Source organism: Macrotis lagotis, chromosome X (genome assembly GCF_037893015.1).
Source record: "Macrotis lagotis isolate mMagLag1 chromosome X, bilby.v1.9.chrom.fasta, whole genome shotgun sequence".
NCBI classification, from domain to species: Eukaryota; Metazoa; Chordata; class Mammalia; order Peramelemorphia; family Peramelidae; genus Macrotis; species Macrotis lagotis.
This window is the reverse complement of record NC_133666.1, coordinates 309,418,800-309,562,978: the sequence shown is the minus strand read 5'-3', so window position 1 is coordinate 309,562,978 and position 144,179 is coordinate 309,418,800. Positions and strand designations below refer to the sequence as shown.

Here is a 144,179-nt window from a genome sequence, read left to right as displayed (position 1 = left end):
GGAATCCATGACCCAATTATTATTTCCCAAGAGTGTAGCACATCTTCTGGACTCCAATCCTCCTCCACTTTGGACTGACTTCAGGCCGGAATTCATAAACAGGGAAGCAACTCCCATTTTATAAGAGCTTCCCTGGATGAAATCCAATTTCAAAGACTTGTCTGTTGCAATTCTATTCAAACCTTTGGAGGTTTCCACATTCCTGAAGCTTCATCCAGCCCCTCTACTCCCTCCATGATGATATGTTCAGGGAGATGTCATTTCCCCTATCACATACCTATTATTTCTTTTTAACTACCTAACCCTTCCAAGGAACAAACTCTACAAACTCTTCACTTCCCCTCGACTCATGCTCAGAAACATAATTGGCTATGCTATAGACATGCTACAGGAAAGTTTTTGAAATGTGTTTTGCTTTACTATTTGTTGTAAGGCTTTACTTTTCTTTCTTTTCTTTATTTCAGATGGTAGATAAGGTGAGAAGCCATCTGCTTATGAATTGAAAAAAAAGAGCACTTAGGATAACTGTTTTCACAATAGATTTCTTTGACATTGGCCAAAACCTCTCCCAAAACGGGGTAAAGGGTCTACTAAGTGCTGAAGCTAAGATCCTTTCAGACATGAAATCAGAGAGTTTTCTCCATCCAGGATGCCTTAACTGGTGGGTCTGAGAACAGAATTCAGAGCCAAGGGGGCCTCCTTCCAGTCATTGACTTTCCCTGTGGCCTTGGATGAATCATTGAGAAAAATCCACATCTGTTTTCCTGAGGCAGTAACTGGAGATAGGGGAAATGGGAAATAGATTCTCACTCTCAAAAGTTCCTAGGTTGAATAATAACTTGATTCTGGAACAAATAGATATAGAGATCATTTTGTATAGGTCTGAAAAGGAAATCTGGCCTCCTTTGAGGTCATTCTCCTGATCCAGACCCTCTTCTGGCTTCCTGTATGGCACAAAGAAAGAAGTGTAGATCTGGTTTTAAAGAACCCAGGTTCAAAGTCTTTGATGCTTATCACTGCAGGACCTCTGCCTAGTCACTAAACATCCCTGGAACTAAATGGTTTCCTCATTTGTAATATGAAGAGTGTTAAAGTACCTGACGTCTGAGGCCCTTTTCAACCCTAGATCTTTCTCCTGACCCAAAAAACACCCAAACGCTTCTAAAGGTCTTAGTCAACCTCTCATTCAAAGACTTTTGCAATCTGACAATAGGTCAGTAAACATTTATTAAGTGCCCACTAAGTGTCAGACTGTATTGTGTTGTTTAAAAAAAAAGTAAAAGACAAACCCTGCTCTCAAGGAACTCAAAATCTTATGGGAGAGGCAATATGCTAACAACTATGTGCACACAAGTTCTATACAGGATAAATTGGAAATAATCTAAAGAGAGGAGGTACTAAGATTAAGGGAGGAGGGGAAATTCAGAAATGGATGGAATTTTAGCTGAGATTTGAAGGAAGCCTTGACAATAGACAATGAAGGAGACAATTCCAGTCATGGGGACAACCTGTGAAAATGCACAGTTGGGGGGATGTCTTCCTATGGAAACAGCAAAGAAGCCAGTGTCATTGGATCACACTATGGGACCAAGCAACCTCAATAAACATCTTCCATTCATTGTTTCCCCATGCCTATGTCTCACTTTTTCCATGAAGTCTTCTCTGACTGTCCTGAACTGTCACCAATTCTTCAGCACATATAATCTGTACAATTCTGTTAAATGTAGCATGATAGAGAAATGGTACAAACCTCAGAAGCCCAGGCTCTTAGTCTGTACAAATCTGTAAGCATTAGATGTGAAATGAAATTCCTGACCTCAAGGAGTCTACATATTATGGGAGGATAGAAGATGAAAACAGATAAATATATAATGATAGAGATAGGTCTTGGAACTATGTTTCATTATTATAGGGAATGCCCAGATGAGGAAGTTGCCTTTACAAAGGAAGGTTAGTGTCTTCTCTGTACCTTATAATCTTAGTGTTCTAGACCAATGAATGGAAAGTTACATAACACTCAGGATCACACAGTTTGTTTCAGAGGCTGGACTTTAGCCTATGTCTTCCTAGTTTTGAAACTAGCTCTTTAACCACTACTCAAAGTTGCTTTTCTCTATTATTAATAATATATTTTAATAGAATTTTAAGAAAAGGTTTTATACTATTAATAGATAAACATTCATGAAGGGTGATACTAAAATTTTTTTAGTGACTAGGGGAATGATTTCAATCTATGAAACTCTTACAGATCTAAAAACAAAACAAAGTATGTTGGGTTAGCTTGAAGTTCTTTCTTCCCACAAAGTTCATAAAACCTATACATTGCTTCAGATCATCTAGCTTTATGAAATCCAAGACAGTGGTGAGACCCCTTTCTCTCTAACAATCAGTTTCTCTCTTGAAAGTGGGAAGGAACTGTTTTTGTTATTGTTTTGTTTGACATTTCAAAGCTTGGGGGAAAATATACTTTAATCAGGATGGGAAAAATAGGAGCAAATACTTAAAACACGACCTTGTAGAATGCCAAAATAGAATGATGCCAGGGAACACAAGGGGGAATAACTTAAAAAATAAGGAAAGAGCAGGATGCAAAAAAATTAGTCAAATATTTGTTGAACTTCCACCATAGGCCCAAATGCTATACTATGAAGGACACAAACAAAAAAGATATTTCCTGTCCTCTGAAAGCTAATAATCAATCTAGGTGGAATCAACTCTGTACTATTATTTTACTCAGTTTCTTTAAATATTTAAATACTTAAAGTATTAAATCATACTTTCATCCCCATAAAACTCTTTTTACTTCCCATGTCAGTGAGCATTTAATAGGAAAACCACTTAAGATATCAAACTATGTGACTAATGAGGGATTCAGGTAATCGAACCATTCCTGCCCCTATACACAAATAGGCACAATTCCTTTTAAGACATCTAAGAAAAATAAACTCTCATCTCTAATTCAATGGTAATAGACCACAAAATTTAAAAATAACAACTTAAAAATCAGTGTCATCTCCTCATAGAATTTTGCTGAAGCTTCTGGGGCAAGCTAGGATCTACTGAAGTCTCTCTCCTCAATTCCAAGGCTGCCTATAAGGCTTCTTATAAGACCCCTAGGTTCAGGGGGTGTTATAACCATTCCATCCTGCTTCTAATCCATCTTCTCATACAAATCTTTGCTCTTTGTCTCTGCCTTCCCACCTTTTAAACTTCCTCCTGTCTTTCAGAAGATTTCTCACCAAAACACTTGCCTGGTGAAACCACTTTGCTACCAGATGTACTATCCTCTTAAGAAATGTAATCTCAGGAATTTCTCTCGTGTCCCCTAGGTCCCCAAAGTTGTATGACTGGAAGATAAAGGGATTGATTTTCTAGAAACCCCGAAAGAAATACAAGCTTTCTGGGGAATAATCTAAGGTTCTATACTTAGATGTATCTCTTGGTTGAAAAGTGGGATTTACTAAAGTGTTAGGTGGTTGCCTTCCTAGGAATCTTGAATTCATTTCCTTTTTGAAAGAGTTTAAGGAGCAACTAGGTGGCTCAGTAGATAGAACACCAGCCCTGTCAGGAGGACCTGAGTTCAAATCCAGCCTCAGACACTTAATTACCTAGCTATATGACCTTGGGCAAGTCACTTAATCCCATTGCCTTGCCAAAAAAAAAAAGAAAAGAAAAGAAAAGAAAGAGAGCTTAACTTACAAAGAGGCTCAAGAAAAGAAGAAAATATGTTGTGGTGCAATGGGTAGTGCATTAGCCCTCAAGTCAAGAACACCTGCCACACACATAATCTGTGTGATCTTGGGAAAATCTCTTAACCCTCATTACCTTGCTTTCAGTCAACCAGACTCATATCTGGCCACTGGACCCAAACGATTCCTAAGGAGAAAGTGAGGCTGGTGACTTAGCACAGCACCCCCCACTCAAATCCAATTCATGTGCTTATCATGGCTTCACCTCCCTGATGTCATGGTCTTCTTTGAGGATAAAGGACGAACATCATCATCATTATTGTGTTGTACTGAAGACTTATAGACTGTTGTTGAGTCCTTCGAGTGATCTTGCATTTTCTGGGGGATATTAAAAGACTGGCTTATACTTATTATTTTTCTTTGATACCTTGAGTATTTGTATGGAATCCTATCCCTCGCTCCTCCCATCTGCAGTGAGTTAGACATGTGCTATTATATTCAATCTATATTCATAGATTCCTCAGTATAAACTCTGAATGGAAAAAATAAGTTAAAGAGAGAATGGCTTATTGGGAGCTCGTAAGATTGGAAAACAATACACCCAGGGAAAAAAGTTTAGGCCCCCTGAGTCGTGGGTTACCTATGTACTGATGAGTTGTCTGCTCAGTTATACATCATAAGCTAGATAACAATAACTAAAATATTCAAATAGACCTATGTATTCATGGATTTGCTGGTTTCTCTCTCACAAGGCGGATCACAGATCATACAGTGAACACATAATGTGAACTTGTATTCATGTCATCTCATATTTTTGCTATAGGACATTCACTCACCAATCTTAGGAAACTACCTTCTCTTCTAATAGTGTTAGGATGTCAATGAACATTTAAGTTGCCTGCTTGATATTGCTCTCATTATATGATGTTTTTCTATTTTACTTATACAGTTCACTGATAACATCATTTATTCTAGTTCTCCTTTAAAATTCTTTATTTGGTTTTTTGTAGCTTAGTCACACCCACCACAAATCTCTAAATTGCTGTCTGAGTGATAGTCTTTAAATTCTTTAGATGTTGTAATGTTCCATGGCTTGCAGCCGTCCCACACCACCCATAAACTACTTTTATTTTCTTCTTATTTTTGAAAATACTTTCAAATTTTTCATTTTAGCATTCTTTTCTTTTTTAATTTTGAACTTCAAATTCTCTCTCATCCCCTTCCCTATCCACTGAGAAGGTAAGCATCAATTATACATGTGAAATCACACAAAACATATTTCCATATTAACTAAAAATATTTAAAAACAAGAAAAATAAAGTGAGAAAAGTACATTTTAATTTTCATTCAGATTTCATCAGTTTTCTCTCTAAAGATAGAATTTTTTCATCATGAATCCTCTGGAATAGTCTTGGATCATTGTATTTATCAGAGCGGCCAACTCTTTTACAGCTAATCATTATTAAAACACTGCTGTTACTGTGCACAATGATCTCCTGATTCTTCTCACCTCACTTTGTTTCAGTTCATATAGTTCATTTTTTTCCCTAAAGTTACCCCCTTCATTATTACCCACCACACAAGAGCTCATCACAATCATATGCCACAACTTGTATAGCTACCCAATTGAATATCCCCTCAATTTTCAATTCTTCACCACCACAAAAAAGAGTTGCTATAAATATTTTTGTATACATATATATATATGTATATATATATATATATATATATATATATATATATATATATATATATACATAGGTCCTTTTCCTTTTTCTTTGATCTCCTAGAAGTGTTATTTCTGGGTCAAAGAGTAAGGACAATTTTATAGCCCTTTGGGTTTAATTCAAAATTGTTTCCCAGAACAGTTGGACCAGTTCACTTCTCCACCAATAGTTTATCATTGCACCTACTTTTCCCTCATGCCCTTCAAAATTTATCATTTCAATAGGTGTGAGTTTAATAGATGTTTATTCTCTCTCTAATCAGCAGTGACTTAGAGCATTTTATATGGCTATAGAAAACTTTTATTTTTTTTCTCCTGAAAACGTCTCATTTATATCTTTTGAACATTTATCAGTTAGGGGATGGCTCTTATTTTTAGAAATTTGATTCAGCTAAAAATTATGTAAATAGTTGAGAAATGATCCTTTTATCAGAAAAATCTTGCTCTAAAATGTTTTATCCTTGGTAACGTTTAGCAAAATGTAACATCTCTGATTATCTCTTTTAAATGGGTTTATTTTTTGCTTTTGCTTTGAGATCATGATTGCCACCTGTCTTTTTTTTAGTTCAACTGAAGCATATTAGATTTTGCTCCAGCTCTTTATTTGATGTCATTATGTGTCTTTCAATTGTTTCTCTTGGGCAACTAGATGGTACAATAGGTAGCATGCCAGTCCTGAAGTCAGGAGGACCTGAGTTCAGATGTGACCTCAGACACTTACTAGTTTTGTCCATCTGGGCAAGGCACATAACCCCAATTGCCTCGCATCTGGCATTATCTCCAGTTGACCCAATCTATATCTAGTCTCTGGACCCAGGTGGAACCAGAGGAGAAAGTGAGGCTGGTGACTTGGCACAGCAAATCCAATTCATGTGCTTGTCATGGAATCACCTCCCTGGTATCATGATCTTCTTTGAGAATGAAGGTCAAACATCATTCTCTTGTAAACAACATATTGTTCAATTCTAGTTTCTAATCCATTCTACTATTCACTTCTGTTTTATGGGTGAGCTCATCTCATTCACATTCACAATTATGATTACTAATTGTATATTTCCCTCCATACCATTCTCTTCTCTTTCTTCTCACTTTTATCCTGTCCCTTATCAAAAATCTATTTTGTTCCTAACCACTGAGTCCTTCAATCTACCCTCCCTTTTCTCTCCCCTTTTCCTTCCATTTCCCTATTATGTAAATCACATTTTATACACAACTGAGTGTGCATTTATAATCTTCCCTCTGAACCAATTCTGATGAAAGTAAAGTTCAAGCATTACTCTATACTCCAACTCCATTTTACTCTTCACTCTAAAAAAGTCTTCCTTGCATGCCCCTTTTATGTGAGAAAATTTTCTCTATTCTATCTCTCCCTTTCCCCTTCTGTCAGTTCATCTCTCTTAGTTCATCTCTCTTTCTCATCTTTTTCAATTTTTTTAGAGATCAATCCAATAGCCTCAAACTCATGCCCTTTGTGTATGTAAACTCTTTTTAGTTGACCTAATAATGATAATGTTCTTAAGAATCACATATATGGGGCAGCTAGGTAGCACAATGGATAGAGCACTGGTCCTGGAGTTAGGAAGTTTCAGACATTTAATAATTACCTGGTTGAATGATCTTGGGCAAGTCACTTAACCTCATTGCCTTGCAAAACAACAAAAAAAGAGCTACACACATATATCCTCATCACATATAGGAACAATATAGACAGTGTAATCTTAATGAACAACATGATTACTCTTTCATATTTAACTTTTTAGACTTTTCTTGAGTCTTGTGTTGGAATATCAAATTTTCTATTCTGTTTTGGTCTTTTCATCAGAAATCCCTCAAAGCTATCTATTTCATTCAATATCCATTTTTTCTACTGAAAGATTAAACTCAGTTTTGCTGGGTAGATTATTTTCGGTTGTAATCCTAGCTTCTTTGCTTTCCAGAATATCATATTCTAAACCCTGTACTCCTTTTAAAGTGAAAATCACTAAAATCTTGTGTAATCCTGACTGTGTCTCCACAATATTTGAATTGTTTATCTCTGGCTGCTTGAAGTATTTTCTCTTTGACCTAGTAGCTTTAGAATTTGACTATGCAATTCTTGGGATTTTTCATTTTAGGATCTCTTTAAAGAAGTGATTGGAAGATTTTACAATTTCTATTTTACCCTCTGGAACTAAGATAGACCAACTTTCTTTCTTTCTTTGATCATGGCATTTCAGGTTGTCCAATAATTCTCAAATTATCTCTTCTTGATCTATTTCCATGTCAGTTATAATTCATATTTTCTTCTATTCTTCATTATTTTGACTTTGTTTTATTGTTTCTTGATGTCTCATAAAGTCATTAGCTTCTATTGGCCCAATTCTAAACATTAGAAAGTCATTTTCTTTAGTGAGAGTTCATATGTCTTTGTCCATTTGTCCAATCCTGTTTTTCATGGAATTCTTTTCTTCAGTGAATTTTCATGCCTTTCTTTAACATTAGGCCAATTAGGGAAGCGATGCCATCACAAGCACATGAAAAGCAAAATTTCTCTTTTTTCTTCAGCATTTTTGTGTCTTTTTTTCCAAGTAGTTAATTCTCTTTTCACAATTTTCTTGCATCATTTTCATTCCTTTTCCTAATTTTTTCTCTACTATTACTCATTCCTTTCTTTGACTTTTCTAGGAATTCTAGTTGGACTTGGGTCTCCCCCCCACCTTTAGTATTTTATTTTTTTCTTATTACATATAAAGATAGCATGTAACATTCATTTTTATAAGATGTTGTATTTCATGTTTTTCTCTTCTTTCTTCCCCCTCCCTAAGAAAGCAAGCAATCTGATATAGGTTATACATGTACAATCATGCTAAACATATTTCCACATTTGTTATGTTATGAAAAAAGAATCAGAACAAAGGAGAAAAAACTGTGAGAAGGAAAAAAACTAAAATAGTATGCTTTGAACTGCATTCATACTCCATAGTTCTTTCTTTGGATATGGAATCTTTCTATCATGAGTCTTCTGGAATTGTCTTAGATCATTACACTGTTAAGAAGAGCTAAGCCTTTTTTTTGTTGTTTTTGCAAGGCAATGGGGTAAAGTTACTTGTCCAAGGTTACACAGCTAAGCAATTATTAAGTGTCTGAGACTGGATTTGAACTCAGGTCCTCCTGACTCCAGGGCCGGTGCTCTATCTACTGTACCACCTAGCTGCCCCTAGAGCTGAGTCTTTCATAATTGATCATTGCACAATCTTGTTATGACTGTGCACAATGTTCTCCTGGTTCTGTTCACTTCACTCAACATCATTTCATGTAAGACTTCAGATTTTTCTGAAATCTGTCTCCTCACTATTTCTTCTATTACAATAATATTCCATTATATTTATATACCACAACTTGTTTAATCCAACTGAAAGTCATCTCTCAATTTCCAATTCTTTGACACCACAAAAAGAGTTGTTCTAAATATTTTAGTAGATGTAGGTCCTTTTCCCTTTTTAAATTAACTCTTTGGAATATAGACCTAGTGGTGGCATTGCTGGATCAAAGAGTATGTACAATTATATAACCCTTTGGACATAGGTCCAAATTGTTGTCCAGAATGGCTGGATCAGATAGCATTTTTCTTTGAGACTTTTTGGTAGCTCATTTCACATTGTTTTCTTTTTTCTGAGTTTATGTCCTAATCTTCCCTAACACCATTGTGGGTATTTTTTAATTAGTTAAATTAGGTTTTTTGTTATTTGCTCATTTTTCTAGCTTATTTCTTGACTTTGAACTTTATGTTAAAGTTGGGTTCTGTTCACCTTGGTATAGGGAGGCACTATTTCAAGCTTCAGGTTTTCTTATGCTACAATTTTTCAGTGCTAGTGTTGGGAGGACTGCAAGTTTTGGGTGCTTCCAAAGTGATGTGATCCTATAAGAGGTATGGCCATTACTCTCTTGCTTTTGCAGCCACAAGGACCAGTACTTTCTTTGTCTTGAAATTGCAACCAGGCCCTTACTGCTTTATGACTCCAGTGCTCTTCTCCATCCTGAACTGAACCAGAACCATGTATGGGTAATAGAATTGTCAGTCAGTGCCAGTTATAGTCAGTGCCAGCAAAGGGTCTGCTGGAATCTCTTCCTAACCAGTAGTCTGACTCCCTTCCTGTCTCTGGGCTGAGACCTCTTGAAGCTGCTGAGGGTGCTACCATAGACACTATTGCAAATTGCGTGGGCTCCAGGTAGGCTTTTGCCTCAGTGTCATAAACTTTTCTTGCCAACCTCCTAAGATTTCTTATGTCAGAAACATGTCTCATTCTGGTCTTTTGTAGTTCTGCCACTCCCAAATTTGAACAGAGATGTTATTTTATTTTTTTTTCCTTTTAAAGATTTTATTTATTTTGAGTTTTACAATTTTTCCTCTAATCTTGCTTCCCTCCCCCCACCCCCCACAGAAGGCAGTCTGTTAGTCTTTACATTGTTTCCATGGTATACAATGATCCAAATTGAATGTGACAAGAGAGAAATCATATCCTTTAAGGAAGAAAAATAAAGTATAAGAGAGAGCAAAATTATATAATATCAGGGTTTTTTTTTCTTCTAAATTAAAGGTAATAGTCCTGGGTCTTTGTGCAAACTCCACAATTCTTTAGAGACATTAGACATTATTTTAAATTATTTGATGGAAAGGTTGGAAAGTTCTTCTGTTTGCCTTTAATCTACCACGTTGCCTCTCCTACTTCCCCCTCACACCCCCCCCATCCACTTCAGAGATTATTGATATTAAAATTGAGGTCTTTGCTTCTGAGAAATGTTTAGGTCACTAGAGAAAATTTGTACTTTCCTGAACATAATCCAACCCATTGTCCTCATCTGTTTAATTTGGGATTCAACTCATTGTTTGTTTGTACTGTCTTTCTGATAGATAAGCTATATAGATTGCCTCTGAGTTATATACCTTCTTCAACCACTTGATTTTTCCCGTGTGGATGGTTGGACAAAATTTCTTCTTGGGTTTCATATCTCTTCCAGAAGGCTCTGCAATATTTAAGGGTTTGATATAACCAAAAGGATATCATCTATAAGCAGGACTATCTGGTATAGCGCATCATACATAGCTGTAAATCACTTTCAATTTGAATTCTGTGCTGAACCTCCTCATCACTGTATTACACATCTTTGATGATACTATGACTCACTATTTTATATACCAAACCAGAAATTTATGAGCAGAGGTTGTAGTTTTCAAGAAATCTTGAATAATTTAAATGTATGGTTGGGAGACATTTTGTTCATGGAGAAACGTTAGTGTGGCATTTTGCTCTACTAAATCAAATTTTTATTATTTTATTTTAATATTCATCAAACTATAAGCAACTATGTATGTAGTCTCTACACTTTCCAATCCATTGTTGATAGGAAAGATAGAGTCTATTGAGGAAAATTGCTTGCAGAAGTCTACCCCTTCTTCAATTACCTTATGAATTAATCCACCCTACCCCCCACACACAACCTGGCCAGGTCCCTTACAGTAATGTCATCTCTACCTCAAATCATTCCATATACATTCGGTTAAATTTAATTGCTTGTCCTGCCTTTAGTCTCTTTAGTGCCATTTCTGACTCCTCTTGAAGGACATCTGAAATGGTGATGTTAGAGTACAAATGTTGTGGCACTATTGTCCTGTATGATAAAAATAAGTTTGTTGTAAAAACCTGAATATTTTCCATTTTCCTTCTATTTGTTCTCCTCTTATTGCCTTCCTTAAACATCTTTCTGATGACTTGGCTTAGTTAAATCTCTCACCAAGCTTTCTTTAAACTGATTTAACATTCCACTTCTCTCTGTTTTATGAGGTAATAATATTCATAATCTTCCACTATCCTTCACTGTGAAATTTTATGAATACATTTATATTCTTAACCAGTATTGTCCTTGGTAACATCTCTCTCTGCTGAACAAGTCAGTCAAGTGTTTGCTTACACAATTTTAAGGTCCTTTGGTTTCCTTGTAACAGCAATTATGTTAATTTCTGCATGAAATTATTATACTCTCTGTTTATGCCCTTTCTTCCACCCACTTTTCACAACTTCTTTGAATTGTTCAAGATTGAGTTGCTGTGATTTCATAGTATTTTTTTCTTGTATTATCATTCTAGAATTGGACTAATTTTGAATTTTTTTCTAACCAATTGGTAGCCTCTCTATTTCACAGACATACACATACATATATGCACACATAAACATACACATATATAACATATATGTATTTACACTAATTTTCAGGAAGGACTTCCACATTAGCAATGTCTTGTCTCCTTTCGGTTAAACCTTAAGTTTTTTGTGATGTTATTCAGAATCTATATCTACTATCAACAAGTTCTTTTCTTGAAGAAAGTATTCATAATATATCAGTGAGGCATCTATATAGTCTGCTTCTTTCATTCTTTCCTGTTTCATGTTTTTCACTTTTATTTATCAGTATCTGCACTTTTGTCCTGAAGTCATCAAACAATCAAAATATATATTTATTTATTTTGGAGGATCTTGTCAAATTCTACATAGAAAATTATCTTCTGCAACAGATGGTACACAATATATCATTTTAATTGTGTAGTTTCTGAAAATATGAAAACTGAAATATGAGATGACCAAATGTTCCATGATACAATGTTTCTTGTCACATATGACAAGACCAATTCCACTAAATTATTTACCCCAATGAGAAACTATAAATCATTTTCATAAAGCTACTATTAATTTCTTCAGATTTAATTTTTAGTAAGAATATCAAGATTGATACAGGGCAGCTAGGTGGTGCAGTAGATAAAGCACCAACCAGCCCTGGAGTCAGGAGTACCTGGGTTCAAATCCAGTCTCAGACACTTAATAATTACCTAGCTGTGTGGCCTTGGGCAAGCCACTTAACCTCATTTGCCTTGCCAAAACCTAAAAACAAAGAAAGATTGGTACATCATTTTTAGTAACATGCCTACTTGCTAGGCATTGAACAAGAATCTTACATCTAGGCTATCCATTGTCAAATTAAAATTTAAACCTGTTAGATCTAAAAACATATTAATTTTAGCTACTTCTTTCTCCTCACTAGTTGCCACCATGATTACAAATTCAGAAGGAAGTCATGTAGAACTAAGGTCCATTTTGTATCTTTTCCCTTTGTTTCATGAATTGACATCAGACATCATCATCATGTGGCCAGCCTATAGTTGAGGAGCTAGATTCAGTTTATTACTCAAAATCTTTTCAGTTTTGTAGGACCTGCTAGGATCTCCATTTCACCTCCACATGAAGCATGATGAGGCATCAGAGTAGTATTTTGTGGAATAGCTAAAATGCCAAGCAGCAAATGATTTAAAAATGATCGGGCCCAACAGTATATTGTATAAGAGTTTAGAGTAGGGATTCTTACTAATTTTTTTTATGTAATTGACCCTTTTGACAAACTAGTGAAGTCTATAAGCTCCTTACCTGAGTAATATTCCTTGTTTTTGTTTTTGTGAGGCAATGGAGTTAAGGTCAGCTACTAAGTATCAAGTGTCTGAGATTGAATTTGAACTCAGGTCCTCCTGACTCCAAGGGCTGGTGCTCTATCCACCACACCATCTAGCTATTCCTCTGAATAATATTCTGGAGGCATAAAATAACATATAGTAGAATCCAATCTTATTGAACTACAGTTAGCAAAATACTTTTTCAAAAAATAACCTCATTGATCCAAGATTAAGAATCCTTAAAGCACCTAAGGTTAAAAATTCCTGATTTAAAGGAAAAAAAAGATGACTGATAATTCAGTTGATTTGGTTTGGCTTTGAGGAATAGATTGGATTAGACTTTCAGTTATGTTGTTCACAGGGTAATAGGATTCCCAACCCCACCATTTTCACTCTAACAAAGATTTCAAAAGGACAATGGATTTAGTAATAACCAAAACATTCCGTAAGTTATTACATACAGCACAGGATATTAGAGAAAAAAGAAAGACAAAGGAGGGAATTTACTATTTCTCATAATCAGGGATACAAAATAAAGCATATATAAACATGGAGGGTAAGAAGTGGTGGATAGATACCACTTGAACTTTATTTTTATCTTAATGAGGCAAAGGATGGTTGAAACCATACATAGTCTGGTATAGAAATACATTAAAAATTAATAGATATATAAACTGGGATAGGGAAAAGAGAGAAGGGACCATAGGAGAGGTAGTAATATTGGGGAAGTAATAGTCACAAGAGAAACCAATTTTAACTTCAGAGAGTTGATTTCAAAGGGAAAGATTAAAAGCAGGCAAAGAGAAAGGGTAAAAAAAAATGATCAAGGTCTAAGCAAGAGGAACAAAAGAGAGATAATGCAATAAAAGCTGATCATGCCAATTTTAGTTTACTGGCATGAGTCCCTTTCTTCTTTCAGCAATGTCTTCCCCTTTGTAGAGATAAAGGAGCAGGGATAAAGGAAAGATGACAGTGGTGGACATGAAGAGAGAAGAGGAAGGAAGAACAGATGGTGACAGCAATAGCTGTGGAAGCTGGTGACCAGGACCCTTACAGGGGTCATTTTTTTAACAGAGTCCTGAGAGGTGACCTATGTGATCAAGTAGCAGTGTGTGACTATAGCAGAGGGAGGTTGCTGCCCCAATATTTAGCCAATCACCAAAGAACAATACACAGTTGACCAACATTAAAATAGAATCCAGCTAAGCAGCAATAATAACAAGCATTAAAAACTGTTGTTGTTGTTGTTGTTGATCCTTTATTTTGGAAGAGAACCATTGACATCACAGGTGATGATTTTCACATGAATTGGATTCAAGTAAGGCAGAAATTACACATAGACAACCTCTCTCTCTGTTCCAGAGTCATTGAAATCTAGTGGCAAGATAAAAGTCAGGACAACTGATGATGGCTGGGATGCAGTGGATGATCAGCTTGTCTTCAATACCTGACCAAGCTCTAAGTGTTCCACAATTCCTACTTCAGCCACCTTCACGGCCCTTGGAATACACTGTTCTCATCTGCCCACTTATGCTGAATAAAATCTTTGCTTGCTTAGGGTAGACGTGTCCTTAAATTATTGACAGTTTTGAGGTCCACTGGTGCTCTCAACCTGATTTTTAGCCCATCTGTTGTTTAATAGAATATGACCACTGCAAATTTTACAGATTCTTTGGGTATTTGGGGGTTTTTTTAGATTTTTTTCAAGGCAATGGGGTTAAGTGGCTTGCCCAAGGCCACATGACTAGGTAATTATTAAGTGTCTGAGGTCGAATTTGAACCCAGGTACTCCTGACTCCAAGGCCGGTTTTCTATCCACTGCGCCACCTAGCCGCCCCAAATTTTACAGATTCTTGGAGCAGCAGGTGAGAGTTGGATGAAGACAGTCACCAAAGTTGGAAGAACAGTTGGGCAATCTCTCATACCTCACTTTAACAAGCATTAAACTTAGAAATGACAAACAACCGCTTAGTAACAACTCTAAGACAATCACAAAACTACTGGCACTCTCATTGGTGGCCCCAACCAAACACCATTATTCATAAATGCTTGGGTAGTGCCATAATATCTAAAAAGAAATGTTTCAAAACTGGGTTACATAAGGGCCAATTTTCATTTTATGTATCTATTGAACACTGAGCAACTCAAAGGTGTAGAAGAAGAAAAAAGGGACTTGCAAATGTCCTTCTGACTTCCACCATTGCACTACTACCATCATTTGCTTTTCTCTTGCCCTCTCCTTATGTCCCCTACAATTTGCTCCATTGCCAACTGTCAAAAACTGCCCCCATCTCCTTTGAGGGCTGATTTTATATTAGTTTCCTCTCTTTCCAAAATACAAAAAACAACAAATTCCAGAGGATTTTGTGGTAAACCCATCCCTTGCCCTGAGTGGTTACATAAATATGCAAGTATTGCCTCCAGCACTTGGAGAATAATGTCCCCCTTTACCGCCTCAGACTCCAGAGGGGAGAAGAAAATTAGTACACATCTTAGCTCAGTTCCTATATGGTATAATTCCACGGTCCAGGTCTAAAGCCCCACTAGGCTTGACATCAGGTCTAAAGCCCCTAGCACTCTGACTTCCCAGTACCTCTATGTCAGGTTGGCTGAATGCAACATTCACTCTGGAATCCTGACTCTGAGGTCACCATGACTCAATGATTTTGGATCTAGTGAAGATCATCACCCACAACTGAAACTGAGGGACAAATGAACAGAACCAACAATTTCTCAAGGACTACAGAGTTAAAGGAGATTAATAGAGAAGGTAGCTCTTTCCCACCTAACCTGTTACATTTATAGCACCTTCTTGGCCTTCTCTGGGTACTGTTGGGGAGAAATGCCCAGAAAAAATAGACTATCCTAGTCTGAAAAATTTAAAGATGCAACCTTTGAACCACTGTTCCAGCTATGTAGCCAATTGGAGAAGCTACTCTCATCTCCATGGTGGAAGAATACACAAATGTCTTCTCCCAGAATCGGGGTGCCTCCATATTAGATGATCTGGGTATGCATAAAACAAGCCTTGTTTATACATATTTATTACAAAGCTTGTGTTTTTAATGGGGGTGGGGGGCTAACAGAAAAGAATAAGGATGACAGGACTACCTAAAATAAAAACTAGTAAATCAAGGATACTTTTTGAAAGGAGAATTTAACACGAACCATGCCAACACAAACCAAGTCATATAAGTATGAAGCAGTACCACACTGACGCTTCTTTGGGAACCTCAACTGTTCAGAAGGTACAAAAAAGTGCAAAATATGTAACCTAGGGTGGAAGTTGAGCTCTTGCAGAAGACTCTTTGTTGCTGAAGAAAATGTTTACTCAACAATTCAGTGCTTGCAAGAGGGGCAGAGTTGCTGAGAGCTTGGGAGAGAATTACTTCTGATTTCTGTTCCAGGTTTTCTTCAGGGAAAAACTCCCAGTGGGAGAGAAAGATTTCAAAGAGATTTGCATGGAGAGTATCTGATGTCTCAAGGACATTCATGCTTCCTTACTTGCTACACTAGAAACTTTAGGGAATTTCTCCTTGGCTAAGATTGTGGATTACCTCTCTGATGTTCTGGGATATCTTGCTTTTAGACAAGAAGTCATTTATGCTTTGTATGGTTTGGTATATTCTATTCTGTATTAATTTTTTTATTTGTTTTATTGACTGGGATAAAGGGATCTATTTATAACTCAATATTTGTGATGGTCTTTGTATGACAGGAATTTAGTGATAATAAAGTCTATAGATATAGTTTGAGACAGTGACCCAGTCATCTATTCACTAGGCAGTAATCAAATTCTTTCTTGGAGAGAAACGGTCGAGTCCAGCAATATCCATTCACACCTCCCTTTGAGCTACATTTAGACAAACACATATAAGCTACATTAGCAGCACATATGCTCTACACTTGTAAATGAAATGAAAATAAATATATGTTTAACCAAAGCAGGGATATTAAATAAAATTCCTACTGAAATCATAACCTCAGTTGGCATATCTTAGGGCAATAGTTCTCAAAATTTTGCTCTCCCCCTTATACTCTTAAAAATTATTGAGAACCCCAATAAGCTATTGTTTATGTGGATTATAACTTTCAATAGCTATTGTATTATGTTTAAAAACTGATCATTTCGGGCGGCTAGGTGGTGCAGTGGATAAAGCACTGGCCCTGGAGTCAGGAGTACTTGAGTTCAAATCTGACCTCAGACACTTAATAATTACCTAGCCCTGTGGCCTTGGGCAAGCCACTTAACCCTATTGCCTTGCAAAAACCTAAAAAAACAAAAACAACCCCCCCCCAAAAAAACCTGATCATTTAAAAATTACTTATTAATTAATTTAAAACCAACAACAAACCCACTACATGTTTGTATCAACAATATGTTTATGAAAAAAATTCTATTTTCCAAAACAAAAAAGTTTAAACAAGGTGCATATATTTTTGCAAATTTATTTAATATTTGACTTAATAGGAAATAGCTGGAGTTTGATTCAATTTGTTGTGATATTGTTTTGGTTGAAGTATATGAAGAAAATCCAGTCTCACACATATATGTAGTTAGAAAGGGAAGAAGTATTTTAATAGGCAAATAATGTCTTGGTATTATTATGATAAGAGTTTTGACCTCAAAGATCCCCTGACCAAGGATTTTTTTAATCTGGGTGGGCCTCAGTTCACATCCATTGAAAAACTATTGGTTTAGATTGTAAACTTTAGAATATAACTACATTCAACAGAGTAAATGTAATTTATTAAAATTATAATATTTTATTGAAATATCACATTCAACCACTGTCAACCAATAATACGTTAACTTTTTCCCAGAAAAAAATGCAAAGTAATTTGAATGAGAGGTGAATAGCCTCAACAAATTGAAGGGAGCAGGGAGAACTTTATTTAGAGATATCACTGAAGCTGAAATTCCTTTATCTGACCACAATCCATTGTCATTCCATTATTCCCTCTGTCTTGGAATCCCAAATCTTGTTTTTTGAACTTAGACAACCTTCAACATCTCAGTTCTTTCTCAAGCCAACATCATTGTACTGTTTACACTCTCCTTCCTTCCCTATCTTGATTCCTAGATGAAACAATTCAACTCTACACTATCCTCTTCTCTGCCTCTTTATCCTGTAGAAGACTTTGTCTCATCAAACCTCAGCCTTGGATTATTCCCACTATCTGCTGCTTTTGCTAATATTTGAAAACAATCACAAAGCCATTGTCACTATAGTCTCAACTGGGCTCTCCTTGCAGCAAGGCAATGCATTTAACCTCTCCCTAATTGACTCACTACTACAGCAATTTTTCCAAATATTTTCATTCTTTCTCAAACCTAACATAAATCCCCCTAACCTCTACCCTCTTAACTGAGAACCTTCCTTCAAATTTTGCTGAATAAAAGCCTTTCACTGAAAATCACATCTTGGTTCTTTCTGCTTATCTCATATCTCTCTGTAGCTCAGTCTCGCTGGCTTATTTGCTATGTCTTCCTGACTTTTAACTGACTGTCCTCCAGTCCTGAAAAGTTCTGTCCCCTCATCTTCACCTGTTACTTTTCCTGGCTTCCTTCAAAAATCTCAGCTTAGGGGACAGAGCCAAGATGGCAGCATGAAGGCAGCATTTCCGAGAAACTCCTCCCCCCCCCAACTCCAAAAGCCAACAACAAATTATGACTCTATCCAAAATTTAGAAAGGCAGAACCCAGGAGTGATACATTTTCCCAGTCCAAGATAACTCAGAAGTTCCATGAGAAAGGTGTGTTTCATGGGGGTGGGGGTGTGGAGTTTGGAAAAAGCCAGGGCTGCAGTGCAGCCCAGCCCAGCCCAGGGATCACCTGAAACAGCTTGGAGGGGCCATGAGAGAACTCTGTTACACCAGAATAAGTGTGGAATGAGAACCACCAGCAGCAGAACCTGCATTAAGAATCAGGGGAAACCAGCCTGCATGTCCAGAGCACAGTCCACAGACAGTAAGGCAGTCAGGGGAGACTGAAGAAATCTCTCTGCTCTCCCTGGGGCAGGATTCTGCTATTTGCCCACACTCAGATCCAGGCTGCAGTTTGGGTTTAAGATAGCAGGAACCCTCCCCAGGGCAGAGGGGAGTGCCTGTGGTCATCTACATATCAAAGCACAGGCAAGAGAGCATATGCTCTTAGAGGAATAAAGGTCCCAGTGGGATGTACCCAAAAAAAACCCCAAAGCTGGTGTCACAATAATACTCAGAAGCTCAGGAAGCACCCCAAAACCAGACATAGACTGGAGAAATGAGTAAACAGAGGAAAAAGAGGAACACCACTGAGAAATACATTGCCTATGATCCCAAGAATCCTCCTCAGTCTGAAGGTGAGGAAGTACAAGCTCCTGCATCTAAAGACTCCATGAAAAATGGAAGATGGGCTCAGGTTATAACAGAGATCAAAAAAGATTTTGAAAATCAAGTAAGGGAGATAGAAGAAAAATTGGGAAAAGAAATGAGAGAGATGCAGGAAAAATATGAAAAAGAAGTCAGCAGCTTAGTCAAGGAGATACAAAAAAATGCTGAAGAAAATAACATGGTTTTTGGGTTTATTTTTTTTTAAGGTTTTTGCAAGGCAAATGTAGTTAAGTGGCTTACCCAAGGCCACACGTCTAGGTAATTATTAAGTGTCTGAGACCAGATTTGACTCAGGTACTCCTGACTCCAGGGCTGGTGCTCTATCCACTGTTCCACCTAGCTACCCCAGAAAATAACAAGTTAAAAACCAGCATAGGTCAAATGGATAAAACAGTTCAAAAAGTTATTGAGGAGAAGAATGCTTTAAAAAGTAGAATTGGCCAGATGGAAAATGAGATAAGAAAACTCTCTGAGGAAAACACATCCTTCAGATGTAGAATGAAGCTAAAGGAAGCTGATGATTTTACGAGAAGTCAAGACACAATACTTCAACACCAAAAGAATGAAAAATTAGAAGAAAATTTAAAACATCTCATTGAAAAAACAACTGATCTGGAAAACAGATTCAGGAAAGATAATTTAAAAATTATTGGGATACTTGAAAGTCATGATCAGGAAAATAGCCTTGACCTCATTTTTAAAGAAATCCTACAGGAAAATTGCCTTGATATCCTAGAAGCAGAAGAAAAAATTGAAATTCAGATAATCCACTGATCTACCCTGGAAAGAGATCCAAAAAAAAAAACAATGCCCAGGAATATTATAGCCAAGTTCCAGAACTCCCAAGTCAAAGAGAAAATATTACAAGCAGATAGAAGGACACAATTCAAATATCATGGAACTAGAGTCAGGATCACACAGGACTTAGCAGCAACTACATTAATGGCTCGTTGGGCTTGGAATATAATATTCTGGAAGGCAAAAGAGCTTGGAATGCAACCAAGTATTAACCACCCAGCAAAACTAAACATCCTCTTCCAGGGGAAAAGATGGACTTTCTTTTTTTTTAAGGTTTTTTGCAAGGCAATGGAGTTAAGTGACTTGCCCAAGGCCACACAGCTAGGTAATTATTAAGTATCTGAGGCCAGATTTGAACTCAGGTACTCCTGACTCCAGGGCCAGTGCTCTATCCACTGCACCACCTAGACACCACCCCCCAAAAAGATGGAATCTCAATGAACCAGGGGAATTTCAAATGTTCCTGACCAGAGCTGGACAGAAAGTTTGAACTTCCAATACAAGACTCCAGTGAAGCATAGAGAGTGGAGGAGAAGGGTAAAGTATGAGGGACTTAATGATGATGAACTGCATGTATTCCTGCATAGAAAAATGATACTGATAATACTCACATGAAATTTCTCATTTAATAGAGCAGGTAGAAGGAGCTTTTATAGATGAAGCACAGGAGAGATCTGAATCTGGAGATATAATATATTATAAAAATGGAGTCAATGACTAAAAGGGAAATGCCCTGAAAGTAAGAGAAAGGAGAGGTGGAATAGGCTGAGATATTTTCTATGAAATATTTTTTCTCCTTTTTACAATGAGCTTTTGCAATGATATGGGAGGGGTGCAGGCAAGGGGGAATGAGGGAACCTTCACTCTCATAAGAAATGGCTCAGAGAGGAAACAGCATACACACTCAATAGGGTATAGACATCTAGAGCAAAAAGGAGAGAAGGGGAAAGGGGGAAGTGGGGGATGTGGGTGATAGAGGAGAGGGTAGATCATAGGAGAGAACAGTCAGATATAACACATTTTCTTTTCTTACTTCTCACAAGGGACTGGAATTAGGAGTCCTGTCCAGGATCACAGGGCTGGGTGGTTGCTGAATCTCAGAGGTAGTATGTGGGTTTGGGACCTCTTGGCCCCAGGGCCAGTGATCAGTCTGCTGTGCTACTCAACCACCCTACAGCACATTTTAGAAGAGGGACAGAATGAAAGAAGAGAGAAAAATATGATATATGGTAGTGGGGAGGGATGGATGGAGGGATTTACAATCAGCAACAGCAACAATGCAAAAATATGGAAGTAACTTTTATGATGGACTAATCATAAAGAATGTGATCCAGGTGTTGCAGGTCAAATGGGACTGGGTGGCCTGCCTGGGGCCACACAGCTGGGTGATTGTTGGGTATCTGAGGTGCTCCTGGGTGCTCCTGGCTCAAGGGCCAGTGATCTGTCTGCCACCCAGCCGCCCCTACTATTATTATTATTATTATTATTATTATTATTATTATTATTATTACTATTTTATTTTATTTGAGGTCTTTTTTTGGTTTTTGTAGGGCAGTGGGGTTGGGGTGGCTTGCATGGGGTCACACAGTTGGGTGATTGTTGGGTGTCTGGGGCTGAATTTGGGCTCGGGTGCTCCTGGCTCCAGGGCCGGTGCTCTGTCCACTGCACCACACCACCTGGCCATATCTACTACTACTACTACTACTACTACTATTATTATTATTATTATTGTTGTTGTTGTTGTTATTTTTTATTTTAATTTTAATTTTTTCTCTCCCCTTTATGGCTTATGCGGGTCTATATTTTCTTGGAGGGAGGGGGTATTATGTTTACTCTTAAACAAGAATATTTTAGTAATGTATAAAAATATTAATTGTACAAAATAAGAATAGATAAATAAATAATAGTAATAAAAAAAAGAATGTGATCCATCCAAGACAAAGCTGATGTTATCAGAATACAAACTGAAACACATTTTTTTTCTCTTTCCTTTATTTCTCATGAGGGTCTATATTTTGGGGGGGGAGAGGGTATTATGTTTATTCTTAAACAAGAATATTTTAGTAATGTATGAAAGAAATCACTTGTACAAAAATATTCATAGCAGCCCTGTTTGTCGTGGCAAAGAATTGGAAATTAATGTAAATGTCCTTCATTTGGGAAATGGCTTAACAAAATGTGGTAATATGTATGGGATGGAACACTGTTGTTCTATTAGAAGTCAGGAGGAATGGGAATTCAGGGAAGCATGGAGAGATTTGCCTGGACTGATGCTGAGCCAGATGAGCAGAACTAGAGGAACATTGTGCACCCTAGCAGCAACACGGGGGTGATGATCAATCTTGATGGACTTGCTCATTCCATTAGTGCAACAATCAGGTCCAACACTTTATTTTTCTTCCTTAGGGATATTATTTCTCTCTCATCATATTCAACTTAGATCAATGTATACCATGGAAACAACATAAAGACTAACAGACTGCCTTCTGTGGGGGTGGGGGAGGGAAGCCAGATTAGAGGGAAAATTGTAAAAAATTCAAAATAAATTTTTAAAAATCTCAGCTTAAATTCTACATTGAGCAGAAGGTTTTTCCTGGTCTCCTCAGCTGCTTAATGCATTCCTTCCTTTTAGATTATCTTCATGTGTGTGCCTTCTATTAAACCTAGAAATATTCATTTTGTTTCCTCCATTAGAATTTGAGTTCCTTGAGAGAAAGAAATGTTTTTACTTTTCTTTATATTCCCTAAACCTATAATAATGCCTGGCAAACCTTCACTGTTTAGCAAATATTGGTTGACTGAGTGAGTGAGTGAGTGAGTGATTGACAAATTGACTGCTCTAACCAGAGCAGAAGCAGCAAAGAGTAGTGTAAGAAAGAATGGTAAAGTCAGAAAAGGTTGAGGTTTAAATTCCTTATTAGTTCTACAAGCACAGTCCCTCTATGTGGCTTACTAATATTTTGTATGCTTAAAAACTAAAATTTGCTTAATCTGCTGGGGTTTCAAAGTTTTTACAAAATTCATTTGTGGGGGAAATGCTTACTTAGATATTTCATTACACTGTTAGTTTTAGGGTGTGGGAAGAAATATCTGGGATGCAAGCAAAGCTTGCCCTCAAAGATATTGAAAGAGAAAAATTTGTCTTTAATACTACTTTATCTCCTATTTCCATGACACCATATCTCCAACTAATATTCTCTTCTCTGCATCCAAGGAATACAGTTTCGACACTATTGTCATCCCCATCACCACCATCATTGTAGTGCCTCAGATGACTTGGATGATATACCAGCTATTTTGCCATCAAGACTTGACAAGTATACAATTAAACTGATGGTGGACATATGAATTTGTTCACTCATTCTGTAAATTTATTTGGAAATTTGCTTACAAAAAGTAATTGTAAAATGCTTATATACTTTGACACAGAGATCCCACTGCTAATAACAAACCCAAATGTGGTCAAAGACAGAAAGATCTCATATACACAAAAATATTTTCATCACTTTTTGTAAAGAAATGTTTTAATAAAGAATTGGATAAATAGTTGATACCTTTTAACTGGGAATAGCTAAACACATTATGGTATATTTTGTAATTAAATACTATAGCATTATAAGAAAAAGCAAATATGATAAATTCAGAGAAACTGAAAGACATATAATCTGATACAGAGTGAAGTAACAAAGCAGGTCCAGGAAACAGGATCTACAATGACTATATTTGTTCCTGGAAAAAAAAACTATTTAGAAAACTCACTTCACTCTCTGTTTACATATGCAAAGAAGAAAAATTATTTTGATAAAAATATATAGTAAAACATGGTTGACTTTTGGTTTTTGGTGTAAATTGGTTTGTTTGGTTTTTTTTTCAGATTCAAACAGCTCTGTCTGGGATGAGTTACTCTCATTTATTCTATTCTCTCTCTCTGTTTTCATCCTGGCCCTGTCCAAAAGTGTGTTGTATCTGAGTACCTTCTCCCACGATCTTCCCTCTCTTCTATCACATATTCCCCCCTTCCCTTCCCCCATTCCCCCTTATCTCATTCCTTTCTTCTGTAGGGTAAGATAGATTTCTATACTCTATTGTGTATGTTATTTCCCCTCTGAGACATTTCTGATGAGAATGAAGACTCACTCATTCCCCCTTGCCTTCTCCCATTCCAATCCATTGAAAAAGATTTCTTGCCTCTTATGTGAAATTTCTTAGCTTCTTCTTCATCTCCTTTCCCTTCCTCCCATTGTTTTCCTTTATTACCCTTTTATTATCCATCTTTTTACTATATTATGCTGTTACATTCAACTCCCTCCTGTGCCTTGTCTATATACACTCCTTCTAATAGCTCTTATAAATGGGAAAGTTCATATGAGTTATCAATATCTTTTTCCCATGCAGGAATACAAACAGTTCAATATTAAGTTCCTCATAGTCCTTCTCATCCACCCCCTCTATGGTTCATCTGAGTCTTGTTCTTGAAAACCAAACTTTCTGTTCAGCTGTGGTTGTTTCAATAGGAAAGTTTGAAAGTCCCCTATTTCATTGAAAGTCTATCTTTTCCCCTGAAAGAGGATGTTCAGTTTTGCTGAGGAGTTGATTCTAAGTTGTAAACCAAGATTTTATGCCTTCTGGAATATCATATTCCAATCCCTACAAACCCTTAGTGTAGATGTTGCCAGATCCTGTGTAATCCTGACTATTTAGCCTCAGTAGTTGAATTGTTTGTTTCTTGTAGTTATTAGAATTTTCTTTTTGATTTGGGAGTTTTGGAATTTGGCTGGAAAAACTTCCTGGAAGTTTTTCTTTTGGGATCTCTTTCAGGAGGTAACCACTGAATTCCCTCAATTTCTATTTTACTCTGTGCTTCTAGGATCTCAGGGCAAATTTGCTATATTATTTCTTGAAAATAGAAGCCTTGGTTCTGGATCTGTTTTCAAGACCAGTTGTTTTTCCAATGAGATATTTACATTTTCTTCTAATTTTTGGCTTTTTTGGAAGAGTTTTATTTCTTTCTGATTTCTTGCAAAGTCATCAGCTTCCTTTAGTTCCACTCTTCATTTTAAGGAGTTATTTTCTTCAGAGAGCTTTTTTGTCTCTTTTTCCAGCTGGCAAATTCTGCTTTTTAAGGCATTCTTCTCCTCATTTGCCTTTTGTTTTACTTTTTCTATTTGGTCTAAACTGGTTTTTAACATATTATTTTCTTCAGGTTTTTTAGCATTTCTTTCACCAAGGTGCTGATTTGGTTTTCATGATTTTTCTGCATTGCTCTCATTTCTCCTCCCAGTTTTTCCTCTACCTCCCTTAATTGCTTTTCAAAAGTCTTTTTTGAGCTTATCCATAGTCTGAGCCCATTTTCTATTTCTCTTGGAGATTTTGGATATGGAAGCTTCAATTTTGTCATCATCTGAGTATGTGTTTTGATCTTTCATGGGACTAAAGTAATTCTCTATGGTCAGATTCTTCTTTTTCTGTTGTTTACTAATTTCCTCAGCCCAAGACTAATTTACAGCACTTCCAAGGCTTTGGGGGTTTTGGGGGGACACCCCACTGGGACCTTTATTCCTCCAAGGTCCTGTGCTCTCTTGCCTGTGCTTTGATATGTAGATAACTACAGCACTTCCTCTCTGCCCTGGAGCTGTAAGGAGGAGCCCTGCTCAGCTATCTTAGTATTAAAGCCCAAACTGCAACCTGAATCTGAGTGTGGGCAAACAGCAGAGTCCTGCCCCCAGGCAGAACAGAGAAATTTCTGCAGTCTCCCCTGACTCCCTTACCATCTGTGGGCTGTGCTTTGGAGGTACAGGCTGGTTTTCCCCAATTCTCACTGCAGGTTCTACAGCCGGTGTTCTTCACTCCACATTCATTCAAGCTGTTCTCGGGTTGTACTGCAACTGGGGCTCTTTCCATCTCCTAGTCCTGGTGAAACATACCTTTCCCATGGAACTTCAAAATTATCTTGGACTGGGAAAATGTATCACTCAGTCTTTCTGTGGGTTCTGCCCCTCTAAATTTTGGCTAGAGTCATAATTTGATGGTTTTTGGAGTTTTGGGGGGAAGGAGTTCCCAGTAAATGATGCACTGACTCTACCATCATGGCTCTTCCCCCTGGTGTCAATTGGTTTTATGAGTTGCTTTTTTTTCTTCCCTTTTCTTTATTAATCTTGGTTATAAGCAATGACTCAGTGGGTTGTGATAGAGAGGTATATCAGAAATGAGTATAACATAGGAAAAAAATCTAAAAATCATTTTTGAATCTTTCTCATTTCAAACTAGTCAAGAAAGAATTTTTAAATTTCAGGATGAATACATCCTTTTTCATCCAGACTAGAAGTCTCTTGATTTGATTGCTATGCCTAGATTGCCCTTTTCTACCATGCCCCTTTTGTCTATTGAATTCCTATCTATATGTGAAATCACCTCCTTTATGAAGCCTTTCCTGATTCCTCCATTTCGTAATGACCTTCACCCTCAGAACATCTACAGCACTTTGTTTCAAATTCTTTCTTGAAAATTCTTTCTTGCACATGTATATAACTGCACATTAATCTTCCCTCGGATGCCACTTCATCCTCCTTCCTTGAGAAATAGCCTTGATAAAAGGGACCTCATCTTGTCTGAATTTATCATTGTCTAACTCAGTGCCTTTGCATACAGCAGATATTTCTTGGTTTTGTATTTTTCATTTTTCTTTTTTTTAAGGTTTTTATTTATTTTGAGTTTTACAAATTTTCCCCCCATTCTTGCTTCTTTCCACCACCCCACCACCCCTTACAGAAGGCATTCTGTTAGTCTTTACATTGTTTCCATGGTATACATTGATCTCAGATGAATGTGATGGTAGAGAAATCATATCCTTAAGGAAGAAAAATAAAGTATGAGATAGTAAAATTACATAATAAGATAATGGTTTTTTCCCTAACTTGAAGGTAATAGTCTTTGGTCTTTGTTCAAAGTCCATGCTTCTTTCTCTGGATATAGATGGTATTCTCCATTGCAAATAGCCCACAATTGTCCCTGGTTGTTACACTGATGGAATGAGCAAGTCCATCAAGGTTGGTCATCACCCCCATGATGTTGTTAGGGTGTACAGTGTTTTTCTGGTTCTGCTCATCTCACTCAGCATCAGTTCATGCAAATCCCTCCAGGTTTCCCTGAATTCCCATCCCTCCAGATTTCTAATAGAACAATAGTGTTATATGACATACATATACCACAGTTTGTTAAGCCATTCCCTATTTGAAGGACATTTACTTGATTTCCAATTCTTTGCCACCACAAACAGGGCTGCTATGAATATTTTTGTACAAGTGATGTTTTTACCCTTCTTCATAATCTCTTCAGGGTATAGACCCAATAGTGGTATTGCTGGATCAAAGGGCATACACATTTTTGTTGCCCTTTGGGCATAATTCCAAATTGCTCTCCAGAAAGATTGGATGAGTTCACAGCTCCACCAACAATGTATTAGTGTCCCAGATTTCCCACATCCCTTCCAACATTGATCATTGTCCTTTCTGGTTACATTGGCCAGCCTGAGAGGTGTGAGGTGGTATCTCAGGGATACTTTAATTCGCATTTCTCTAATAAGCAATAATTTGGAGCAATTTTTAATATGACTATGAATCACTTTGATTTCATCATCTGTAAATTGTCTTTGCATATCCTTTGACCATTTTCAATTGGGGAATGGCATTTTTTTTTTGAAAATTTGACTCAGTCCTCTGTATACTTTAGAAATGAGTCCTTTGTCAGAAACATTAGTTGTAAAGATTGTTTCCCAGTTTACTACATTTCTTTTGGTCTTGGTTACAGTGGTTTTGCCTGTGCAAAAGCTTTTTAATTTAATGTAATCAAAATTATCTAGTTTGTTGTTAATGATGTTCTCCATCTCTTCCTTGGTCATAAACTGCTTCCCTTTCCATAGGTCTGACAGGTAAACTACTCCTTGATGTTCTAGTTTGCTTATAATATTGTTTTTTATGTCTAAATCTTGTATCCATTTGGATCTTATCTTGGTATAGGGTGTGAGGTGTTGGTCTAATCTAAGTTTCTTCCATACTAACTTCCAATTTTCCCAATAGATTTTATCAAAGAGAGAGTTTTTACCCCAATAGCTGTATTCTTTGGGATTATCAAACAGCAGATTACTATAATCATTTCCTGCTATTGCACCTAGTCTGTTCCACTGATCCACCATTCTATTTCTTATCCAATACCAGATAGTTTTGATGACTGATGCTTTATAATATAATTTTAGATCTGGTAAGGCTAAGCCACCTTCTTTTGCATTTTTTTTTCATTGAATCCCTGGAAATTCTTGACATTTTGTTTCTCCATATAAATTTACTTGCAACTTTTTCTAACTCATTAAAGTAATTTTTTGGAATTTTGATTGGTAGGGCACTAAACAAATAGTTTAGTTTTGGTAGCATTGTCATTTTTATTATATTAGCTCGACCTATATATGAATGGTTGGTGTTTTCTCAGTTATTTAAATATGATTTTATTTCTGTGAAAAGTGTTTTGTAATTGTTTTCAAGAAGCTTTTCAGTATGCCTTGGCAGGTAGACTCCCAGTATTTTATTTTGTCTGAGGTTACTTTGAATGGAATTTCTCCTTCTAGCTCTTTCTGCTGTATCTTGGTGATCATATATAGAAATGTTGAGGCTTTGTGAGGGTTTATTGTATATCTTGCTACTTTGCTAAAGTTGCTAATTATTTCTAGTAGTTTTTTAGATGACTTTTTTGGGGATTCTCTAGTTATATCATCATATCATCTGCAAAGAGTGAGAGTTTTGTCTCCTCCTTCCTATTCTAATTCCTTCAACTTCTTTTTCTTTTCTTATTGCTGAGTCTAACATTTCCAATATGATATTGAATAGTATTGGTGATAATGGGCATCCTTGGTTCACCCCGATCTTATTGGGAATGACTCAAGCCTATCCCTATTGAATATAATGCTTGTTGATTGTTTCAGATAGATACTGACTATTATTCTAGGGAACAATCCATTTATTCCTACACTCTCTAGTGTTTTTAGTAAGAATGGGTGCTGTATTTTCTCAAAAGCTTTTTTAGCATCTATTGTTAAGATCATATGATTTCTGATAGGTACGTTATTGATATAATTAATTATACTACCAGTTTTCCTAATATTGAACCAACCCTGCATTCCTGGGATAAATCCTACTTGATCATAATGTATTATCTTAGAGATAACTTGTAATCATTTTGCTAAGATTTTAAGATTTTTGCATCAGGGAGATAGGTCTATAATTTTCTTTCTCTGTTTTAACTCTTCCTGGTTTAGGTATCGGCACTTTATTGGTATCACAGAAAGAGTTAGGCAGAGTTCCATGTTCACCTATTTTTCCAAAGACTTTATATAAAATTGGAATCAAGTGTTCCTTAAATGCTTGATAGAATTCACTTGTGAACCCATCAGGCCCTGGAGATTTTTTCTTAGGGAGTTCAATAATGGCTTGTTGAATTTCCTTTTCTGAGATAGGGTTATTTAGGTTTTTAATTTCCTCTTCATTTAATCTGGGCAATTTATATTTTTGTAAATATTCATTGATTTCACTTAGATTGTCAAATTTATTGGCATATAGTTGGCAAAATAATTACGAATTATTACTTTTATTTCCTCATTGGTGGTGAGTTCACCTTTTTCATTTATGATACTAGCAATTTGGCTTTCTTCTTTCTTTTTTTTAATCAAATTGATCAGAGGTTTATCAATTTTATTGTTTTTTTCATAAAACCAGCTCTTTGTTTTATTTATAAGTTCAATAGTTTTCTTGCTTTTGATTTTATTAATTTCTCCTTTCATTTTTAGAATTTCTAATTTGGTATTTAATTGGGGGGGTTAATTTGTTCTTTCTCTAATTTTTTAGTTGCATATTTAGTTCATTGATGTCTTCTTTCTCTAATTTATTCATGTAAGCATTTAAAGATATAATATATCCCCTGACAGCCACATTGAGTGTATCCCATAGGTTTTAGAATGTTGTTTCTTTATTGTCATTATCTAGGATGAAATAATTAATTCTTTCTATAATTTGTTGCTTTATCCACTCATTCTTTAAAATGAGGTTATTTAGTTTTCAATTAGTTCTGGGTCTACATCTCCCTGGTCCACTATTGCATTTGATTTTTATTGCATTATGATCTGAGAAAGATGTATTCACTATTTCTGCCTTTCTGCAGTTGGTCTTTAGGTTTTTATGTCCTAGCACATGGTCAATTTTTGTGTAAGTGCCATGGACTGCAGAAAAAAAAAGCATATTCCTTTCTATTCCCATTCAATTTCCTCCATATGTCTATGATATCTAGGTTTTTCTAATAATCTATTTACCTCCTTAACTTCCTTTTTGTTTATTTTATGATTAGATTTCTCTAATCTGAGAGTGGGAGGTTGAGTTCTCCCACTAGTAGAGTTTTGCTGTCTATATCTTCCTGTAGCTCTCTCAGCTTCTCCTCTAAGAATTTGTATGCTGTACCACTGGGTGCATACATATTCAGTATTGAAATTACTCTATTGTCTATGGTACCTTTTAGGAGGATAAAATTTCCTTCCTTATCACTTATCGCTTTTAATGCAATCTATTTTTGCAGCTTCTTTGTCTAAAATGATTGCTACTCCTGTTTTTTTTTCACTTCAGCTGAAGCAAAATAGATTTTGCTCCAGCCTTTTACCTTTACTCTATATGTATCTCTCTGCTTCAAATGAGTTTCTTGTAAGCAGCATATTGTAGGATTCTGGTTTTTAATCCACTCTACTATCCACTTACATTTTAAGGGAGAGTTCATCCCATTCACCTTCAAAGTTATAATTACTAGCTCATTATTGCCCTCCATGCTATCTTCCTTCTGTTTGTATTTTTCCCTTTTTTCCCTTTATCCATATTCCCCAGTGTTTTGTTTCTGAATACCACCACCATCAATGTGTTTGCCCTCTTATATCAACCCCCTCCGCTTTCTTTCCCCTTTCCCCTTCCCCCTTCTTCCCTTCCTTCTGTTAATTCCCCTTTTTCTCCCTTTCCCCATCCCCCCTCCCCTTTTCCACTTTTAATGTTTGATGACTTAACTAAGTGTTTCTAAGTTAATTTTAAGCCAAGTCTGATGAGATGAAGATTCAGGTGGTTCTCACCTCCTCCTTTCTTCCCCTCAATTACAATAGGTCTTTTGTATCTCTTGATGTAATGAGATTTACTCCATTCAGTCTCCCTCCATCCTCCCTTCTCCTTACTGTCCCCCATCTTAAGGAGATAATGTTTTTAAATCATTCTGAGTCACAAAAAAGTAATGAGTGTCCATCACTTCTGGCTATATATATTCTAATAGAGTTATAATTCTCAAGAGTTATGAGAGTCTTTCTCCCAAGTGGGCATATAGCCAGTTTTATCTTATTGGATACCAGCTTTTTTTTAACCTTTTCATATGTCTCTTGAGCCTCCTGTTTGATGTCCAAATTTTCTATCTGGTCTTATCATCATGAAATCTTGGAAGTCTCCCATTTCATTAAATATTTATCTTTTCCCCTGGAAGAGAAGGCTCAGTTTTGCCAAGTAATGGATTCTTGACTGTATTCCAAGCTCCCTTGCTCTTTGGAATATCTCATTCCAGACCCTTTGATCCCTTGTTGTTGCTGCAGCCAGGTCCTACATAATCCTTACTGTGGCTCCTTGGTATTTATTTTTTTTCCTTTCTGACTGCTTGCAGGATTTTTTCTGTTATCTGAAAGTTCTGAAATTTGGTCACAACATTCCTTGGTGTTTTCATTTTAGTATCTCTTTCTTGAGGGGATCTATGTATTTTTTCAATAACTATTTTGCCCTCTGGTTCTATGACATCAGGGCAGTTTTCCATCATTAAATCCTGTAATGTTAAGTAAAGGCTTTTTTTTCTCTTCAATATTTTCAGGAAGGCCAATAATTCTTAGTTTGTCTCTTCTTGATCAATTCTCAAGGTCAGTGGTTTTGCTGATGAGGTATTTTACATTTTCTTCTATTTTTTCGATCTTTTGGTTTTGTTTTATACAATCTTGTCGTCTCATGAAGTCATTAGTTTCCACTGATTCCATTCTTTTTGTTAAAGAAGATTTTTCTTCATTTATCTTTTGCAACTCTGTTTCTAGTTGTTCAATTCCATTTGCCGAAGTGTAGTTTTGATAGAATCATTTTCCTTTTCCATTTGCCCAATTGAAGATCTGAGAGAGTTATTCTCATTTTGTCCAATTGTACTTTCCAAGGATTTGTTTTGTTGTTGTGAGATGTTAATTTTTTCTTGAGTTTCTTTTCCCAGTTTTTCCATTTGATTTTTAAACTCCTGCCTGATTTCTTCAAGGAAGTCTTTCTGTGATGGAGACCAATTCATATTCTCCTCAGCAGTGCTAGATCTCTCTCTGGGTTAGAATCTGTCTCTTCTAAGTATTTCTCCATGGGCCCCCTCCTTTTCTTTGGCCTTTTTTCATCTTTCTAGGATCTTGTGTTGGGGGGACTGGCTCTCAGAGGTTTGCTTTTGAAGATCTTAGAGGCTTTGTTCACTTGGCTTAGTAATTCCAAGGGCCAGCCAGTAGGGGGTGCTGGTTTATTTCCCTGGAGTGTTTGAGGTCCTCAGCAGCAGGGTCTGAGTTGACCTTGAACATTGGGCTGGGCCCAGGGGGAGGGGTTTAATCTCTTTCTGCTGAGTGAACTCAGTTGTGGGGGGGGGCATGTTTATTGTTTTTTCTGGGCAAAGGGCTCTGCTGAAAGAATGGAACTCAAGTCCCTGGCCCAGTTGGTTGTTCTCCAGATGTGCTCTGGGACTTTTGGAACTCACCCTCCCATAGCTTCTCTCCTCCTGGCCAAAGACTCCTCAGCTAAAGCTGGATCTTGCACTCGCCACTCACCAAATTTTTTTGACTGAGGTTGGCCCTCTGGTTTCCCCCAGCTGCTGTCCCTGAGCTGATGCTCTGCTCTCATCCCCTGAGACAGACCTTCTTGGTATGTGTTCTCTTAGCTTCTGTTTCTGGGTTTTGTTGATCAAATTTCTGTTAAGAGGTTTCTCTCATATTGTTTTTCAGGGGAAAGAGGAGCACTTATCACAGTGCCTGTCTTCTCTTGGCCAGAAATCTGTTTCTGTTTTTCACCCCAGCAATTGATTCTCTTATACAATGCTCTGTTGAGACTCTAGATTTTTGGATTAGGAAGCTGGATTTTGGAGCAGATTAAACAAATTACTGTACCTTTTCAGGAATCTCATAGAGTCGGAGAACTAAGGAGTTGAAAGGGAGCCTAGCATGAATTCCTAATCATATGTTTAAAAAGTCACATCATCATATATCTCTCTCAAAATTACACTTTTTAAGAGGCAAATTCTTTTCTATTTTACCCCTAATGTGGACTATTCAGGTTGCAATAAAATTTTATCCTTCCTACCCAATTTCCCAATTAGGTACTATCATAATAAGAGTGAAAAAAAATAAAAATAATAACAGTTAACCCTAGCCTAACTTCAAATTTGCAGCTGGACCAAAAACTCCAAGTATATTGGAAACTCATGTTTGTCCTCCTCTCGTGTGTTTGACTTGAATAAGATAAACAAGTATTTATTCAGTTCTCACTTATTTATTCCAGATTCAGGAGAGAACCCATAAAGAGAACTTGAGATACAAATATGACTAGGGACAGTTTCATAAATAGAAATTGAAGAGACATTTAATCAGAGGAAGGGTTACAAGTGTGGGATGATCTTCCATGGTAGGAAGGACCCCAAAGGTGGGATCATGGTATAGAAAGAAGTCAGGAAAGTACAGAGAGGAATAAAGGAGTATTTGAACTCATTTAAGCTGGCATCTGTGCAAGAGCATATGACCCCTAGCACTCATCTGCAGCTCTCTTAGCAAGCAGTTGAATGACATTCTTTGTTTTGTGTCCAAGTTCCCCTCTAACATCAAACCTTTCTTAAGCCCATGCTAACTTCTCCCTTCTCTGAGTACTCCAAGCATTGAATCATAAATTCAAGTCATTGTTTAATTAGAATAAATAAAAAGATCTGACAATTTTTCTGTGTTGAATTCATTTGCTCATTGTTTCATCTTCTTTCTCTGACAAATTTATTGCCAATGAGTTTTTCCAGGACCAAGATAATCTTTTACTACTTCCAAAGCACCTTGGAGAGAGTGTCACACTCAGTAGAAGCTGAAATAAATAACTGCTGATTGATTGCCTGTGCAATAATAGTTGATCATAGAACATTAGAGCTGGAGGGGATTTTGGGAATATCTGGCCCTCTCATTTTATGAACAACTTGACTTTCTCAAGATCATGAGATTTAAGTTCAGCTATTATGAGACGTAGTTGAACTGACATTGGACTTGGGATCAGCAGATCAAAGTTCTGATCTGGGCTCAGTTATTTACTACCTGTATGGTTTTCAAAATCTTAATGAGTAGTTTTGGTTCCTAAGACAAGCTTCGCAAATTCCATGAAATGGACCCTCAAAACAACTTAAGAGAAATTCATTTGAATATGTGTGTAGTAAGAGAGCCCAAGACAAAGAAAGTAAGAAAATGTGTTTTTATTTTGACTTCAATTTTTAAAAAATTAGTCTAAATGAGTTGCACATTTAAAAAACATGATCAATGTGGGAATTTCTTTGACTTGACTATATTTGTTACAAGATTTTTCTGTTTTGATCCTACAGTCCTGCTAGCATTCCTCCTTAATTTATCTTTCCTTAAGTCCTTTTTGGATTCACTCTACCCATTCTATCTAGACTAGCAGGTTGGGAGATTAAGGGCAGGTGCTTACTTCTCTCAAGGTTCTAGGGACAGAGGTCTCTAATACTGTCATTGAAGAGTCTCCATTAGTGTTTCCCAATATCATTTAACCAATTAACACTTCTCCATTAATTAATTAAATTTGAATGTCTATCCAGATAGTCCTTACATATTCAACAGGTTAGGTTGCTGGACAAATACTATCAATCAAATTTGCATCCCATTCTGAATAGAGATTGAATACTTTCTGGTGAGCTTTTAATAGTAAAGATTACTTATACATCAATACTTCAAGAATAAGTTTACATTACTGTGGATATTACCTATAGATTATTTTTGACTTGAGCACTTCAAAAATCAAGAAACATAGTTCTATATACAAAGACAAACAGAAAAAAAAAAGGTTATATGAAACTGTGAATCTTTATTATGTATACTTTGTTTATGGGACAGCTAGGCAGCACAATGGATTGAATGATGGGCCTTGAAGTAGGAAGACTTGAGTTCAAATCTCAGACACTTACTAGTTGTCCATGGGCATGTCATTAAGCCTCGCTTGTCTTGGTTTTCTCATCAATATAATAGGAATAATAATAGCACCTACCTCCCAAGTTGTTGTGAGGATCAAATGAAATAATAATTGTATTTTTAGCCCAGTGATTGGTCCAGGGTAAGGACTATATAAATATTAACAGCTATTATTATTCTAATATACTCATGCTTATATGTATAATTTAATATAATAGTACTATTTGGTTTATTTGTGTATTTATTCTGACTTCTGACCTCTTGTGTGTGTGTGTGTGTGTGTGTGTGTGTGTGTGTGTGTGTGTGTCTGAGCATGAGGCAACTTTCCCAAACTCCATTCTTTCTGAAGATTGAGTCCCTAGATATCAGCTGATTCTACTCAAAATCTCAGAATTCAAGTGGTAACTTGGAAAGGCTGATATTCTAACACTATCTCTCATGAATCCCTAATGGAATGATCTCCATTCCCTAAGATGTTCACTGATTAGCTCAAAAGAATTAATTATCTTTTAGTTAGGAGTATTTACTAAGGAGATATAAGAAGAGCAATTGATTCTACAAAATCAATTCGCCAGAAGCCTCTCCCACAAGTAGACACAAAGTCCTGTCAAAATTGGTTCCAAGCTGAGAAAGTACAAGAGGCATGGAACTCAAAATCTTACCAAAAATAATGAATGTTGAAAACTATCTTTGCAGATAGTTGGAAAAAATAAAAAATTATTTAAAAAGTACATGAGTCAAAGTAACTCAGAGTTCTTAATTATTAAAAGTCTTTTTCTCCCCTAGGAGAATCTTTGTGAAGTTTTCTTTAGGGGTATATAGTTCTCTACCTGTCTCCAAGGATCCTTTCCTTAAACCTTGGCTCAGTCACTTTTTTGTACTTTCAAAGTACTTTGGAGAGGTATCACACTCTTTAGAAACTCAATAAATAATTGCTGATTGTGGACTAAGAGTTGATCACAGAACTTTCAATTTTTAAAAGCTGACATATATTATGCCATTTTTTTCTTTCTAATGTTTTCTTTCTCCCATTTAGATTTGATTCTTCTCTCACAATATGATCAATATGGATCTATTGTTTAGCATAGTGATAAATGTAGAACCTATACCAGATTGCTTTTTTGTCTGGGGGAGGGGGAGGGGGAGGGAGGGAAGGGAGGAAGAAAAATATAAAACTCCAAACCTTGCAAAAAAAAAAGCTACATGTGGTTGAAAACCCAAATAAATAAAATATTTTTTTAAATCCATTCTAAAATTCATTATTTATTTATTTTGGCATTCTTTTATTTTTAAATTTTGAGCTCTAAATTCTCTTTTCCTCCCATACATACCTCCACCACTCACTGAGAAAATAAGCAAAATGATAGCAATTATTTATGTGAAACCATGCAAAATATATTTCCATATTAGCCAAATTGCAAAAAAAGAAAAAATTATGCATCAAAGCTCATCAGTTCTTTCTCTGGAAGCATATAGCATTTTATTTATCATGAGATTTTTGGAATTGTCTTGAATCATTTTACTGATCAGAGTAGCAAGTCTTTCACAGTTGATCATCATTACAATGCACAATAATCTCCTGGTTCTTCTAACTTCACTTTGTATCTGTTCATATGGATCAAATAGTACTCCATCATAATCATATGCTGTAACTTGTTCAACCATTCCCCTTAATTTCCAATTCTTTGCCAAAAAGAGCTGCAATAAATATTTTTGTACATATAGGTCCTTTTCCTTTTTTCTTTTTGTTTTCTTTTTAGGTTTTTCCAAGGCAAATGGGGTTAAGTGGCTTGCCCAAGGCCACACAGCTAGGTAATTATTAAGTGTCTGAGACTGGATATGAACCCAGGTACTCCTGACTCCAAGGTCAGTACTTTATCCACTGTGCCACCTAGCCACCCTCCTTTTCCTTTTTCTTTTATGTCTATTAGTGGTATTGCTGGATCAAAGAGTATTCATAGTTTAATAGCCCTTTGGGCCTAGTTCTAAATTGTTCTTCAGAATGGTTGGACCAATACACTATTCTACCAACAATTCATTAATGTACCTATTGTTTCTCATTCCCTCCAGAATTTGTCCTTTCTTATAAATGAGAGGTGGAACTTCAGATCAACTCATTCTCTTCAGTCAATAATAAATCATTTCCTATATGTATCATTTGCTTTCACTTAAATCATATCTAACTTATTCCTTGGATTCCTTGACTTAATAAACATGTCTGAGAATTGTCCAAATCTAGTCTTTTTGATAGATTGATCCTATGTTTAAATTTATTGTTTCTATATTCATTTCTATATTCATTCTATGCTCATTTGATAAAAATAGAAGGTATCAGGGCATAGAGCATCTCATTAATTATACTAATGGGAGACTTACATGTGTATTTTTAAAATGTTCCATTGACGCTCTTTTTTGGGTTTGTTTTTACATTATTACAGTCCCCTCTACCTTTTACCTTCCACTTACCCTCCAAAAAGCTTTACCTTGTTATAAATAAATATAACATATAAAATAGATCTATATGTGGCCATATATGTATATCTCATTATCTATTGCTAATATAGTGACTCTCTCCACCAAGAGATGGGAAACGTGATTCTTTATCAGTCTTCTGGAGTTCTGATTGGTTATTACATTGATTAGAGTTTTGAAGTTTTCACAATTTCCTACTGCAATGATATCATAAGTCAGGGTCAAAAGATGTCCACATTATCCACAACTTATCTTCACAGGCACAACAATATGTGCAATTATTGCTATCTCCATTTCATATTTTAGGAAACTGAGGCTCAGGAAATTAATTTCCACAAGAGATCACATGGATAGTAAGCAGAAAACAGGAAATTCTGACCTTGTGACTCCAAATCTGGAACATTTTCCTCTGTTCCATCATTTTCATATACTTCATTCATATACTTTCATATACATTCATTTCCTTATACTTCTCTCCCTTTCTTCCTTCTTGCCTCCTTGCATTCTTGCTTAATATTTCAAGACTACTTGAAGCAAAGATTACTTGAAGCAAAGATTAAGAAATCTAGCAGTTTTTTTCTGAAAATTGGAACTTGGGACATGCTTTAGTGTCCTTTTCCTTTAAAAAGTAGCTATTGCTACTTCCAAGGCCTCTGGCATCTGTTGCCATAGGACCTTATGAAGAAGTATTGTTTGAGTTTGACCTTCTTTATTCTTTGCAATTCAAGAAAAATCTCTTCATTGCTGGTTTCCTGGAAATGAAAAGCCAATATCCTATAAAATTCAGCTTCTAAGTGTGGTTGGCTCTTTATTTTTATATTGTTGCTGCTGTTCAGTCCTGTCCAACTCTTCATGATGCCATTTGGGGTTTTCTTGGCAAAGATATTGGAGTGGTTTGACATTTCCTTATCCAATACATTTTACAGAGAAAGAAATGAAGGCAAATAGAAGTTAAGTGACTTATCCAGGGTCACACAACTAGATTGGATCTGAATTTATCTTTCTGACTTTCAGGTCTCACATTCTAACCACTAGTAAGATTTTAATATTATAATCCATGCTTCACAGTGCAAGAAACATTTTTAACAAACTCTTAAAGATTTATGTAGAAATCTTCTTCCTCTGTTTCTTCTTTGCCACAATATCTGTGCTGCTTACTCTTAGCTACAGGGTCAGGAGCACCTAGGAAACATGGAATTACATATAAACCTCTCCAAATAAAGGACTACTAAGTGAGGGTAAATGTTACCAGACTCAGGGTGAGAGAATGCCTATTCATTATTTGGGGAGATACTATGGAATCAAATTGAGGGCAAGAGCCAGATGACTTATGGCATCAGAAGAGAGAATTTCCATTCACATACCAGAACACACAAAGTTAATTTTCTATGAAATCATGAATCTCTATTTCACACCACTAATTTTTTTTACAAGGCAATGGGGTTAAATGACTTGCCCAAGGTCACACAACTAGGTAATTATTATGTGTCTGAGGCTGGATTTGAACTTAACTCCTAAATTCAGGGCCAGTGCCTTATATATACTGTGCCACCTAGCTGCCCTCTATACCACTATTTTTTAAATACATAATAAAGTCTACAAATTATTTTAAAATGTTAAATTTTCAAAGCACTTTTTGTGCTTCTTTATGAACTTTCATTTTCCTATGAGCATTTAAAAAAATGTTACAATGGCCCCTTTTCCCTTCATTATTATTGTTATTCCTATTCCTACTCCTTTCTCTTCCCACTCATCAATTATCCCATCTAATCCAATCCAATAAACGTAATAAGTGCCATTGTGTTAAAATCAGGGGATACAATTAATAAACGGAGAAACAATGCCTACCTTCAAGGAGCTTACAATCCAATGGTGGGGGGAGACAACACACAAAAGGAGACAGAAAAGGGGGGGACTTGACAAAAAGTACCAGCGCAGGAGCATCTTGTTCTGTGGACTCAAAACTAGGCAGAATGGTAGATGCAGAGAAGAGAAAGTTCAAAAGTCTAGTTTCTGCCCTCTTATATTGGGAGGAGACCTCCAGGCAGAAGACAGAGGATGCAGAGAGAGGTGGTGTCAGTCAAGGTTTGAATTAGCATGGTAGTGTTGTCTGTTCCTTCTGTTGTAGAGAATCAATGATAGGCCAGATAAATGTCTTGACTTGTGGGTGATTTGGATTTAAGTGAGGCAGAGTTGAATAAAATCATCAGCCTCACTTCACTCTCTCTTCCAGAATTCATCAAAGTCCAGTGGCAGGACAAAAATCAAGAGATTAACAATGGCTGAAAATACAATGGATGACCAGGGTGTCTTTGATATCTGGCCAAGCTTTTAGTGCTCCACAGTACTTCAGTTGTTCTCATGGTTGTTGGGACAAATTGTTCGCTAGGGGAAATCTTCATTCCACTAACTTACCAATGACTGTTAATTATCCTTAACCTAGTTTAGCCTATCTACAAACATGATCTACTGGGATGTAGCTACTAAGCTTCCTGGAGTCACTGGTAAGAGTTAGGTAAATCAGGAAGACACTAAAGAGAGTCAACCTTTTCTGAAGTCACACCGATTCTTCACTTTCCAGGTGAAGGATCAGTCTATTGAGGACACTGGAAAGAATCTTACCAGAAATAACTAAAAGTGAAATAAATACTGCTGTGATTGTCATTCTAACCATTTACCTATATAGAAATGGACAGTGGAGGCATCCTTGATTCCCCAGCAGATAATCTCTTCATGCCATATAACCTGGAAAATTTCAGTCAGCTTTTGGATGAGCAATTAGATGCTCTCTCTACCTTGTAAATCACAGCTAGAATAGGATCAGCCCAGGTGCTTTGCCACATGAAAGGAGTCTAAAGACATTCAAAACCTCTTCAGTTGAAGGTTCAGCAAGGGACAGATTGATTTCAACTGGAGGTAAACGATCACTGACTTCTGCATTGATTGATGAGTCTGTTAAGAGCACTATGGCAGTGTTCAGTCCATCTCTCTAAGATCACATCCCTCTGGTTAATCAATTTGGCTCCATCAGCACTGAGTAATTAAGATGTACCATAAATAGCATAAATAGCCCATAAATAGCCTTCAGTGCATCATAGAAGCACTATGGATTGTTATATCTGCATAACATTGAATTTCATTTGTCTTCTTACTGAGCCAAAAATCTCATTTTTACTTTACTTTTGATAATGAAGTATTCTACCCGTAAACTCTGTGGACTCGTTTTTCATTTAGCAGCTTCAGTACTTCCCCATCATTTTCTTCATGTTTGCTTGTGTTCTGACCCAAATGAGCAAATGTAGTGCTATACACCAGATCTCTGAAAACTGCCCACTCTTTATTCTGCTCCACTCTTGCTGTGTGTTGACTCAATTTCCCTCCAAGTTAGCAACAAACTATTTCCACTCAGAGAAGCACTTTAATCTCTTGACATTAATTCTTCTGTTAGACACTTTGCCTTGGGGCCACTGATTTGGTTGAATGTGAATATTTAGTTTGGAGAGGATGAGTCTATGATCAATCCAGCACTTTGCACCACACGTTGCCGTTGCTAACTCTCCCATCCTGTCTCTTCTTACAATCACATAGTCCAGTGCTGTCCAACCTTACTTTTAATCATTAAAACAATAGACAATATATTTTGATTTGCCATTTTAGTGAGAGCCCTGTGGTAGCTCAGCTTCATTTACTAAAGTGTTTAGTAAATGCAGAGGGGGCCACATGCAGCCTGTAGAGCATTTTGGACAGTCCTGACATATAATCTATTAGATGTTAGTGTTTTTGACATTGTTTAATTACATTTAGGTAAATATAAAACAATGCTAGTGATGAGGTCATGAGTTGCACAAGCCTTTAATACTAGGTGATTGTTGCCATTGCTTTTTCCAATTCCTTTCCTCTCAAGGACTCCCTGCTATGTCTGGTAATCTGAATCTACTATAGCATTAAAGTCATTCAGAATTATAAGCTTATCTTCTTTTGGCATAATGAATCTAAGAGTCTCCAGGTCTTCATAAAATTTTTCTTAAACTTCATCAGGGTTTGTTATGGTGGGAACATAGGCACTGATGAAGGTGGCATGACATTTTCTTGCAAGTGGTAATCTCATTGTCATGAACCTCACTCAACAAACATTCAAGCTTGTTGACTAGATTAGCTTTGATTGCAAAACCTACCCCAGTTTCACGGTGCTCTTCTCTACAGCCACTCCAGAAAAACACACATCCAGGTCCAACTTCAGTAAGCTGACCTTTATTTGTCAGCCTCATTTCATTCAGGACAGCTATTTAGATGTGATGCTGCTGAGTTCTCTTGCAACAGGTGTTCACTTCAGAGAACTATTAGATCTTATGTTTACGAGTGTACATTCCATGAGCTGACAGTGAGTGGAATCTTTTTTGAAGAATTTTTTGCGTTTCAACTGAAGAGTGGGGATCCCTGCCTGTCCCAGTAATCTAACTGGGTAGGTAAGCAGACAATTTTTAAGCACCACCCTTTCTCACATCAGGAGGTGAGCAGTGTAATTTTAAAAAGGGCTGCTCAGTCACCAACTAACCAAATCCCACTGTTACTTCCAGTGGAGAAATAACCCCATGGCCTGGACCACTTTTGTTGCAGGGTTCTGACTACAGCTCCCAGTATATCTGCACCTGCTAATTGATCACATTCTTGCCTCTACAGGACTTTGAGATAGAAATGGATAAGTTGTATGGGTGATGTCTATTGTTTTATGCATATATTGAATTTAAGTGAGGCAGAGTTGTATGAAGTTGGTGGTCTCACTCTTTCAAAGTCATCATTATCCAAGTCAAGCGATGATTCTAGTTGTAGTGGATGACCTTGGCATCTTCAGTGTTTAAGTTCTCATCACTCTACAGCTGCTTTCATGATTATTTGAAATGTTCTTTTACTCATTTGACCAGATTTTGCATGCTTGGGGTGGCTCAGGTGGACATCAAATGTAGAAAGCAGCCCTGAAAAGAATTTGACAGCCTCACATCAAAGGTGTCTTCCTTGAACACACCTTACACTCCTGGAAAATCATTTTAGCAGCTAAATGAAAGATGGGTTAAAGTGGGCAAGATGTGAGGCAGAATAGGACAGGATGGAGGCACACCTAAGGTTAGAAGATTATCTAGATGAGGATCCAGAAAAGGAGAATGAGGAGCCATCAGGCAGAACTACCAAAACAGTGGTATACAGAAAATCTAAATGAGTATTGAGGAGAGGGTGATCACCAGTGGCGAAGGCTACAGTGAAGTCAAGGAGAATAAGAATTGAAGATCACTGGATTTGGTAACTTTGGTAAGTACTGATTTTGGGGAAGAGTTTCAGTGGAACAGTAAAGTTGGAAGAGAGTAGAAAAGGGGAGGCATAGTAGATGTCTTTTTTTCCAGTTTGGCTACAAAGGACAGAAGTATATAGGACAATAGTTAGCAGGGGTGGATCAGATAGTTTTTTTTTCAGGATAGTGGAAAAATGTTTGTTTATAGGAAGTGAGGAAAAAGTCAGTAGACAATGGGATATTATAGAGAGTGGGGATGCCAGATGGGAAAAACTGTTGGATGGAGTGGAATGAGATCTCCTGAATATAGAGGAGTTAAGTCTTGTCATGGAGTAAAATCAAATTATCATGTACGACAGGGGTGAAGGAGATTATGGCAGAAGACATCCAAGTGACAGCAGATGAGAAAGATGGGAGAAGCTCAGTGAGTGATTTCAAATTTTTTTTCCTGTAAAACAATCCCATGGGTAGACATAAAGGCAATGCTTTTATTTTTTGCAATGCAATGAGGTTAAGTGACTTGCCCAAGGTCACACAGCCAAGTATTGTCTAAGGCCAAATTTGAACTCAGGTCCTTCTGATTCCAGGGTCAGTGCTCTATCCACTGTACCACATAGGTAATACTTATTGTATGCAGACACACACAGACATATACAAAAAGATGATTTGAGGAGAGTGAACCTGGCTGACTTGGAAAATGAGTGACCTTAAGAGAATTTGTGGATTTCAGAGAAAGGAGCAATTGAAGAGAGATAATATTTTGGACATTATGAGATGCTTATTGTGGAGATAGAGTTGGTCATGTGTAACCAGAATTAAAAAAAACACTAGACATATAAATGTGGTTAAGAATTTATGCCTTAATGGAATTCTTTTTAAACAGCCAATTACAAATAGTCTTTAATTGGCAAATTGCCTTTGGGGGGAGGGGAGTAAGAGTAGGAGAAAAATCGTAAAACTCAAATAAAATCTTTTAAAGTCTTTAGCTGTCACTTCTAATATAGTAGGATATAAAATCCTTGAGGACAAGAACTATCATTTTATTTACCTTACCTCTAGCAGAAGGCTTCTCACACAGGAAGAGCTTTTAAATCTTTAATAGGGAAAGTTTCTCTTTCAATGATTAATGCTCCCCTTCTAATATCATAACCCTAGTTTAGACTCCCTTTATCTAATGCTTTAATTATTGCAATAGTCTGTCGGTAGTTCTGCCTCATCTTCCCCCATTCAGGCACCATAGTAAGTTTATTAAACTCACAGGTTTAACTGTGCCACCTCTCCCTAATCTCCCACAAGTTTCCTATTGCCTCTAGGATCAAATACAAAAATCCTTTGTTGTTCAAGACTTTTAGAACCGCCAATTTGTCTTTACAACTTAGTCCTTGCCAGGTATTCTCTTGACCCAATGATACTGATGATCTTGTAGCATTCCTAGAATGCTTTCCCCTCATCTCTCCCTCTTGACATCTCTGGCTTCCTTTAAGTTCCAACTAAAATCCTAGGGCTGGCCAACCTGTTAAAAGTTTTTATTCAGGAGCGACTAGGTGGCGCAGTGGATACAGCACCGGCCCTGGAGTCAGGAGTACCTGAATTCAAACCTGACCTCAGACACAATAATTACCTAGCTGTGTGGCCTTGGACAAGCATTCAAACAAGAGAATACATTTTGATTTTCCATTTTAGCGAGAGCTCTGGTAGTTCAGTAAAGCATTTAGTAAACCCACAGGTGACCACAAAAAAATCACCCTCCAGACCAGCCCTGATAAACAAAAAAAATCTTTCCCAATCCATGAAACCTAATGAGATCATCAAGTGAAATAGTATTAGGAGAGTCCTGTGAGTTATTATTACAAGTAATGTAAAAGAACAGAACCAGGGAAGACTGGTATGAAAAACTAGAGGGAAGGGACTATTAAAGAGGATAATCAACAATTTTGCAGAGGTCAAAAATGATTAAAAAAGGCCACAGAATTTGGCAAGTAATATACTGTTAAATATATTTGGAGAGCAGTTTTAATGAATTCAGATGAATATTAAAGATTAGCATGAAGAAAGTAGAGGTATCTATTCTGGAAGGTCTTTTCAAAAAAGTTTAGATACAAAGGAGAGAAGAGATATGAGACAATAGTGGGGATATTAAGGATCAGGTAATGATTTTTTTTCAGGATGGAGGAGACAGACATTTGAAGGCAGTAGGGAATTAGTAGACAGGGAAAAATCAACCCTATATTTAGGATGATGGAGAGGGCAATCTGAGATGGGATGGGATTCCTTCTGCAGGTGAAGATGTATCATGGTAGAGAGCGTAATTTGACAGAGTGGAGATAGAAAAACCTATAAATTAGTATAACTGACCCCAACTGCAAGTTTGTGATCAGTGAAGCATCAATAAATTTCCATAACGCAATGTAATGAAAAACCAAGATTACAGAAAACCAATGGCACATGCTACCCATCTCCTGGCAGAGGTGATAAGACTTAGAATGGAAAAAAATCATTTTTTTGGACATGGTCAGTGTGTAAAATTATTGTTTGACCATTAATATTTGTTACAAATTTCTTTCTTTGTTCCTTTTCTTCATTCTTTCAATGGTGATGATAGTGGGAGAAAAAAAAATTTAAATACAATTGTATTCACATCTCTAGCAAAGAACATGACATTTTCTCAATTTGATAGACATTAATGAACAAGTCACATGACTTGGGATAAAAATGTCAACTGAAGTAGTATTAAACTAGAGATTAATGAACTTATTCAGGGATTTGAGTGTTAAAAGCAAAAATATAGTTCATTTTAGTATCAAATCTAGATTTCATTTTCCCAATATTTACTGTTAAGTTTTTCTAAAAAGTCCTTTCTAAATCTAAGTATTTAATACAAAATACAAAGGTACGTTTTGCATTCTTTTAATTTTAAGATGGGCATAAATGGGTGAGAATCTGACAACCCAACACTAAAGTATTTTGTAGAAGTAATCCCTTTCTGAGATTTGTGCTCTATTTGCAACTATTTACAACTTTCATGTAGTATACTAAAATAGAATAAATGAGATTAGCTTTAGTAAATTGTTATTCAAAGGTAAAGAAGAGTAGCAGCAGAGAATCCAGAGCAATAGATAGTAAGTAGTTTTGGATTCAAATTACACCTTAGCAGATACATTTGAACCTGAGTCTTTTTTCTAATGAATTCACAATACTTCAAATATAGTTAACACATAGGACAAACAACAAGTTTTGTCTTCAACTTTTTTTTCAATCCTTATCGAGGATATCATCTTTGAAACTAAGTTTTAAAGCCACAACCTTCATGAAGGAGGACAGCAAGGAGTAATGTTATTTACTTTGCATACAATTTTTTCCAGATACCACCATGAGAATCTGTTCATAGATTTTCAAACTCCCATTTACAGTTTTGAGTTCACATACAGCAGGGGAGAAAGGAAGCTACTGAGACAAACACTTAAAGGCAAGAAAGGCTTTGAGCTATTGTGACTTATCTTGGGGGGAAAAATTTGGCAAAGGATGGCTGAATTGACTAGTTTTTGTTCCCTTATACAAAAACAAGGTATTCTGTGTAGGATTTCTGCTTTCTACCCTTTAAATCCCACTTTTGTTCTCATGCAGAGGGGTTGATTGTGGGTCTGTGAAGACTATTCTATGTAGCACATAGGCACATTGTGTAGAAGGGATCAAGATCTAAGCCTTAACTAAACTTGGAGGAGCTTGTAGTTGGAAAGGGTGGGGGATGAGGGTTATTTTTTTCAACCAAAAAATCTCTGAAAGGCCTAAGAAGTCTCAAAGTCTAAGAAGGTTGCAGTCTTCAACTTTGGAAGAAGAATCATTAATAGCAAACATCAGTTTTTTTCTCACATCAACTTAAAGTGATTAAGACAATGTTAAAAGGGACTCCTCTAACTGCAGTAGTTTTTAAAAGGTATTCCTATTCTAGCTGCCAAGTATCTAAATAATCCATTTTGGGTATGTATTACTTGACAAGTGTCTGTCCCAATACAATCATTCCAGTGGCTGTATTTTTAACAGTTTTGAGTTTTGAAATTGGTTGTGATTTGAAAATATCCTTTATCCAATTATACATTACTGACTTCAAACCCACTTAGGCTCAAATTAACCATGAATTCAGGAAAAAATATTAATATCTTTAAATATGATTTTGGGTAAATGTTGAACATTCAAAGTCAGAAAGTGAGAGAACAAGTCATCCTTTAAGACTCCAATTTGAAAAAAAAAAGACTCCAATTTGAACAAATATTAGCTATCTGGTTAAATAATCTGTCTTTGCCACAAATTACCAAGAACTTTCAAATTTTTTCTGGAGGCAGGGTATTTTCACGGTGATATTTCATGAGGAGTCTAGTGTGGTGGCAGATGAATCCATTATATCAAGTGAGAAAATATACACTATACATTCACCTTCAAAATTTCATTTCACAAAACTTTTATTGGCAGTTTAGTTTCTAACCTAATCAATCAAGGTTTGACTTTACAATGATGTTAAGTTAGATGGGCACATAAAAACCATAAAAAATTTGATGTTTTAGCTGAAAACTATTTTGATCTATTTCAATACATTTTTTCAATGGCCTTCATTTAGGGTAAAAAAAATTATAAATTCTTTCCTTCACACTTCCTTTATCATGTAACAGAAAACATACTTTTTTTTTTAACAACTTCACAGTATGGCAAGAAACCACAATGGTTTGCAGGCTACTAATTCTGTTACAGATGAAAGCAATCAAATGTCTAAAAAACAATTCCTCAAAGGATTTTTTTTTTGGTGAAAAGGTAGACAGAAAATGTGGTTATATCACATATTTAATATCTTGGCTTTAAAAGTTGGAAAGCATGTAGTTCATGGAGAAAATGAGGTTTCTTAACTGATTTTTCTATGTAAAAGGGATAGACATTCCTAAAAGATACTTTTATTCCAGATGTTGAACGATGATGAGGTAGTCATTTTACTGCAAAAGTACTTTTCTCAAGCTTCATTCTTAAAAGTGGATCATCCTTTTGAGCCTTTTATTTTTAGGGCTTTCTTAAAAGCATAACTAGTTATTGCCATTCAATGTAAGGTTTGCTTAAAATTCTAACTATTTATTGCCATTCACTTATAACAGTATTATTATTAAAATATATAAATAGGGAGAGCTTGAGAAAGTGAAAAAATTAAGCTAAGAAATATAATTTTTCCTGGTCCAGTGTTCTGGAAAGATCAGTGGACAGGGAGCAATGCCATGTTACCACCTTTCTATGCAATTCTTTAATATTTTAACTGAAGTGATTGATAGTGTATAATTTTAACAGGATGTCCCAAAATTCTTACAGCAGTTTTAAGCTATAGTAACCTATCAATTTTATAATTTATTAATTTAAAATTGTACTAAGACTTTTGAAGCATCTTGTATTTGACAATTGCCACTATTGGGTATAAACATAAAGACTTTTCAATACTTCATATATAATATAAATTATCCTTTAAAATGAGTTCATTTTTAGCTGTACAATTTTGTCTAAGGTTATTTTCTTGTACCTCCACTCAATCACTATTCCCCATTACTAAGTACCTCTGGATCCAACTACTTATACTCCTATAGACAGAAAACAATTACTTCCTGCTCCTGGTTGCTAGATGTGTTCAGGATGGTCTAAAATGTCTACTCTGTGGTTATCCTGTTTTAGCTTTTTAAGAGCAGTCTGCTAGATACCTGTTGACTTGTTTTTATTTCACACATCATCTTCTAAAATTTAGCAGCTAGATTCCAGTGCAATTTCACAACCTAAAAGAAATACTTCCACAATTTCTTCCAAATCTAGCTCAAAACTCATTGTCTACAAAAAGTCATCTGAAAGTCTTAAAAGGATCTACCACATCCAAAATATAACAATTATTTTCTATACAAACCATTCAACAACTGGTCAACATTTTGGAATATTACTATCTCAATTTTTAATATTTTGTTCTTGTATTTATGAAACCTGTACAACTAGATGCTAAATTCACAGATATACTTAAAGCAAGCAGTAAAAGCAGGCTTATAGGTTTTTGGTGACTTGATTTGGGTAGAGGAAGTCAAGTTGCTTATGAGTGACCAAAATATTAAAAAAAAAGATGCAATATCTGTGCCTGGTATGTATTTTGAAGTCACAAGGTTACCTTGAACTACTAGCTCCTAATTTTTTAATCTAGCCTGCTACTTCTTTCCCCAATATCCCCTTTTCAAGAGCATGCTGCCTAGGTCTGACAACTGAATCACTTCACATTTGTACTAATAAAATATAATTTGATGTGTGCACAGTACAAGAATGCACACTAGGTACATATAATCTTCAGATTCACCAATAGCTTTAGAAATCTGCCTCTAAAAAGCAGACTATAATCAAAAATCAGGCTTTTAATAAGTAGGAAAAGCAAATAGAAGACAGCTTTAAGTCAAAGAAACACAGAAGCTTCTGGATGATTATTTCAGGAACTTCTGCTGACAATAGACTATATCTGAATTGAAGTTTTCCAGAGAGTTCTATATGTGTATTCAATTTCAATGTATTCAGCCTCCTTTAGCAGGTCTGAATAAAAATATAACAGCTTCCTACATAGGAAAAATGTTTAATTCTATTTAGTAGCTGCTAAAGTTCAGACTAGAGTTCTTAGAATTTTTAAGGTTAGCCAACAATAATGTGATGCCATAGCTAGCCTGTATTCAAGTAGATTATTTTAAAAATCATTTTTAAATATACATGTATATTTTTTAAAATGCATTTTCAAAGAATTCATTAAAATATAATCTTTTAGAATGCGCTTGTTTCCAACATGGTTCTTTTGAATCCAATAATCAATTTAGGATATATAGATTATGAAATAAGACAAACCCACATTACCAAGAAATTACAAAGGACAGTTATTCCCTGTTACTAGTCAGGAGTATGGGTCAGCTATATTTAGTGTCAAAGAGAATGTATTTCTTTGACATCACTACGATACCTTAGAGTGAAGTACACATCTAGATTAAACACATTTTTCATTTCAAGATAAATTATGAAAAATACCTAAGAACATTCTGAAAGAAATGTCACATCTTCCATTGCTCAAGACAAAAAAATTAAATTTCTTAATTTTAAAAAAGAAAACAAACAGCTTCCATAGTAGCATGGTAAACATCTCAAATGGCTCTTTTTAATGCTAGGGAAAAAAATTCACCTTTTAGTTGTGAAAGTATGGTTAACACAGGTAAAGAGCAATCAAAGCAAAAAGTTAAAGCATATATATATATATATATATATATATATATATATATATATATATATATATATATATATATATATAGTGACCAGGAATTACAGTACATTTAAGCAATGTTTTCTTAAGCAAAACTATTTTTGTACTTTAAATAGACTAAAATATTTGGTGTGGGTGGAGTGAAGGAAATCATTATTCCACAATATTTTAACTTGAAGACCAGCTGCAATAAAGCCTCAGCTTAAAAGAAATAACACAATGAACTTTTGACTACCATAATATTAAAGCTTACAAAAAACACATCTATCACAGTGCAAAGAGGATGCAGTCATTTAAAACCATGGAGGCAAATCATAGCTGACTCTGTATCCTTCATACTGCATTACAAAATTAATGCCACACCAGAAAGTTTCACCCCACATGATCAAGTTTCTAGCTGGTAAGCACCTTAGGTGTGTGAGGTGATAAGGATGGAGTAGCTGTAAAACATTCATCTGAACACTCAATTCCTTTTCCTGATTAGTTGGTACATTATCAAAAATTCCAATATAACATTCATTGAAAACAAGATCACATTCTGGCTGTATACACTTGGGACAGGGCATTTTAGGAAAAACAGTTAAAGAGACAGCACTCAATGCTTAAAAGTTCTTCAGCAGAGAAGAAATTCATAAATCATTCCTTAGTTTCTTTTACTATGAACAACTCAACCCCTAAGTTTAATTTTCACCCCAGTAAGAACACGATTTATACATACATATACATACATACATACATACATACAGTTTTCGGAGAACACAGCAAGTTTGTTGTTACTTCCTTTGTTCCATCAACTTACCTACCCATAAGCTATCAAAGTTTCATTTCAATTACATTTATTCTATTCTGGTATCTTTAGCCATCATTTGCTACAACTTTGCACATACCAGCCATGCATGATGCTTTCAAAAGTCAAATAATTTGCCAACACCCAATGTTAGAGCAGGAGTATATCCCCTGACAAGAGTATATTACTAAGATATCATTTGATAAAAAAGGAAAAGACTCAAGTAGGCATGGAATGCTGGAAAACAGGAAAAAGGAAAACACTACTCACCTTTACTCAACTTCTCCCAGAGTTGCTGCACAATACATTAAGATTTACTTTTTAAATATTTTTAGCAGCATGAGGCTGCCTTTAAGGCTATCAGCCCAAATATATTCTCAGGATATTTGCCAATGGCTAGTTTCTCCATATGAATCTTGCATAAAAGGCTGGGGACTCCAGAAATACTGTATCAAAGGTGCCTATTTTGCACGTAGTCAAGAATACTTAGGTAAATTATAGCTTAAGGAAAAAGCCTAAGTGTGCAGTGTATTAAGAGTCTAAAACACAAATGAAATATGTAAAACTTGTATTTCAGTCAAATCCCCTAAAGTGCAAATGAATTGCTCTGAACAATTTTTAAGAGGTACTTAATATTTTTATCCAGTTATTTTAGTATACAATTTTGAGATTATCTGAGCGAAAATATATAATCCAGTTTTCTTCTTCTTAAAAATGAAAATAGTCTATGCTATCTAATTCCCATAATCTTGTTCCAAATAGCAAGGAAGAGAACATGACAACAAGGAAAGATTTTCAGATTGACTTCCCTAGGCCAGAATTATCATGGTATGTTTTAACCTTAGTGTACCAATAATTTGAATTTAGGGAGTAAATTGCAAAAGGAATATTCTTTCATTAGAATGTTTATTTCGTCTTTAATTCTGTGATCAAGCTAGACATATGCAGAACTGCTTATTATAGCATAATACTGCAAGCACAAGTGTTAAAATGTTTACTTTTTAAAATAAAAAACTGATAGCATTTTAATTTTTTCATTGCTAATTACATTATGGATATTATAAAAGTTGTAGTAAAAATGAAATATGTATTTAGTATAAAGTATTTTGTATTTTATTTTTACTATCAGATTAACAAACAAGATCCATGAATATGGTATATATCTAAGAAAAGATATGGGGCTATGACTCGCACAAATTACTACTGCATTATCAAGTCAAGAATATATATACACATTTACTTAAATAGGGTTTGTTCTCCCCTCAGGGAAAAGTAACTTGGAGAAATGGAGAAGGAAGCTGTCCCCCCTTCCCTACTCCTACTCTCTGCTGGAGTTCTCAAATTTCTACTTAGTTGACTGCCATGAAAGTTCATTGTTGCCGACAGCCACAGGTCTTGCATATACACAGTTGGTATAAATCTAGTCATATCCTTTGGGTTTTACTTAGTTAGGAAGTCTGAAGGACAAAGTTTGAAGGAGAATCCATTGCTCTGGGATGTACAGGGAAGTCTGGAAATAAAATGATTATCTGGTCCATCATAAGAGCTTTCCAAGTTAGATTTAATTCTGGCATTTCCAAGGTGATCTAAACACCTGGGAAGTAAGGCAATGCTCATAAAATCATGTGAGTTTAAGTTAATCCATTGGCTTTGTATAAAACAAATGAGATTTATACTCTAATAAATTTTCTACAAAACTGAATAAATGCTAGTGGGGAATCTATGTTTGAATCTCCACTCTACTACTTATAATCTGTATTTAAATTCTCATAATCTCAGATTCTTTATCTAGAGATTAAGGGGATGGGTTAGGTGACCACTAAAATCCTTTTCAACTCAGGATATATCCTAACTGCATATCTGACATATGAAAGAAAATTGCAACATAAAAAAGACTTTCAACAAGAAAAAAAGTTAGAGCAGAGTAGCTTTGTTTTCTGCTAAGATCTAAATAACTTCTCAATGTTTGGATGACTACATTATTATTCCTAGTATTCTTTTACTTTAACCTCAAACAATGACTCAGCTTCTGCTCTTGAAATGAAAATATCTTCAAGTTGCTACCATATGCAAACAAGGATACAGTTGGTATTTTCTAGGGGGCAATTTATACAGAAATGAAAAGTTTCCTCTGGAAATTAACACAGTTTTTCAGTCTTAAGTCCAATAACCTAAAAGGACCAAGTCAATGGCCACAACTTCCAGAACACATGATTCACTACTTGGCAAGAATATAGTTATCATTTTGACTAAAACGAAGTATCAGGACTTGGGTTGTCTTTTTTATCTCAGTCAACTTCAATGTCACCTTCATGAATAAATTCCAGTCTTCAGGTATTAAAAGAGAAGGTACTTTCATACATCCATTCATGAGTGGATGAGGGGACTTCATCAAGAACACTTACATTACAATATATTAATTTTAGAGAAGTATATCATAACCAAAAATATTAACAAACCTAGTAAAAGTTTTACATTGTTTGGTGAGCTATATGGAAGAATAAAGAAAGCAAGGCAAACTGTAAGAACAAACATCTGACATATAAAGATGCCAATACAGCAAGACTGGAAATAAATCAAACATTCACAGTCCCTCTAAAATATAGATGATTTAAATGGCAAGATTGAGATATAATTGGGCAGGAAAGGCAAGAAATAGACTGAAAGATTAAAATGTTCAACAATAGAAACAAAGATTGTACAGAAATATTGATGAGATTTTAAGGAGCTACTGTAATGTCTATGTATTTCTATCCAAGGCTGCTCCCTCCCTGCCCCCATATCTTATAAATAGCAGGCACTCAATCAATTTATAGATAAGATTTTTTTTAAAAAAAATCCCAAATTCTTAAAGAATCTCAGGGCAACTTTTCTGGCAGAGGAAGAGAAATCTATTAGGTTAAGCATAATGTTTTATTTTATCTCAAATGATAAAACATTAACTGCTTTTCACCTTAGTGAAAATGATTAATAAATGGTATAATTCAGAGTCAGAAGAAACAAAAGGCAACATATTCAAGAAATTAAGAGGAATTTTATGGAAAGTTGGATTAAGAACTGTATACTGTTCAAAGAAATATCTTAAATATAGAGATAATATTAAATAATTTTAAAAACCACAAACATGGGCAAATATAGGCATACTTATAACACAGGTCTATAAGGTCTAGGTAAAGAAAACTATCATAATCCTCTCTATAGATAATAAGGCCTCCAATATAGAGGGGGAAAGAAGATATAAAATGTTTGTACTTTAAGAGTTTTTCTTTTTCTATATGATAAAAAAAATGTTAGAATACAACTAGCTGGAATGTCGTACTTGGAAGTAACCAAAGCTAACCACTGAAGGTTAGTTAATCAAGGGCAAGAAAGGCAAGGGCAAAAAGTAACAGTGTCCAAATGGTTAACTTAGGTCTAGTATGAATTCATATTGTTAACTAATGATTGATATGAAGAAATAGGGAACTTGATCATTCAGTTCATCCATTGATACAAATAAGTTGGGGAGAAAATGCTAGCACCTTGGATGATAATTCTAAACATGTAAATCCTGACATGTAAAAAGATATAATTTAGTAAAGAGATAAGTCTATTCCAAGTAGAAACAGTGCACTTAAAAAGGCAAATAAAAAGGCCACAACTACAAGATAGTAACTAATCACTGGCTAGGCTCAAGAACAGCAACAACTGAGACGTAGTAGAAACGAATAAAATGAGACAGCAATGTACTTTCATTAAAAAGTTAACATGACACTAGGATATATTGTTCAGAGAAGTGTAATTAACCACCACCATGAAGTAATTCCATATACAGGCATGGTTGCTTCATGCAACAGAGGTGTTTATAGAAAGTTCTGTAAAGCTTAATTTCATACAGGAAAATAATTCACTATCATTCATTTCCATTACTCTGTAGAAATATGCTCCCCCAGCTTAATATGTTGATAATGTCAGATGTTACTGTCTCGCCATGTATCAATAACAATGTTTGTTAATACTCCTGCCTCAATTACCAGTATCTACCACCACTCCAAGAAAGCTGCCAACCAGGTGAAGGAAAGCTATAGAAGAAGTGGCATGGGTTCCACTGGCATTAACCACAGCTCCTGATGGCAGCACAGCTCTGGCACTGTTCACTTTAGAAGCTGAAATCAGCTTCAAAGGTAGCAAGTGCTAAATAGGTTGAGTCATCCAAAGCCGGCACCCTACAGTTGGCAGGTGGCCTGGTAGAGGCAGTGGTCACTGCAGTGTCATTACTGCAGGGATGGCAGCTTTAAAACAGTGGTGGCGACAGCTTTGGAGGCTATGGTAGCAGATTTCAGCAGCAAGGACTTCAAGTAGAGGAAAAACTGAACAGCATGATAGCTGAAGCAGTGCATTTACAGACTGAGGACACTTGTCGAGCAAAATGAATCAGGGACTCATTCTCTCAGATTCTTCAATCTGTATCTTTGTAGAGCAAATCTTTATTTAAAACAAAAATCTGAATCTCAATTAAATGAGGTACTTAATAAGTACCATGCCAAATTCGCAGCTATAAACAAAAGAAGTTATGTGAAAACCAGGGGAGCAAGAACAACCAAAAAGTGATTAAAGAGTTGAGTTAGAAGGGGAGATCTCTTGGGAAATAAGGAAAAACGCTTTTTCCATTTCTATCAAGGATGGAATGGAAAGAAACGCCTTAACTGTGGTAAGAGCAATTAAAGTTAGTTTAAAAAAGAATTATTTTGCTGTCATAAAGGAGTACCAAAGGAGCTTCTGAAATCTCCTTCCCTTGAGACTTTTAAATAAAATTAAGATAGACAACCACCTAAAATTCAGGGTTAGGTTCAGTCCTGACTGCAGGCAAATGTAAACAAGAAAATTTGAGGCCCTTTCCAACCCTTTAATTCTGCAATTTTAGAATGTGATGGAGATTGTAAATCTTTAGAATACAGCATATCATAAAAACAAATAATCCTTCTCCACTGAGTACTCCTCAGCTCCACTCTTCCAGACATTTTCTGAAGTGATTACATTTATACAAGACCCTTATTTCATAATGTACATAATACAATCTGGTAACTAATCAATATGAACCCATTCAAATCAAAGAATATGATTTGTTACTGAAATATTTTGAAATACTTAAAAAAATCAGTGTATTTAAACTTACACATTGACTTTTAAAAAAAGATAAATATACTGAAATAAATCTAGCTTATCCCTGAAAAAAATTATACTGCCACCTGTACATATGAGGTGCAAAGGATAAATCCATAAACTGCTCAGTTTGCACAAGTCAATTACTATTAGTCAAAAATTGTAGAACAAGGGGATTCACTAAATATGAATTTTAATTATACCCCAGAATTAACTTGTGCCAGCAGTATCAGTGCAACCATTACTGGCAACAGATGTCATGCTACGCTGTTTTGGTATAAGAATGATAGTGGGAGAAAGGAGGGAAGATAAAAGATAAAAACAAAACAACACCACCACATTGATGATTTTTAAAACAAAGGAATTAACAGTAAATCAATAAAAACGGATATTTAAGCCCCACTGAACACACCAAAGGTCTAAGATTTCAAAAGGTTAACCCACTTTTGTTCCCCCCACTAGTTTATTTTTGGTAAAAGGCAGAAAAATCAGTTTTTGACAAGGAAAATCTGCTTCTTTATGACAAAATGAAGATCTGATTATATAAGTACATATAAATGTGTGCATATATTAAAAAACACAAAAATAATGGAAAAATGGGGATAACAGCTTAAGTACTTGTAATTTTATGGAAGGTTTACCGCCTAAATCAAGAAGCAGTGCACACACACCTATTTATGGAAACTAAAAATGTATGAATAGCACAAAAATACTGTGATATTGGAGATCATGAATACATTACCTGTACACAACTATTTATGTAATTATTAAACCTTTGGGACACTTAGTTTTATGCCCAATAAGACATCATTAAGTCTTTAAAACCTCCCCTTCCTCCTTTAAGAAGAAGGTATTTCTATACACTAATTTTTTCCATCTAATAGAGTAATAGAAACAGAATCCACAAGGTGCTTTAAATGATGAGACCTCAAGTGCTGTTTTTTTCTCTCTCTTGAATTTTTGGATAGTAAACAGTTCATGGAGACCACACAAAAAAATACTACGACATATGAGCCGTTATCTTAAAGTCTGTTGACAGGACTAAATATTTAGTCCACTGGAACTAGGATGTGAAGATCTTATGACATGCTTGAGCAACGCACTGAAGGGGATCCCATCTGAGTTAATACTTTGTCCAACCATTGTAGGGGTCCGTTCAGATGAAGTTCAATCCAGCAAGGGGTGCTTGTTACCGTCTGCCTTCTATTGAAAAAAGAAAGGGGAGGAGGGGAGAGGTAACAAAAAGAATGAGAAACTAAAACAAGAAGACAACTACAGTTCCAACTAAGTTCCATTAAGATCAACATGCCTTTGAACATTTCAAGGACTAAAAATAAAATGTATAGGATAACAGATTTAGAATTGAAGGGAACTTTTAACCTTGTTTTACCATAGAAAACACTCGCACAGACAGCTGAAGTAAGAGAATCATAATCTGAACTTTCCTAGTATCAATTCTAGCACTCTTTCCCTTGAACTGCTTCATTTTTATCTAGGATTAGGGTTTATGCTGTAAGCTTTCTATACTTAATAAAAACAAACCTTAAATCCCTCTATCAAACAAACATACAAGAGCCTTCTCACATTATTAAAATCAGTCTGATACACTATTACTAAACAAAATTAGTTTGCTTACTAGTTCCTACTAATAAAATGGAAATATATATATATATAAAATATATATAAAATATATCAGAAGGAATTGATAGTAGTAAACAATCAAATCATAACTTGAGATTACATACAAATCTTGTTGTACTGTTGATACCTTAGCTTCCCAAACTGAAATTAATGTCTAAAATTAATGTCTCAATGTCTCAAAAATTAAGAAAATAAAACTGCATGTGCGTGTGTGTGTCCCAATTCTAACTATATCATGTAGATATCATGTAGAAAATATTGGCCCCCTAAATGCTATGTCCACAAGGGACCTCTGAAGTCATAGAGGCAGTTAAGGCTCAATGGATAAAGTGCTGGGCTTGGAATCACGAAGACCTGAATTCAAATCAGACCTCAAGATACTCATGAGCAATGTGACTTAAGGGAAGTCACTTAAAAGAACTGTTTGCCTCAGACCCCTGGAGACAGCAATGGCAAACCACTCCAGTATCTCTGCCAAGAAAATCCTACACTAAAGGGTCACAAAGAGTCAGAAACAAATGACTGGCAGGACAACAACCTCTGAGGCAATATCCTCCAAAAAGAATCCCTTACCAGTCATTTGATGACTTCTGTAACACTTCTATTAACAAAAAGCTCAAATGGCTCCTTTCACTGACAGCTTTAACTTAAAAAATTCTTTATACTTAATTTTAAAAATCTGTTTTCTTATAACTTCTATCTACTTATTCTAGTCCTGTCTCTAGAGATAGTCTTTTAATTATTTGAAGACAAAAATCATAACCCACCCATACCTTTTCTTCCAAGTCCCTTCAATTGTTTCTCTTGTGACATGATATCGAGACTCCTCAAAATCCTGGTCACACGTCATTTTAACACTAATTTGTCAATATTTTTCTTAAAATGGGGTCCTGAGAACTAAACAAAAGCTTGGATTTTAGAATTCTTGAAAAAATGGAACAAAATTCCCAGTGAACAAGATACTGCTTCCTAAATAAAGTTTAATAATGCAATAGAGCATTTTTTTCTTTAAACAAGTAAATAAAAACAAAAAAAAATTTCAAAAGCTATGCTAACAGCACCAAATCTGCTGTTAGAGATCATCCCTAAATCTGGAAAAAAATTCAATCAAATATAAAATTAATGCAATGCAGTTCATTTGTGAACCAACTAGTTAAGTTTGGAGAAATTCATTATCAAGTTGGCAACAGGGGATGATTCGAATTAGGGAAGGTTGGATGGGGTGGGGGGGCAGAGAAGATGACATGAATTCTTAAAAACTAGGTTAAATTGTAGAAAAGATGTTAAATCTGTCTCACTGTCCAAACCAAAAATCATAAATACTTGAGTATATATGAAAGTATTAAGATATAAAATTTGAAAAGGGACCATAGATGATCTAATCTAATTCTCTCCCATTTATTTTACTATGGAGCCTGCAATGCTCCTCTGCTTTTGGGGAATTGCTATCAAGTCAAAGCTTCCCTACTACCCTATACTTGACAAGTGATTTTTAAAATATAGGCACAGAACTTTCATATTTCTTAATCATACTCAGTTTTAGAAGAGGGTGAGAGGAGTGAGATAAACTACATTTACACTTTTTTCAAAAGGGAGAGGAGAATTCTTGTTTTAAAGAACTTTGTCTATAGAACAACCCATCTTAATCCTTTCTATTCCCTTCAAAAACTCTAGATCTACTCACTTTCAGGTATTCCACAATTGCTATGAAAGGAACAACCCTCTTCCTAGATCAATCTCTTGAATTCACTGCTATTTCTGTTTTAGATTTTGAATGGTCTAAATACTCTTAAAATTTTAAACTGGTTTAAGATAATTGAAAATAGTCTTTGAAAATTAACATTATTGTTACCTTCTAGGGTAGCCACATTAAAACTATCAAGTGACAGAAGGTTAAGAGATTTATGAATATCATTGTTATTTTTATTTCTTCAATTTAATTTAAGAAATTTAATTTCTTAAAACTTAAGAGCAATTCAATTTAGATGCAACTAATTTCAATTGCTTCCCTTCTTTCCTCACAAATTTCAATAGCTGGTTCATAGACTACCTTCTTTTAAATGCATTTAACTCCTAATATACAAACTGAAATTACATCAAACACCCAAACCTCTCAATTTCTTAATTTATTCATCTTCCATCTCATCCCAGCTACAGAGGTCATACCCTTGATCTTGATAATCACTCACGAACTTGCTATCATCACCACCATGCTTCTGAACTCTTAAATTTCCAATTTCACAATGTCACTTCTTCCTCTGCCTTACAACTCTAAATTCTGCCTTCATTCCCACTAAGATCAGCAATCTCTCAAATGTTTAGTTCTTTCCCAAGTCATAATCCCTGTACAAGTTATAGGTTCCTTTCCCATCTTAACCCCTTGAACAAACAGTTCAACTTTTCTTGTTTCCTTGCTCCCTTATACTATTGCTGAACTTGCCCTGTCAAAGCTCAGGGGCCTTTATTCCTTCATATGTTGCTGAATGAAGCTGAAGAAAATTTAAAAAATAACAATTATGCTGAATTGTATTCATTACAAATTTGTGTTACATAGGATTCTCACTACTACTAGGCAATCCTTTTTCATCTCCCTAAGTGACTATCCCACTCATCAGAAAGTTCTTCCAAACCTTTTCATCCCTTCTCAAACCTCTTATGTTTCCCCACTCCACTACATACCCTATCAGTTGAAAAATTCTCATGTCTTTGAAAAATGGATACCATTTGCCAAGTTTTCTTGTCTTTCTGCTACTTTACCCCAGATGCTTTCTGCCACTATTTCTGCCTTCACCTCCTCTCATGGTGAAGTGACTTTTCTCGTTGTGAAGTTCAAGTCCCACCTACTTGCAAATCCTTTATGTCAATGCCCATATTATTTCCAATATCAGACTGACTCCTGTCATCCCCATTCTCTCACTTATTTTCTGGCTATTTTCCTTCTTTTAGTTATAAATAAACTTTATTAATAGTTGGTTCTGGTACTGTAGATAAAATTTAGTCTATTTTCACTAACTTGATATAAATTTTATAAATTTGAGGTTATATAGGTATAAAAAAATTTTAAATTTTATTTGTAATTTATAGATAAAACAATTCTAAAAGAATACTTATCTTCTGATCACTTTCTTTACTACCTACAAACACACTCATATCCTCCTATCCTCAAAAAAAAAAAAAAAGAAAAGAAACCTCTTGACCATTTCTGTCAGCTAGTATCTCTAGTATCTCTCCTGTCCTTTTTAAGGCTAAATTCCCCAGGGAAGGCCCTTCAATAATAGGTGCCTCCACATTCTTTCCTTTCACTCTCCTCTTAACTCTTTATAACCTGGTTTTTGTCTTCATCATTCAACAGAAACTATTCAGTTCAAAATTATCAATCTCTTAAATAACAAACTGAATGGTCTTTTCTCAATCTTCATCCTTTCTGACACTGTCATCTTCTCCTTGATACTCTCCTCTCTCTAGCTTTGTGACATTAATCTTACTACCTAGGTGACCACGATTTCTCCATGTATTTTGCTGAATCTTTATCCAAGTCATATGCCAGCTAACTAAGAGTATCCTACAGGATTCTGCCCTGGCTCTTCATCTTTACTTTTTTTGTACTATTTCTCTAGGTGACTCAGTTTCCAAGGATTCAGTTATCATCTCTATGCTTATGTACCAAATCCCCTGGAAGTATTCATAAAATGATTCATTTTTATCATTACTCACTTGCAGTTTACTTTTAAAACTAGATAACTGAAAATTATATATAAGAAGATAAAAGTCAGATTTTTTTCTTCCTTGTATTCCTACTCAGCAATTTTTAGTGCATACACACACTTAAGGAGATGCTGTACTATAAATCTTTTCCAATCATGAGTACCAAACTATTTCATATTCTATCTTCTAAACTCACAAATTTCCTAACAAAGCTGAAAAAAAAAAAGGTTTGTCTGTTGGGTGAAAAATTTATAGACATCATTTTAATTTCATTTTAAGATTTATACAGTTCAATTCAACTGTAAAAATAGGAAATACTTAATGTGTTCAGTTACAAATCTTACAAAAGAAACAATTATAGGGAAGTTGAAATAATACTGCATCATAAAATAGATTTTGCCAGCATACTTATTTTACTCATTCAAGAAGCCATGATTTTTGTCAGAGTTGGCACAGACCCCAACCCCTTTTTGCTTGCTAAGAGTTCTAAGGAACTGGTGCATCTAAACCAGCACCCTATGAACCTCTCCTAACTGAAGTTTTTCCTTAGATGAAAGACAAACTGAGATGTAATCCTACTGCTGAGGTTGTACTTGAAGCCTCTCTAGCTTTGTGGGATGTACCTACGCTTGTTTTCTCCCTGTACAGCCTGGGAAAACAAACCCCAACTTAATTTCTATGCCATGATATGCATCAGTACTCTGTATCTCAACAGATGGTATATAAAATTGAAACACAATAAAAAGCTCTCACAGCAATTTTCACATTTTCAGATACTTCATTCAAAAGTATCTAACTAAAACAATAACGTTAGAAGTCTCATAATTAATAATGCTTATTCAGAGTAGGAAAAATGAATAAATTCAATTATTTTCTTGTACTAGAAATGTACTGAATCAATTCTTATAGATCCTATAGGCCAGGAATTTTAATGAGAGAGGAGGGAAGGGAGAGCAACAGGAATACACATTTTTATAGATCCTGTTATGTGCCAGGAACTGTGCTAACACTTTTGACAAACATCTTGTTTGAGCCTCACTTATTATTCCCATTTGACAGTTGAAGAAACTGAGAAAAACAGAGGTTAAATAATTTGCCAGGGTCACATAACTCATGTTTAAGGCTGAATTTTAATGAGACCCTTTCCTGACTCTAGGTTCAGAGCTCAATTCATAATGTCACCAGCTGCCTCTATGAAATGGCATTTGACCTATAATTTCATTCTTGTTAATGAAAGATTCCACAATTCTAAGAAATGCTGACAGAAGAGGTTGAACAAATACAAAAGAAACCTAAACACAGAGAAGCAAGTAGAAAAATAAGAAATCATTTTGACACTGAGACTAGAAAAGAAAATGGCTATTCCATACCTGTATTCTGCTCCCCAACCTTTGACAAAACTCATTCTTATGGTGCACATTCTAGTTAGCTGGTAGACGGCTTCAAAACCCTGATTCACAGATTGAGCCAAAAGAGCAGCAAATTCCTGGTTATTGAAGATCTTTAGATTACAGCCTATCATGAAAAAGATTAAAATAAATTCTGGTCAATATTTTCATAAGAATTCAAATACAATCAAAGCTTTCAAATAAACCATAATGCAAAAATAACCTAATTTTATAGTCATCAAGAATAACAGCAAAACCTAAGACATGACTTAAATTAACCTAATTTATATAAAAAAATCTTACCTGGTGGAATTTTGCAAACCGTTGCAGGGTGCCAGCCATATCTCTGATTACAATTTGGACTCTGAACAAAGATTGCACTATCACTTAGGCACTCAGCAAAAACTTCTCCACCAATATAATATAAGCGCACTCCTCTTCCTAAAACAAAATTTAAGATTAGTTCAACTTTTTCATCTCCTATTGTGAACTTGGTAAAGTTTACTCTTTAAAGGTATTTGAAGACTATTTCTGACAGAGAAAAGAATACACTATATTTTATTGTTTCTTTTAGTTACAGAAAAGCTATTAACCATCCATTTTATCTGCTAACATGAAAAAAAAATAGGGAAGATATAAAATCTGCGAAGTTGGTATGAGAGGTAGCATGTGAAAACAGCCACATTACTTGACTTCTGAACTCACATTTCTAATACATAAAATACAAAAAAAATTTCTGTAAGTTTAACTCAAATATCATTTATTAACCATATATCACATGCAATCATCTAAATAACGAAAAGCAGCATGAGCTGGTAGTTAGACTTGAATTCAAGATCTATTGCTGACATATATCAGAGCTCTATGATCTTGATCAAGTCATTTGATCCCTCATGCCTCAGGCAACTCTCAGACTCTTTTATAGAACAAATGTCAATTTGTTTTGATAAAAAGGATTTCCTAGACCAATGAAATAAGTATAGATTCCTTCCTCCCCCCCCCCCGCCCCACAAATAAATATTCAACACAAAAAGCTTATATTCTCCTAGGGTAAGAGAAAGATAAAAATAAAGAAATAAAAAAATTAAAGAAAATTTGAAGATGGAGAATTAAGAGTGACTATCAAGGATGCTGGAAACAGACAGGACCTGAGCTAAATCTTAAAGGACTATGAAGATTTAGAAAGACAAGAGTTGAGAACCAACCCCAGGCCTCTAAGCTTCTAGATCTCTTTGATGCCCAGAAGGTCACTACCTGTAATAAGAAGGAAATCCACTGGGACTTAATTATCTGCCTTATCCTTACGTTCTCCCAACTTCCCTGCAGGTCAATTGCCATCTGTTCTGTTGCAGCATCTTGAGGATCCAAAGAACTATTTTGCAGACCTAGATAATTTACACTCCCAAGAAGTTGTCAGCCCTGTTGCTATATTCAAAGGACTATGAGTCCTTTCCTTCCATCCTGCAGCTGAACTGTCCTCTCAAAAGGGGACTCCTTGATTAAATGTCTTGCTTTCTATTTGTACCCCCCCCAAGTTCTTGTCACATAGTAAGAACTTAATGTCTTTGCATTCACCCTTACACACAGGGTAGATAACTTACAAAAGAAGAGATAAATAGAAAATGAATGAAAAGTTCAAGTAGTAAACAAATGAGGCTGAAATATGGATGAGATAAAGCAGCCATAATGTGAACTAAGGCTGAATATGGGTGGATAACTAGATGATGGAAGTCCTTAAATGACAAGTGGAGGAATTTATCTTTTATCCCAGAAGACATAAAGACTACAAATCAGAGAAGCAACACAATCACAGAATCTCAGTTAAATGAACCTCTAAGATGATCTGGTACAGTTTCTAGAAGGAACCTTTGTTTTTAAGACATCTAGTAAAGAACCTATTTCTAAGGGGTGGCGAGGTGGCACAGTGGATAAAGCACCAGCCCTGGAATCAGGAGTACAACTGCCTAGCTGACCTTGGGCAAGCCACTTGACCCCGTTTGCCTTGCAAAAACCTAAAAAAAATTTTTTTAAATTAAAAAAGAACTAATTTCTTCCTATGTCAGTGTATTCCACTCACATGATATCTCACCTCAACCAGGATCTAACTTTTTTGAGAGCAGAGACAATTTTTGCATTCATGTCCACAGAATTTAATATAGTATTTGGCACACAGTGCAGGAATAATAAATGCTTGTCAAATGATATCAAGACCAAATTTACATCCATGCACCTTCTATCCACTATACTCCACAGCACAATTCAGAGAAAGAGGACATCATCTAGCTCATGCTCTTATGACCATGATGAAGGTGACTGTCAAGGTGGTACCAAGACAGCAGCAGGATGGCACCTAGTCTAAAAACATTCTACTCATTTGCCACCATCAATGAGCTAATCCCAAATCCTGACTTTTCTATGATTAAAAAATTTTCCCACATTCTCTTGAGTTTGATGATCCCAGCATGTCTGAGAAAACCACCCCATCTACCAACAGCAGTTCAGTCTCATAACCATCTACCATCTGCTTCAACTCTACCCCTTCAACTTTCCACTTAGCTCTGTCTACCACTCTACCCCTTCAACTGTGTAAATCACTTAACCCCTGCCTCCATTCCCTGAGCTGTAAAATAAGAGCTAATAATAGCAACTACAGCTCAGGATTGTTGTGAGGTTAAAATGAAATAGTATTTATACTCAGCAGAACACCTAACAAGTAGTAGGCACTTCATATGGTTCGTCTCCCTCTGTTTTCCAAATTTGATGCTCTTTTCTCAAATCTCATTCTTTTTGTCATGTCTGTAGCACTTAACAATGCTGACCACCCTGTCTTCCTAAATATTCTCCCCTCTGAGTTTTTATGATACTGTCTTCAAAAAATAAATAAGCTTATTGTTTATTTTTAACATTCATTTAAAAAAAAAAATTTGAGTAGCCAAGTCTCCCTCCCTCCAGCCTCTCCCCCAACCAAATCTTAGAATAGCTTCCTAAGTGTGTTTCCTGAATCCACCCCACTCCCTCTTCAATCCATTCTTCAATTATCTGCCTATGAACTCTCCTGTACCAAGAAGTTTCAGTGGCTCCTTGGAACATCTGGAATAAAATACAAACTCTGGAATAAAATACAAATAGAATATTAAAGCCTTCTGTAACCCAACCTGTCCTTCAAAACCAATTTCATATCAATCTTTCTTACATACTCTACATTTCAGACTAACCGGAATGGCTCACCATTTTCTGCATGTGCCATCCCAGATCCCCTATCCATGCCTTTAGAGAGGCTGTTGGGCTGTTCTTGATGTCTGGAATGTTCTTCCTTTCTTGCCTCCTCTAGCTGGAATGCTTAGCTCAGCTCAAGTGACACTTTTTACAAGAGACCTTTGCTGACCTCCCCACTTGCCTGTAGTTTCTTTTCATTTGCTTATTATTTATATTTATTTATGACTGTGCAGATTCATCTCAGTTAGCTCCTTGCTGTCAGGAATTGTTATATTTTTTGTCTCTAAAGGTACGTGGCACAAGTAGAATCATAATATATATGCGCAGAACTGAACTGAGTTGAAGACTTGTAAAGTGTGAAGAAGGGATTATTCACAAAGAGGTACCTTTCTAAGACACGGCAAGTCTTTCACAAAGGAGGGACAAAAGTTGGCTGGAAATGGTGACAAATAAACGAACAGGTATCTAGGGCATTGAGTAATGCCTAGTATATATAGAAACAAAAACATTACTTGGCTGTTTGCTGTTTGCAAATACTCATTTTGTAGATGCACACCTTAGCATATTTTCATTACCAATGCACAGGACTAGTTTTTACAAAGTGTCACAAAATTCTCTGCTATTGTAGCCAGGGTAGGATAAGTTAAAATCAGTAACATGGTGATTGACCATAATTACAAATACCCAGTTAAGTCAAGATTACTTTATAAAGGGAAAAAAAAAGAAGAAAATAAACACCTATATGCCGTCTTGTCATTTCCACTGTAGCATTTCGGTTAACGTTGGAGAGCAAACCTAAGCAAAATCTCTCTGAATTTGATGGATCTGTAAATCCATCTACAGTCAGTGAAGGTTGTGATGCATGGAAGGTTTCTCCAACCCTCTGATTTAGCTCATAATATGCTATTGAACACCAAAAGGCAGGCTCTGAGTAAGTAACTGGTTGCAAATCTGCAAAAAAAAAAAAAAAAAAAAAATAGAAGGGAGAGATAAAACCAATAAACTCCTAAGATAATGAACATAATTATCTTTACTAATGCAAATATGCCAGTATTAGTACCATGTAATGAACAATTATTTACAATATGGTTCTGAAATTTTCCATAAATTATACCAGAATTTCCTTTTAAGACCTGTCTCATTTTATCCAGTCATCCAGTCTTAAAACCCCATCTCTTCATTTTGGATCATTTGTCAATTGATAATTTTAGCTTAATAAGGCTTACAATTTTTCATTTTTATGTCAACCTGGAAATGAGTAATCACTAATTACATTAGGAAAAAGTACTGGTTTTGTGACAAGATTCACTTACATCTTTGCCACTAACTAGCTATTTGACTTTGGGCAATTTCACTTACTTATACATGTGCTAAGATAACCACTAAGTTCTTTCCAAGATCAAGATTCTATGATTTCTATAAATTAATGAGTTAACTCCAATTCCATATTTCTGAATTTTCACTTTATTTGTACCTCTATTTAAGATAAAAGCACAATTAATAGAATAATTTTTGGTGGAAAAGGTTGGGGAAGGCAAATAGCAGAAAATCTATTTAGAAAAATAGCTCCAATCTACTGGAATAAAAATTTCATAATTTAAAAGGAAACTTAATGATAATTTAAAGTGATAATTTCAAAGAAAAAACTCTAAGCTCTCACTTTCCTAAATTTAACATTTAATTAGTACTTAGTGAGTTAATCAAAATAGTAAAAGATACACAAAATCTAGGAACAAAGATAGGGACTTCTGATTTCATTAATATAGAACTCAAAGAAGAGAAAAATTCCTCTAGAAATGTAATTCAGAACCTCAAAACATTTTTAGTTTGCCAGTTTAAATAGTATGTTAATTTTCTTCAAAGGGTATCAAGGATCATAAGAACAATGACTGGTTATGTACAGGTTCAATTTCACATTATGAACTCCACATAACAATTTTTATTATAATGGAATTTACTTGCAAGATACATAACTGCTTGCACTCTCTTTAGGAAGAAGTTGACTAGAAATAGTTACTATGTGAAAAGAAGGAAAAAGAAATCACAAGATCAGATTTACAATTGGAAGGACCACAGAGTTCATCTAACCCAGAACTCCCATTTAGAGGTGAGGAAACCAGAGAGGTGAACTGGTGGAATAAATGGATAGAGTACTGGTTTTGGAGTCACAGAGACCTGAATTCAAATTTGATCTCAGATAACCAGCGAAGTGACCCTGGTCAAGTCCTAGTGTCCTCATGGTAAGATAGGGATCATAGCAACAACTTTTCAGGAACAAATAAGGTACTATTTGCATAGAATTTAGTAGTGTTCTTTCAACTGTATTATGTTCTTTCCACTGTCTCATATGGAACCAGTTGTTAGATAAGCATTTTTCTTCAAAAAGATCTTACTTCTATCCCTATCTATATTTAATACATTTAGATAAAGCAAATTTTAAGTTCATAGACTATCTTAAAATAACCTAGCTGTACCTGGCCTTTCAATTTTCCATGAGTAAGAAAATATTGTCATTTTTCTTCCCATCCAATAAGAATTTAGAATTGTAGTAACACTTCAGGTGTCTGTATCTCAAAAACAATGAGCATTTTCCCCAAATCAACTTGAGCACTATCACACATTTGAAATAATCACACCTTGAAAGAGAGAGAAACTTTGGGTTACACAAATATGACAACTAGAAACCTTTAAAAAATTAAAAAAAAAAAACCCAAGTGATAAAGATTACCAGCTTACCCAAGCTATGATTAACTGGAGAAAGAGTGCTAGGAGAGAGTTCTGCTGGAGATCCTAAAATGATAAGAGAACATTAGATATTCCAGATTTTTCCCCTAGAGATGTTGCCACTACTAATATGAAGATGACAACTACATGAGTTATAATTATTATTAATGATTTGGAAAACTCCACACAGAATTTCTCATTAACTTAAATGCCATTTACTTTAAATAACACTAGTTTTACAGTCAGTATTTTATTATCTTTCACTTCCTATCCATTTATGTCACACATTTTCTTTAAAGGAATGATCGATCTCAAAGTTTTAATACACAAGACTAATGAGCAGATTAAAAAAGCAGATAAAGTACAGTTTACCAAAAAAATTGAGGCAACAAGATTGAAATACACATTGCACATTCAATTTTTAAATAAAGTGCTACATTTAATAGACAAAGATGTCATCTGTGACAAGATCTGAAAAAAAATGTCTAAAAAGGAAAATTTGGACTAATCCTATTATAATGGCTAGTTGATGACATTGGTAATTTTGTATTCCAAATATAGAAAATTTATAGATAAGTCAACTGCTAAGACTGTTATTAGAGGCTTTATATTAAGATAATAGCCTAAGAATGACTTTGTGAAAACCAAATTTTTAGAGAAAACTATTGGACATAAGGTACATATAGAATTTACTTTTCTTCAGAACATTCAAAACTTCAGACCTTCAAAACATCCCTGTCCTAATCAATGCAGCTATTCTAGCAATCTAAATTGAAATCCACGCAGGTCTTCTTATCTAGTGAACTTTATCTACGTTCTAACACATAGTTCTACAAAAGAACTACCCCAAATGCTGGGAGGTCTTCAAGATCTTTTCCCATTTTATATTCAGGCTACAAAGGTTATTCAACCTTTATTATATGACCAACCTATCTCTTTACAAATAGTATATTTTTAGATTTCTCTTATGTCACTTATGAAAACTCAGAAAATAGATTATCTAGAAGAGAATTGGTCAAGTACTAAAATGCTTTAGAAAGGTTAAAAGAAAAGATAACAGAGAAGGGTCATTAGAGTTGTCATTTAATAGAACATTGGTAAATTTAATTAAATCCCTAAGACCAGAGTTAAATTCCCACCTAGGGAAGTGGAAGAGAGGAAGTAAAAGCTGAGTGAGAGTGAGAGAGAGAGAGAGAGAGAGAGAGAGAGAGATTGAGAGAGAGAAGTTAAAATTTGACAAGATCAAAGGATCTTAAGATGGAAGAGAAGAGAAGAGAAGAGAAGAGAAGAGAAGAGAAGAGAAGAGAAGAGAAGAGAAGAGAAGAGAAGAGAAGAGAAGAGAAGAGAAGAGAAGAGAAGAGAAGAGAAGAGAAGAGAAGAGAAGAGAATGTCTACAGGCAGCAGAAGTCAGGAGATATGAGATGGAAGATCAGTAACAGAAGGGATGAATGACAGGGAAGGCTGTTGGAGGGAACATGATGGTATAGGGAAGGGTATAGCACTGGGAAGAGATGGGCAGTGGGGAGGGATAGTAATGGACTGAAATGCAAAGGAAGGGGAGGGAGGGAGGGAGGGAGAGAGAGAGAGAGAGAGAGAGAGAGGAAATAACTCTGCACAGGAGAATGGGACGGAAAACCTGAAGGAATAATCTGACCAGCGAAGTTTAACAAAATCAATCAAAGCAAAAAAAAGAAAAAAAGAACTGTAATGTAAATCTCCACTGATTTTTGGGTCCCCTGCAACTTTTGATTCTCTAGAGACTTGTGCTTCAAGATTTGCAAATAAACTATAGTATTTGCAACTAGAAAGCACCTTACAGAAATCACATACTCTAAATTTATAGCTAAAAGAGGTACCTTAAGAGGTAGGTCATCTAGTCTAACCCCCTTACTTTACAGAGAAGGAAACAGAGGCCCAACAAGATCAAAGTGTCTTGCCCAATGCCAAAAAGGCAGTAAGTGAAAGAGATGGGATAGGTCTATTTGACTCCAAATCCTAAGCCCTTGAAACTATACTGCAACTTTCTTCCTTTATCAAATATGGGAAAAGGTTCAGTAATTCATTAAACCTCTCTTGAGTCTCAATTTTCTCAAATGTAAAATGATGATAATATTCACACTAGCTATCCTTCCCATATTGTTTTAATGAAAGTACTTTTTAAAACTTAAAAGTACTATTTAAATTTAAGACAGTATTAATAGTATTCATGAAAAGATTTGTGTGTGGTAAGGAGATGTGGGGGTATTCCAAAAAGTTTAACCTAAAAACCTGCACAGAAAAGACCAAGTAGTTGAAAATGGTTTGATTATGGATCACATTATGACAGTCAGATGAACAAGCTACAGCATTTTTCTATCAGTATGTACTCACATACTCACATACGTACGTATGTACGCACACACACACACACACACACACACACACACACAGTGAAATATAGTACATATAGATGAGATGAACTCAAAATTAAACTAAAGACCAATGGGCTGAAGTGTCTCCAGGAAATAATAAAATTCCTTTAATGACAATAAATATGACTAGAAACAAAGACCCATCTTTTGAATAATAATATTCTACTCAGTCATAAAAAACTATATCCTTTGAATAAATATCATATGGAGGGCAATGAAGTGTTGTGCATGATGGTGTAAAAAAGACTGAAGTATATAATAAATAATGAACTTTAAAGGATAAGCAGCATCAAGAATGGGGAGGCTAGCAACATACTGGACAGAGTAGTAGGTCTGTGTCACGAAGATCTGAGTTCAAATCCAGTCTCAAATACTAGCTAGTTGTGTAATTCTGGGCAAGTCATTAGTCCTTTTATGCCTCAGGTCCTCATCTGAAAAACAGGGAGATGCTGGAAATGGAAATGGCAAACCACTTCAGTAATTTTGCCAAGAAAAGACATAGATTCCAAGAAACAGACAAGACACAACTAAAACCATTCAACAACAACAGGAGTAAAGGATGCCATCAGGGAACTGTGTTACGTTTAAAAAAGATGGGATGGTGCTACTGTGACAGAGAAGGAGAACAAATATGCAAGTATTACTGGTATATTCTCATGATGTCAGGGAAAAGAAAAGAAAGACCTTAGTATAATGGATGTATACTCTGGCAAATTTTTGTAGGATATGGACCAAAATTGCTCAGGGAAGAAAAGCAAAGTTGGATTGTAATTTCCATTCATGAAGATAAAACAGATTAAGATACAGTTCTAGCTGAATATGAGGATTAAGGTACCCATATTTATTCATAAATTACATTAAAATTATAATTATCATTGAATTTACTTTTCTAGCAAAATAACTATGAATTAAGTTATTAAGGTTATCAGGTTAAGAATTAAAAGAATTCACTTGCTTAAAACATAGCAAGCTATAAAATAGATTTCCTTGATTTAAGAAGTAATAGTGATTATAGTGCTAGTATCCATTAGAATAAAATTTTTAACCCTTAATGTATGTATTTTGGGACAATTAAAATATTAAACTAAATAAATCTGTGATATAGTGGAAATGGAGTAAATTCTAGCTCTTTCACTTACCACCTATGTAACCCTGATAAAGTGACTCTTCTTGAGTATTAAATTTTCTTCTCAGTAAAATACAGAGTTAACTAAATGAGTGAAAGCATTTATTAAACACTTGTTATATGCTAAGCACTGTGTTGAGAATATACATATAGAAAAAAATTAGAAAGTCCCTTTTCTTAAAGACATCATCTTCTAATTAGGAACAACAGATACACGTTTAGCTGCAGTAAGGACCAAGAGAGGCCCAAGGGACCTTAGATCACAACAGTATGTCAGATGATGGTGCCTAGAGGGTGAAAGAAGAGACAAGGTGGAGGCTAAGGCCTGTAGAAGCAGAGTAGGCTAGAGCAGGAGGAACACTAAGACCTGGTGGTCTGTTGTTGCTTCACTGGAAGTAAGTAACCAGGTGACTTCTGACTCATTTAAGCACTCAAGCAACCCGGAATAGTTTTAGGAAATAAGCTGAAGAAGAAATACCAGGGAAAAAAGAGAATTGTCCTGGGAGGAATAGGAACAGAAGAGTATCTTCTTCTTCTTCTTCTTTTTGGAGGGGAGGGGTTTTACAAGGCAATAGATGGGTTAAATGACTTGCCCAAGGTCACACAGCTAGGTAATTATTAAGACCAGATTTGAACGAGGATCTTCCTGACTCCACAGTCTTGCTCTATCCACTGTACCACTGAGCTGCCCTGAGGGTTATTTCTGCCTTCCAGTGGTCTCAGCTAAATTCTAGGCACCTGGGGGTAAATGATCTCTTCCCTTTGAGCTCTAAAGCTATGAAATTAAAATTTACTCCAATTAAAAACTAATTCATATTTAAATTATTGAACAGAAAAACAGTTCCAAGTTTTTTCTACAAAAATGTCCTTTTTATTATGCAAACAAATATAAAACTTTCATATTTTAACAATGAATTTTATTTTCATTTATTATACCCAATATCATATTTGGGAAAAGTAAATGATATTTTGGTCATTTGTCAAAACTGAAGTTTATAAGAATCTAAGAGGTGAGTTACTTCTTAGTCAATATTTTAACAATATAGTTTAACATAAAATAGTTTAATGAGAAAAATAGCAGGCCAAGCATCATCTTCAATACCCATGGATATGCACTTACTTACTTTTATAACTCTAAATTGTACTTTGTTTTGTTAACAATTCTTTGAAAGCATAATTCCAGCTCTATCAATATGAAAATAAATTATTTAATGATGGCTTATACTTTACCTTCCTTTCTCAGTTTACTTGTAGATTACTACAACATTACATTCTATTATGGGTTTATTTACGTAAGGTAATTTCTGATCTGAGAAAGCTTATTCTTTACTAGCAACTTACTGGGTTGTTTTTTTTTTTAATATGTGATCTATGACAGAATAGCATAAGGATTTGTGAAAACTGTCTTTAAACTCCCATTTTGCTGGCAATGAGCACTCATTAACTTTATTTTATTTTCTATCCACCTCTTATCTCAGTAAATAATATCTATTTGCTGAAGAAAATAGTACAGTGATAAATATAAAGATGCTATGATGCTGTACAAAATGAGATCTGAGTATTAGAAACTATTATTCATTTTAATCTTATTTACTCCTTATATCCTCCAGTGGATGTAAAACAAAGACAAAACAATATTTTAATCTCACCAGTGCAGGGATAAACCAGTATCCAAAGATGATAATTCTGAATTAAATTGATGATGGATACTTTACATTCCCTTAAATTTACCCTAAGTGGCTACAAAAAAGAGTCAGTCAATTGCAATGGTCTTTCTCTATACTATATTACTACTCCTTCAGATCATTAAGGAAAGCTTGTGGTCTAGCTTAATTGATGGCAACTTGGGTTTGTAGCCACTATATAAATATATCAAAGAAATTGGCCTAATTGTATCCAAAAAAAAAAAAAAAAAGGATGAAAACTGTCCAGAGTACAATATGCAAGGTTGGAGCATGTCTTTATTTTAGTTCATGTACATCAGAAATCTAAGAGTTAAACTCCCTTACTTTCTCAGATTATCTCTGCAAATGAATAATGATTTAGATCTAGGACTGAGTTGAAGAGATTATAAACTAGATTCCACTAAAGAAGCTACCTATGATCTCATAATCTACTCATGATCTAAAACTTTGCTGAACATAAACCCATCTGTTTTTTTCAACATTCATATTCTTCTAATATAGTAAAATGAACCCTTAAAGGATTCTCATCTAATAAGCTATCTCTAATGCATATAGGAAAGTTAAACAAGATTATATGATTCCTTCAGTAATCTTGAAGTCTAACATCAGAGATCTCACATCATGAAAGATACAATTTGATGAGTAGTCCATGGAATAAATTCCTCAATACAGGTCTTAAACTGGCATCAGTCCAAGAAATGAAAAGGAACAGAGATCAGTTCACTTGGGAAATTATAATGTGCTTTCAATGATGTTCAAAGTGCTTAGTGATACAAAAACTAATCTGTGCTCCTTAAAGCTAGGAAGACTTTGAGTTCAAGTTCCACTTCTGATACTTACTGGTTGTATATAAGCAAAATAACTTCTAATTCTAGACAACTTCCTAAAATTATACATGAAAAAGGTATCAAATCTAAATTGATAAAAGTTTTCTTATCTAGGAGTTCCCTACATAATAAAATCACAGGTTTAACATCTATCCCTTATATGATTGCAAAAATATGGAAAACAGGACCTCAGAAAAGACAAGTTTTCCCCTAAGGAAAAAAGGGGGTAATAGAAAGCTGTATGATGGATAAAGTTGTAAGATATTACCAGAGATGAGTACCAAGTGAGAAATGTTATAAAAGACATCATCAAAGAGATATATAATTAGAAAAGGAAATGAATCAGCATATATTGAATGAAGTAGGGAATAAAGGTAGACAGTCTTGAGTATTGCACCTCATCATCTGAAAAGCTCTAGCGTATTTAAGAAGTACCTCTGGAAAGATGGACAAAAAGTGCAGAATAAGAGAGTAGACTCATCATCTTTATTGGTATATATCAATGACATCATAGAACCAACAGTATTCTCTCAGCTATGTGGCTAATTAAGGAATGTCAACATCTCAAAATAAGGAGTAATTTAAAAAAATAGTGAAATGCTGTTCAGAGTATATAAATATGCTGCACTATGTTATCAACTATGACTTGTAAGAAGTGGCAACAAACATTTTCAAGGAAAATGTGATGTCAATTTTGTGTCAAAGATTAACTCTAATTGCTCTAATGCAATCTCCAAAACATTAAAATGCTTTGAGTTGGGGGCAGCTAGGTGGTGCAGTGGATAGAAGCACCAGCCCTGGAGTCAGGAATACCAGAGTTCAAATCCAGTCTCAGACACTTATTAATTGCCTAGCTGTGTGGCCTGGGGCAAGCCACTTAACCCCATTGTCTTGCAAAAAAACCTTAAAAGGGGGGGGGGCTTTGAGTGTTACATGGAGACACTATCAGGGAGTTATGAAAAGTCCAAGAATAAAAGAGGATTAGAAAGTTTTAAGTTTATGATCTACATGACTGAACTTAGAACTTGCATGATGAATATCTAAGTTTATCAGGGGCTATTTTAATTTTCCAAGAATTTTAACTTCAGTGACAACTGTCTACCATTTATTTAGGCTATTGAAATATAAAGTGAGTGATGATAAAAACAGAATCTTTATTCCTCAGGGATAATTAGGGTTTTCTGAATCACTAATCATAGTAATGCAGGAATCAAGTCTTCAATTCTACTAAAAGGCACACTAATTTCTTTCTTAATCTCTCTCTCTAGAAAAAAATCAACTTTAGTTACACTTCTTTAAGACCAAGTATCCCTATCTTGCTCAGGCTGGTAGTACAAGGACTACTCACAGTTATAGTCCTACTCTCCCTCTTTAAGGCAAGCCTACTTCTAGGAACTTGCCATATTCCATATTAATGCCAACTATAATGTAAACATCCAACTGGCTCAGCCTGGCATCGGACAGAATTCCTAGGTTCAAAAAAATCTGAAAACCTCTTCAGTAGCAGGGATTATAGGTTTGTATTACCATACCCAGTTAGAGCTAACTTAAACCAATTTCAGGTTGTTTGGAGATGTAGAGAAGATAAATTTTTATAAACATAAAGGCATGTGTACACATACACAAAAGCTATGCTATTAAAAAACCCTGAAATTCTATGCAAAATTCTTAATTTATTTTAAGAAGTGGCTTGATCTCTTCCATGGTATTATCCATGCCAATTTTTTCCAAAGAAAAAATTTTAAATACCTGTATCCATACTTTGGTTTAATTGTTGATCACTTGTTTCTCCATCTTCACTGATATACCCAGGGGGTGGTGTTTCTAAAAAAAATTTAAACACATCAGACATATCATTTGAAATGTACCCATTTCCTCCTATTAGATAACAAACCCCTCAAACAGTAATTGAGACACCATGTATTCATATAACAGGACAAAAATAGGTTCCTGTCCAAACCTGTCAATGAAATGTTTAATTTATTTCTTCAAAAGGTCAAATTCACTGCTAAAAATTTTACATCCCTGGATAATTACTGTAAGTATATTCTCTGAGTCAATATCTGTATTTCATCAGCCCATACAAAAGTTTTTCTTACTAATAGAAAACTGAAAGCTAACTTATGTTCTTAAAAGGTGATCAATAGAAAAATATAGGGAATTCAGACAGTTTTTTAAAATATTTACAATATTAAAAAGATATTAATTCTTCATATGTTATTTGAGTTTTTTCACAAATGACCTGAGTTCAGTCTGAAAAGCTATCTCTCTAGTGTTCTTTCAAACCAATAGAAGATGAAAAGAGACAGTTTTAAGATTCACATAAGAAAAAATACTTCCTAACATATCAAGCTATCCAAAAAGGAAATGGGCTAGCTTGTATTTATTCTCTCTGATCAAAGATATTCAAACAGTGCTTGGAACACCCACAATTCAGGGGCCAAACTGATTCACATCATTTTTTTGTTGTCCCATCACTTCTGCCTTTTATAATTCTTTATTTCTGTAAACACTTAGCTCAAGCATCACATTTTTATTGTCCATTAATGATTCCCCCAACTACTACTACTGTTTTCTCTCTCAAAATTAAATCATATTTAATTTTACATAGATCTGTAAGCACTTGCTTATGTGCATGCTGTCTCCCCTGATAGCTCCTTGTCAGTAGGGACATTCATTTTCTTCTGAATCTTCATTGCCCAGCAAGATGGTAAAGGAATTCCTTTCCAGATATTTGGTTAACTAAATGACCACTGAGAGTCTATAAAATTCTTTTAATGACTTCCAAATATTTAGAATAGAATTAAATAACTCTGAAACACATAAGACAGAGGCAAAATGATAGATTAGGTAAACATATGTCATTTTCTTTGTGACCAGGAAAAAATATTTTCCATTAAAAAAAACCCTAGCTAATATAGCAATTTCAATTTTATGTGATAATCAGCAACAGGTAAAGTTTTTTAAGGGAGGTAATTTAAGGGAAAGCATAGCCATAAAACATCTATTTCCTAAAGAAATCTTAACTCCAAATATCAAAGAAGAAAAAATTATGATCAACAACAAAAAAATTTGCTTTGAATTTTCTAATCCATAAGCCTTATACTTCTCTTTGGTAATAGACTTTAGCCCTTTAATAAAATTGTAATGTTAGCACGTAAATAAAATTTTCTTAAGATAATATTTTGATACTCTAATAAGAAAAAGGTAAAACATATCCATTAAAGTAATTCTAGAAACAGATAAACTGAAGATACTTTTATTGCAAAAAGTTAATTTAAATAGTTAAGTTTTATAAAACCTTTTATTTATAGCTAATATAAAATCAAATCATTGACTGCTCTTTTCCTACTTTCACCAACCATTCTTCCTTAAGCCAATCTTCATCTTCATCGAAAACCACAACACCTCCACTTCTTTGTTTCCTCCCACATCATCACATCTACTCTCACCGCATATTAACTTCACATTCTGATCCTATGGTTCACCAGTTCAAAAAAACACTCTTCTGTATACTCGAATCCACATGGTACAATGGGGGGAAAAAAGCACTAGATTGGAATCAGAATACCTACAGAACAAACCCTCCTATTTACATTAACAACTGTGTGAATTTAACTGGATGATCTCTAAGTCATTCCAGTTCCAAATCAATGATCTTCCCTATTCTAACATAGCAGTCATACCATCCCCATCCCCAAACCAGGATTTTATATATATATAGATAGATAGATAGATATAGATATCTATATCTATATCTATATCTATATATATATCTATATCTACATAGATATAGATATATATAGATATACAGATATATATATAGTACCATCTGCCATCACAAATCCTACTGATGTACAATATTAATCCATACTTCTGGAAGTCACCCACCTATATATGCTAAGTGGGTGTACTACAAATTTCTTTAATCTCACTTTAATTTTTTTATTGCTTCCTGCATAATTCTTTCTCTCGATACTACTACACTTTTTGTAGTGATATATCCAAATCTTCTTTTCCTCCCTCATGTCTCTTATACAAACCTTTTTACTTTTCTTGAAAAAAAAAATCCGTATCTGAAAAGTTTGGGTGGCATTTCTACTGGTCAAAGTCAATACCTCTACTTGTGCTCTTTTATCCCCTTCTGTCTCATCTGGGAATGTTCCCATCTCTCTCCACAATCCCCTCATTCATCAAATACTTCCCTGGTATCTCTAAGCATTCTCCAGTCTCCCCTATTCTTAAAAAAAAAATATGATCCAGTCCTCTCAAGCTATTGTCTTGTACTTCTCTTTCATAGCTAATTTTCTGGCCATCTATGCTCTATTTCCTCAACTTCCATTATTTCTCAATCTCATGCAATTTGGTTGTTGTCTTCACCCTTCTACTAGAACCATTTCCTCAGGTTGCCACCAGTATCTCATCAGTTATATCTAATATCCTTTTCAGACTTTATCTACCCTGTCTCTATCTCTGACATTAATTCCCTACTGCAAAGATTTGTTTTCTTCTCTTGGTTTCTCTTTCCTATCTGCCTACTCCAGATCTACATTCATTTCCCACCCACTAAGTATGGATATTTTTAAAGATTCTAACTTGAACCTTTTTTTCTTTCTACATTCTTTCAGTTATCTCCTCAACTCAAAATTGATTTAAATTGTTTTTAGGTAGATTCCTCAACCACACACACACACACACACACACATTATTTCTCTCTTGAAATTCTAGTTCCACCTGGCCAACTATTGATTGTTATCTCCACAACTGGGATATTCTGTCAAAAATTCAAATTTGACATATCAAAAGCAGAATTAAGTTTCTTTTAAACAATTTCTCCCATCAAACTTGTGCTGAGATCATTAACGAGAGAGAGAGAGATCCAAAAGCTAGGAATCATGCTGAATTTGTCCCTTTCCCTTGTCTCCAAGATACCAAATCAATATTCCTAAGAATTCATCTGGCCACATCACTATCCCAAACAAAAATCAGTGCATTAACTGTCTCTAGTCTAAAACAAACAAAATAGCCCAAGATTTAAAGTTTTCAATAATCTGGTTTCTACATATTTTGTCAAAACTATTTTCTAATAAACTAGGCTACTTACTCTCCCCAAATTAGACATGCCATCTCCAAAGTTCAGGTGATGCTTTGTACAGGTCTTTCCAGTTTGCCCCTTATTTTCTTTGGTTGTCAGTGTTCTCTCCCTTCTGAAACTGCTGTATATTGACTTATTTACACACACACACACACACACACACACACACACACACACACACACACACGCACGCAGAATATAAGCTCCTTGAGTGGAAATTATTTCAATTTTATTTTCATATACTAACTAGTACTCAAGTGTTTAGTCAATACAAAGGGTCACAAATGATGGGATAAGGAAAAAAATTACTGGGAAAATAGGACAATATGGAAAAATTAAATTTGAAATTGAAAATATGGACAATAAGGAAACCCCTCACATTTTATACCAAGAGAAGTTCCAAATGGAGAGAGGATAGATATAAAGCTCACATCATAAATGAGAGAAACATGGAAAAAATTATCTATTGAATTATGAATGGGAGAAAAAATCATGAGCAAATGAGACAAAGCCTTACAGAAAATATTTTTGTTATATAAAATTAAGACAATATTAAAAAAAGGAATTAAATTTTTATAGAAAACTTCTCTGATAAAGATGTCATTGCTAAGACACAGAAACAACTGATTTAAATCTACAAGATTAAAAATCATTCCCTAATTGACAAGTGATCTAAGGGTATGAATAGGCAAGTCTCAAGAAAAGAAATACAGGTTATCTACAATCCAACAAAAAAAATTTTTCCAGATTGCTAATAATAAGAGAAAGGCAAATTAAAACAATTCTCAGGCTGCATCTCATACATTTTAGAGTGGCAAAAATAACAAAAAAAATTGTAAATACTGGAGAGTTTATGAGAAAATGGGTATAATGGTGTCCTGTTGATAAATCTGTAAATGAATATAACAATCTTGGAAAGTAATTTGGGAGAATATACAAAAACTTTAACCCACCTACTCTTAAAGAGATCAAGGAAAAAGGTAAAGGTCCTATAGCACCAAAATACTCTTATGTTCTTGAATTAAGATCAAGGTTTATTTTAATTTTACTTCTTACTTCTCTCAGATTTCCCTTCATTTCTGTTAATTTGAATTTCCAATAAGTTATTCTCTATTTTGTTTCTTTAGTAAAACCTGTCACCATGGATTTAAATTCTTCTATTCTGCCAATATTTCTGCTGTGCAGGCCATAAATTCCATTTTGCCAATTCTCATTTCTTTCTTAAACAAATGAAGAACATCCTGTTCTGCTTCCACAGTTTCATCAGGTGTTTATTCATTTTTTTTTTTGGTAACATTTATTTACAGCAGCCTAAAGTCTTTTAGCTCATCTGGACACCATATTCCCTACTGTCATTAATAGCCTCTTGTTGGTTTATCTACTTATTTTCTTCCCCCTGAGAATTTTGAAAAATCTTACGTCTTTCCCTTTATTTTTCCCCTGCTTCTCACACTCTGACTCCCTCCCTTCTGATGGAAGGTTTTCTGAGACCTAGAGGTCAAAGCTGTCTCAGTTTCCTCCACACCCAAGACAATTAACAGGTCACCAGCCCAGGGTCTCTGCCTCAAAAGACTTCTGAGAAGGACAGAACTAGTCCCAAATGGATGCTGGGCTCTTTCCCTCAGGCAATACAATAGACAGCAACAATGCATAGCCACTCACAAGTATGCCCCAGTTTCCTCTGTTCCTCAATTATCTGACTGATCTCTATCCTGACACAGGACACTGAAGTAACATAGAATATTGCAGCACTTTTCCCTATTTTTGGAACCTAAGCTTAAACCTGTTGTTTAAATCTTTTAAGGCAACAGACCTAGGGGTAAAGGTACAGAATTGAATTCTGCTGCAAGCTTTATGGGTTGGTTTGCCCGACTTTGCTATTAGTTTGCTTCAAGGGATACTATTATTTTTAGTTATTATTATTATTTTAATATAAGATCCAAACATTGGAAAATTCTTAATCATTCATCATACTTGGGAGTTTGAAAAATTTCAAAATTCTATTTATGATACTTTCTAGTTGTCTTACATGGACATTTCAGGGTTGCAATAAAAAAATGAGATAATGTATGCAAAATACTTTGTAAGTTTTAAGGCAAATATACAAACAATATATATCATTATAGAAAATTCTTCAGTTCTAACTTCTACCAATAAAAAACTTAGGCTGACAATGCTAACTACATAGTTACTAAAGTCTAGATGTATGAAATAAAAGGGTTTGCTATGACTGTAAGCTCTTTGAAGGCAGGGTCATCTTTTGCCTCTTTTTGGATCCTCCCAGATTTAGCACAGAAAATGGCACAAAGCAGGCACTTAATAAATGTTTAATGATCAATTAATCATGCCTCACCTTAAAAGATTTGATTGTAATAAAAGAGCCCTAACTTAATAAAATTGAGTAAGCAAAAGCTAATGATATGAGACATAAGACATCAAGAAACAATAAAATCAAATCAAAAGAAAAAAAGAAGAAAATGTGAAATACCTCTTTGGAAAAACAACTGACTCGAAGAACTGATCAAGGAGAGATAATTTACTGGAATAATTGAATACCATGATCAAAAAAAGAAATCATATTGCAAGAAATTATCAAGAAAAACTATCCAGACAGCCTAGAACTAGAAGGTAAAACATAAACCAAAAGATAGAACACAATGTGAAATATCTCATGGGAAAAACAACTGACCTGGAAATTAGATTCAGGAGAATTATTTTTAAAACTATTGAACTACCTGAAAGTCATGATAAAAAAAAAACCCAACAACAAAAACAAAAAATCCTAGATCACAGCTAGGTGGCCCTGTGGATAGAGCACTGGCCCTGGAGTCAGTCAGGAGGATCTGAGTTCAAATCCGACCTCAGACACTTAATCCTAGCTGTGTGGCTTTGGGCAAGCCACTTAACCCCATTAGCCTTGCAAAAAAAAAAACAACCTAAAAAAATCCTAGATTATCTTTCAAGAAATCAAGGAAAACTTCTATGAAATTCTAAACCCAAACGGTAAAAGAAAAATTGAAAGAATCTACTGCTAGGTGGCACAGTGGATACAGCACCAGCCCTAGAGTCAGGAGAACCTGAGTTGAAATCCAGACTCAGACACATACCTAGCTGTGTGACCTTGGGCAAGTAACTTAACCCCACTGCCTTCCAAAAACTTAAAAAAAATAAAGAAAAGGGGGGAAAAAAGCTACCAAATGGTAGCTCCTTAAAAGAGATGTCAAAAATGAAAACTCTTAGGAATCCTACAGTCAAATCCCAAAACTCCAAGGTCAAGGAGAAAAATGTTTTAAGCAGCCAGAAAGAAACAATTCTAACATTGTGAAGCCACAGTCAGGATAATACAAAATTTAGCAACTTTTACATTAAGGGAATGAAAGAGTAGGAAGATGACACTGCAGAGGGCAAAGGAGCTAGGATTACAACCAAGAATAAACTCATTCAGCAAAGCATAATCCTTCACAAAGTAAAATTGGATAATTAATGAAAGAGAGGACCTTTGAAAAACCTAGGGCAAGTCACTTAACCCCACTGTTTTGCAAAAACAAATAAAAAAAAAGAAAGAACTTATGAGTTATGAAGAGCTCAATAAAGTTAAATGGGAATATGACACTTAATCCTTCTAAGAACTTTATCATCATTAGGGCATTTAGAAAATGTAAACATTAAAGGGCACAAGTGTGAATTGACTAGATGGGATGAAATCTAAAACAATATAATTAAGGGATAAGAGGGATATTTTGGAAGAAGGGGAAAGGTAGAATGTGGAAAATTATCTCACATAAAAGGCACAAAAGGAGCTTTTACAATAGAAAGTAAGATGGGATGGGGGGAGTGGCAGATAAACTGTGAATCTTACTGATATTGGAACTGGCTCCAAAGGTATTTTACTCTACAGGGAATTGAGAGAGGAAGAGGAATAAGTGGGTGGGGCAGACAGAAGGGAGGGCAGATGTGGTGGACTGAGTAGTTAGAAGCAAAACAAAGTGAAAAAACTTTAACAGCAAATTTATCTGATAACAGTCTCATTTCTAAAATATATAGAGATGGATCAAATTTATAAGAATAAAAGGCATTCTGCAACTGATTAATGGCCAAAGGACATAAACAAGCAGTTTTCAGAAGTCAAAGCTATCTATAGGATACAAAAGGAAAATGGAAAAAATGCTCTGAATCACTACTAAAGAAATGGAAATTAAAATAACTTTGATAAACCATCTAACACATATCAGATAGGATAATATGATAGAAAAATAAAGTGTCAAGTATTGGAGAAGACATGGAAAATGGGGGAACTAATGCACTGTTGGTGGAATTGTGAAATGGCTCAATAATTCTGGAGAGCAATTTGGATGCCTAAAGGATTATAAAACTATTTTTACCTCCTGGTCCAGCAATTCCACTCCTAGGTTTCTATATCCCAAAGAGAATTAACGAAAAAAAAGGGAAAATACCTATATGTACAAAAATATTTATAGCCGGGGCAGCTGGGGGTGCAGTGGATAGAGCACTGCCCCTGGAGTCAGGAGGACCAGAGTTCAAATCCAGCCTCAGAATACCTAGCTGTGTGATTTTGGGCAAGTCACTTAACCCCATTGCCTTGCAATACACACACACACACAGACACACATTTTACATTTTAGCAGCTCTTTCTGTAGTGGCAAAGTTGGAAATTGGGAGGGTATTCATCAACTGGGGATGGGAGAAACAATTTGTGGTATGTGACTGTGATGGAATACTATAATGTTATAAGAAATGATGAGCAGGATGCTTTCAGAAAAACCTGGATTTGTATGAACTAATACTAAGGGAAGTGAGCAGAACCAGAAGAATAGTGTACTAATTATAGCTATACTGTACAGTGATCAACTGTGAATGACTTAGCTATTCTCAGCTACACAAAGAGCCAAGATAATTCCAAAGGATTCATGATGAAAAATGTTATCCAGCTCCAGAGAAAAAACTGATAATGGCTGAATGTAGCTTGAAGCATATTTTTAAAATTTTCTTTATTTTTCAGTGGGGGGGGGGGGGTTCCTATATTTTCTTTTAACTACAGGATCAATATGGAAATTTGTTTTGCATGATTGCACCTATAAAATCCATATAAAACTGCCTTCCTTCTTGATGAGAAGGGATAGGAATTAGAAATTCAAAATTAAAAAATAATGAAAATCATTTTACATGTAAAAGGAAAAAATTATTTTTTAAAGAGTTAAACTACACTTCTTGCTTTCTCCTAGTTTAACTTCATTAACTTAATCTATTCATAGGGTCATTAAGAAGAAAGTCTCAAAAAAAGATCTTGGATCATTTTGCTACATCCCTTACTTTAGAAGAGAGCTGAAGTTGGAACTCTTAGGATCCTTACTTGGTATCAGCTTCCCTAAAGAGAAAAAAAATAAGTAGAATGGAGAAATATTAGGGTAAGAAAGAGAAAAACTGAGAATAAATATTCTACTTTGTTAATCCTTTGAATGTTAATGTCACTCTCTTGGAATTCTGAGGGTAAGTGGAGATGGAAAGAAAAAGGAATTAAAATGAGAAAGGTATCCAGGAAAGGAAAACTCTAAAGCCCCAGTATATAAAGAATTAGAATGGAGCCCATCTAATTTAGCCATTTTATTTTAAGAATGATAGAAATGAGACCTAAGGTGTTAAGTAACTTGTCTAAGGCCACAAATTTGAAGAATCTATAGGTCTCCTGACTCTTTTTCCAAAGTAACTTTATCCATAGTCTCTTACCATTTTAATTCCACGAATGTCAACATGGCTGATTGAAAGTCAAGGATATATTCAAGTTCTAGCTATGATCACGGTCAAGTTAGAACTTTTCTCACTAATATAAGAACTTACACTTGTACAGATGTGCAATTATCTGAAACTTAAGTCTCAGGAAGTTGTCTGCGAACACTATGAGGTTAAAAGATATGCCCAGGGTTGTATAACCAATTAGAATTTATCAGAGGAAGAACTTGACCCAGGGTCCTTCAGATTTTAAAGTTTACCTTCTTTCTAACTAGATCACAAATGAAATTTAGAACTATTAACAAAAAAAATTATTTAGAAGTTTAAAGCCCCATATAAAAGGCATCATTGTTTTTATACCATTTATTCACTTTTACCAATACCACTCCCACTCATCTTGAAAATCAAGACAGATTAAGATGTATCCCTTTGTTTCTTTGTCACAGTTGCAGTGGCTAATTATAGGAAAAAATATCAAAGCTAAAATTTTTCCTTTATATATTTAAAAAATTTTTAACAACAAGCTTACACATCCCAAACACCATCAGTATTACTACTACCAGTTAGTCTAAAATCTGGTAACATTAAGTGTGTGTGTGTGTGTGTGTGTGTGTGTGTATGGGTGTGTGTGTGTGTATATATATATAAAAGTAAACAAAAAATTACATAAAACTTTAGTGATTAAGAAATATAATATCCTAAGAACTTCAGGGGAATAAAAGAACAACAATAAATACCTGGTATATAATTACTCTGGGGCTCAATTCCTGCTGGGAAATTAGTGTTTTCTGGAATGGAATGGGTGTAGTCATCCAGTGGGGGTAGTTCTGTTAGAATCTCAGTATGCCGTGGCACTAACACAGGAGGCAAAACTGAAAAGTTTCAAGAAATTTACATTAATGTTAAATTTGAAATGTCAACAATAAAGCATGAAAAACTCAGATGTCATTTTATTAATACTAAATAGGCCAGTTTAACTTTGTAAAATATGCCATTAATGAAGAAATATAGCACTGCAGAGTTAAAGTTCTGACAACAATTTTAAAACTAGGTAAAAGCAATTCATAATTCAAAACTTAATTGTATACAAAGAGTGACATTAATTGGCTTTCTAGAGTTCTTCACCAGTGCTTGGAAACAATCTATTACTTGGAATATAAATCCCCTAAGGTGAAAATAAACCAGTTCAGTTAAAACAAAGTCCAAATCAATGCTGTCTAAATCAGTACTTCCAGAGTGTAACAAGAGAATATTTGTTTACACGGTCCAAGGTTTTTCTTAAAATGTCAGTTATATATTTTTCTTCTATAAATTCAAAATTTTTAAAATTATCACATTCAGGCTACCATGAAAAAAAAAATTAAATGTAAAGATATGGGCAGATTCATTTATTTTCATGTTAGAATTTTAGTTCATTATGCTTTCTCCATTTAACATTAAAATAACTCCAAATAATGAGTGGATAAATATAGCTTATATGTGTTTAATTCTAATACAAAAAGATTGAAAAAGAAACTAATAATCTTCTTACCTGGAGTCTCCACTCGCTGGTAATGGTATGGATTTACACAAACTTCATCCTTTTTAAGATTAAAAGCATATTCACAGTTTTCAATTGCTTTAAGTTCATGGTGACTGTGAAGATCTGGCCAGCGCCACAAGCGGCAGTAAATAACATGTGGCAATCCTTTTCGATGAGATACCTGTAGACGACCATCAAGAGACCTGTGGAGAGGGAGTGGGGAAATAATGGAAGGAAGGGAGAAAAGGAGGAAATTAATTTTTTTTAAAAAAAGATTCTCAGTTAAGGTTTCATTAGTATAATATGACAAAGAATGAAAGAAAGTTCAATTCTGCTAAGTAGTACAGCACAAATAAAGTTGAAAGATGTGTCCTATTTAATGAACTAGTTAAAAGCAATTAAGTTAGTAGAAATAGATGTGTCTTATAAAAATGACACAGATGTTAATGAATTCTTTAGACAAAATATGAAGTTTCATTAAATAACATTATACATATCTGTACTTGACACTCGTCCTCAACTTCTGCCTTCAGAGGATTATGCTGCTATCATGAATGCTTTTGTTTAAGGACATTTAGGAAATATTACTGCTATTAGTCAACAAACCTGACAGCAATCCAATCTGCAAGTGCTGCAGGTGGTAAAACAAAACAAAACAAAAACAAAAACGAAGAATCAACACAAAAATGAACTGTGAAGGCACATTTTTACAGTAGTGTGAGTTTGTTAAATATCTACATTAATGTGAATGCAGCCTAAACTAATATAAATTAACAGTTGTGATTCTTTCGAAAATTAACATATACTGCATAATTTCACACATAAATGCAGATGATGATAGTGATGAGATGAAAAAAGACAAACATCAATGTGCTGGAGAAGCTGGTAAGATGATGAAAAGAAGGTAAAAATAAAAATTAGTTCCCCTAGAATTAACTGTGGTATAAGGGGCTTTATAAATTACTTTACCCACTATTAATTGGTATATGAAATGATACTAAATTAAATTTAGATAAACTGGCCATTTACCAGTTTTTTAAAAAATGATTCATAAGGATCAGGCCTACTGTAGAATATTAAAGTAATAATCTAACCTCAAACTAAAAGAATGTGCATTATCAAATTTCCCATTCCTTTTAAAGAGTATTTCAGAACTAGAATTTCATTGGTCAAAACATCAGCTGAAACATTTAATGTACTTTAATTACAGGCACGCAGTTGTTTTAAATGCTATGCCATATAACTGACATAAAAGGAAACATCCTAGTAAAATTATGCAAAGCATCCCACTATGGATAGAGCCTCCAAACCCACCCCCACCCAACAAGATCTCTATGATTCGACAGAGGGCAGAATATTCACCTGGTTTGTTCAGAGAAGCTGTAAAGGCCTGTTGTATCCCACTGATCTATCGTATTTGGTGTACTCAGTCCCCAAATTTCAGAGCAAGTGCTGTGCATAAATTGAAAAACAAAAAATTGATGTGAACATGGAAGCATGGTTATTCAAAATACCATGATGTAAAACATGAAAAAATGTACAGAATGCTCCCTTCACAGAGAAAATATACAGTGCGTCACTGACTTTACAATATTAATGTTACGTAGTATATTTTCTGCATGAAGGCAGCCAATAAAATGGAACATGTGACTCAAGGTAAATTATGATTATGTTTTAAAAATGTGAATACCAAAGTTAATCTCAAGGTTAATGCCATAATGTCCATTAGAAAAGGAAAAATTTCCATCTATGGAATAGCTATACTGATAAAATGAAGATTTTATTTTACTATTCAATTGTTAAGAACTTTTTAAATTTCCAAGTAGATGCCAACTTATCTCTTTTTTAAATTTGAGAAATCTGAAAAACCTAAGGTTTCTGTAGTGAAGCATTTCAATGTTCTCTAATGGCAGTGATATTCATTTTTCAAGAATGCTGATGCTCTTTCCACTAGTCAAAAAGAAAGCAATTTTTTAAAACATTCCAATGAAAGTTTAAAATTGAAACTATTACATACCAACTAATTTTGTAACCTAGCTTGTTAATCACCATTATAGCTAAAACCCAAATACCAGTAAGACCTCAAGATTTTTTCATAAACATATAATAAAGGATATCACAGAGAATAAATTTTCATAAGGGAATCTAACAACATTATTTCTAACTTCCCACAGTTTCAAGAATAAGCCTACTTCTCAAGATGGGAACAACCAAACAAAACAATAACTCAAAAAATTACCAAACTAATCACTCAGAAAAACAAGTAATAAAATCCAATTTTTTAAAAAAGATGAAATCTATTAAGCAATTAAGGGAACTCTTATTGTCAATTCTGAGTTAATATGAAAGTGAGAGGAATGCACCTAAAAAAGTGACTAGATGAGACATCCTGAAGACCTTGACTAATTTGGTTATTATTTGACACTTCATTTGCAAAAAAAACTAAACATACTTAATAACCTAGCTGTGTGGCCTTGGGCAAGCTACTTAACCCCATTTGCCTTACAAAAACAAAAACAAAAAAAAAAAAAAACAAAAAAACTAAACACAAGGGCATCCCAACCGTGCCATGACATTCCTGACATGCATGAAAGAATTCAAACAGTCTGAATTCTTGCTTCTGACATTGTGCCAAAATTAATGCAGGAAATCTTCTATTAAGCATTTTTAAAATCCCAGTTATTCTTCATCAACAATCCAGCTTATTTATCATGAAGAATGATGTTTATCAACTGATAAGAGTCTATATATGTTTTTACTCTTTCCCAGTCTCTTGCAACAATGATAGCAGCAATGTATAAGCTAGTCTGCTTCCCATAAGCAAGAAATTCTCCAGGGATGGTGACCTCACACACTAGTGATGATGTGTTATTCCAGAGATTCTAAAATCATCTTAAAACGACAGCATGATATAATGGAATGAGCATTATACCTCAACTCAGCAAAACACAAGTTCAAATTCCAGCTCTGATATTTAATAGGGAGAAATATATGGTGAAGACACAACCTCTCAGAAGTGATTTCCTCATATATAAAATAAAGAAGATATTGCCTGTGATTTCTTGCTTCACTGTGCTATGAAGACCAAAAATTATTATAATAAAGCAGTCCCTAAACCTTAAAACATTACATTAAAGAAGTACATAATACTTGAGTAAACTGTGAGTGTCTGGGACTTCTTATAAATAACTTCAAAAATCTGTAATACCTTATCTTAAGGTCCAAAGTAATATTCCCAACATGCAGATCTGAACATGTAAGCTGCTTAATGAAATCTAATGATTCCTTGTTCCCTTTGGAATCAAATACAAATTCATTTGGCAATTAATAACCCTCGTGACCTCCAATCTCCTACTTTCATAGGTTCAACAAAATTGGCCTTCTTGTATTTCTCACACACAGGAAATTCCATCTCTTGTTTCCATGCCCTTGCATAAACTGTCCCCCATATGTGGAATGTACTCCCTTATTCCTCACATATAAAATTCTATCTCTTGTATCCATGCCTTTGCATAGTCTGGCCTGCATATGAAGAATATATGCTTCCCTCATTTCTGTCACTTGAGACTTCAAAGTTCACAGAATACCCTGTACACAATCACTTTCCTTATTCTTCCAGCTATTAATATCTGCTCTGCCTTCACCTTTTTATTTATCTTGTATATGCTTATATACATGTTGTTTACTCCTATACATTGTAAAGTTTCTAAGGGTAGGGATTGTTTTATATCTAATAAAATAATTAACAAGCATTTCCTTAAGCAATGTATTAGATGCCATGTCCTAAGATAGGTACATCAATACAAAGAAAAAGTAATTTCTTTGGATTCCGAGCACCTAACATAGCTTTCTGGCATTTAGTAAAAAACTTAATAAATGCTTGGTGATTGATATCAAACTCCTACTATATGCCAGGTATTATAAAAGATATTAAGAAAGGCAAAAACATAGTCCCTGCCCTTAAGGAGCTCATAATGAATGGGGAAAACAACACAAACAATTCTACATCAATAGGACAAAGAAAGCATCGGAGATCATCTTAGAAGTCAAGGCACCAACATCAGGAAGACTTGGAAAGGCAGAAAGTGAGATTTGGGCTGAGACTTGAAGGCAGAGAATCTATGAGATAAAGATAAAAAGGCATAAGGAATAGCCACTGAAAAGGTCCTGCCTGAGTCAGCAAATAGAACATTTTGTTCTAAGAACAGCAAAACACATAAGCAGGGAGAATGATGTTAAGATAAAAGACTAGAAAAGAAAGGTCCAAGTCATGGAGTTTTTAAAATCCAAACAACATTTTCCATTCAAAAATGAAGGTAACAGAGACACATTGGAGTTGACTGAAGAGGAGGGGGGAGGCAGAGGGAGGGAGGGGGAAGGAGGAAGGAGAGAGACAGAAAGAGACTGACATGTTTTAGAAGATCAACTTGAAAGATGAATATGAATAAAGGGTAGTCTGAAATGGGAAGAACCTTGAGGCAAGGAGATCAGACATCAAGCTATTATGATATTCCATGTGATAAAGAGCTTTTACTAGGGTGCTGGTAGTCAGGAAAGAGGTTTATACAAAAGATGTTAATCAAGGTAGAAACAGCAGGACCTGACAATAGTTTGAATAGGGAAAGTGACAGTATCCCTGACAGTAAAAAGGAATTAGGGAGAGAGCAGGGTTTGGGCAGGAAAGATAATGGGTTCAGTTTTAGACATGTTGAATTCAGATGTACAAGTAGGACATGAGGCAGAATGAAAATCAACATAGAGTAAGTATAGGTAAATGGTTTTGAGAATCTTTAGCAGAGATGGATAAGTGAATCCATAGGAAATGATGAAATCACAAAATGAAATAGAATAAAGGCACAGGACAGAGGTCTGTGGAATATTCATAGTTAAAGGCTAGGATTAGGATGAAGATCTAGTTAAATAAACAAACAGAATAGTAAGTTAAATAGAGGGAGAACAAGGGGCCAGCCAGATGGCCCAATGAATAGAGCAACAGACCTGGAGTCAGGAGTACCTGAGTTCAAATCCAACCTAAGACACTGAATAAACTAGCTGTGTGACCTTGGGCAAATCACTCAAAACCCCATTGCCTTAAAAAAAAAAATGAAAGAAAGAAAGAAAGAAAGAAAGAAAGAAAGAAAGAAAGAAAGAAAGAAAGAAAAGAAAAGAAAAGAAAAAGAACAAGAACCAGGAGAGAGAGTAGTGTCAGGAAAAACCCAGAGAGAAAAGATAATCAAAAAGAGGGTAATCAATAGTACCAGTATCAAAATCTGCAGAGATGTCAAGAAGGATAAGGATTGCAGAAAAGGCCATTAGGAAGGCAAATCAAAAGATCATTGATAATTCTGGAGAGTAGTTTCAGTTGAATGATGAGTGACAGAGCAATTAGGTGGTGCAGTGGCCTTTGGAGTCAGGAGGACCTGAGTTCAAATGAGGACTCAGACACTTAATTATCTAGCTGTGTGGCCTTGGGCAAGCCACTTAACCCCATTGCCTTAAACAAATAAAAAATAAATGATGAAGTAAGAAACTAGAGTGAAGAGTTAAGTTTAAGACAGAAAAGAAAATGAAGTAGAGACATAAATTGTAGATGGTCTTCCTAAGGAAAATTTAACCACTTCCAGAAGGGAGAAAAGTTAGAGGACTGGAGATGGTTTTCCTAAGGAATTTAACCACAAAAGGGAGAAAAGATAAAGGATGACTCCTGGGAGAAATGGATAGATCAAGGAAGATTGCAAATGGAAAAAAATGAGAAATGCTTAGGCTGCATTCCAAAAATTCTGATCTATTATCTCTGTATTGTCATTATCATGAAAAAAGTTATGGATTACCCTCCCATTATGCACTATAAAAAAATGTGCTAAATGTTTCTACTATTTCTGCATCTGTCAGATTTTTATTAGCTTTAGTGGATAGTCAATTTCTATAAAGACACACATACCCCTCTCAGCTCGCGCTCGCGCTCTCTCTCTCTCTCTCTCTCTCTCTCTCTCTCTCTCACACACACACACACACACACACACACACACACACACACATCCTTGCTTATTTAACAAATGCCATTCAATAATTGCCTGGCCTATCATACAAAAATTCAATTTATTATCTTCAGTTGTTTATATTTTTTGAATTCTATTAGATTCATCTATGTCTGAGGGGGCAAGTTTATGTTTTACATTATTACAGTTAACTATTTTCTCACTTTAATTTTTTTTATATGCTACACATTTGCTTGCATGTGTTTAGTATTGATTTTAGTTCATTCATAAGAAGCTTTCCTATCCATAGAAAATGTCATTTCCTTATTTATCTCAATTAAACTTATCTTTATGCTGTCCTATCTATGATTAAGATTGCTACCCCCAATCTGTTTCACTTCAAGTGAAGTATAACAAATTTTGTTCCAGCAGCTTCTTTTAACTGAGCAAGTTTTTATGTTTCAAATGTGTTTCTGGCAAACAACTTATTTTGCTGCATTCTGTTTTCTAATACATTATTAATCTCTAATGTTTTAAAAGATAATGCCATTAACATTCAAAGTTATTACAGTTAAATTGTCTAAAATAGACAATTTTAATAAACATTTTATTCTCATAGAGAAAAAATAGTGAAGGTATACACAGCAGCAATGTTCTATGAGATATATGCTGCTGCTCATCTGCTTCTCTCCCAAAGCTCAATTACATGGGGTTATTTAAAAAAAAAAAACCTACCATTCATATCCGCCTTCTGCAATTAGTTAGATTTTTGCTTAGGATAAATTCCTACCTTAAATCTACCCTCCCTCTTAATTCGTGCATTCTCTTCTTAACCTCCTATTTCCTTATTGAGTGGGAAGTTATTTATTTGCATGTGTTGCTCCCTCCTTTGACAAGTCTGATTCCTTCCAACCCCCTTCCTCCTTGTTTATATATCTTGCAATTATATGCCCTGGTTAAATGAGTTAACTCGTCTCTCTTCCTCTTCCTCTCCCCAATTCCTTTTCTCTTCTCTTTCTTCTTTTTTAAGGATTTTTCCCCCAAGGCAGTGGGGCTAAGTGACTTGCCCAGGGTCACACAGCTAATTATTAAGTGTCTGAGGTCACATTTGAACTCCTGACTCCAGGGTCGGTGCTCTATACATTGTGTGCCACCTAGCTGCCCCTCTTCTTTTAAGATCATCATCAAAATAAGAGCACCATTCCCAGGCTCTCTTATTATATTTCTTCTATGGTTCCTTGTAGATCATTAAGTTCAGGGGTGAAATATGTTCTAAATTTATAGTTCTTATTTAGGAAGATAAGTATTATGATTGCTCATTAACATTTACCTATTTCTGTATTTCAATTTCCATGAAGCTCTGGCCTTTTAATATTTAACTTTACTGAATTTCAGTAAAGGTTAGCTTTTCCTATACTACTATACTTAACTATCGCTTAACTACTGCCTTATGAAATATTGTATTCCAAGTTCTCTGCTCCTTAAAAAGTCATGGCTATAAAATTATTCATGATCTTGACTCCTTGTATTTCAATTCTTTATGGCAAATTAAAGTATTATATTTTGGCCCAGAAGCTCTAAATTTTGACTATACTGTTCCTAATAATTTTCATTTTAGAATTTCTTTCAGGAGGTGATAGATTCTTTTTTCACTTTGTTCTCTGTCTCTAAGAGATCTAGGCAACTTCTATGATTTTTTTTTTGAAATATGTCTAGATTCTTTATTTGATTATTACTCAAGTAGTCCAATATTTGGTCATTAGTCAATAGTCCAATGATTCTTAAATACTCTCTTAATCATTTTTCCAAGTAAATTTGTTTTTGCTATGAAACCTTAATTTCCTCTATTTTCCCCCTCAATCTTTTTTTAATATGTCTTATATCTCATAAAGCTTAATTTTCCATACTTCTATTGTTTGGAAAAAGTTCTATATCTCCTGTGCCAAGCTATTTCTTCCATTTCATTCATTTTTCCCACATTTTCACTCTAGTAAAAACTCTCATTTCACTTATAAAATCATTTTAACTTTAAAAAACAACCACTTCACATTCCTCAGAGGTTCTAGTTGGAACTTACACCTAAGTTATGCTTTTCTTTGAGGCTTTGCTTGTAGATATTTTGAAACTTTCCTTTCTTGGTTTTTTGTCCTGCTCAATGCCACCACAATAAGTCTTTTACGTATTTTGCCACTGTTTGTTTGAACATTCAGGCTTCAGACTTTACATTAGGGACAGTAGGCTCTGCAAACCTTTCGAGGAAAAGTCTGAGTGAGTTCTATAGTTGCCTTCTTGAGGTATATTGTGTATGGATACCAGGATGTCAAGGACGAGTTCAGGACTGGAACCTGAAAACTTTCAGTACCCCCAAAGGAGTCTGATTCAGGGCAGAGTTTGATCACTGTCTTATCGCTCTGGTCTCTGAAAGTTCCTAACCCAGATGTGTGTTTGAACACCCTATTTACATAGGTATATGACCATATCTAAACTACCAATAGACAGGTGCTTGATGCAGTCACTATCAGGCAGTTGGAAAAGTTTCTGTTACTGAATTGCAGGATCCCCTTTGGCTGCCGAGGGTAGTGCTAACATCTAGAACTGAGACTATATTGTTCTTCAGGTCAGAGCTACAGCTCTCCTAGAAGCAAGTCTCACAAGTCCATCCTGGATCCATCATGGTAAGGAACTAGGTGGAGAGGTACAGAGCTGCCAATCTGTTAGCCAACTTTTTCTAGAAAAGATTAGGCCCTTTATGCAAGGCTTGCAGTCCAGATGAATAAAACCTTCCTTCAATTCCCATGTAGGAGGACTCCATGGAACTGTATCTGGTTCACTTCAATCTCAATGAAAAAAATCTTTCTGTTTCCCACTGTTGACCAAGGCAGGAAGAATGACTGATTGATTCCCCCCACCTCAGAATTTACTGATTAGCACTCAGTCTGGTATACATTTTTAAGATTTTTGTGTGGAGGTCAAAGGAGAAGCTCAATTGTATTTACTACTACCTTTCTGCCATCTTGGCTGGTACATCTAAATCAGACAGTGTTTAAAAGTAGGAGAGATTCCTCTGTTCAAGATTAGATAAAATATAGTTCTGTCTAAAGGAAAGTATATTGAACTAAAGACAATAACAAAATTCCAGTCTTCCATGAATTTCAGTATATCTATGATGTGACTTATGGAGAATTATAATGGATTCCATTTATTTAAATCACTTTAAGAAATGGTAAATTAAAACAAATCGTGAGATGCCTCACACCTATCAGATTGACCAATATGACAAAGGAAAATGGTCGATGTTGGAAGGGATATGAGAAAATTGAGACACTGATGTATTGATGGTGGAGTTGTGAACTGACCCAACCAATGGAAGAGTAATTTAGAATTATGCCCAAAGGGCAACAAAACTGGGAAAATTCTTTGATCCAGCAATATATCACTACTAAGTATGAAACCCACTCAAAGACATCACAAAAGGGGGAAAAGACTTACATGTATAAAAATATTTATAGTAACTTTTTGTGGTAGCAAAGAATTGGAAACTGAAAGGATGCCCATCAATTGGGGAATGGCAAAACAAATTGTGGTATATGAATGTGATGGAACACCATTGTTCTATAAGAAATTATCAGAGAGTAGGCAGGTAGGTGGCTGGAATCAGGAGGACTTGAGTTCAAATTCAGCCTCAGACACTTGGTTGGCTGATTTTTGTCCTTTGATATCGAAGAAGAGAAAAATGATATCACTGTATCTGAGACAAATTACAGTGTCCTACTATGGCTGATCAGACCAATACAAGTTTGCAATACTCTACCAGAGAGAGCACAAATAGTCCACGTGAACACCTGGGATGGATACTCTAAACTTACAGATGTCACATTTTCTTTGAACTGCCCCAATTCTGCCTTGCTCATTGATCAGAGGGCATGCCATGCTGGGCAATCCTCTGCCAGTATCTCCCACACTGTACAATCAATCCTAAAGTTCTTCAATGAAACCTTTGGGATGTCTTGGTATCACTTCTTCTGACCCACTTGTGAGTGCATGCCCTGTGTGAGTTCTTCCTAAGACAATTTAAATGGAAGTGATTCAGTTTCCTGACATGCACTGGTATAGACTTCAGGTTTCACAGGCATATAGCAAGGAGGTAAGCACTATGGTTCTGTAGACCTTCAGTTTGGTAGTCAAGTCTAATACCTCTTCTCTCCCACACTTTCTTTTGTTGTCTCCCATATACTGAGCTAGCTCTGGCAATTCTTGTGCCAATCTCATTGTCAATGTGTACCTCCTCCTTGGAAAGGATACTGCCAAGGGAACTGAACTTGGTACAAGTTGGTACACTGACAATGTGGTTGGCACAAGAAACTTCTCCATTTGCTGTAATCAATGGTTCCACATATGGATGGTGTGGTGATGGCTGACAGAGTACCTGTACTTTCTTAGTGTTAACTGTTACACCAAAATTAGCACAAGAAGCAAAGAATGCATCCATACTTTGTTGCATCTCAGTTTCAGAAGCTACAATGAGTGAACAATCATCTGCAAACAGAAGATCATGCACCAACACTCCCTCCACTTTGGTCTTGGCTTGTAGTCTTTTCAAATTGAAGAATTTGCCATCAGTGCATTAGCTGACCTTGAGGCCATGTTCATCCACGTTTGACAACCTGGCTAAAAACATCATGCTAAAAAGAATGGGAACAAGGACACATCCTTATTTACCCCATTGGTGACTGGGAAATCTCGAGAGCATCATTCACTTTCCAGACCCTAGGCAAGCACGCATCATGAAACTGACATACAAAAACTGATAAGTTTCTAAGGGCAACCAAATATCGACATAATTTTCCACAAATTCTTGTGACTGTTGGCCTTGATCAGATCTATAAATGTTATATACAGACCTCTGTTCTGTTCCTGGCATTTTTCCTGGAGTCATCAGGCAGCAAACACCTATCAACTGTTCTTTCACCCGTTCTGAAGCCACACTGGCTCTCAGGGAAGTAACTATCTTCCAGGTGAAGGATCAGTCTATTGAGAAGGACTCTGGCAAGAATCTACCAGCAATAACTAAAAGAGAAATACCCCTGTGATTGTCACAGGACAATCCAGTCCCTTTACCTTTATAGAGATGGACAATGGAGGCATCCTTGAATTCTTGTGGGATAACCTCTCATGCCATATAACCTGGAAAATTTCAGTCAGTTTTGGATAAGCAATGGATCCCCCACCTTGTAGATCTGAGGTGGAATAGAATCAGCCCAAATAATTTGCCATTTGAATGGCATCTTCTCCAGTTGGAATTTCAGCTAGGAATTGATTAGCCTCAACTTGAGTTAAATGGCTTCTGCATTGATTGATGATGGTCTGTTAAGAACACTTTGGAAGTGTTTAGCCCATCTCTCTAGGATTATGTCCCTATCATCATTAATCAAGGTGGATCCACCAGCACTGAGAGGTTGAGATGTACCATAAGTCTTTGGTCCATAAATAGCCTTCAGGTATCATAAAAGAATTTTTCGTTTGTTATTGTCTGCAAAAAGTTGAATTGCTCAGACACTTAAAAAATTATTTGGTGGTGTGACCTTAAACAAGTCACTTAACCTCACTGCCTTGCAAAAACTGAAAAGGAAAAATTATAAGAGACAGAACTTCAAAAAAGCCTGTTGCTGAGTGAAGTGAGCAGAATCAGGAGAACATTATACTATGATAAGACTTGCTCAGCTCAGCAGTACAATACTCAAAGAAAATTCTAAAGAAGTTAAGATGGAAAATACCATCTACACTCAAAGAAGGAACTATGGAGGCTGAATACAGACCTAAGTTGACAATTTTCTATTTTTAAAATGTGTTTATGATTTTTTGTTTTTTTCTTCTGATAGTCCCCCCTTTTTTATTTGATTATAACATAATTAATATGGATATATATATATGTTAAATAGTTACAAATGTATAACCTATTTTAGATTGCTTTCTACCAGAGAGAGGAAAGGGAGAATAAAATGTGAAACTCAAAACCTAACCAAAAAATGATTGTTGAAAACTATCTTTGTATGTAAATGGGAAAATAAAATTTAAAAATATAAAAACAAACAAAAAAAGGAAAAGTGAAGGAATTCTAGAGAACTTAAGTCATCATTACGAACTGTATATTAAACTCAAGGATTAATACAACTGGTTATTTAGAGACAATTTTTGGTAGACTTTCTTTGAAAATAAAACTGCTGAGTTCCTTGAGTAAGATTGTTGCTATTATGTAAATGTAGGCCTCAAGGGATTCAGTAAAACCAATCCTTCAGAAATAGGGTCAGCAAAGCACAGGCCCCAAAAACTCAATGAGTACTGTTAAATTTTAATTCTCATTTGAAATAACAAAGCTAGTAAAATTATGATGGTATCAAAGGAAACTTGATAGGTGTCTGAAAGCCCAGAATGCGATTTAAAAAAAAAAATCACAACACAATAGAAGTCTAGCAAATAAGACAAAGATAACTCCATGTAAATATTAACATATAAGTCTTCAAATACTTTTATTTTTAAAGTGATTCTTACATTTATTTCTCCTTCCTACTGCTCCCCATGCCACCAAGAACAATTTTTTAAAATTCTAATAAATGTGCACAATCCAGTAAAAATAAAACTCCCACATTGGCCATGTCCAAAAATATATGTCTCATTTCTGCATTTTAAGTCTATCACATCCCTGGAAGAAGGTATTTGGTGTGTTTATCTTCAGTCCTCTGGATTCCTACTTTACCCAATGCACTGATTCCAAGTATTTTTAGGTTGTTTTTCTCTTTAATTTTATTGTCATTGTATAAATTTTCTTATTTCTGATCATTTCATCCTTCATTATTCAGAAAGCTCTTTTCATGTCTTCCTATATTGTCTATTTTATCATTTCTCCATAATTTCTATTACCATAATTTTTTTAGTCATTCCTCAAAAGATGAATGTTCCTCCTTAGTTTACAATTTTTAGCTGTCAGAAAAAGCTGTTGTATAAATGTTTTTGTAGATAATGCTCCATTCCCTCTTTGAACTTTTTGAGATATAGGCCTAATGATGACACAGATGGGGTTAAAGTGTATGATCATTTTAGTCAACTTTTGGGACACAATTTCAAATTGTTTTCCAGAATGGTGAACCAATCTACAGATACACTTGAAGGAATTCTGAGTCTAAAAATAAAAATTTTTTATAACCACAAGATAAAATATCTTCACGGACTAACATAAACTTTTGATTTCACTGATGTAGATAACTTTCACTGACAAAATTCCTATAATTTCACAATTATTCTGTACCTAAGAATTTTAAAGAGTTGTCTGAGTACCCTCAGAAGTGGAGTGACTTGCTCTAGGACTTGAACCTAGGTCTTCTTGACCCCAAATTTAGTCCACTATCCTCTACTTCTCACACTAGCTTCTATTTTCCCAATGATTTTAATCAAGAATAGATTCTATTACACAAACTAAAAGTTAAATTTCTAAGTTGAATACTAGAAAACATACATTCTATAATCTGTTATTATCTAAGTACTAGAATATACCTTTTTTGCTTTTTCTTCTTTTGTTGAGGAACTCATTCTGCCTTAAGGGCTACAAAAATAGTAACCTGCCAAAGGAGAAGAATCAAAGACCCCATGCAAGTTCACTCTCAGTTTGATGCTTCTGTATCTTTTGTTTATTTTTGTTTTTGCTTAAAGAGATTTCACAGCCACTGTTGTTTGATTACTTCAGTTGTGGTTCAACTCTTTATGATCTCTTTTGGGATTTTCTTGGCAAAGATATTGAAGCAGTTTGCCATTTCCTTCTGGAGATCATTTTTCAGATGAGGAAACTGAAGCAAACCAGGTTAAGTGACTTGCCCAGGGTTATGCAGAGAGGAAATGTCTGAGGTCAGATTTAAACCTAGAAAAAAATCTTTCTAATTCCAGGACCACTTGGTTCACTACATCACCTAAGCTGTCTATCACAGCTAATAGAGTTCTGCCAAAGACAGTTGCTAGCAGACTGGCGGGAAAAGAATTCTAAGAACTGCCTTCTAACATATCAAGGTATCATGGATGCATTTATTCATTGATGTGTTTATTAAACATCCACTGTACTTTGTAATTCCTATGTACTAAATGTAATTCCTATGTATGTATTAAACATCACTGTACTTTGTAATTCCTATCCTAATCTGAACAAGCAAATTCTAAGTCCATGTATTCAGGTCTAAAGTTCAAAAAAATAAACACCTGAAATTGGTATCCTTTGTTTCTGTAAGAATATGTGGGAGATACTAATAATCCTGGCGTATTATGGCTAGGAGATGATCTGGAATCAGGAAAACTTCTCTTTCTAAGTTTAAAATCTGGCCTCAGATATTTCCATTGTGTAACCCTGGGCAAGTCGCTTAACCTTGTTTGCCTTAGTTTCCTCCTCTGCAAAATAAGCTCTTGAAGTAAATGGTAAACTGCTTCATTATCTTTGCCAAGAAAATCCTAAATGGAATCACAAAGAGCTGGGCACAACTGAAGTAATCGAACAAGTCCTGCCATTTTCTAATCCCTGGGCCTCAATTTCCTAATCTATAAAATGATGTAATTGGACTATAATATTAAGATCCTATAAATAAAGTTTGGGATGATGCTAGTAAAATTATTTCTGAAATAAATGATTATTTTTTCCAGATTTCAAAAAAGGAGTTTGAAAAATGTCAAAGTATATTGATGCATAAAATCTATTGAGGCAAGACAAGATTTAGAATCAAAGGTTATGAGTTTCACTGCTTACTACCTATATGTCATCTACTCTTCCTGGGACTCATTTCCTCATCTTTAAAATAAGGGAGTTGGACCAGATGACTTGTAGGGTCCCTTCTACCTCTAAAGTTTTTATCAAATGAATGGAAACCAGAATGGGATTCAGCATATAAGTCAAGATAAAAATTTTCAATCCTGAATAATTTCCTAGTTTTAGTTACTAGATGTCACTGATTTCATTCCCATCCCTTCCAATCATCCCTTCTCTTGGTTCCTTCTCTGATGCCTTTGAATATACCAAGTCTCTCTATTAAAACTAACAAAAAAAACTTCACTAGATCCTACTATTCCCCCTAGTTTTCTATCCCTCATCCCTTTCTTTCCCAGTCAAACTCCAAACTACTCACTTTCATTGTCTTATTGCATTGGTGTAGGACTACTCAAGAAAAACTAGTTACCCTATAGTATGAGGGTTGACAAAACCTTTTCTAGAATGCTTTGCACCTTTGGTGTCCACCTGATTCACCCATCTTTCACATGTGGCTCCAAGAAGTTGTAGCATGCACAGCTATCAGACCCTGGTAAACTGTTTTGGCAGATGGGCTTAAACCAGGTTGAAGATAACCAAGAGGTCCCAAACCCCTTCGTAAGTTAGGAAGTATCTACCCAAAGCATGTGAAGACTTCAATATGGCTGAAGTAGGTGCTATGGAGCACTAAGAGCTTTGTTAGACATCAAGGATATCAAGGTCATTCAATACATCCTGAACTATTATTAGTCATACTGATTTTGCCTTGCCACTGGATTTGACTCTGAAAAGTGAGGTCAACAAATTCATGCAACTCTGCATCAGAAGCAGCTAAATGAAAGGACAATTTGTCCATACCTAAGAAGGCAGTGCTTAACTTCATCAAAAATAAAGTGAACATACTAAATGATAAGAACATGATCCTGTAAAGAGAGACTGAATAATTCCGTAGTATTCTCAACAGATCATCACTGTTGAAGCCCTTGACCATACATATAACTATCTCAGTTTGAAGCCAACATCTCTCTAGTCAAACTTCCAACTTTAGAAAAGGTTTTGAAAGTATCTGGTGTGGAATCTATTCCAGTGAGATTTACAAGGTAGGGAGTCCACTCTCATCCAAAAGCTGACTTAAACTATCTGGGTTATATAGAATGAGGGTATCCCTTATGTTTAAAGATGTTTTTAGTTTAAGGATGTTGCCACTGTCCATCTTTATAAAGGAAATATGCTGTCCAGTAAGAATCTCAAGGAGGTCTATCTTAAGGCATTCTTGGCAAGATTCGTGCTAATCCTCCACCTAGAAGATCACCTACCAAAAAGTCAGTGTGGTTTCAGAAAGGGTCCAGAAATGGTCAATATGGTGACTGCTACTCAACAACTCTTCTATACAGAACCCACACAAGGCAAGTGCTCACTTGGATATCAGACAAAGCGAAAGAAACAAGGATACTTTCAAGCTTTCCCTAAAGAACTTTGAAAGATGGTCATCTCCACCCAAAAGTCAGTGTGGCTTCAGAAAGGGCCAAGGAATGGTTAACATGATGTTTGCTGCTCAACAACTACAGGAGAAATGCTTAGAACAGAACAGAGGTCTGTATGCAACATCTGTCAAATTGATCAAAATCTTTGCTCAAAGTTTCTCTTGAGGAACTTTGAAATTAATTGTGAAACATGGAAGACACTGGCACAAGACTACCAACCATGATATGCTAAACATTAAAGAAAATGTGATGTTCTAGGAACAAAAAGAATTGCACTAACTCAAAAGAAACAAATGCTATACAACCAGTCTCTTATGTTTTGGTCTCTTATCCCCAACTACATATGGGAAATATTTCAAACTAAAATGTCCCATAATCCTTTAAAATTCAACATTTCCAAAAGAGAACTCAAGATCTTTCTTGAGACTCATCTTTTACTGAACTTCCCCATTTTTATTATTAACATTCCTGCACTCTTCTAGATTTGTAACCTTAGCATTATATTCAACTCATCTTTTTTTCTCATTCAATATAATTAGACCAATTTTTCCACTTCCACAACATCTCTCGTATCAGTCTCTTTCTTGCTACACATGAAGTCACCAGGTTATTTACATCTTTACTTCTTGCTTGAACTATTTGTAATAGCCTCCTAATTCATTTCCCTGACTCAAGTCTCTCTCAATCAATCCACCCTCCACAAAGTTACCAAGTGATGTCCTGAAGGGTCACTTACCTACTCAACAATTTCAGTTGTTTTGGTTTTTGACTCTTGAATAAAATATAAAACCTGGCTGCCATTAAAAGTCTTTTGAAACCTGGTCCCAACTAATCTTTCTACCTTTGTTGTACATTATTCCTTTTTCTGTACCTGACATTACAGCCAAGTTGGCTGTCCCTCTGTTACTCACATATCTTTTAAACTGGCTGCCCCCCTCTCCTCCCTTTGACCCCATCTTAAAATTTACTTCCTTCTCACCTCCATTTTATAGACTTCCTCATTGTCTTCAAAACGAAATTCAAGCACCACTCATTGTATCTATTTTCTCTATATATACAAGGTAAGCATCTTGAGAGCAAAAATTGTTACTTTTTTTGCCTTCCTATGCACTTGCTGACTAATTAAGGAAGAAAATACTATTTTAAAAAGCAAACTAGAATATTAAGATAAAAATTGGAGTGCATACTTTTTAAAGGCTGGTTCAATGTTTAGATTCTCTAGGGAGTCTTTTTGGGTTTTTTTTTTTTAATTACCATCGTTGGGGGCGACTAGATGGCGCAGTGGATAGAGCACTGGCCCTGGAGTCAAGAGTACCTGAGTTCAAATCTGGCCTCAAACACTTAATAATTACCTAGTTGTGTGGTCTTGGGCAAGCCACTTAACCCCATTGCATTGCAATAAATAGACAGATAGATGAATAAACCATCGTTGTTCAGTCATTTCAGTCTTGTCCAACACTTCATGATTCCATTTGGGGTTTTCTTGGCAAAGATACTGAAATGGTTTCCTAGTTCCTTCTTCAGTTCATTTTACAAATGAGGAAACTAAGGCAGAGTTAAGTGACTTGCCCAGAGTCACACAGTTAATAAGTATTTGAGGCCCTATTTTTAACTCAAGTACTCCTATCTGCACACCAGATGCTCTAACCACTGTGTCACTTGACTACTCCAAAGTTTAAAGGTTTATAAACATAAAGAATTATCAACCAAGGTAAATAAAGTATCAAAGACCTTTTAGTTTGATGATATAATTTAAACCATTCTCTAATGCAAAATGATAGTCCATTTTAAGGAACCATTTAATGCTAACTCTTTAGCATTAAAGTTAATGACAATTAAAAATGTCAAGAAGACAAAGCAGATTTTTAGAGATCATACTCAATGGGAAAATAAGAACAAAAATCTTGTTCTAGTTCAAGATGTTCAATTATAAAAAACTTTTGGGGGGGATTATCCCTTAGATAACCACCATACAATATTCTGATAAGCATACTGCTCATTTATATACATCTTTCACTAGTTCTTCCTATTCCATTGTTTTATTGTTATATGCTTTCCTCTATCTCATTTCCCAAAACCATGAGTCCAGATTAGGATGCTCATAAATGTGACAAAAGATTGAAGAAAAGAGAGAACTTTTCAGACTTTGTTTTCCTTTCATAGATAAAAGTCATTTGTTGTTCCTTCATATTACAGTCTATTACATGAACTGATCAGTACTTTCAAAAAAAATATCTTTATTGAGAACCCACCAACATATATCTTTAGAGAGGAAAAAAAAAGATGCAAAGGAAGCAGATTCACCAGTACCAGACCTTAAATTATATTATAACCTGAGAACTCTGTTGAAGGTTAAAAAGGAGAATTTCAATTATTTTAAATTAAAATTTTCTTATATAAATAAAACCTATGTAGGCAAAAATAAAAAATGCAAAAATTTTAGGAAAAACTTTCATAGATAATCTCTTAGGAGATTGTAGTGTAGGAAATGACGAGTTGGTTGATTGGATGATGGAAAGACTTGAAAGAAGATGCTATCTATCTTCAAAGAAACAGATGACAAGAGGAAGTAAGCATAAGTACAGTCGCTTTTACATATATGAGTGTAGATGAGTAAATGTATTATGTTTATAGATCTCTCTCTCTACAGATAGATATATATGCATTATATATATGGATATTTATATATCTATATACATACATATAAATAGATCTATCTATATGTATTGTATTATCCTGGCTTAACTGTAGTCTTCTTTAGGGTGGTCATAAGAGAAGGAAAGGAAAAAAAGTTAAAAGTACATAGCACAGAACAAAACAGCCAAGGAAGCAAAGAAAAACTGGGCTGCTTTGAAAATAATGTGTAGCATTTATTATATAGATTTTCTTAAAATGGATAATCTTTTATGGTCAATTGTGTAGATGACAATGTTTTGTTTTGTTTCTCTTTTCTCATTTTGCATTTAAAACTTAAAAATTTACCCCCCCAAAGAAATATACAGCATGTATCTATAACAGCTAATTCAACTATTCCCAAACTATTTCAGTATTCTATTGTAATATCATCAAATATGAAAAACTACAGATAAAAATTTTAAGTTGATGTAAGTCCTTAAAAGTAAGAGTCACGAGCTCTGGTGACCAACATAGAATCAAATATAACTAGAAGAGAATGTTATGGTCTGCTAACTTTCAAAACCAGGCCAGTTTAAAGCTAATACCTTTATTCTCATAACTTATCAATAGGAAAAAAAATCTACATCCATCAAGAATGCATCCTAGGCGAGAATTGTATTTATGTTACGTCACTTATGCTATCACTAAATTGGGGGAATAGTAGGGAATATAGTTATGATAGCTAACCAAGGAATGAAAATGCTAAAAGTCAAGGTACTTAGAGGGTCTTCTTTCCCTTTTCCAGATTCCCTTCTTCCATTACTATTCCCTCCACTCATACCTCCCACCAAAAGCCCAATTTTGGAGGGATAAAAGATTATTTGATTTTCTAAATTGTATTTAACCTTTTTTATCCCATTCTTTGGGCACTAAAACTTGGGGAGGGTGGAAATTCATGTGAAGCACATACTGAGAAGAAAATCTTTTGTCACTCTTCCTTTACAAATGCCCCTTTCTTTACAAATGCCTCACTTTGTGTAGAAAATAATTAACACAAGGACATTTCACTAAAATTGATTTATTCTATATAAGTGACAGGCTAAGAAAGTAGACAGCTAGGCTCTTCCATTTTTATTGCGGTTATTCATACTACTAACTAATGGGTAATAAACTATTTTAATGTTTTAAAAGGGTATATACAACTACAACAGGTCACCTGTAATTAAACATTAAAGTCAATTCCAAAGTGTTACCAAAGTATGCTACTTGTCTAAACCAGAAAGAAAGAAAGAAAACAAATATTATATAATCTGAAGGCACCATTTTGCAAGGGGCACAAAAAACAGGATCAGAACTTGTGAAATAAAGAGACATTTTAGTAATAGGAATTTGGTTGCTCGTTCTTTCCTAAATTCTTAAAATCCAATTTAATCAAGAAGGAAAAAATAGACAAGTACGGCAAACACAAAATAGTATTAAATTGAGAAATCATATAATTAAAAGAAATAAGGATGTTGATTTAGTCTGAGGAAGAAAGAGGTCTTAAGTACTAAATTTATTCGTAAGGAGTTTCAGAAGGCAGAACTATAATATACAATATTCAATAGCTGATTCCATCAGGTAGTCATCAAGATTAAGAAATATTAATATTTAAGCACTCCTGTGATCTGCTAGTTAAGTAGCTATTTTGGGTGAAAGGAAAATCAAAAAATGGTGAGGATTACAGCTTGGTGTGGACAAGAAAATGATAATTTGACAACAAAGAAAACTATAACCAGTGAGTTTTTTAGTGTGTTTTTCTCTTTGTTATGTCAAGGGGAATGACTTTTTGCACTAGAAATGATGAGAAAAAAATATCCAAAAGAGAGTTAACATTTAAATTATGGACTGTTACAAAGGATCAAATGAATTAATAAATGTAGAAATTCCTAAAATCTCAAATTCTAGTTAAACCACAAGAAAAAAATAGAAAACCCTGGCAAGCAACGAATAAAGAACACACACACCTGCTTATCCTTGCCAAGCTACCTGGCTCAACTGCATCCTCAGATACTGAAAGAATCAGAGGATATGACTGCCCAGTTGCTGCCAACTGTGTTTGAATGAGTATGGGAAAGAAGAGAGGTGAGAGTCCATTATTCTCTAATACTGCCATCTTGCTCTGCCAAGCTTCAGGCTTCGGATATTAAGCACTTGCTGCTGAACAAAGTGGGAAAGAAATCATGAAACTGTGCTGAGGTAGATTCACTACAAATTTATCTTATATTAATCTCAATTGGACCTTCACTACTGCATGGCAATCCTTCTATATCCTCCTGATTAACACAAACTAACCCATTGACCACAGAGTCTCTTGTAAACTTTTTCATCCTCCATGATCCTGTATCCCCTAACTCTCTCCCCCTAAGAAACTTCCTTCATATCTGACTACAAAAAATGAGGACATTCACTGAGAGTTCATTCTCTGGTCTCTTTTCCTCTTCATCTCACATCACTCAGATGGATGCCTTCTGCCACAATCTCCTCCACCCCACAAGTGACACTACATCTCCAGCAGGTTGGAGCTTCTATCATCCCTATATTGTCATTTATCTTCAATCTCTACTGCCTAATCTTCAATTCCCTAAAGCCTCACAAACACACATCCTCCTCTACCCTCAAAAAAAAAACTCAATACTCATTTGACCCATTCTCACTAATTGTCATCCTATCTTTCCCACCTTTTGTGGTCAAACTCCTCAAGTAGGTACATACACTTCCCCCCCTCCTAGCTCTCTACAACCTGGCTTCAGTTTTCATCATTCAAATAAAAATTGCTCTATTGACATTTACCTTAATTGCCAAATCTAATAACCTTTCTTCAATCCTCATCTTTCTTGACCTTTCTAAAGTCTTTAACAGTGTTAGTCATCCTCTTTTACTAAATGATTGTACAGGAAGCCTTTCCTGATCCAGCTTAATTCTAGTGCACTCCCTGTGGGGATTCTTTCCTATTTATACAGTATAAATTGCAGTTATTTGTACCCCATCCCTCATCCACGTTAGAATATGAGCTCTTCCAGGGCAGGGATTATGGTCTTTAACCAACTCTGTATCCCCTACACTTAACAACACAATGCCTCACCCTAGCAATAATAAATGTTATCGACAGACAAGATAAAAAACTGATTTTAAAAAGAAGAGGAGAAAGAATTTGCAAACAAAAGGCTTGACTTTGATTTCCAAGAAAATTCTGGAATGGATCATTAATATGACAGTGGTTAGTGAAAAGTAGAAAAGAACACTGATTCTAAGAGCCAGCATGATTTCAACAAGTATAAGTCATGCCAGACTCATTTTACTTTCTTTTTTGAGAGTTAATAAAGTAGTAAAATAGGGGAATTCTGGAGCTATAATTTAAAATAAGCTTTAGTAAACCATTTGATAGAGTATCTCATAATGTGAAATAAGTAGTAAAAGCATAATACAATTAGGTGGCTTCAGGTTGAATGGTAGGACTCAGAAGTATTTAAGGATTCAATTTGGCAAGAGGTCTCCACTGTAATTTATGTGTGGCTCTGTAGTATTTAATATTTTTTTGTCAATAATTTGAATAAACTCTGAGATGGAAAGCTCATTAACTTTACAGTGGACAATGAGTTGAGAGGGATAGCTAATAAAGATGGAAGGGATTTCATTAACCATCTGGTCCAAAGACTCTCCACTACAATTTGTCTGAAAAAACTGGTCAGGTTTCCAGCATCTGTTTAAAGACTGCCAATGAGGAGGTACCAAATACCTCACTAGGTGGCTTACTCAACTTTTGGAGAGCTAGCTAAAGAATTTTTCCTGACATCAAGTGTCATACCTTCTCCCCTCTACCAAGAATTTGCCTTTTAGTTGCTTCCACTCACTAATGACAAATGAGCCTAAAGTATCATCCCTAGGCTGAATCTATTAAGATAGACTTCAATAGAGATAAATGCAAAGTTTTATACGTAAGTTAAAAAAAATAAACGTCACAAATTTAGAATGAAAAAGAAATGAACAAGAATGTCTGACCTGGGTTTTTTAGTGAACTGCATGTGCATATTAGTCAGCAGTGTGACAAAAGAGTTGAAAATGCATATACCAACTTGGGCTGCATTAAGAAAAGTGTACTAGCTTCCAGGAAGAAGGAGGTATTAGCCTATGTACTCTCTCCTGGTCATACCACATCTCAAGTACTGTGTTTAATTCTGGGGTCCACAACTTAAGGACAGTGTTAAGCTGGAGATCAACCAAATTACAAACAGAATGGTGAAGTGTCCTAAATTCATGTCCATATGAAGATTATTTGAAGAAAAGAAAAATTGCTCAAGGAGATATAACAGCTATCTTCAAGAATTCTTTATAAACTGTCAGGTCAAAGAGGTATTTTGTTCTAATAAAAGAATTAGGAGCAATTGAATGAAGGGAAGTTATTAGTTAGGGAAAACCTGGTGTAAAGCATCTTAGCAATGAGAAATATCCAAAAGTGGAATGGGCTGCCTAAAGAGGTAGCACTTTCCCTATTATTAGAGGTTTTCAAACAGAGGCTGGATGATGATGATGTATGGGGATTCCTCTGTGAATGAGTTGGACCTCATGAGGTCAATGTCCATTCCAAACCTAAAAACTCTTTGATTCTGTAGTTCTGAAGAAACAGATTAAGCTCATTATAAGTGAAGAACTAATATTGTGCTTCATCCAAGCCCAAGTATCAATTTTCTTCTTGAAGTTTTCAAAGAGAAGCTGAATGACCTACCTGTCAGGGAATGTTAAAAGGGGATATCTATCTACAATGGGTGAGAGGTTAAACTAAAACACTTTAAAAATTTTCTTGGGGAAGCTAGGTAGCGCAGTGGATAGAATACTGGTCCTGGAGTCAACAGTACCTGAGTTCAAATCCGGCTTCAGACACTCGATAATTACCTAGCTGTGTGGCCTTGGGCAAGCCACTTAACCCCATTGCCTTGCAAAAACTAAAACAAACAAACAAATAAATAAATAAATAGGTGTGTGTGTATATGTATATGTACATGTACATGTACATGTATATGTATTTTCCTAAACTCACCCTTCCAAAGCTGTAAATTACTAAAGAGCAAGAGTCATCTCTTATATCTCTCTCTCTGCATTCCCTACAGTGTTTTACACAGAATAAGCACTGAGTAAATATTTTGGTAAGGCATTCATTTATACTCCAGTTCTTAAGCTTATGGTCTTCAACAATAGAACTTAATTAGTAAGGATAAAAAAATTAATGTAATCTTTGATGTTGGCAATATGCCACTCTTAAGTCTAAATACTTAAGTAGAAAGGAATTAGAATAAAATCCAGAAAATTAAAAATCAAATATTAAAATATTAAAATGATTTTAAGTACTTGAAAGGTCAGTGAGCATCTCAAAAACTAAGGACTTCCTAAAAACTGTCATTACCTAAAAAGATATCCATACCTTTAAACAAAGTTAAAATATTATATATATATATATATATATAATATATATATATATAATTTATATATATAATATATCCCAAATTAGCACAGAGGACAGTAGTAGAAATTCCCAAGTCACAGTACTTTAAGAATAGAATTGACATTCCTTTCTTTTTTTGATTTAGTTTCCTGGAAGGCTAATTAATTAAAAAATGTTTAATCATCAAACTGAAAAATCATATTTAAAATTCTGTCACATGTTTCTATCTAGAAGAACATCTCCAGTGGCTACTTATAACCTCAGGAGACAAAATACAGTCAGTCACCACCATCACTGAAGACACAAAGAAGTTTCAAGTAACAATCTAAGTAGATATTTATAGTCTAATATTTCCTGAGAAGTTCCAAAACCAACTTTTTAAAGTTTTATAAAAAGAAAACTTGGTGTTCAGACTACTCCCTTCAAAAATACACTCTCTGGTTTGACCTGCTCATATTTATCATCTAACCATCAAAGCAGTACTATACTTTTTTAAATAATTAACTTCCTGCAAAATTAATGAAGATCAGTACAGTAAGACTAATGCATTATTTATTCAAATTTATAGTAATTATTCAGATCATACAAATGCTATAAGAAACACTAGGTTGTACAGCAAAAATATTCCTAAGTAGTCCTTTGTCTCATTGTCACATTGCTCAAAATCTAATTCAGAATGTAAATGAACTCTTTAAAAGCAAGTCTTACTAGTTTAAGTACTGTCCATGTCAATAATAGTTGGGAGAAAAAGAAAAAAAATGAAATAGAAAGAAAATGTAAAAATGAAGAGGAAGAATATGGCATGTGAAATAAGTTAACCCTGATGTTATTTCCATGAGTGATTTATAGAATTCAATCTTAGGCTATTTCAGAAAAAAAGCTGGAGTTATACTTCCGATATCCTTGCTCTACTGAATCACTTTTTCAAAGGTCATGGTTCTCCTGATTGACAAACACAAACAACCTTTTCTCAGTCATCATTCCTTTAACCTCTCTGCAATACGTATACGTATATGTATATGTATATGTATATGTATATGTATATGTATATGTATATGTATATGTATATGTATATGTATGTGTATGTGTATGTGTATGTGTATGTGTATATATGTACATGTACATGTATATGACACTGCTGCCTCTGACTTCTAGAACTTCACATTTCTAGTTTTCCACCTACTTTTCTGATCACTCATACAACTAATGTAAAGTACTTAGCAAAACTTACGCTAACAATTAATTGAACATTAGTAATTTATATTAATTCAACAAGAAATTGAACATTTACTGAATTTCTGCAAGTGTAAATCTAACCCAATTCATAAATACTATACTAGGTTATTCCTGAATAAATGATCTGAAATAAAATTTACTTCCAACCTAGATAATTATCTAACCTCAAACCTAGCTTTATGAGAAAACACTCTTCATAACTAAGCACTTAACTATTTTCCCTGTTCTAAGAAAAGTACCTCTGCAACTCTTCACAATGTGAATTATTTTAAATTAAATTTCTAGGTCAGTCACACCCATCTTCAAATAGAAGTACAAAAGAAAGTTCAGAGTCAAACATAGCTATTTTAAATTAGCCACATTTTGAAGAATTGACAGAGCCATTAATATCATTATACTGGACTCATTCAGAATTTCAGATCATGCTGAAAAAGTCTATTATATTTTGCTAAACCAAACCAAACTTAAAAATTAATAAAATCATAGGACAGAGCTGGAAAAGATCCTACCTCCTCATTTAATATATCTGGAAACTGAGGCTCAAAGGAGTTAATATAAGGTAAGTGAGACAGCTGGGACAAAAATAAAAGTCTCTTGACTTTCATTTCAGTACTCACTGTACTTAGCTACACAGAGAACCAACTTTATAAACCTGTAAAACAATTTAAAGACTCTTGTGTTTCTAAAAGAAAAATTGCATATCACAAAGGTTCCTCTGACCTGTCAATAATTTTACATTTATATTCAGGTGGCCCTACTTTTAAAATTTCATAGTTCCATGCAGTCAATGGTAATTTAAAATTTCCATTTTGGTTTTCAGGGCCTTTATTCACTCAGTGATTCATGAACATATAGGAGTCATCTAATATGAAAGGTGGGAAAACTACGGACTATTTTTGAAAATCCAATAGTATAAAACCGAAAGGAAATATGTATTATTATTACTAGTAATAATGGTAACATGTAAATAAGAGATCTGAGGTTTGCAAAGCACTTTACAAATATTATCTCATTTTATAGTCAGCCCTGGGAAGTAGTTATTATTATTCCTATTTTACAGATAAAATCTGTTCATCTATTTTTTTTTTTTTTTTTTTTTAGTTTTTGCAAGGCAATGGGGTTAAGTGGCTTGCCCAAGGCCACACGGCTAGGTAAGTGTCTGAGGCCGGATTTGAACTCAGGGACTCCTGACTCCAGGGCCAGTGCTCTATCCACTGCGCCACCTAGCTAGCCCCTGTTCATCTTTTAATATACAATTAACCTCAACAGTTTAAGTAATTGTGCTAAGAGAAGTAACTATTCATACATTAGCAAAAATTTGTATCATCATCATCACTCTTATTATTATCATTATTATAAGGTTAATACAGCACAAAAAGTACTAGGCTTGGAATCATTATTAGAGACATGTGTCTGAATCCTAAAACAAAGATATATTAATAGTGACCACAGGCAAGTCACCTAATCTCTGTTTCAGATGCCTATGGGACATCTATTTCAAAATGTCCAGAAAATAAATGGTAATACAGGGTAAAAGTATAAACAAGAGACTGTCTGCATTTATAGAATTGAGAGTAATCTGAATACAAATTAATAAATTAAACCCATGGTGTTGATAAATTCGCCAAGAGAGAATGCAGAAATGATCACACAGGAAAGAATGTGTGGGATATGTCCATAGACAGTACCATAAGGATAATGAACCAACACAAGAGTTCACTTTGCTTTTACCTTCTCTTTTCAATTTTTGGCTTTCTGAAGGAAAGAAAAAATATTTGGAAGAGGTATATTTGGAAATGGAGATAATGTTAAAAATTATCAATAAAAATTAAGGGGAGGGGAAGTTGAAGTTCTCTAGTGTAAGTAAGAATAGGTCTGACTTGGGAGTAGGTAAACTGTAAGCATGTTACTAAATTCCTCAAGAAAGGAGGGACAACAAGCAGAGGCTGGTAGGTAACTACAACTAGAATCTGGAATGGGCAATATATTTGGGCACTTACACAAAAAGAAGCAAGGCTGCTTAAGAATGACAGCACAGGGGCAGCTAGGTGGCGCAGTGGATAGAGCACTGGCCCTGGAGTCAGTAGTACCTGGGTTCAAATCCGGCCTCAGACACTTAATTACCTAGCCGTGTGGCCTTGGGAAAGCCACTTAACCCCATAGCCTTGCAAAAAACCTTTTTTTTTAGGTTTTTGCAAGCCGCCCCCAAAAAAACTTAAAAAAAAAAAAAAAGAATGACCGCACAAACAAGGTTTGGAAATGGCAATGGTGAAGAGGATATATGTCAACTCTCTCCAACACAAATGTGCGACTAACAGTCCTACAAAGGTTGACCAGCAGATGAAGTGGTGAGCTAGGTATTCATGAAAGATGGAAGAGATAAAATGAAGAGAGGTATAAAGTGAAAGGGAGTATGTTAATGATAGACTGGAGTTTCTAGAAGAAACAATGAAAAGGGCAGAGTATAATAAAAGACAGATAAAGAGTTTCAGTACATGGGATGAGAGAACTGAAGTAGAGGCTGAAGGGGGAAAGGAAGGGTTTTGCCTTGAAAATGGATTCATTATCACTAAAATTGGAAGTATAAAAAAGTAATGGGATGAATTTGAACAGCAAGCAAACTATTGGTATTAAGAAACCAAAAGTTGGTTGGTACTGTTTTGTACTATCAAATATTTATTAAGCACCTACTATGTGCCAAGCATGATGCTTTGGATTATTTGTCTAGTCTGGTCAGTCCTCAGGAAACTTATGACAGTTTTAAGTATGTTTAGTAATATATAAATATATAAATGTCAACTAGAACTATAATTGATGATTCCAAATAAACAGCAAGGAGATGGAAATGTAGACTTGACCTTTGAAATGGAATGGGTCAGATTTCAAAAATATTTCACAAGTAAAAATGGGGGGGAAAAGGACAATTAAAATAATTTTTAATGGAGAAAAATTCCTGAGTTTCATAGAAATACCATAATGAATACCTGGAATATTGAACTGATTTTCAAAAATCAACCTTGAGAAGATAATATAGTATATATAGTGAAAAGAACAATAGACTTCTAGTCAAAATAACTGTTTAAAGCTATGGCTCTACAACCTTGGTGGGTCTCAGTTTCCATCTATAAAAGGTAATTTCATATTTAATATTTGCACAACAATAATCAAAATTGTGGTAAAGAGTCACTTGAAAGTGTAAAGTGCTTGAAGAAAGCTGTTAAGGACTAGAAAACAGAACTGTGATTTCATCTGAAAAGGGAACTCTGAGGTGAGGAAGCTCCCTCTACTTTCTCTGTGACTCAAGTCTTTATTAAAGAGATCTGCTACTGTACCTTCCTCAAGTTCTACAAAGGAATGAATGGAGGGGGGGGGGTGAGAGGAGAGAAACAGTAAAAATCATATACATACATTCATATTGCAGCAGTTCTATTTCTCCCTTGCACTATGTCAAACTCCTTCCTTAAGACACCTACAGCTTATAAAGGTTCATCCTGTCCTACCATGATTCCCTTACAATTCTGATCTCCAGAATCACCATCTATGCCAAAGTAGTTCTAAAGTAATGGGAAATTAAAAGAATAAATGTTTTTACTTTGATTTTTGGGACAACTGAATGATAGTTCAATTTTTTATAGTGCAGAATGCTACCCACATTCCAGTAATTTTGAGTCAAATAACACTTGACATTCTCCAAACTCATTTATATTCATAAAAGAACTATTTAAACCTTAAAATGACATTATTTGTTTTTATAACAAAAAATTAAATGACTCAGTGTCAGCATGTTCTTTGGTTTTAGGTCCACTAAAGCCCTTCTCAAGTCTGTTTTTTTTTTCTTTTTACCCATAATATTCTTCCTCTGTATTAGCAGTCAGATTCCATTCAACCAATATTATTTCCTTCCTCCCCTTGGAACTAGGGCCCTTCCATTCCAGGTAAAATTTCAAAAAGATTTCAATTTTCTGATTAGGCAAACACCAGACTAGATTTAAAAAAGAAAAAGAAAGAAGGAAAGAAAGAAAGGCTATGAGCATTTAAAACATTTTTTCACTACTCCATGAAAAATTTAAATCCTTGCATAGATAACACATAAGATTGTACTCATTTTTATACTACCTATAATGAACATTATTTAAACAAAGGGCACTACAAAAATTATTGGTACTAAAGGGTGTTTTCCCACATAAACAGAAAAAGAAAACCTTTATGTTTATAATGTAATGAAACAACCAAATTTAATTATCCCCATTCTCTGCAAGTACTATACAATATAAAATTAAATCTACCCAATTAAATGCTAACTATAATTTTACATTCATAAAAGAAAAATTATTCAGAGAATAAATGAAATGATGAAGCCAAAGGAATGAAAAAGCCAATTCAATAAGGTGAAATGATAACTCTGAAACAGGAAAGAAAACAAGTCAGCTGGTAGTCATGTCTGAGGCTACAACTGAGATTCATTTGCAGTAAGGGTAATCTGGAGGGTTGATTGCCCTGTATGAAGAATGCTAGACAAAAGAAAATGTGCCCAATGAAGCACTTAACAAATGTTTTCGTCTATAAATAGGGGATCATTAACTTCAATTTTGCAAAGTTCTGTTATTTCAGCATATAGTATAGTTAGTATTAGTATATTTAACTATAGCAATAGCATTACATGCAAAACCACAAATTGATGATTAAATTCACAGGTTGCACAATGAAACCAACTTAAGCATACATGCTGTTTCAATGAAAATATTTTTTTCTTAAGTTTAATCTTAAAAAAAATAGTTTTTAAAATCAATTTCAGTTAGTCCTGTTGTATATTGCCACCAGCAAAAATTACTTTAAGATTTTTCTCTTCTCTTGGAAAAGTTCTACAACTCAAGACAAACACCAATTTAGTATAAGCAATTTACCAAAACATGAAAGATGTTCTTTATACATTGATGACTGAAGTGTTGACCAAGGAAAATAAATGGACTGGAGGTTTTAAAAAAAAAGACTAAGATCATTTCTTATTTACAGAACACTCAAAACTGCAGAAATTGTTACCTAGCTGTAGTGACAACCTGAAGGCAAAAGAATTTCTTAACACAATATAAGTATTTACTCCTTAACCTTACTTCCTCAGTGTTCAAGGAAATGGCTTTATGAAATGCATGAAACAACTCTTAATTACAAGATCCAATATACTTCTAATACTTTTACACTAAGTCATGTTGTTTGCAAGTGACTTGAAAAGTTCATCACAGAAATCTACTTAACTTTGTCTGTAGATTAAATTCTGCTCCTTTAGAATGATCAACCTGAGGACCAAACAGCACTTACCTTGGTATGGTTACACACTTCGTATTACAGTTCTGAGTGGTGATGGCTTTTTCAAGTTCATCTAGTCTTCCAGTTTTCTTTAGCTTCTTCACCAAACTTTTAACTGCTTTCTCACACCATTTTTCTTCCTGTCCATTCTGTTCTCCACCACCTGCTCCTCCAGAACCACTTGCAGATTTCTTCCATCCCAACAGCCTCTTCACAACTGGAGGAGTGAATGGTAAGATAGATGACATGTTCTTACCACAGACAGCAACAGTTCACAGAAACAAAGTGACCTTCTTTTTCCAACCTAGAAAAAAAATCAAAAGCATTAAATTAGGAAAAGATTCCAAAAATCAAGTAATAATTTTAGCCAGATTATGTAAAAAGAGATCAAGCAAGGTAGAATTTGACAGAAGTGACTGATGTTTTATTTAATACAAAATTATGTCCAATTTTTAAACTTCTGATCTTCAAAATATGGATTTATAAGTATTTGAAATGAGAGTATAATGTAATCAATTACAAATGAAGCACCATTTCAAAAAGGTTTTAAATTTCAAATATATGTTGCCCCTCCTCCCTTACTCCTAGAATATGAAAGCAATGCTACTCATAAATAACTATCAGTCTAAATAAGACAACTGTCACCAGAAATAAGGATATATATATACACACACACAAAAAAAAAAACACTTAAACTTAATGGCAGCAAATTTGCAAATAACCTAGCTTCCTCCTTCACCATTAAACTTCCACCAGTCTCATTTCCCAAGAATTTTTTAAATGCAATTCAATTAATTAAAAAAAATAATAAATTAACAGAGAAGAAAGTAACTAAAAGGCTCATCATATCACTGATCCAGAGATCCCACTGCTGGACATACAACCTAAGAGAGTCAAAGATAGAATGAAAAGTTCAATTTACATCAAAAATTTATAATAGTCCTGAAGAGAAAACAAAAGTAGATTCTTAATGACTGTCAAAAGGCTAAACAAAATGTGGCACATGAATGCATTACTATGCATTAAAAAAATTATATGAAAAATACCAGGAATAGGAAGAGTAAAATGAAATCTTACCAAGTAAAATATAATGAACCTGAAAAACATTATATACACCCACTACAGCAATAAATGGAAAAGACAATAAAATAAAAAATGAACACTGAACTTCAAAGAGAAAATGAAAAAATCTTTACAAGGGTGAGAACAAGGGAGGTAGGACACAACATGTATTGTGACACTAGTTAGGTAGACTGATTTGTTTGAGGGGTTGGGGGGGGGGGGATAAGCCTAACAGAATACCTCCTATGTGTCAAGCATTGAACTAATAAATAAAAATAAATAAAAATCAGTGTTCAGCATTTGTGCCTTTAACTTTTTTTAATTTCAAACACTCGCATGTCTTATTAGTAACTACATTTTCATTTATTGTCAAACTGCAAATTTACAGGTTAGATCCTGTGGAAAAAAATTGAGAAGCGTGATGTGTGCAAATTTGTGGGGCCTCCAGTAGGCTACAGGTGCTTCACAGGTCTGGTTCACCCTACCACTGGTAAAGGGATCCTTGGACATTCAAAATATAAGGTGGAATATGTTGGTACCTCACCAGTCTTACCTCTTCTGACAGCACTCACAAACCAACCAGCAAACTGTTCCTCAATTTTCAGAGTACAGCTAAAGTTGAGAAGTTTAGACCAGCAAAACAACGCGTGAAATTATTGGTTGAAAGTTAGCACAGAAGGTCACAAAGTTCTAGAGTATTACTAGTGAGAAAAAAATGCTTTCCATGTCAGTGAATTTTATTTGGTGTACTGCTTTTTATGGGTTATTTCATATGTTAGGATAGTGCATATTATCAGAATTACTATTTCATTATAAAGATCTGTATGAAGTAAAGTACATTTTCTGCAAAGTCTAGAAAAATTTTAGTTCTTGGTCATCATAGGAAACTAACCCCTTATTTTCCATGGGTTCAATATTATCAACATTCAAGTTTTTGATTTTTTGAGTTATTTTTAAAGAATGCTACCCCCTGAGAAAGTTATGGATTAACTATATTATCTCATTTGAATCTAACAATAACCCCATGAGGTAGATGCTGTTATGAGAGGTTAAGTAACTTGACCAAGGTCACAGAGATGTTTGAGGCCAGAGTTGAACTCAGGAATTCCTAGTTCCAGTCTCAGTATTTTCTGTGATTATTCTGTGTTAAAAAAGAATGACTTATTACAGTAGGAAGAAAGCAAAGTGTTCTGCAAAAGAAAGGTGATATAAAAACAAAATACAAATAATTTCTAACTGGATTAAAAAAAGTAAATGTTCTAGGGAGGAGACTAACAAAAAAGAAAGGAAGAATGAATATGCCATGTGGGCTCTACAAAAGGAGGGCCATTGTCATTTGCCTTTTTTGAGTAGCTTTTAGGGAAACTTCTTTCAAAGTGGATAGTTTTTCCATAAAAAAGAAAAAAATACCTGCTATGTGACATAAAAAAAAATCAGATTATAGTGTCTATTTTGGCAAACAATTGAGTTTATAGACTTTAACCTTTAAAGAATTATAATGATCCTATTCTTCATCTCCTTTACAGGATTCAATATTAATATTTAGTTGCTCCTTGTTTTATTCTATACTTCTCTAGGTAAGAAGTTCCAAATTAAGGGTGCATGAACTTGAATGGGGAAAAAAAAATCACATCTTTTTATTTTCAATAACCTTTGATTCTATGTATTTTATTTTGTACATTTAAAATCATGATTCAAAAAAGTCTAAAGACTTTGGACTCCAAGGTGTTCATGACAAAGATTCACAACAAAGGTTCAGCTATAATTTCTATGCTATCCACTCACAAAATCTACATCACCTTTTTCTCTACAGAGCTCTAGTCTTCCGTATCACCATCTATCTGATGTTTGTCCTTTAATCTTAAAGGAGACATGACAAGCACACAGATTGGATTTGAGTGAGAGGTTGGGGTGCTGTGCTAAATCACTAGCCTCACTTTCTCCTCCAGAACCATCTGGGTCCAGTGGCCGAAAAGAATCAGGAAGACTTGAGATGGCCCAGGAAGCCAGGCAATCAGGGTGAAATAAGTGTCAAGTGCCTGAGACACCATTCCTCCTGACTCCAAAGCTAGTGCTCTAACCATGTACCACCAATTATCTTCTAAACCACTTGAATGTCCCATGGATATCTGGAACCGAAATATATCCACAAGTGCATTATCTTTCCCTTCCAAACTCACTCTTCCCAACTTCTGTATTTCTGGAGGGCACCACCATCCTCTCAGTCACCCTCCCTAAGGCTCTTCACTCTCATAGCCAAATCCAATTAAATCTATTTCAATATCTCTTGCATACCATAATTTCCACTGAGGTCTATCACCTCTTGATTGGCTTACAATTGCATCTAATGTTTCCTTTCTCTAAATATCCCCTAAATTGCTGCCAAAGTGATTGTACTAATGACTAAAAGACTTCTGCCAAAGAAGCTTCAACAGTTCCCACTACCTCTAAAAAAATATTTAAACACCTTTGCTTTCAAAATCCTATCTTGCCAAGCTAATTTCACAAAACTATACTTCAGTCAAACTATTCTACTTGTTCCACTTATACAACTTTCCTTCTCTCCTTCTGATCCTCTCTGTCCCATGTCTAAGAATGAAAACCCTCCTCGGCTTTACCTTTTAGATTCCCCTAATCTCTTTAAGGTTCAGCTCAAATGCCATCAAAATTTAAGAATACTTGCTTGATTCTTCCAATTCTTAAAGTCTTCTCCAATCACTGTCTATACTTAGTTTATAAATACCCTTATCTCAAATTCTTGGAGAGTAAGGGCTATCTCATTTTAGTACCAGTTTTCCCCAGTGTCTAGTACATAGTGCCTGATTCACTGATCAAAATATCAGACACTATTAAATATATATAAATATATTCCAGAATATGGCTTCAGTTTATGTTTAATCCTATTAACAGTCACTGTTAAGCTGCAATGTTTAAAATAATGAGCATTTTTTTTTCCTAGGCAAAGAACTAATTTTGCAAAATATATGCAATTATTCACTCAGCAACTGTTTTAGTGCTGTTTTATTTTCAAAAGCACTACATGAGGACCTGGGAATGATAAAGATAACCAATTCAACAAGCAAGAATTTATAAAAAGCTCCTACTATTCTGAGTAAAGTGAACAGACCCAGAGAAGACACTGTACATTTTAACAACAATATTGTGAGTTGATCAACTTTGATGGATGCAACCCCTCTCAACAGCTCAGAGATCAAGGATAATCCTGAGAGACCTGCTATGGGAAATACCATCCACAGAGTAAAGCATACTATGTTCACTTTTTAAAAACTTCTTTTATGCTTTTTCCTTTCTTAAGTTTTTTTTTCCCCTTTAAGAATTAGAACTAATTCCTCTTTCACAACATGACTGATATGGGAATACATTAAGCCCAATTGTACATGTATAACTTATCAGACCGTTCACTGTCATGAAGAGGGTGAAAGGTAGGGAGAGGAGTAGAAAAATATGGTACTCAAACTTTCAAATAGATGAATAGCTTAAACTACCAATATATGCAATTGGAAAAATAATAAAATTCCAAAAAAAAAAAAAGGTTCTAACTATATGTTAAACACTGGCCAGAGTTGAACTCACTGGAGATACAAAGAAAGGCAAAAACTAGCCCTTATCTTCCAAGAGCTCGAAGTCTAACAAGGGAGACAATAGGTAAACAACTACATAGTGACAAAATATATACAAAATATAAATTAGGATAACCTCAGAAGGAAGGCACTGGAATTAAGAGGGATCAGGAAAGGATTCTTGTAAAAGGTAAGATTTAGGGGCAGCTAGGTGGCGCAGTGGATAAAGCACTGGCCCTGGAGTCAGGAGTACCTGGGTTCAAATCTGGTCTCAGACACTTAATAATTACCTAGCTGTGTGGCCTTGGGCAAGCCACTTAACCCCATTTGCCTTGCAAAAACCTAAAAAAAAAAAAAAGATTTAAAGGGGCACTAGGGATTTTAAGTGGAACTTGAAGGAAACCAGGGGAATCAGGAGACTGAGATGGGGAAGAAGGATAAAATGTCTAGAGTATTTATTCAGTGAAGAGCAAGAAAGGTGAATTTTACTTGACACAGAGGTCATGGAAGGGAGAGTGTACAGTGTTTAAGAAGAATAGAAAGGGAAGGGGCTTTGAATGCCACACATAATTATATATTTGATCACGAAAACAATAAGTCATTAGAGTCAGGATCAGGTGGGAAAAGGAAGTGACATGATCAGACCTGTGTTTTAGGAAAATCAATTTAACAGTTGAGTGGAGGATGAAATGGAGTTTAGACTAGTGGCAGGGAAATCAACCAGAAGGTTACTGGCAACAGTTTAGAGGAGGTGATAAGGACTTGCACTGGCATGGTGTCAGCATCCAAGGAAAAGAGTGAGATGTGTGAGAGAGATGTTACAAAGATAAATTCAACAGGTTTTGACCTGTCAAAGGATGTAGCTAGGTTGCAAGTCTGGGCAAACTGGGAAAAAGATGATATCCTCAACAGGAGAGAGTTTGGAGGGTAGGAAAGATAAGCTCAGTTTTGGCCATGTTGAGTTTAACAAGGGTGAAAAAGACAGTAGAAGGTATCTGAGTAATGAAAGGTATATGATCTCATTTTTTTTTCAGTGAAATGAAACAAAGATTACTTTATTTTTTAATTATTTTAGATAAGACATGAGTATCAGCAGAGAATATGGAGGCAAGGTGAGGAAGTGATGGAAGGTTTGGAAAAAAATGAAAAGGTTTGGCAAAGTGGGAGAGTGATCTGATAAAGACAGTGCAAAATATTTGCCTTGTTGTAGTGAGAGCTCAGTTGAGATTATGTAGATTATGCACTGTTTGTTTAATCATTCTTTTCAGCTTCATCCAGCAGCACATAAAAAAAAGCAAAGACAGCAGACTGTAGTAAATGAGGCCTGGGGCTTGCCAGACCCAAGATCTTTGATAAGATAAGGGTGCAAAGGACTAGACCAAGGATAGTGTAAAACTGAAGTGATTCACCTAAGTGTCAAGTGGACAATGTAGCCAGTGCAGGGATGATAGCCAGGGAAGAAAACTGAAGGCTGGAAGGATTAGAGGTCAGATAAAGAACAAAGCTAAAAGGATGAAAGGCAGAACAAAATGTGGAGTAACAACAGACTGTGACCAGTTAAAAGGGAACACTGCATCCTCATGAAATTTCTGCTCAGTAAAGGATAAACATGCAGAATACAGCATGATATAATCATCCCAATGGGGCAAAGATCAATTCCAAATGGAAATCAAGACAGAATCCCTGGCTGAGAACCCAGAAGTAAGTGTATCTGTCAGAAAATTATTGCAATAATCCAGATGAGGAAGAAAGGTAATAGTAGGAATGGAAGAGATAGTAGTTAAAACTGGTACAGTGGATAGAGCACCAGCCCTGGAGTTAGGAGTGCCCAAGTTCAAATCCAGTCTCAGACCCTTAATAATTACCTAGCTGTGTGGCCTTGGATAAGCCACTTAAACCCACTGCCTTGCAAAAATCCTAAAACTGGCAACCTATTGGTTGATTGCATAGTGACAAATGAAAGAAAAGCAGATATCCAGAATTCAGACCTGAAGGTCTCTATCCAATTATTACCACCTCCAGTAAATGGAAGTTTCTCCTCTGCCAAGCTATAAATAATCAGAATTCAATTCAATCTGCATTGTTTTGGTTCTCTGAATATTCTGCTTAGAGGCATTAGGTCAAAAAGAAAAATCCAGGTTTAATCTATTTTAGGAAATTCTTAAAACTCTGAAAATGAATGTGTTTTGGTGGTGGTGTGGGAGTTTGAGTATCAAAGGGTAAAGGGAACCTAAAAGGCTATTTCTTTGCTACTTAAAATTTGGAATAGTATCTAAATAAAGTGAGAAATGATGAAGTACATGAGATGCCAAATAGTAACCTGACTGAAGGAGACAGATTGCAGGAAAATCTGAGGAGGATATTATGGAACAGGTAGCATTGAAGCTTTGATGGAAAGAATTTCATAAAGCAGAGGTGAGTTTCTGCCTTGGGCTCTAAGCCTGGATTTTTATTTATTTTATTTTATTACTTTTATTTTTCTTGATCATCCTCTCCTCCTCTGAACCCATCAAGAAAACTGCCCAAGGGTTTTTTCCCATTAAATTCTAAATTTTTTTGATTTCTAACTCAACTCCAGACACAAAGCCTCCAATCTCTTTATCCTTGAATAGGATAGCTAAACTCTCTGGGTTAAAGAATGCCCATGTATTCAATCCCTAATAATTTATTCTCTGGGTTATTTCCCTTCTTCCTGCCACAATAGAACAGTATCTTGGTGCTACATTCTAGCCCCCATTCTCTTTCCTTCTTAAGGCTACCAATACTTTACAAAGATAAGAATCCTCTTTATAGGGTAGTAAAATAAGATTACATTTAATCTCAGTTTGCAAATTCTATCATGAGGAAATGTTTGCTACACAGAAAATCCTACTTAGAACCGTTTCAAAATATCTAGTGATTAGAGAAGTAAGAGGACACAGAGGCAAGTGCACTAGGTAGAACTGTTGAAATAATGCAGAAGAGCTAGAAGAATGGAAGTAGGAATGGAAGGGAGAATAGATAAAATGACAATCTTAATGATTAACAGTGATACTAACAACTCTCCAAAATATTTTTAACAAATGTTCTGTTGTTTGATTAAGGACAGACACAGCACTATACAGTGTTTTGAAAAAAAACACTGGGCTCTGAAATCAGAAATCCCTTATCTTTCACATGTATCTTAAATGATCTGGGGCAAATTTAAATTTTCTGGGTCGTTTTCTCATCTGTAAAATCAGTTATTTTTCTGTAATAGCTTTATGAACCATTTGGGCATTTGTTTTTATAGTCATATAGTTATGGTTTTTTTGAATTTACTTGTCTTTCTGGTTTTTGTCTCCTTCCATGTCATCAATTGTTACTTCTTGATGCTATCAGTATTCCTGCTATGTCTTTACCCTGTCACCTAATCTTTGATAGCTAACTAAGCCCATTAGTATTGTATTTAAAAAAAAAAAAAGAACAGTCAATGAATCAGGCCATCTCCACTGATTAAGTGAAAAGTTTTAGGGTTCATCTATTTTAGTTACTCTGAGTCTTACTGTTTGTTTCCTAATAGGAGATACTATCAAATACCTAAACTCTGGATAAATGAAATACTATTATGTTAAATGTTCACATCTGAGAGAATAAAAACAAACACTTGCAATAATTAAGATCCAAAAGCTTGAAAAAATGCAACTTGGACAATTGCAAAAGAGCCCTTTTTTGCCATCATAATAAAGAGTTATTTTCACTATTGCAAAATTTCAAATTCCTGAATACCATGAATTTGGATTTTAAGTTGCACTCATAATTAATCTAGCTATAGAGTTAGAAGGAACCTAGGTCATTTTACATGTCATTGAAACTCAAAGACAGTCAGGATTCAAAAGCTCAGTGATTCCCCAAATTTACTTCAATGAAATCAATGTGTACTACATCTTGAGTAGTTAGGTATATATGGAATTTTACCTATAGTGCTCAATATTCCAAAAGGTCTTAAAGAAAATGACAAACACAAATTTACTCCCAAATAAGCCAAAGCTGTTCTAATCATCAGAGCCCTGAATCACCAACAGGAATTCTTCTGCCTTAAACATGCCTAATGCCTCCTAACCCTCCCCCAAAAATAACCCTTCCTTTTACCTCTCTCTCCCCCAATAATGTTTCTACTGCCAGACTTCTCAAAAGAACAGTCTACACTCTACTTCCTCACCACCCACTCATTCCTCAACCTCTTGAAATCTGGCTTCCTCCCCCACTATTCACAGAATTTCAGACTTGGAAAGGAAAGGAACAGCATCTAATCCAATCCAAATCCAGAAAGGAATCTCCAATACAATATGCTCAACAAGCTTTGTCTGAAGACTCATTCTGTCTTCCAAGGTAGGAAGTGAGATAACTCTCAATGTAAGGAAGCCTTTTCTAATATAATATCAAGCTTAAACAAGCCTCTGTAAATCTACCCCTCTGCTCCTATTTAGAGCTTGAAGGTCAAACACACCAAGTCTAATTTTCTTAAGAGCTCTTCAAATACTAAAAAAGGCAACAATCTTATCCATACAACTCATCTCTTTTCCAGGCTAAACATTCCGTTTCTTTCAACCCATCCTCACAAAGCCCTTGAACTCTTCTGGTTGTGCCCTTTTAAACATTCTCCACTTAATGTTCTCAATATAGTACTCCAAAGTTGCTCTGACCAGGGCAGAGTACAAGCTTTACTTGTGGAAACAATGGCTCTCAATGCAGTCCAAGTCATATAGTTTTTACTAACATAACACATAGAACTAGTAGTCCATTAGAAGTCGAAAATCTTTTTTCCGAGTTGTTTAAACATGCTGCCACACACCCCTCACAGAAATTGCTCTCAAAAAGTTCTCTAGAATCCTCAATTTCCGAATCATGTAGCCTTTTTGGTTTCCCTTGATTTCTATGCAACATGACTAAACTAAACAATTCCTAATTTACCTGGGTTTGAACCTTGGGGAAGTCATTTAAATTCCCTAAGCCTCACTTTCTTAACCTGTAAAACTGAATGAATAAAAAAATAATAATAATAATTTGATGGGGGAAGGTGGTCAACTAAATGGTCTCAAAGGCCCTTCTAGCTCCAAATCTATGATCTTAATTCATTTATCTCTGAGCAAAGTTCTTCTTCATTTTCTCTCACTCTCTAAATAAATCCTAAGGTTCTGACCCTGGAATTTTTTATCTTATATTTTTATCTTTAGATTACTCTTACATTTCAACTCAGTCAAAGTTTTCTCAATACAAGAAAAGGGAAACCATCTCCCCAAAAAGGAGCTTATATTCAACTGGAAGCATAAGGCACATAAACAAGTGAGGAAATATAAGGTAATTTGAGGGCACAGTAACAGCTTTAGAACAGAATGTGCCTGACCTGAGTCTTCTTCATTGAAGATGAGAATCTAAAAGTTAAGAAGGGGAGAATGTATGGAGTTATGGGGAAAGGCATGCTGTGCAATTGAACAAAGGTTAGAGATGAAATCGGGGTGGTTGGGTGTACAGTGGATAGAGCATTGGCCCTGAAGTCAGAAGTACCTAAGTTCAATCCGGCCTCAGACACTTAAAAATTACCTAGCTGTGTGGCCTTGGGCAAGTCACTTAACACCACTGCCTTGCAAAAAAAAAAAAAATTAACTAGTAGTCCAGTTTGGAACTAGAACTTGCATGAAGAACATAGGATTGATTGGAGGCAGATTATGTAGAATCTTAAAATGCCAGACAAGAATAATTTTATCCTAAAAGCAAATTAAATGTGTCTGAATAGAGTAGTGACCTGTTCAGAACAATTCAGAAAACTGTTAACAACAGTTCAAACAAAAACTGATGAAACTTGAATAAAGGTATGTGAAGGAAGAAAAGGGAATGGATACAGGAAATGGAGGTAAAAGGAGGAAGGCTTAATAAGACTGCACAACAGAGGGAGGAATATGGAGAAGTGATGGATGTCGTCAAAATGAATAACAGGATGATGATGTCCTCAACCTCAAAAAGCTTGACAGGGAGGGATTGGGAAGTTATCAACTACATTTTGGACAGTTGAGTACTAGAAGTCAAAAGGTTATTGAGGTGGCATCTAGCAGGAAGTTAGAATTGCAGGAATGTTTAGAGTAGGATATACAGATTTGGAAGATTCTGGTGTTAGATGATAATGGATTCCAAAGTTGATAGACTGATAAGATCAAGAAAAGTTAGGTGTGTATTCAACAAGGAAAGATAGCCAAGGAATAAGCCATGCTTAAAGGATGGGAGACAGATAAATTGAAGAAAAAGAGACTAGAGAAGATCAAATAGGCAAAAAGAAAATGAGAAGAGAACAGTAATAGAAGGCAATAGAAGAGGTGATGCCACTAGTGTTAACAACCAGTGAAAAGTGAATTCCCTCACTGTAACCATTTTAAAGAACTTCAGGTTCTCACTACTTAGGAAGTGTCCCTTCCCACTCTGCCCTCAACACAATAAAACTGAAGACCCTCTGTCTCATTCAAAACATGAGCAGATTCAGGGCTTCCACTAAAATGAAAGCTCCTGCTCCCCTGAATTCTCCAACAAAAAGGAGGATGGGAATACTATTCCTTACTTCACTCAAAGTCTAGTTGCCCTGGAACCCTACTTTGGGAGCTGTCTCTATTCTGGCAGAGATAGGGGTCTCTCAAAACAAAAAAGCTCTAGTTTTAGGGGGTTTTTAGGTTTGATTTTTTTTGGCAAGACAATGGGGGTTAAGTGACTTGCCCAAGGTCACACAGGCAATTATAAAATGGCTGAGGCTGTATTTGAACTCAGGTCCCCTTGATTCCAGGGCTGGTGTGCTCTATCCACTGCACCACTTAGCTGTCCCCCCCAAAAGCTCTTGTACCAAAAAGCTCTTTTTCCTCCCTTTTCCAACACTGGTTTTAGGAGATTAAGGTTCTAAACCCCAGCTCCTCTAAGAAAAACATTTTATAAGTCTACTGGTTTCAGAAGCACAAGAAAGTTGCTGTCACCATTAACATCAAGTGCCCAGGTACTAGATTTGGAATTCTAGTTCCAGAATCTGTTAGCATGTACAGAGAACCTCTAGTCTACCAATTTCACTGAACCACCTGGACAAACCAATACCTTGGCCTTCCATAATCAAACATTGACATTCAAGAGGGAGATAAAACCAGCATTTCTCTGATAACAAGGCTACTTCCTCCCATCTACAACATATGGAAGCTTTACAAAGAGAGAGAGAGAGAGAGAACGAATTGCTGCTCCCAAAACCTGATTGGCCCCATGAAACTTTTCCCCCCCATCCTCTTCCCACCATCACCATCCAGTCAACTTGGATGGAAGATCTAAGACAGCTACTCCTGGGGCCTTGATTGGCCTTGAATCTCTAACAGCTTTCTCATCATCTTTTGTTGGTGTGCAATTGTGTCCAACTCTTTGTGATCCTATGATAAACCACAATATGCCAGTACTGTCCATGGTGTTTTCTTGGCAAGGACACTAGAATGGTCTGCCATTTCCTTCTCCAATGGAATAAGGGAGTGATCTGTTCAGAGTTATCGTTTTTGTTCTTGCTTGTTCTTCATTCTTGAATATGAATTCTGGAGCTTTCTCAAAACCATGACATCAGGGAGGTTATGCCATGACATACAAATGAACTGAATTTGAGTGAAGGGAGTTCTGTGCGAAGTCACCATCTTCGCTTTCTCCTCGAGGGGTTCAGTGGTCAGATATGGATCAGGACAACTTGCAAGGTAATCCAGATTAAGTGACTTGCCCAGGTCACACAACTAGTAAGTGTCAGATCTGACTCAGATTCTTCCTTATTCCAAAGCCCGTACTCTAATCCACTGAACTACCCAGCTGCCTCCCCCAATCATCTAAGTAATAAAAAGTTCCAATCATGTAGCATATAGGCTGACTTGATGAATTCCTGAAGTCCACTCCCTTAGGAGAGTTAAGATTCAAAATCCACTGCTTAAAATTTGATGAAGGACTATTTACCTAATCTATAAAAGTCATTAGTCTATTTTTTTTTTTTGCAAAATGAGAATTATATCACCTAATTATGTCATTAACATGAAATTGTAAAGTTTTTGCACAAAGTCAGTGGATTCAGAAACTGGATTGGGGGAAAAATTTGTACCCTGTATTTCTAATAAGGGTTTTTTAATTTAAAAGAGGGTAATTCAAAAATCTTATAGTTTTCAGCTTTAAAGTTTATAGAAATAATATATATATATATATTTAGTATATAGTATTAAATAGTATATATTTATATAGTATATAAAGTATACAGAAATACTATAAATAAAGCATATAGAGTTAACAAAAAAATTATAAATTAAGTGGATAGAAAATGTTTAAATGGTTCTCAAAAAAAAAACCCGTGCAAACTGTGAATATGGATAATTACACCAAGAACTAGTAAGAGAATGTAAAACAAAACCAAACTAAGATATTACCTCCCACTAAATATGGCAAAAACAATAAAACACAAAAACAGTTAAGAATCTCTTCCAGTGAAGAACACTGTTTCCTACTTTATCAAGAGACTACTCATCCTTACCTCCTTATCTTAATCTATACTTCAAAAACCCTTTTACATTATCTGCTATTCTCTTCTCTTTTCATATAGTAGCTGACAAAGAGGTGATCCTTCACTTTGCACAAGGACAATCACTCTACCTGTTTCTCTAATCCAAGTGATCCAAATTCAAGAATCCCTTCTCTTTAACATTTCCCTATTTAAGGATCCTTTCCTGCTGACCACAAAAATACTAGGTCTTGATCATTCTTAATAACTTTCAATTTTTCCAAGAAACTCACAAAGTTATATTATAATCCTACATTACCTCTTTCCCAGTCAAACGCTCAGAAAAAGGAACTGGCAATTATTGCATCCATTTTCTCTCCTGATTCCTCAACCATTATAATCTGACTCCTAATCTCTTAGAGGTTACCATTAATTTTGAAAATTGTTTTGTTGTTATCTTTTGTTTTCATATCTCCTACATTTTCCCCCTAAATTCTTCTTCTTCCTCTTCCCCTTCCCCTCTCAGAGAGCCATTCCTTGTAAATAAGATTTGTTTTAAAGGAGAGGGGAGGAAAAAATTCAGCAAAACTGATCATCACATTGGGGGAAAAAGTCACAAAGTTTTTATTTCAAAATAGTAAAATTCAATTTCTGTAAAGGAGTGGGGAAGAGAAAACTATTTTCATATCTCTTACTGGAGTCAAGTTTGCACTTAAAAATTTTGCAAAATTCAATTTCAATTGTTTTGTGGTGGTGATTCATTCCATTTACATTGTTGTAATCATTGAGTAAAATTGAGTCTATGAATTATACTGCTGCTTTTTTTTTTAGTTTTTGCAAGGTAGTGGGGTTAAGTGGCTTGCCCAAGACCACACAGCTAGTTAATTATTAAGTGTCTGAGGCCAGATTTGAACTCAGGTACTCCTGACTCCAGGGCCAGTACTCTATCCACTGCGCCACCTAGCCGTGCCACCCCATTGCTGCTAATATTGATGTAACTATACCTTCTGAAAACAGATATTCTGCCTTCAAATGACCCACTTTAGACAAAATTGAAAAATATCTAATAGTTTATCAATGCATCTGGCTCAGAAAGACTCTCAGAGTATATTAACACAGCAATAATCAGGGCTCTGGCTAATGATTCAGTATTTATCCAAACTAAAAATCGATCCCAGTTAGACAAACTCTCCTAAGGAAATAGTGTGTATGTGTATAAAACGCATTACCAAAGTAAAGCAATATACAAAATGTGAGTGGAAAAGCATTTATTTTTAGTTATTTTAGCAAGGGAAAGGTTGATTTTATTATTTAAAATGAGAAGCAATTACTAGTTTTACTTTATATAGTTAAGTTTTACTTTTAATTTTCCAGTTTTTTGTTTCCTGTCTTTTAAATGGTATATATTGCTAATATATACCCCCATTTTATAGTTCATTTTACTATACTATTATCAGATATGCATCATAAATTCTAAAATTAATTATTATATAACAAAATATACCTCTAAGTCTATACATTTTAAACAATTGGATAAAAGTAAAGTATTTATTCTCTTTGGCTTTTTTCTCCACTTTGTACCAGTTCAAGTAAGTTTTTTTTAATATTTCTCTACAATAATGCTTGCATTTTCATATGGCATAGTAACATTCCAACACATTCATTTAACAAATTATTTAGTCATTCTCCAATCTATGGGCATGTGTTTTGTTTCCAATTCTTGAAAAATGCCACTATAAATGTTTTAGCATATACATATATCATGTTAGGTGGTCACAGATGAATTCCTTTTTTTCCATTGTGCTAGAATTACAACTTTGAATAGTGCAAATAAGAATACATTCGACCATTCTGCAATGTTCACTTTTCTGTACTAATTTGGGTCTGGCTCTATCACTAAAATCTCTGGATCAAAGGGTGTAGGCATTTTAGTTACTACATAATTCCAAATTGCTTTTTCTAATCCTCATTTTTCTTTACATCTCTGAAATTTTAACATCACTGATCTCCTGAATACTCTACATCCATTCCCATTTATCTTCTTTATCTTCCTTGCATAAGTACTACCTAGTCCTTCCATCTTCCATGAACATTATTTAGGAGTTGTCTCATTAAAATGTGAACTCCTTGAGAGTAAAGACTAGCTTGATTTTCTGTTTGTGTATTCAATAATTCTAGTTGAAGCTTCAGCTCCATCTCATTCCAACCTACCTTCTTTCCAGGCTTATTTCAAATTATTCTCATTCATGTTGATTTATGCTGATTTGTTGACTATATGCCAGCCAAATTGGTTGACTTACAATTTTATGAAATGGGCTTCATACTTGACCTCACCACTGTGCCTTCTTCCTTCCTTACCTTTGCCTCTTAAAATCCTCAATTTCCTTCCAGGATTAGTTCAATAACCTCTCTCATTCTGATTACTTTAATTATAAGGGCTCTGTTATGTACATGTCTGTTTAGATACCCTCCAGTAGAAAGCAAATTCCTGAAAGAGAAGGAATATTTTTCATTTTCAGCTTCTAGACTCAGCTTAGTCTCAGTTTCTAGCATAATAGCACTAAAATGCTTTAGAGGCAACCAGAATGATCTGAATTCAAATGCAGCCTTAAAACACTTCCTACCAGTGAGGCCTTGGCAGACTAAGTTAAGCATCTTTGTTTACTCATCTATAAAATGGGAGCCATTAACAGGACCCAAGGTTGTTGAGAGGGTCAAAATAGACTAATTGTAAAAGCAGTACTTTAGTACAGTAGTACATTTAGTACAGTAAATTAATATGGTCCTAACACATAATAATCTATATATGCATGTATGCATATATATGCAAAACATTCAAATATGCATTTAGTATTATTATTATTATTATTAGAACTGAAGGATCTCTAAGATTGTCTCTAGCTCAAAATCTTTGAATTTAAACATACTCAAATTTTAAGGACATATAAACATGTTAAAAATACATTCATGCCAAAAATAGGAACATGTCCTAAAAAATCCAAATAGAAATACAGAAATAAAATAATAATTTCTAGTAGTGTATTCTCAGGGTTCTAAGATGAGAATTTCAAATTGTACAGACCAAAATTAAATGTTTTAATATGAATAATTATGGTAGAGTAAAAGAACTGGGCTGGTACTTATTTCAACACTGTTCCAAGTCCCATTAGGCCTTCCCAATCAATCAGCAAATTCATAAACATTTAGTAGGAGCCAACTGTGAGTACAATGCTGGGCTATTTTCAGGAGGAAATACAAAGCTTCTAGCTTGCTGTTGCAAAAAAAAAAAATATTAGCTGTATTTGTACCTGATAATCTCTAAATCACTAGAAAGCATTAGATAAGCAGATTTATCAATTCTTATTCTAGGCTTTTCACTAAGGGGTGCAGAGAGGTGAGAGTAGGAGGGGAAGGGTGGAAAATATCAACTGGAAACCAAGTTGGACTCATGCAGAAACACCGGCAAATTTTTTTAGTAAAATATAAATATAAAAGCTTTGGTCATGACTTGTTAAAAATCTTAGTTTCTTTTTAGACTAATTTTAAGTGATTAATTCAGTGATTCTACATTTTCTTTTCCTTGTCAGAGTTAAATCTTTCTATCACAGATATTATTTGTAGTGCCAAATGCTTCAGAGACAACAGGACATATGGAAATGTATATGAACTTGAAATCAGAAAAACTGGTTTCAAACTGGGATTTTACTAACTACTAGTTCTATGATTCTGAACAAATCCTTTAACCTTCAGAGGCCATTTCCTGGCCTGTAAAATGGAAATAATAATGGCAAAGTCTAAATCTTACAAGGTTGAGAGAGTGCACTTTTCAAGTTTACATGTGAATTATTATTAATGCTATTGTTCAAAAATTACAAGGATGATAAAAATAATTTTAGCAGTAGTCCAAATAAACCCAGTACCAAACTGCCTAGATATCTTCAGCTATAATACTTTAGAGTCATAGGATTTTAAAAAGGAAGGGACCAAAAAATTTACTAATTCTATGACAATGAGCAAGTCAGCACTTCTGAGTGTCCTTTCTCCTTTTCTGTACAAAAGATAGGCTACTGCTTGCATGATACTCTCAATACTGAGGAAAGCACTTTGTAAATTGTAAAATACTAGAAACTGTGATGTTGTTATTAATGAAGCAATCAATATACCACATGGCATAAAAACTTCTACTTTACTAAACTCCTACATTTCAACTATTTCTTTTCCCAAATCTCTAGCAAGTGGCTCTAGAAAGTCCCCTTCAGATTCTCTTCAAATAAGCCCAGTAGGGTCTTCAGGAATCTAGAAATCTCATATAAACATAAATAATTTGCAGATCCTCAAATATTAGCTGCTAGGATGCCTTGAATAAAAAAACAAACACTGCCAACAAGAAAATAAATGAATTCATTAACACTTTTAAATGAATTTTTAATTTATTATTCCCATATTTTAAAATTTAAAAACATTTAAAAAATAGCAATATACATGTGGATATTAAGCCTTCAGAAGGTATAGCTACATATTTATGGATTCAAAATCACTTACAAAACTCTGTTCACAAATACTGGGAGTGGCTGATTAGAAAGAATGAGATGGAGATTTGATTTAGACCAATTTGGATAAACAGATTATTTATCATATTATTATTCATAAGCTACCCCTTGTTCAAAAATCTTGACACTCCTCAGGTTGTTCCTCCACAACAAAGTTTCAATCTATCTTCCCAACATCATCAAATTCTATCTCCCCTTCTATATTCTAGACTTCAGTGAAACTAGATTACACACCATTTCCAGAATTTATTCAACCTTTTCCCACTAGTAAACCTTTGCATGAGTTAATCTGGATAGCCCTAGTTGAGATCCTACATCTTTCACTTCCTGCCTTCCAGCTAAAAGCACTTTGTAGTACCTCTCTTCTATGCAGATTCCCTATTTGAATTTGTATTATAATTGTATACTTGTCTTTATAACTAGAATCTAAGTTCCTTAGAACAAGTTACCATCTAATTTTTAAGAGGATTTTTTCCATTGTAACTTAATGAACATTTTTTTGAATTGTGGATAAAGAGATGTAGGAAGAATTCAAAGGAAAGGAATTAATTCCCTGTCCAAAAAAGTTCAGGTCCATACTTTTTTTTTTAAGATTTTATTTATTTTGAATTTTACAATTTTTCCCCTAATCTTACTTCCCTCCCCCCACTCCCCACAGAAGGCAATTTGCCAGTCTTTACATTGTTTCCATGGTATACATTGATCCAAATTGAATGTGATGAGAGAGAAATCACATTCAAGTCTATACTTGTTTGCTATAAACTACTTCTCTCAGGGTCTGACTGTATAAGCCAGTTTCATCCTACATATACAAGAACTTTTAAAAATATAAGACAGGATTTATAAAAGTTGTATAAGACGTAGGTCAACTGCATTTTTTTCTGTAGGACTAGACTGAGCTCCTGGTGTGGTAAAATGAAAGGCAGAACAAACTTTATTATGTATAACAACAATAGGCATACAAAGTGCCCTGCACAGAGTGGAGAATGTCTACTAGTGATTACAAATAATAAATATACAGCCCTTAGGAAATAAGCTAGTTTAGAAAGCAACACTTTCCAGAAAGTTTGGGTTATAGACTTCCCAGATCTTACCTTCTTTAAAATGAGTATACTCTCATACTTTCTTGATGACCCTACCTTCATCATTAACATCACTTTTGCCAAACTATACTACAATTAGACTCCAAGCACCTGGATAAGTAAATCTATTAGGCAGTTAAGATTCCTTTTTCTTACATAGGCTATCAGTTTTTTTTTTTTTTTACTAATCCCTAAATTTAGCAATCCTCAATTTCACTGGCTTGTATATTTAAGGCACAAAGGTCAAATGAAGCCCAGAGAAGTTACATGGCTTTCTCAATCAGAATATGAACCTAGATCCCCTCTCTCCAAACCCAGCCTTCTTGTCTCTCAACCACAATCTGCCTGCTTTTAACTTGGAAACTAGCTTTTTAGAACTGTATATAAAGAAAGAAAATTAAGTCACAGCTTCACATTCTTTTTATTGGCTTAAAGTCCTTTTGCTTACATGGAGAGATGTTCTAGGTGGGGAAAGTGTTTAGCTGTGTTGAAAGAAATGAGCTATAATTTGATTTGAGAGGAACACATAATTAACCCAAAAATCTAAGTCTATGGAATTTTGTTTTGTTTTAAATTCTGAACTTTCTAGAAGATCTCTTGTAAAAACTGTCCCAAATTTCATTATCTTTTCTCTCTTCAGACAAACCTCTATGAAGGGATTAGTAGGCAAGGACTTATCAAATTTGGCTGAAAGAACATTTCTCTGATCAGAAACAAGTGGATTCCTCAAAGGTTAGTTATAATAAATTTAAGCAAATCATATTGTTTTCCAAGTGACTTCCTTCATAAAACTGGAGATGTGATTCCTCAGACAACACAATGATGATTCCAACTGACACTGTGAAAAAAATATACACACCTGATCCAGACATCTCCTGCTTGGTAATGAACTCAGTGACAGGTAAGAATAAAAAAGGAAGCAAGTGTTGTCAGGCAAATATCAGGACAATGAATTTGGTATTACATTCTTGTCATAAGCAGGTTGGCAGAATTCCCTTAATATAAATCTTCAGTGAATATATAATGGATTAAGTTCCTACTTTTCTAATTCCATTGAAGCAAAAATACAAATGGTCTAAGTCTGTGTTTTTATTAAGGCAGCTTTCTAGGGTTTAAAATCAATTAATACATACCAGACTTAACTTTTTCCTCACAAAAAAAAAAATTGAGAACCCTAACTCTGGTTTTCCTCATCAAGACTAAAGCCAGGGAGAGGGAAAAGAGGGTGGAAGGACATTTTGTAACTTATAAATATGCATATGCTTGTGGATGAATCTTGAAAAATTTTCTCAGTATGTAATTGGAAAAATAAAATATCAATTAAAAAAAAAGACTAAAGCCAAAGAATTTGAGAAGAACATGCAAAGTCTCCCTATATTCCAAGCAAAATGATCTAGTAATATGGATCAAGTCCCATCTGCCAGACTGTTATATGTCCAAAATCAAAATTCAACTGACTCCCACTGAAAAAGAACAAAGAAAACTTTTGCAACTAAATGGAAAAACTGACAGTTATTTATAAAATTTTAAAATGCACTAAAAAATTTAGATTATTTAAAGCTAAACTGTGTCCCTTTTCAACTTATTTTTCCTCTCAAGGAAAAAAAACAAAGAACTTGAATGAAATGATTCTTAAATTCAGTTTCAGCATCTAAATTCTTGGATCTTACATATTTAAACTACAAAAAATGGGGGTGGGACTTCATCTTGAAGTGCTAGCACTAAAGATCTGTGCTGGAATGTATTTGGAAAGCAGGATGTCACTCCTATAGCTCACTTAGAGTTTAAAGTATATGCAAGGTTTCTGTCAAACTGTCAATAAAACAATGACATCAAAGTAGATTTTTTTCTCTTAAAAAAAAAATCCTGATTCATGGAAGCTAGAGACTGTACATAAATTTAAACCTTCTATTTTCCTGAATTAGTTTGGATACCATAAAAACAAGGTTATTAAATTCAATCAATAATTTATACCTACTAGATGGCAAGGCACCATGCTAGACACTGAAGATAATGTATAAAAGATCAAATTTCATCTATAATGTTATAACTGGCACAACTGTCGTCATGATTAGGTAAATAGGTTATTTAACAACTATTAAATATGATACTTTTATTTTTATCTGTGTATTATTAATTTTGGTGAGGGTGTATTACATGTCATCCCTGGTAGAATTAAACTTCTTGAGAATGGAATTCATTTCATTTTTTTATATCCATTACCCCATCTACTGTGTTTGGTACACAGTAGAAGTTTAATAAAGGCTTAATGACTGATTGTTGAGGGGAGCTGGTTCTGGAGTCAAAGAATGTGAATTCAAATCCCAGTTTTGCCATTTAAACATTTCTGGGTCTCAGTTTCTTCATTAATAAAATGAAAGGATTCCAGTTCTAAATTCTATGAATCTTTAAACACTCAAATTGCATAAAATCTGCCCTGAGAACAAGTGAACACTCACACTAAAGAAGGAGGGAAGGGAACTTGAAAAAAGGAGAATGAAAAGAAGGATATAGAATAGTCCAGTTTATCAGCAAATGAACACAGGAAGCAAAGTTGTATCAGAAAACTGGATAAGTAGTTATAGAGAGCCTTCAATGTCAGGATGAGGTATTTACACTTTATTCAGTAGACAAGAAGGATGCATTGACACTGAAAGATTCTTCAGCAGAGGGCACCTTAATCAGAGTAGAACATTGGGAAAGAGAGATTACAAACAGGCTAATGAAGAGTCTGTAAGAAAAATTTACGAGACCTCAAAGCAGAAGAGTTGCTTGTAGTACAAAGGAAAAAAAGGAAAGGATGAAAGAAAATAGTTGGTATCATCTACAGAAATACAGAAGTGAAGAGGCAGGGGGAAGTTCAATTATGGAATGTTAGGTTTGAGGAGCTGGCAGGATATTAGCAGGCAGGGAAAAAAATGGGGTTTCCTACATAATTCTGGGAAAAAATAGAAATCTGTTAAAATATAATCAACTTAATTTTTCCCTTTCCCTTCCATTTTGATTTATAGATTCACTTTACTCAGGTGAAAAAAAAAGCTATGAAGACTTTATAAATGCAAATTTTTATATTTCCCAACCCCATCACAGAAAGTTCCAAAAAGCTTCCAGGGTAAAGAAGATAATGACCACATGGTGCAGTAAAAAGTGACAAGAGTTAGAATACAAAGTGTCACTTGGTACTCGTGCAATCAAGTTACAAGCTTTTAGGCCTCAGTTTCCTCATCTATGAAAAGATGGGGTTGGAACCAATTACCTCTAAGATTTCTCTCTTCAAAGGCTAAACGTAGAATCCCATTGAAGAAGTGCCCTTGGGGCGGCTCGGTGGCGCAGTGGATAGAGAGAGCACCGGCCCTGGAGTCAGGAGGACCTGAGTTCAAATTCGGCCTCAGACACTTAATAATTACCTAGCTTGTGTGGCCTTGGGCAAGCCACTTAACCCTGTTTGCCTTGCAGAAACCTTTAAAAAAAAGTGTCCTTTACACTTTTTTTTTAAAAGTCACAGTGGGAAAGAACAAGAAACGCCGTGGGTAGTCACTAAAGTATTTCCACTCTTATTAGGCTTAAGTAACTAAAACAGTCCTCTCTTCTCTATCTGAAATCAGAGGGAAGGGAAGAGACTGAATCAATTCCAGTCCAAGTTTGTTGTTCAATTGTCATTCTTGAAATTAAGTAAAATAAAATCGGTCCTGCACTTTAGCCAACGTTTAGTTGTAAATCTGAGTAGGAATTATATTTTTTGATTCATTTTGATTCATTTTAAAAAAGATTTTCACACAGACTACGGCGTATATAGACACGCTGTCTATGCATGTAAACAAACATACAAACACGCAAACATGTGTCTATAAAAAATACAGAATGTGGTACGGGGAAGGAAAGGAGGCGGACAAGCTGGGATTCCCATGCCACTTCTGATGCCCATTGCCCCTTCCACCTTCCTGGAACCCAAGTTTCCTCCGCTATGAAACGAGGGGGCTGAAGTAAAGGGTTCGCTGTGCCACAGCCCACCCGACGCGTCACGCGCCCCGCCGCCCAGGGCCCGAGGCGAGGGGGCGGCAGGGCCAAGCGGGCCCCTTTGTTCGGGGTCGGTACCGGGGCGGCCCACGCCGCGGCCGCGGCCCGAGGGGCCCGGCTTCTGCACACCAACTTTCCCGCAGCCTCCGGCGGCGGGGCAGAGGCGCGCGTGGGGCCGACACGCCACGCCGCGCCGCGGCTCCCGCCGCCCCCGCCCCGCGCCCCCAGCCCTCGGGGTGGGGGTTACCTCGGCCGCGCCGCGGCCCCTCCCGGCGGCCTCGGACCTTTTGTTCCTTCCTCTTCGGGATGGGATGGAGGGTCCGGGGGGAGGGGAGTGGAAATGGTCGGCGCGAGGCGGAACTGAAAACGCCGCCCTCCGCCCCTCCCCCAGGGCAGCCCGCGGCCGCGGGAGGGGGCTGGGCGGGGGGCGCGGGGGGAGCCGCCCGGCCCGCCCACAGCCGAGGGGAGGGGACGGCGGGGGCCGTGCGCGCCCCGGCGGCGCCCCTCCTCCCCCCTCCGCGCACACACGCGGCGCGGCCTCCGTGCCGCCGCCGCCTCCCCGCACTCACCGCGGCCGCCCCGCGAGCCCGCCTCGGCGCCGGCTGCCTCGGCTCCCCGGCTGCTGCTCCCGCGGCGGCGGCGCCCGCTGCTGCTCCTCCGCCTCCGAGGCCGAGCGCCTACAGCCCGCCTCCTCCCCGCAGCCCCGGGCCCCGCGCCCCGCCGATTCGTCGCTCCAGCCCCGGGGCTGGCGCCCTGCCGCCCGCTGATTGGCGCCCGCGCCCGCCCGTTAGGGCGTGAGCGACGCGCCGGCCGTGCGGAGCGCTCCGCGCGCTCAGGGGCTACGGGGTGGGGGCAGGGAGCCCGAGTGCGCAGGGAGAGAGTTGCGGACTAACACCTTCTTCGCTTGCCACACCCTCCCCACCCACCCCATCTGATCGACGGCCGTCTGGGCGAATCACAGGCTGCGGATGTCGGGGTGTGCGCGGCGCGTCGGGTTCCCTGAATCGGACGGGAAAACGTCGCTCACCGACGGGTCCCGCCTCCCCCGTAGAACGTGAGGCGGTGCGGGGGCGGGGCCAGGGAGGCGGCGGTTGGGGGTAGATTCCTCCTCCCGCCCGCGTACACAGGAGATTCACGGGAGGTGGCGACGGCGGTAACCTGCCGCGTGAGGAAAATAATCCCGCGGAAAGTACTCACCGCTGTTGCGGCCCCGTCCGGGGCGCCTCCGCCCCTCCCCCCCGCTCAGCATCCCCCCTCGCGGCCACGAGGCGGGGCCGGATCAGGGCCTCGCCCTCCGGCTCCACGCGGGGATTTCACCCAACCTCGTGGGAGCAAGGGCTAGCGGGGCTCAGGGGAGGGCCGGACCCCATCCCCCCGGGAGGCGGGCGGGGCGGGGCCAGAAGCCGGGAGGGCCTGGTATGCAAATGAGGGGGCGGGGACAGGCTCACCTCCCAGAGCGAATTAGGTGCCTGGAGGGGCGGGGCTCGGTCTAGGCCGGAGGGGGCGGGGAGCTCAGGTGGAGCCCTTAGATGTAGGGTGCGAGGGTCACCCACACAGGCCTTCCACTTGTCACGGGGGGAAACTGAGGCCCGGAGCAGGGAAGGGTCTTGTCCAGTCCGAACAGGGAGGGCAGCAAGGGCTGCTGTCAGCAGCGAAGACTAAGACCCTCCCCCCTTTGCTGCTGCACCTTCTTTATTTTTTAGAGTATCCTCTTATTCTCCCTTCCCCTCCTCCTCCTCCCCTCCTCCTCCTCCTCTCCTCCCCTCCTCCTCCTCCTCTCCTCCCCTCTTCCTCCTCCCCTCCTCCCCCTCCCCCTTCAGCGCCTGCTCCACCCCAGAGTTCTTGTATTTTTAAACTAGACAGTATTTGACCAGTTTAGCTAATATTTCATCACTAAATTCATTATAATTACTCTAAACGATTCTTGGTATCCAATGCATGATATGGGTCTGCAAAATCTTTCAAGTGCTGGATAATTAGGATTCTCTGAAGCCCTAGCCAGTCCCGGTCTGTCATTTTCTTTTAGGAAAGACCTAAAACCCTAAAAAAAAAAAAAAAAAAAAAAAAAAAAAAAGAATATGAAACAGTCGGATCCAATCAGCTCTTCATTGAGCACCCTTCCTTTCCAGAGTTTGTGACATAGATGGTGAGGAAATCTGGGCATAGTCTGACCTTAAATTGAGGAAAAGAGAAAAGATAGGAGTCTCCTATAAAGATCAGGAATTTTGTCAAATTTATAAGAATATGAATCATACCTCAATTGATAAAAGATCAAGTGGTATGAAAAGGCAGTTTTTGAATTAAAAAAATCATGCAATGTTCTAAATTATTATTAGAGAAATGGAAATTAAAATAACTTTGAGAGATCATCTGACACCTATCATATTGGCTAAAATGATAGATTCCTTCAACTGGGGAATGGCTAAACAGGCTGTGGTATAAGATTTTGATCGAATACTATATGATATAATAAGAAATGATGAGCTGATTGATTTAGAAAAACATGGAAAGACCTAGGTATATGAAAGAAGATGCTATTCACCTCCAGAGAATGAACCAACAAGTAGAAATATGCATAGTATGGTCTTACATCTATTGTATGTTTATAGATGTGTGTCCATACATTTAATTGTAGCCTAGAAAGGGAAGGGGAGAGGGAGAAGGTATACTGCAGAGCAAAAGAAAATCCACAAGAAAGCACTGAAAAGCTGGGTAGCTTAGAAAACAATGCATAATATTGATTACATAGGTTTTCTTGAAATGGAAATATTTTCTTTTATATTAAATCCTCTCATGTTCTGCTTACTTAGAAATATTTTTCTTCTTGTCTTGTATTTGTTTAAAATGAATAAAAACATGGGGGTAATGACCAACCTTGATGGACTTGCTCATTCCATTAGTGTAACTATCAGGAACAATACTTTATTTTTCTTCCTTAAGGATATGATTTCTCTCTCATCACATTCAACTTAGATCAATGTATACCCTAGAAACAATGTAAAGACTAACAGACTGCCTTCTGTGGGTGGGGGAGGGGAGGAAGGAAATAAGATTAGAGGAAAAATCATAAAAAATTCAAAATAAAAAAATTTTTAAACAAAT

The 144,179-nt window shown here is 35.5% G+C and overlaps 1 protein-coding gene across 5 annotated transcripts; it reads right to left on the bottom strand.

Moving 5' to 3' along the window:
• Positions 1-50,452: 50,452 nt before the first annotated feature.
• Positions 50,453-142,338, bottom strand: SMAD2 (SMAD family member 2). Of its 5 annotated transcripts, none has more exons than XM_074202383.1 (11): positions 142,275-142,338; positions 118,301-118,592; positions 88,778-88,867; positions 87,425-87,618; positions 86,631-86,765; positions 76,800-76,874; positions 69,014-69,067; positions 67,016-67,228; positions 63,365-63,502; positions 63,044-63,188; positions 50,453-57,530 (listed from the first exon to the last, which is right to left on the bottom strand). In XM_074202383.1, the coding sequence occupies exons 2-11, from the start codon at positions 118,534-118,536 to the stop codon at positions 57,407-57,409; spliced, it is 1,404 nt and encodes a 467-aa protein (XP_074058484.1). In that variant the 5' UTR covers positions 118,537-118,592; positions 142,275-142,338; the 3' UTR covers positions 50,453-57,406. The 5 variants fall into 5 exon arrangements, with proteins under 5 accessions (XP_074058484.1, XP_074058482.1, XP_074058483.1 ...); XM_074202381.1 differs by lacking the exon at positions 142,275-142,338 and adding an exon at positions 141,647-141,746; XM_074202382.1 differs by lacking the exon at positions 142,275-142,338 and adding an exon at positions 141,325-141,421.
• Positions 142,339-144,179: the final 1,841 nt, after the last annotated feature.

Excerpts from the sequence above, each read along its gene's own strand:
- SMAD2 (XM_074202383.1), bottom strand. The coding sequence starts at position 118,536 with ATGTCATCTATCTTACCATTCACTCCTCCAGTTGTGAAGAGGCTGTTG. Across the intron at positions 63,503-67,015 it reads AATGACAAGACGGCATATAG|GAAGAGGAGTGCGCTTATAT; the intron begins GTGTTTATTTTC and ends ATTTTGTTTTAG. Across the intron at positions 57,531-63,043 it reads GGTTGGGGAGCAGAATACAG|AAGGCAGACGGTAACAAGCA; the intron begins GTATGGAATAGC and ends TTTTTTCAATAG.